Below are 137,447 nucleotides of genomic sequence, written 5' to 3' on the forward strand. Positions count from 1 at the left end.
CGAGCACAGCAAGGGATGTGCTGCACAGCTTCCCTCGCAGGCAGATTCCCTCCTGGGGTGCTAACTTCTCCTGCCTAAGCGCCCTGCTTTGTTTGGAGGCTGTTTGCGGACGGCAGCACACACAGCGGGAAGCTTCTTGCTTGTCTGCCTCTAAGTCTCGGCAGATGGAAGCGCAAGCGAGGCACCTGCTCGTAGTTTGTTCCGGGCATGGGAAGCAGCATGCTGCATGCCCAGAAGACTTCCCGCTCTGTCCTGCCTGCCTCGGGGCTGCTTCTGAGCACAGAGGCACGCCTACAAGCAAGCTGAGATGGGCTTTGCCTAAGAGTGAGGGAAGTGGCGAGCACAGCAAGGGATGTGCTGCACAGCTTCCCTCGCAGGCAGATTCCCTCCTGGGGCGCTTAGTTCTCTTGCCTTAGCGCCCTGCTTTGTTTGGAGGCTGTTTGCGGACAGCAGCACACACAGCGGGAATCTTCTTTCTTGTCCGCCTCTAAGTCTCGGCAGATGGAAGCGCAAGCGAGGCACCTGCTCGCAGTTTGTCCCGGGCATGGGAAGCAGCATGCTGCATGCCCAGAAGACTTCCCGCTCTGTCCTGCCTGCCTCGGGGCTGCTTCTGAGCACGGAGGCACGCCTACAAGCCAGCTGAGATGGGCTTTCCCTAAGAGTGAGGGAAGTGGCGAGCACAGCAAGGGATGTGCTGCACAGCTTCCCTCGCAGGCAGATTCCCTCCTGGGGCGCTTACTTCTCTTGCCTTAGCGCCCTGCTTTGTTTGGAGGCTGTTTGCGGACAGCAGCACACACTGCGGGAAGCTGCGCGCTGGCCAGCTCCAAGTCTCGGCAGATAGAAGCGCAAGCGAGGCACCTGCTCGCAGTTTGTCCCGGGCATGGGAAGCAGCATGCTGCGTGCCCAGAAGACATCCCGCACTGTCCTGCCTGCCTCGGGGCTGCTTCTGAGCACGGAGGCACACCCACCAGCAAGCTGAGAGGCGCTTTGCCTAAGAGTGAGGGAAGTGGCGAGCACAGCAAGGGATGTGCTGCACAGCTTCCCTCGCAGGCAGATTCCCTCCTGGGGCGCTTACTTCTCCTGTAAAAGCGCCCTGCTTTGTTTGGAGGCTGTTTGCGGACAGCAGCACACACTGCGGGAAGCTTCTTGCTTGTCCGCCTCTAAGACTCGGCAGATGGAAGCGCAAGCGAGGCACCTGCTCGCAGTTTGTCCCGGGCATGGGAAGCAGCATGCTGCATGCCCAGAAGACTTCCCGCTCTGTCCTGCCTGCCTCGGGGCTGCTTCTGAGCACGGAGGCACACCTACAAGCAAGCTGAGATGGGCTTTGCCTAAGAGTCAGGGAAGTGGCGAGCGGAACAAGGGATGTGCTGCACAGCTTCCCTCGCAGGCAGATTCCCTCCTGGGGCGCTTACTTCTCTTGCCTTAGCGCCCTGCTTTGTTTGGAGGCTGTCTGCGGACAGCAGCACACACTGCGGGAAGCTGCGCGCTGGCCAGCTCCAAGTCTCGGCAGATAGAAGCGCAAGCGAGGCACCTGCTCGCAGTTTGTCCCGGGCATGGGAAGCAGCATGCTGCGTGCCCAGAAGACATCCCGCACTGTCCTGCCTGCCTCGGGGCTGCTTCTGAGCACGGAGGCACACCCACCAGCAAGCTGAGAGGCGCTTTGCCTAAGAGTGAGGGAAGTGGCGAGCACAGCAAGGGATGTGCTGCACAGCTTCCCTCGCAGGCAGATTCCCTCCTGGGGCGCTTACTTCTCCTGCCTAAGCGCCCTGCTTTGTTTGGAGGCTGTTTGCGGACAGCAGCACACACAGCGGGAATCTTCTTTCTTGTCCGCCTCTAAGTCTCGGCAGATGGAAGCGCAAGCGAGGCACCTGCTCGCAGTTTGTCCCGGGCATGGGAAGCAGCATGCTGCATGCCCAGAAGACTTCCCGCTCTGTCCTGCCTGCCTCGGGGCTGCTTCTGAGCACGGAGGCACGCCTACAAGCCAGCTGAGATGGGCTTTCCCTAAGAGTGAGGGAAGTGGCGAGCACAGCAAGGGATGTGCTGCACAGCTTCCCTCGCAGGCAGATTCCCTCCTGGGGCGCTTACTTCTCTTGCCTTAGTGCCCTGCTTTGTTTGGAGGCTGTTTGCGGACAGCAGCACACACTGCGGGAAGCTGCGCGCTGGCCAGCTCCAAGTCTCGGCAGATAGAAGCGCAAGCGAGGCACCTGCTCGCAGTTTGTCCCGGGCATGGGAAGCAGCATGCTGCATGCCCAGAAGACTTCCCGCACTGTCCTGCCTGCCTCGGGGCTGCTTCTGAGCACGGAGGCACACCCACCAGCAAGCTGAGAGGCGCTTTGCCTAAGAGTCAGGGAAGTGGCGAGCGGAACAAGGGATGTGCTGCACAGCTTCCCTCGCAGGCAGATTCCCTCCTGGGGCGCTTACTTCTCTTGCCTTAGCGCCCTGCTTTGTTTGGAGGCTGTCTGCGGACAGCAGCACACACTGCGGGAAGCTGCGCGCTGGCCAGCTCCAAGTCTCGGCAGATAGAAGCGCAAGCGAGGCACCTGCTCGCAGTTTGTCCCGGGCATGGGAAGCAGCATGCTGCGTGCCCAGAAGACATCCCGCACTGTCCTGCCTGCCTCGGGGCTGCTTCTGAGCACGGAGGCACACCCACCAGCAAGCTGAGAGGCGCTTTGCCTAAGAGTGAGGGAAGTGGCGAGCACAGCAAGGGATGTGCTGCACAGCTTCCCTCGCAGGCAGATTCCCTCCTGGGGCGCTTACTTCTCCTGCCTAAGCGCCCTGCTTTGTTTGGAGGCTGTTTGCGGACAGCAGCACACACAGCGGGAAGCTTCTTGCTTGTCTGCCTCTTAATCTCGGCAGATGGAAGCGCAAGCGAGGCACCTGCTCGCAGTTTGTCCCGGGCATGGGAAGCAGCATGCTGCGTGCCCAGAAGACTTCCCGCTCTGTCCTGCCTGCCTCGGGGCTGCTTCTGAGCACGGAGGCACACCTACAAGCAAGCTGAGATGGGCTTTGCCTAAGAGTGAGGGAAGTGGCGAGCACAGCAAGGGATGTGCTGCACAGCTTCCCTCGCAGGCAGATTCCCTCCTGGGGTGCTTACTTCTCCTGCCTAAGCGCCCTGCTTTGTTTGGAGGCTGTTTGCGGACAGCAGCACACACTGCGGGAAGCTTCTTGCTTGTCTGCCTCTTAATCTCAGCAGATGGAAGCGCAAGCGAGGCACCTGCTCGCAGTTTGTCCCGGGCATGGGAAGCAGCATGCTGCATGCCCAGAAGACATCCCGCACTGTCCTGCCTGCCTCAGGGCTGCTTCTGAGCACGGAGGCACTCCTACAAGCCAGCTGAGATGGGCTTTGCCTAAGAGTGAGGGAAGTGGCGAGCACAGCAAGGGATGTGCTGCACAGCTTCCCTCGCAGGCAGATTCCCTCCTGGGGCGCTTACTTCTCTTGCCTTAGCGCCCTGCTTTGTTTGGAGGCTGTCTGCGGACAGCAGCACACACTGCGGGAAGCTGCACGCTGGCCAGCTCCAAGTCTCGGCAGATAGAAGCGCAAGCGAGGCACCTGCTCGCGGTTTGTCCCGGGCATGGGAAGCAGCATGCTGCGTGCCCAGAAGACATCCCGCACTGTCCTGCCTGCCTCGGGGCTGCTTCTGAGCACGGAGGCACGCCTACAAGCCAGCTGAGATGGGCTTTGCCTAAGAGTGAGGGAAGTGGCGAGCACAGCAAGGGATGTGCTGCACAGCTTCCCTCGCAGGCAGATTCCCTCCTGGGGCGCTTAGTTCTCTTGCCTTAGCGCCCTGCTTTGTTTGGAGGCTGTTTGCGGACAGCAGCACACACAGCGGGAATCTTCTTTCTTGTCCGCCTCTAAGTCTCGGCAGATGGAAGCGCAAGCGAGGCACCTGCTCGCAGTTTGTCCCGGGCATGGGAAGCAGCATGCTGCATGCCCAGAAGACTTCCCGCTCTGTCCTGCCTGCCTCGGGGCTGCTTCTGAGCACGGAGGCACGCCTACAAGCCAGCTGAGATGGGCTTTCCCTAAGAGTGAGGGAAGTGGCGAGCACAGCAAGGGATGTGCTGCACAGCTTCCCTCGCAGGCAGATTCCCTCCTGGGGCGCTTACTTCTCTTGCCTTAGCGCCCTGCTTTGTTTGGAGGCTGTCTGCGGACAGCAGCACACACTGCGGGAAGCTGCGCGCTGGCCAGCTCCAAGTCTCAGCAGATAGAAGCGCAAGCGAGGCACCTGCTCGCAGTTTGTCCCGGGCATGGGAAGCAGCATGCTGCGTGCCCAGAAGACATCCCGCACTGTCCTGCCTGCCTCGGGGCTGCTTCTGAGCACGGAGGCACACCCACCAGCAAGCTGAGAGGCGCTTTGCCTAAGAGTGAGGGAAGTGGCGAGCACAGCAAGGGATGTGCTGCACAGCTTCCCTCGCAGGCAGATTCCCTCCTGGGGCGCTTACTTCTCCTGCCTAAGCGCCCTGCTTTGTTTGGAGGCTGTTTGCGGACAGCAGCACACACAGCGGGAAGCTTCTTGCTTGTCTGCCTCTTAATCTCGGCAGATGGAAGCGCAAGCGAGGCACCTGCTCGCAGTTTGTCCCGGGCATGGGAAGCAGCATGCTGCGTGCCCAGAAGACTTCCCGCTCTGTCCTGCCTGCCTCGGGGCTGCTTCTGAGCACGGAGGCACACCTACAAGCAAGCTGAGATGGGCTTTGCCTAAGAGTGAGGGAAGTGGCGAGCACAGCAAGGGATGTGCTGCACAGCTTCCCTCGCAGGCAGATTCCCTCCTGGGGTGCTTACTTCTCCTGCCTAAGCGCCCTGCTTTGTTTGGAGGCTGTTTGCGGACAGCAGCACACACTGCGGGAAGCTTCTTGCTTGTCTGCCTCTTAATCTCAGCAGATGGAAGCGCAAGCGAGGCACCTGCTCGCAGTTTGTCCCGGGCATGGGAAGCAGCATGCTGCATGCCCAGAAGACATCCCGCACTGTCCTGCCTGCCTCAGGGCTGCTTCTGAGCACGGAGGCACTCCTACAAGCCAGCTGAGATTTGCTTTGCCTAAGAGTGAGGGAAGTGGCGAGCACAGCAAGGGATGTGCTGCACAGCTTCCCTCGCAGGCAGATTCCCTCCTGGGGCGCTTACTTCTCTTGCCTTAGCGCCCTGCTTTGTTTGGAGGCTGTCTGCGGACAGCAGCACACACTGCGGGAAGCTGCACGCTGGCCAGCTCCAAGTCTCGGCAGATAGAAGCGCAAGCGAGGCACCTGCTCGCGGTTTGTCCCGGGCATGGGAAGCAGCATGCTGCGTGCCCAGAAGACATCCCGCACTGTCCTGCTTGCCTCAGGGCTGCTTCTGAGCACGGAGGCACGCCTACAAGCCAGCTGAGATGGGCTTTGCCTAAGAGTGAGGGAAGTGGCGAGCGGAACAAGGGATGTGCTGCACAGCTTCCCTCGCAGGCAGATTCCCTCCTGGGGTGCTAACTTCTCCTGCCTAAGCGCCCTGCTTTGTTTGGAGGCTGTTTGCGGACAGCAGCACACACAGCGGGAAGCTTCTTGCTTGTCTGCCTCTAAGTCTCGGCAGATGGAAGCGCAAGCGAGGCACCTGCTCGCAGTTTGTTCCGGGCATGGGAAGCAGCATGCTGCATGCCCAGAAGACTTCCCGCTCTGTCCTGCCTGCCTCGGGGCTGCTTCTGAGCACAGAGGCACGCCTACAAGCAAGCTGAGATGGGCTTTGCCTAAGAGTGAGGGAAGTGGCGAGCACAGCAAGGGATGTGCTGCACAGCTTCCCTCGCAGGCAGATTCCCTCCTGGGGCGCTTACTTCTCTTGCCTTAGCACCCTGCTTTGTTTGGAGGCTGTTTGCGGACAGCAGCACACACAGCGGGAATCTTCTTTCTTGTCCGCCTCTAAGTCTCGGCAGATGGAAGCGCAAGCGAGGCACCTGCTCGCAGTTTGTCCCGGGCATGGGAAGCAGCATGCTGCATGCCCAGAAGACTTCCCGCTCTGTCCTGCCTGCCTCGGGGCTGCTTCTGAGCACGGAGGCACGCCTACAAGCCAGCTGAGATGGGCTTTCCCTAAGAGTGAGGGAAGTGGCGAGCACAGCAAGGGATGTGCTGCACAGCTTCCCTCGCAGGCACATTCCCTCCTGGGGCGCTTACTTCTCCTGTAAAAGCGCCCTGCTTTGTTTGGAGGCTGTTTGCGGACAGCAACACACACTGCGGGAAGCTTCTTGCTTGTCCGCCTCTAAGACTCGGCAGATGGAAGCGCAAGCGAGGCACCTGCTCGCAGTTTGTCCCGGGCATGGGAAGCAGCATGCTGCGTGCCCAGAAGACATCCCGCACTGTCCTGCCTGCCTCGGGGCTGCTTCTGAGCACGGAGGCACACCCACCAGCAAGCTGAGAGGCGCTTTGCCTAAGAGTGAGGGAAGTGGCGAGCACAGCAAGGGATGTGCTGCACAGCTTCCCTCGCAGGCAGATTCCCTCCTGGGGCGCTTAGTTCTCTTGCCTTAGCGCCCTGCTTTGTTTGGAGGCTGTCTGCGGACAGCAGCACACACTGCGGGAAGATGCGCGCTGGTCAGCTCCAAGTCTCGGCAGATAGAAGCGCAAGCGAGGCACCTGCTCGCAGTTTGTCCCGGGCATGGGAAGCAGCATGCTGCGTGCCCAGAAGACATCCCGCACTGTCCTGCCTGCCTCGGGGCTGCTTCTGAGCACGGAGGCACACCCACCAGCAAGCTGAGAGGCGCTTTGCCTAAGAGTGAGGGAAGTGGCGAGCACAGCAAGGGATGTGCTGCACAGCTTCCCTCGCAGGCAGATTCCCTCCTGGGGCGCTTACTTCTCTTGCCTAAGCGCCCTGCTTTGTTTGGAGGCTGTTTGCGGACAGCAGCACACACTGCGGGAAGCTTCTTGCTTGTCTGCCTCTTAATCTCGGCAGATGGAAGCGCAAGCGAGGCACCTGCTCGCAGTTTGTCCCGGGCATGGGAAGCAGCATGCTGCGTGCCCAGAAGACTTCCCGCTCTGTCCTGCCTGCCTCGGGGCTGCTTCTGAGCACGGAGGCACACCTACAAGCAAGCTGAGATGGGCTTTGCCTAAGAGTGAGGGAAGTGGCGAGCACAGCAAGGGATGTGCTGCACAGCTTCCCTCGCAGGCAGATTCCCTCCTGGGGTGCTTACTTCTCCTGCCTAAGCGCCCTGCTTTGTTTGGAGGCTGTTTGCGGACAGCAGCACACACTGCGGGAAGCTTCTTGCTTGTCTGCCTCTTAATCTCAGCAGATGGAAGCGCAAGCGAGGCACCTGCTCGCAGTTTGTCCCGGGCATGGGAAGCAGCATGCTGCGTGCCCAGAAGACATCCCGCACTGTCCTGCCTGCCTCAGGGCTGCTTCTGAGCACGGAGGCACTCCTACAAGCCAGCTGAGATCTGCTTTGCCTAAGAGTGAGGGAAGTGGCGAGCACAGCAAGGGATGTGCTGCACAGCTTCCCTCGCAGGCAGATTCCCTCCTGGGGCGCTTACTTCTCTTGCCTTAGCGCCCTGCTTTGTTTGGAGGCTGTTTGCGGACAGCAGCACACACTGCGGGAAGCTGCACGCTGGCCAGCTCCAAGTCTCGGCAGATAGAAGCGCAAGCGAGGCACCTGCTCGCAGTTTGTCCCGGGCATGGGAAGCAGCATGCTGCGTGCCCAGAAGACATCCCGCACTGTCCTGCCTGCCTCGGGGCTGCTTCTGAGCACGGAGGCACGCCTACAAGCCAGCTGAGATGGGCTTTGCCTAAGAGTGAGGGAAGTGGCGAGCGGAACAAGGGATGTGCTGCACAGCTTCCCTCGCAGGCAGATTCCCTCCTGGGGTGCTAACTTCTCCTGCCTAAGCGCCCTGCTTTGTTTGGAGGCTGTTTGCGGACAGCAGCACACACAGCGGGAAGCTTCTTGCTTGTCTGCCTCTAAGTCTCGGCAGATGGAAGCGCAAGCGAGGCACCTGCTCGCAGTTTGTCCCGGGCATGGGAAGCAGCATGCTGCATGCCCAGAAGACTTCCCGCTCTGTCCTGCCTGCCTCGGGGCTGCTTCTGAGCACAGAGGCACGCCTACAAGCAAGCTGAGATGGGCTTTGCCTAAGAGTGAGGGAAGTGGCGAGCACAGCAAGGGATGTGCTGCACAGCTTCCCTCGCAGGCAGATTCCCTCCTGGGGCGCTTACTTCTCTTGCCTTAGCGCCCTGCTTTGTTTGGAGGCTGTTTGCGGACAGCAGCACACACAGCGGGAATCTTCTTTCTTGTCCGCCTCTAAGTCTCGGCAGATGGAAGCGCAAGCGAGGCACCTGCTCGCAGTTTGTTCCGGGCATGGGAAGCAGCATGCTGCATGCCCAGAAGACTTCCCGCTCTGTCCTGCCTGCCTCGGGGCTGCTTCTGAGCACGGAGGCACGCCTACAAGCCAGCTGAGATGGGCTTTCCCTAAGAGTGAGGGAAGTGGCGAGCACAGCAAGGGATGTGCTGCACAGCTTCCCTCGCAGGCACATTCCCTCCTGGGGCGCTTACTTCTCCTGTAAAAGCGCCCTGCTTTGTTTGGAGGCTGTTTGCGGACAGCAGCACACACTGCGGGAAGCTTTTTGCTTGTCCGCCTCTAAGACTCGGCAGATGGAAGCGCAAGCGAGGCACCTGCTCGCAGTTAGTCCCGGGCATGGGAAGCAGCATGCTGCGTGCCCAGAAGACATCCCGCACTGTCCTGCCTGCCTCGGGGCTGCTTCTGAGCACGGAGGCACACCCACCAGCAAGCTGAGAGGCGCTTTGCCTAAGAGTGAGGGAAGTGGCGAGCACAGCAAGGGATGTGCTGCACAGCTTCCCTCGCAGGCAGATTCCCTCCTGGGGCGCTTAGTTCTCTTGCCTTAGCGCCCTGCTTTGTTTGGAGGCTGTCTGCGGACAGCAGCACACACTGCGGGAAGATGCGCGCTGGTCAGCTCCAAGTCTCGGCAGATAGAAGCGCAAGCGAGGCACCTGCTCGCAGTTTGTCCCGGGCATGGGAAGCAGCATGCTGCGTGCCCAGAAGACATCACGCACTGTCCTGCCTGCCTCGGGGCTGCTTCTGAGCACGGAGGCACACCCACAAGCAAGCTGAGATGGGCTTTGCCTAAGAGTGAGGGAAGTGGCGAGCACAGCAAGGGATGTGCTGCACAGCTTCCCTCGCAGGCAGATTCCCTCCTGGGGTGCTAACTTCTCCTGCCTAAGCGCCCTGCTTTGTTTGGAGGCTGTTTGCGGACGGCAGCACACACTGCGGGAAGCTTCTTGCTTGTCTGCCTCTAAGTCTCGGCAGATGGAAGCGCAAGCGAGGCACCTGCTCGTAGTTTGTTCCGGGCATGGGAAGCAGCATGCTGCATGCCCAGAAGACTTCCCGCTCTGTCCTGCCTGCCTCGGGGCTGCTTCTGAGCACAGAGGCACGCCTACAAGCAAGCTGAGATGGGCTTTGCCTAAGAGTGAGGGAAGTGGCGAGCACAGCAAGGGATGTGCTGCACAGCTTCCCTCGCAGGCAGATTCCCTCCTGGGGCGCTTTGTTCTCTTGCCTTAGCGCCCTGCTTTGTTTGGAGGCTGTTTGCGGACAGCAGCACACACAGCGGGAAGCTTCTTTCTTGTCCGCCTCTAAGTCTCGGCAGATGGAAGCGCAAGCGAGGCACCTGCTCGCAGTTTGTTCCGGGCATGGGAAGCAGCATGCTGCATGCCCAGAAGACTTCCCGCTCTGTCCTGCCTGCCTCGGGGCTGCTTCTGAGCACGGAGGCACGCCTACAAGCCAGCTGAGATGGGCTTTGCCTAAGAGTGAGGGAAGTGGCGAGCACAGCAAGGGATGTGCTGCACAGCTTCCCTCGCAGGCAGATTCCCTCCTGGGGCGCTTACTTCTCTTGCCTTAGCGCCCTGCTTTGTTTGGAGGCTGTCTGCGGACAGCAGCACACACTGCGGGAAGCTGCGCGCTGGCCAGCTCCAAGTCTCGGCAGATAGAAGCGCAAGCGAGGCACCTGCTCGCAGTTTGTCCCGGGCATGGGAAGCAGCATGCTGCGTGCCCAGAAGACATCCCGCACTGTCCTGCCTGCCTCGGGGCTGCTTCTGAGCACGGAGGCACACCCACCAGCAAGCTGAGAGGCGCTTTGCCTAAGAGTGAGGGAAGTGGCGAGCACAGCAAGGGATGTGCTGCACAGCTTCCCTCGCAGGCACATTCCCTCCTGGGGCGCTTACTTCTCCTGTAAAAGCGCCCTGCTTTGTTTGGAGGCTGTTTGCGGACAGCAGCACACACTGCGGGAAGCTTCTTGCTTGTCCGCCTCTAAGTCTCGGCAGATGGAAGCGCAAGCGAGGCACCTGCTCGCAGTTTGTTCCGGGCATGGGAAGCAGCATGCTGCATGCCCAGAAGACTTCCCGCTCTGTCCTGCCTGCCTCGGGGCTGCTTCTGAGCACGGAGGCACACCTACAAGCAAGCTGAGATGGGCTTTGCCTAAGAGTCAGGGAAGTGGCGAGCGGAACAAGGGATGTGCTGCACAGCTTCCCTCGCAGGCAGATTCCCTCCTGGGGCGCTTACTTCTCTTGCCTTAGCGCCCTGCTTTGTTTGGAGGCTGTCTGCGGACAGCAGCAGACATTGCGGGAAGCTGCGCGCTGGCCAGCTCCAAGTCTCGGCAGATAGAAGCGCAAGCGAGGCACCTGCTCGCAGTTTGTCCCGGGCATGGGAAGCAGCATGCTGCGTGCCCAGAAGACATCCCGCACTGTCCTGCCTGCCTCGGGGCTGCTTCTGAGCACGGAGGCACACCTACAAGCCAGCTGAGATGGGCTTTCCCTAAGAGTGAGGGAAGTGGCGAGCGGAACAAGGGATGTGCTGCACAGCTTCCCTCGCAGGCAGATTCCCTCCTGGGGCGCTTACTTCTCTTGCCTTAGCGCCCTGCTTTGTTTGGAGGCTCTCTGCGGACAGCAGCACACACTGCGGGAAGCTGCGCGCTGGCCAGCTCCAAGTCTCGGCAGATAGAAGCGCAAGCGAGGCACCTGCTCACAGTTTGTCCCGGGCATGGGAAGCAGCATGCTGCGTGCCCAGAAGACATCCCGCTCTGTCCTGCCTGCCTCGGGGCTGCTTCTGAGCACGGAGGCACACCCACCAGCAAGCTGAGAGGCGCTTTGCCTAAGAGTGAGGGAAGTGGCGAGCACAGCAAGGGATGTGCTGCACAGCTTCCCTCGCAGGCAGATTCCCTCCTGGGGTGCTTACTTCTCCTGCCTAAGCGCCCTGCTTTGTTTGGAGGCTGTTTGCGGACAGCAGCACACACTGCGGGAAGCTTCTTGCTTGTCTGCCTCTTAATCTCAGCAGATGGAAGCGCAAGCGAGGCACCTGCTCGCAGTTTGTCCCGGGCATGGGAAGCAGCATGCTGCGTGCCCAGAAGACATCCCGCACTGTCCTGCCTGCCTCAGGGCTGCTTCTGAGCACGGAGGCACTCCTACAAGCCAGCTGAGATTTGCTTTGCCTAAGAGTGAGGGAAGTGGCGAGCACAGCAAGGGATGTGCTGCACAGCTTCCCTCGCAGGCAGATTCCCTCCTGGGGCGCTTACTTCTCTTGCCTTAGCGCCCTGCTTTGTTTGGAGGCTGTTTGCGGACAGCAGCACACACAGCGGGAATCTTCTTTCTTGTCCGCCTCTAAGTCTCGGCAGATGGAAGCGCAAGCGAGGCACCTGCTCGCAGTTTGTTCCGGGCATGGGAAGCAGCATGCTGCATGCCCAGAAGACTTCCCGCTCTGTCCTGCCTGCCTCGGGGCTGCTTCTGAGCACGGAGGCACGCCTACAAGCCAGCTGAGATGGGCTTTCCCTAAGAGTGAGGGAACTGGCGAGCACAGCAAGGGATGTGCTGCACAGCTTCCCTCGCAGGCACATTCCCTCCTGGGGCGCTTACTTCTCTTGCCTTAGCGCCCTGCTTTGTTTGGAGGCTGTTTGCGGACAGCAGCACACACTGCGGGAAGCTGCACGCTGGCCAGCTCCAAGTCTCGGCAGATAGAAGCGCAAGCGAGGCACCTGCTCGCAGTTTGTCCCGGGCATGGGAAGCAGCATGCTGCGTGCCCAGAAGACATCCCGCACTGTCCTGCCTGCCTCGGGGCTGCTTCTGAGCACGGAGGCACGCCTACAAGCCAGCTGAGATGGGCTTTGCCTAAGAGTGAGGGAAGTGGCGAGCGGAACAAGGGATGTGCTGCACAGCTTCCCTCGCAGGCAGATTCCCTCCTGGGGTGCTAACTTCTCCTGCCTAAGCGCCCTGCTTTGTTTGGAGGCTGTTTGCGGACAGCAGCACACACAGCGGGAAGCTTCTTGCTTGTCTGCCTCTAAGTCTCGGCAGATGGAAGCGCAAGCGAGGCACCTGCTCGCAGTTTGTTCCGGGCATGGGAAGCAGCATGCTGCATGCCCAGAAGACTTCCCGCTCTGTCCTGCCTGCCTCGGGGCTGCTTCTGAGCACAGAGGCACGCCTACAAGCAAGCTGAGATGGGCTTTGCCTAAGAGTGAGGGAAGTGGCGAGCACAGCAAGGGATGTGCTGCACAGCTTCCCTCGCAGGCAGATTCCCTCCTGGGGCGCTTACTTCTCTTGCCTTAGCGCCCTGCTTTGTTTGGAGGCTGTTTGCGGACAGCAGCACACACAGCGGGAATCTTCTTTCTTGTCCGCCTCTAAGTCTCGGCAGATGGAAGCGCAAGCGAGGCACCTGCTCGCAGTTTGTTCCGGGCATGGGAAGCAGCATGCTGCATGCCCAGAAGACTTCCCGCTCTGTCCTGCCTGCCTCGGGGCTGCTTCTGAGCACGGAGGCACGCCTACAAGCCAGCTGAGATGGGCTTTCCCTAAGAGTGAGGGAAGTGGCGAGCACAGCAAGGGATGTGCTGCACAGCTTCCCTCGCAGGCACATTCCCTCCTGGGGCGCTTACTTCTCCTGTAAAAGCGCCCTGCTTTGTTTGGAGGCTGTTTGCGGACAGCAGCACACACTGCGGGAAGCTTTTTGCTTGTCCGCCTCTAAGACTCGGCAGATGGAAGCGCAAGCGAGGCACCTGCTCGCAGTTAGTCCCGGGCATGGGAAGCAGCATGCTGCGTGCCCAGAAGACATCCCGCACTGTCCTGCCTGCCTCGGGGCTGCTTCTGAGCACGGAGGCACACCCACCAGCAAGCTGAGAGGCGCTTTGCCTAAGAGTGAGGGAAGTGGCGAGCACAGCAAGGGATGTGCTGCACAGCTTCCCTCGCAGGCAGATTCCCTCCTGGGGCGCTTAGTTCTCTTGCCTTAGCGCCCTGCTTTGTTTGGAGGCTGTCTGCGGACAGCAGCACACACTGCGGGAAGATGCGCGCTGGTCAGCTCCAAGTCTCGGCAGATAGAAGCGCAAGCGAGGCACCTGCTCGCAGTTTGTCCCGGGCATGGGAAGCAGCATGCTGCGTGCCCAGAAGACATCACGCACTGTCCTGCCTGCCTCGGGGCTGCTTCTGAGCACGGAGGCACACCCACAAGCAACCTAAGATGGGCTTTGCCTAAGAGTGAGGAAAGTGGCGAGCACAGCAAGGGATGTGCTGCACAGCTTCCCTCGCAGGCAGATTCCCTCCTGGGGTGCTAACTTCTCCTGCCTAAGCGCCCTGCTTTGTTTGGAGGCTGTTTGCGGACGGCAGCACACACTGCGGGAAGCTTCTTGCTTGTCTGCCTCTAAGTCTCGGCAGATGGAAGCGCAAGCGAGGCACCTGCTCGTAGTTTGTTCCGGGCATGGGAAGCAGCATGCTGCATGCCCAGAAGACTTCCCGCTCTGTCCTGCCTGCCTCGGGGCTGCTTCTGAGCACAGAGGCACGCCTACAAGCAAGCTGAGATGGGCTTTGCCTAAGAGTGAGGGAAGTGGCGAGCACAGCAAGGGATGTGCTGCACAGCTTCCCTCGCAGGCAGATTCCCTCCTGGGGCGCTTTGTTCTCTTGCCTTAGCGCCCTGCTTTGTTTGGAGGCTGTTTGCGGACAGCAGCACACACAGCGGGAAGCTTCTTTCTTGTCCGCCTCTAAGTCTCGGCAGATGGAAGCGCAAGCGAGGCACCTGCTCGCAGTTTGTTCCGGGCATGGGAAGCAGCATGCTGCATGCCCAGAAGACTTCCCGCTCTGTCCTGCCTGCCTCGGGGCTGCTTCTGAGCACGGAGGCACGCCTACAAGCCAGCTGAGATGGGCTTTGCCTAAGAGTGAGGGAAGTGGCGAGCACAGCAAGGGATGTGCTGCACAGCTTCCCTCGCAGGCAGATTCCCTCCTGGGGCGCTTACTTCTCTTGCCTTAGCGCCCTGCTTTGTTTGGAGGCTCTCTGCGGACAGCAGCACACACTGCGGGAAGCTGCGCGCTGGCCAGCTCCAAGTCTCGGCAGATGGAAGCGCAAGCGAGGCACCTGCTCGCAGTTTGTCCCGGGCATGGGAAGCAGCATGCTGCGTGCCCAGAAGACATCCCGCACTGTCCTGCCTGCCTCGGGGCTGCTTCTGAGCACGGAGGCACACCCACCAGCAAGCTGAGAGGCGCTTTGCCTAAGAGTGAGGGAAGTGGCGAGCACAGCAAGGGATGTGCTGCACAGCTTCCCTCGCAGGCAGATTCCCTCCTGGGGCGCTTACTTCTCCTGTAAAAGCGCCCTGCTTTGTTTGGAGGCTGTTTGCGGACAGCAGCACACACTGCGGGAAGCTTCTTGCTTGTCCGCCTCTAAGACTCGGCAGATGGAAGCGCAAGCGAGGCACCTGCTCGCAGTTTGTTCCGGGCATGGGAAGCAGCATGCTGCATGCCCAGAAGACTTCCCGCTCTGTCCTGCCTGCCTCGGGGCTGCTTCTGAGCACGGAGGCACACCTACAAGCAAGCTGAGATGGGCTTTGCCTAAGAGTCAGGGAAGTGGCGAGCGGAACAAGGGATGTGCTGCACAGCTTCCCTCGCAGGCAGATTCCCTCCTGGGGCGCTTACTTCTCTTGCCTTAGCGCCCTGCTTTGTTTGGAGGCTGTCTGCGGACAGCAGCAGACATTGCGGGAAGCTGCGCGCTGGCCAGCTCCAAGTCTCGGCAGATAGAAGCGCAAGCGAGGCACCTGCTCGCAGTTTGTCCCGGGCATGGGAAGCAGCATGCTGCGTGCCCAGAAGACATCCCGCACTGTCCTGCCTGCCTCGGGGCTGCTTCTGAGCACGGAGGCACACCTACAAGCCAGCTGAGATGGGCTTTCCCTAAGAGTGAGGGAAGTGGCGAGCGGAACAAGGGATGTGCTGCACAGCTTCCCTCGCAGGCAGATTCCCTCCTGGGGCGCTTACTTCTCTTGCCTTAGCGCCCTGCTTTGTTTGGAGGCTCTCTGCGGACAGCAGCACACACTGCGGGAAGCTGCGCGCTGGCCAGCTCCAAGTCTCGGCAGATAGAAGCGCAAGCGAGGCACCTGCTCACAGTTTGTCCCGGGCATGGGAAGCAGCATGCTGCGTGCCCAGAAGACATCCCGCACTGTCCTGCCTGCCTCGGGGCTGCTTCTGAGCACGGAGGCACACCCACCAGCAAGCTGAGAGGCGCTTTGCCTAAGAGTGAGGGAAGTGGCGAGCACAGCAAGGGATGTGCTGCACAGCTTCCCTCGCAGGCAGATTCCCTCCTGGGGCGCTTACTTCTCCTGCCTAAGCGCCCTGCTTTGTTTGGAGGCTGTTTGCGGACAGCAGCACACACAGCGGGAAGCTTCTTGCTTGTCCGCCTCTAAGACTCGGCAGATGGAAGCGCAAGCGAGGCACCTGCTCGCAGTTTGTCCCGGGCATGGGAAGCAGCATGCTGCGTGCCCAGAAGACTTCCCGCTCTGTCCTGCCTGCCTCGGGGCTGCTTCTGAGCACGGAGGCACACCTACAAGCAAGCTGAGATGGGCTTTGCCTAAGAGTGAGGGAAGTGGCGAGCACAGCAAGGGATGTGCTGCACAGCTTCCCTCGCAGGCAGATTCCCTCCTGGGGTGCTTACTTCTCCTGCCTAAGCGCCCTGCTTTGTTTGGAGGCTGTTTGCGGACAGCAGCACACACTGCGGGAAGCTTCTTGCTTGTCTGCCTCTTAATCTCAGCAGATGGAAGCGCAAGCGAGGCACCTGCTCGCAGTTTGTCCCGGGCATGGGAAGCAGCATGCTGCGTGCCCAGAAGACATCCCGCACTGTCCTGCCTGCCTCAGGGCTGCTTCTGAGCACGGAGGCACTCCTACAAGCCAGCTGAGATTTGCTTTGCCTAAGAGTGAGGGAAGTGGCGAGCACAGCAAGGGATGTGCTGCACAGCTTCCCTCGCAGGCAGATTCCCTCCTGGGGCGCTTACTTCTCTTGCCTTAGCGCCCTGCTTTGTTTGGAGGCTGTTTGCGGACAGCAGCACACACAGCGGGAATCTTCTTTCTTGTCCGCCTCTAAGTCTCGGCAGATGGAAGCGCAAGCGAGGCACCTGCTCGCAGTTTGTTCCGGGCATGGGAAGCAGCATGCTGCATGCCCAGAAGACTTCCCGCTCTGTCCTGCCTGCCTCGGGGCTGCTTCTGAGCACGGAGGCACGCCTACAAGCCAGCTGAGATGGGCTTTCCCTAAGAGTGAGGGAACTGGCGAGCACAGCAAGGGATGTGCTGCACAGCTTCCCTCGCAGGCACATTCCCTCCTGGGGCGCTTACTTCTCTTGCCTTAGCGCCCTGCTTTGTTTGGAGGCTGTTTGCGGACAGCAGCACACACTGCGGGAAGCTGCACGCTGGCCAGCTCCAAGTCTCGGCAGATAGAAGCGCAAGCGAGGCACCTGCTCGCGGTTTGTCCCGGGCATGGGAAGCAGCATGCTGCGTGCCCAGAAGACATCCCGCACTGTCCTGCCTGCCTCGGGGCTGCTTCTGAGCACGGAGGCACGCCTACAAGCCAGCTGAGATGGGCTTTGCCTAAGAGTGAGGGAAGTGGCGAGCGGAACAAGGGATGTGCTGCACAGCTTCCCTCGCAGGCAGATTCCCTCCTGGGGTGCTAACTTCTCCTGCCTAAGCGCCCTGCTTTGTTTGGAGGCTGTTTGCGGACAGCAGCACACACAGCGGGAAGCTTCTTGCTTGTCTGCCTCTAAGTCTCGGCAGATGGAAGCGCAAGCGAGGCACCTGCTCGCAGTTTGTCCCGGGCATGGGAAGCAGCATGCTGCATGCCCAGAAGACTTCCCGCTCTGTCCTGCCTGCCTCGGGGCTGCTTCTGAGCACAGAGGCACGCCTACAAGCAAGCTGAGATGGGCTTTGCCTAAGAGTGAGGGAAGTGGCGAGCACAGCAAGGGATGTGCTGCACAGCTTCCCTCGCAGGCAGATTCCCTCCTGGGGCGCTTACTTCTCTTGCCTTAGCGCCCTGCTTTGTTTGGAGGCTGTTTGCGGACAGCAGCACACACAGCGGGAATCTTCTTTCTTGTCCGCCTCTAAGTCTCGGCAGATGGAAGCGCAAGCGAGGCACCTGCTCGCAGTTTGTTCCGGGCATGGGAAGCAGCATGCTGCATGCCCAGAAGACTTCCCGCTCTGTCCTGCCTGCCTCGGGGCTGCTTCTGAGCACGGAGGCACGCCTACAAGCCAGCTGAGATGGGCTTTCCCTAAGAGTGAGGGAAGTGGCGAGCACAGCAAGGGATGTGCTGCACAGCTTCCCTCGCAGGCACATTCCCTCCTGGGGCGCTTACTTCTCCTGTAAAAGCGCCCTGCTTTGTTTGGAGGCTGTTTGCGGACAGCAGCACACACTGCGGGAAGCTTTTTGCTTGTCCGCCTCTAAGACTCGGCAGATGGAAGCGCAAGCGAGGCACCTGCTCGCAGTTAGTCCCGGGCATGGGAAGCAGCATGCTGCGTGCCCAGAAGACATCCCGCACTGTCCTGCCTGCCTCGGGGCTGCTTCTGAGCACGGAGGCACACCCACCAGCAAGCTGAGAGGCGCTTTGCCTAAGAGTGAGGGAAGTGGCGAGCACAGCAAGGGATGTGCTGCACAGCTTCCCTCGCAGGCAGATTCCCTCCTGGGGCGCTTAGTTCTCTTGCCTTAGCGCCCTGCTTTGTTTGGAGGCTGTCTGCGGACAGCAGCACACACTGCGGGAAGATGCGCGCTGGTCAGCTCCAAGTCTCGGCAGATAGAAGCGCAAGCGAGGCACCTGCTCGCAGTTTGTCCCGGGCATGGGAAGCAGCATGCTGCGTGCCCAGAAGACATCACGCACTGTCCTGCCTGCCTCGGGGCTGCTTCTGAGCACGGAGGCACACCCACAAGCAACCTGAGATGGGCTTTGCCTAAGAGTGAGGAAAGTGGCGAGCACAGCAAGGGATGTGCTGCACAGCTTCCCTCGCAGGCAGATTCCCTCCTGGGGTGCTAACTTCTCCTGCCTAAGCGCCCTGCTTTGTTTGGAGGCTGTTTGCGGACGGCAGCACACACTGCGGGAAGCTTCTTGCTTGTCTGCCTCTAAGTCTCGGCAGATGGAAGCGCAAGCGAGGCACCTGCTCGTAGTTTGTTCCGGGCATGGGAAGCAGCATGCTGCATGCCCAGAAGACTTCCCGCTCTGTCCTGCCTGCCTCGGGGCTGCTTCTGAGCACAGAGGCACGCCTACAAGCAAGCTGAGATGGGCTTTGCCTAAGAGTGAGGGAAGTGGCGAGCACAGCAAGGGATGTGCTGCACAGCTTCCCTCGCAGGCAGATTCCCTCCTGGGGCGCTTTGTTCTCTTGCCTTAGCGCCCTGCTTTGTTTGGAGGCTGTTTGCGGACAGCAGCACACACAGCGGGAAGCTTCTTTCTTGTCCGCCTCTAAGTCTCGGCAGATGGAAGCGCAAGCGAGGCACCTGCTCGCAGTTTGTTCCGGGCATGGGAAGCAGCATGCTGCATGCCCAGAAGACTTCCCGCTCTGTCCTGCCTGCCTCGGGGCTGCTTCTGAGCACGGAGGCACGCCTACAAGCCAGCTGAGATGGGCTTTGCCTAAGAGTGAGGGAAGTGGCGAGCACAGCAAGGGATGTGCTGCACAGCTTCCCTCGCAGGCAGATTCCCTCCTGGGGCGCTTACTTCTCTTGCCTTAGCGCCCTGCTTTGTTTGGAGGCTGTCTGCGGACAGCAGCACACACTGCGGGAAGCTGCGCGCTGGCCAGCTCCAAGTCTCGGCAGATAGAAGCGCAAGCGAGGCACCTGCTCGCAGTTTGTCCCGGGCATGGGAAGCAGCATGCTGCGTGCCCAGAAGACATCCCGCACTGTCCTGCCTGCCTCGGGGCTGCTTCTGAGCACGGAGGCACACCCACCAGCAAGCTGAGAGGCGCTTTGCCTAAGAGTGAGGGAAGTGGCGAGCACAGCAAGGGATGTGCTGCACAGCTTCCCTCGCAGGCAGATTCCCTCCTGGGGCGCTTACTTCTCCTGTAAAAGCGCCCTGCTTTGTTTGGAGGCTGTTTGCGGACAGCAGCACACACTGCGGGAAGCTTCTTGCTTGTCCGCCTCTAAGACTCGGCAGATGGAAGCGCAAGCGAGGCACCTGCTCGCAGTTTGTTCCGGGCATGGGAAGCAGCATGCTGCATGCCCAGAAGACTTCCCGCTCTGTCCTGCCTGCCTCGGGGCTGCTTCTGAGCACGGAGGCACACCTACAAGCAAGCTGAGATGGGCTTTGCCTAAGAGTCAGGGAAGTGGCGAGCGGAACAAGGGATGTGCTGCACAGCTTCCCTCGCAGGCAGATTCCCTCCTGGGGCGCTTACTTCTCTTGCCTTAGCGCCCTGCTTTGTTTGGAGGCTGTCTGCGGACAGCAGCAGACATTGCGGGAAGCTGCGCGCTGGCCAGCTCCAAGTCTCGGCAGATAGAAGCGCAAGCGAGGCACCTGCTCGCAGTTTGTCCCGGGCATGGGAAGCAGCATGCTGCGTGCCCAGAAGACATCCCGCACTGTCCTGCCTGCCTCGGGGCTGCTTCTGAGCACGGAGGCACACCTACAAGCCAGCTGAGATGGGCTTTCCCTAAGAGTGAGGGAAGTGGCGAGCGGAACAAGGGATGTGCTGCACAGCTTCCCTCGCAGGCAGATTCCCTCCTGGGGCGCTTACTTCTCTTGCCTTAGCGCCCTGCTTTGTTTGGAGGCTGTCTGCGGACAGCAGCACACACTGCGGGAAGCTGCGCGCTGGCCAGCTCCAAGTCTCGGCAGATAGAAGCGCAAGCGAGGCACCTGCTCACAGTTTGTCCCGGGCATGGGAAGCAGCATGCTGCGTGCCCAGAAGACATCCCGCACTGTCCTGCCTGCCTCGGGGCTGCTTCTGAGCACGGAGGCACACCCACCAGCAAGCTGAGAGGCGCTTTGCCTAAGAGTGAGGGAAGTGGCGAGCACAGCAAGGGATGTGCTGCACAGCTTCCCTCGCAGGCAGATTCCCTCCTGGGGCGCTTACTTCTCCTGCCTAAGCGCCCTGCTTTGTTTGGAGGCTGTTTGCGGACAGCAGCACACACAGCGGGAATCTTCTTTCTTGTCCGCCTCTAAGTCTCGGCAGATGGAAGCGCAAGCGAGGCACCTGCTCGCAGTTTGTTCCGGGCATGGGAAGCAGCATGCTGCATGCCCAGAAGACTTCCCGCTCTGTCCTGCCTGCCTCGGGGCTGCTTCTGAGCACGGAGGCACGCCTACAAGCCAGCTGAGATGGGCTTTCCCTAAGAGTGAGGGAACTGGCGAGCACAGCAAGGGATGTGCTGCACAGCTTCCCTCGCAGGCACATTCCCTCCTGGGGCGCTTACTTCTCTTGCCTTAGCGCCCTGCTTTGTTTGGAGGCTGTTTGCGGACAGCAGCACACACTGCGGGAAGCTGCACGCTGGCCAGCTCCAAGTCTCGGCAGATAGAAGCGCAAGCGAGGCACCTGCTCGCGGTTTGTCCCGGGCATGGGAAGCAGCATGCTGCGTGCCCAGAAGACATCCCGCACTGTCCTGCCTGCCTCGGGGCTGCTTCTGAGCACGGAGGCACGCCTACAAGCCAGCTGAGATGGGCTTTGCCTAAGAGTGAGGGAAGTGGCGAGCGGAACAAGGGATGTGCTGCACAGCTTCCCTCGCAGGCAGATTCCCTCCTGGGGTGCTAACTTCTCCTGCCTAAGCGCCCTGCTTTGTTTGGAGGCTGTTTGCGGACAGCAGCACACACAGCGGGAAGCTTCTTGCTTGTCTGCCTCTAAGTCTCGGCAGATGGAAGCGCAAGCGAGGCACCTGCTCGCAGTTTGTCCCGGGCATGGGAAGCAGCATGCTGCATGCCCAGAAGACTTCCCGCTCTGTCCTGCCTGCCTCGGGGCTGCTTCTGAGCACAGAGGCACGCCTACAAGCAAGCTGAGATGGGCTTTGCCTAAGAGTGAGGGAAGTGGCGAGCACAGCAAGGGATGTGCTGCACAGCTTCCCTCGCAGGCAGATTCCCTCCTGGGGCGCTTACTTCTCTTGCCTTAGCGCCCTGCTTTGTTTGGAGGCTGTTTGCGGACAGCAGCACACACAGCGGGAATCTTCTTTCTTGTCCGCCTCTAAGTCTCGGCAGATGGAAGCGCAAGCGAGGCACCTGCTCGCAGTTTGTTCCGGGCATGGGAAGCAGCATGCTGCATGCCCAGAAGACTTCCCGCTCTGTCCTGCCTGCCTCGGGGCTGCTTCTGAGCACGGAGGCACGCCTACAAGCCAGCTGAGATGGGCTTTCCCTAAGAGTGAGGGAAGTGGCGAGCACAGCAAGGGATGTGCTGCACAGCTTCCCTCGCAGGCACATTCCCTCCTGGGGCGCTTACTTCTCCTGTAAAAGCGCCCTGCTTTGTTTGGAGGCTGTTTGCGGACAGCAGCACACACTGCGGGAAGCTTTTTGCTTGTCCGCCTCTAAGACTCGGCAGATGGAAGCGCAAGCGAGGCACCTGCTCGCAGTTAGTCCCGGGCATGGGAAGCAGCATGCTGCGTGCCCAGAAGACATCCCGCACTGTCCTGCCTGCCTCGGGGCTGCTTCTGAGCACGGAGGCACACCCACCAGCAAGCTGAGAGGCGCTTTGCCTAAGAGTGAGGGAAGTGGCGAGCACAGCAAGGGATGTGCTGCACAGCTTCCCTCGCAGGCAGATTCCCTCCTGGGGCGCTTAGTTCTCTTGCCTTAGCGCCCTGCTTTGTTTGGAGGCTGTCTGCGGACAGCAGCACACACTGCGGGAAGATGCGCGCTGGTCAGCTCCAAGTCTCGGCAGATAGAAGCGCAAGCGAGGCACCTGCTCGCAGTTTGTCCCGGGCATGGGAAGCAGCATGCTGCGTGCCCAGAAGACATCCCGCACTGTCCTGCCTGCCTCGGGGCTGCTTCTGAGCACGGAGGCACACCCACAAGCAACCTGAGATGGGCTTTGCCTAAGAGTGAGGAAAGTGGCGAGCACAGCAAGGGATGTGCTGCACAGCTTCCCTCGCAGGCAGATTCCCTCCTGGGGTGCTAACTTCTCCTGCCTAAGCGCCCTGCTTTGTTTGGAGGCTGTTTGCGGACGGCAGCACACACTGCGGGAAGCTTCTTGCTTGTCTGCCTCTAAGTCTCGGCAGATGGAAGCGCAAGCGAGGCACCTGCTCGTAGTTTGTTCCGGGCATGGGAAGCAGCATGCTGCATGCCCAGAAGACTTCCCGCTCTGTCCTGCCTGCCTCGGGGCTGCTTCTGAGCACAGAGGCACGCCTACAAGCAAGCTGAGATGGGCTTTGCCTAAGAGTGAGGGAAGTGGCGAGCACAGCAAGGGATGTGCTGCACAGCTTCCCTCGCAGGCAGATTCCCTCCTGGGGCGCTTTGTTCTCTTGCCTTAGCGCCCTGCTTTGTTTGGAGGCTGTTTGCGGACAGCAGCACACACAGCGGGAAGCTTCTTTCTTGTCCGCCTCTAAGTCTCGGCAGATGGAAGCGCAAGCGAGGCACCTGCTCGCAGTTTGTTCCGGGCATGGGAAGCAGCATGCTGCATGCCCAGAAGACTTCCCGCTCTGTCCTGCCTGCCTCGGGGCTGCTTCTGAGCACGGAGGCACGCCTACAAGCCAGCTGAGATGGGCTTTGCCTAAGAGTGAGGGAAGTGGCGAGCACAGCAAGGGATGTGCTGCACAGCTTCCCTCGCAGGCAGATTCCCTCCTGGGGCGCTTAGTTCTCTTGCCTTAGCGCCCTGCTTTGTTTGGAGGCTGTCTGCGGACAGCAGCACACACTGCGGGAAGCTGCGCGCTGGCCAGCTCCAAGTCTCGGCAGATAGAAGCGCAAGCGAGGCACCTGCTCGCAGTTTGTCCCGGGCATGGGAAGCAGCATGCTGCGTGCCCAGAAGACATCCCGCACTGTCCTGCCTGCCTCGGGGCTGCTTCTGAGCACGGAGGCACACCCACCAGCAAGCTGAGAGGCGCTTTGCCTAAGAGTGAGGGAAGTGGCGAGCACAGCAAGGGATGTGCTGCACAGCTTCCCTCGCAGGCAGATTCCCTCCTGGGGCGCTTACTTCTCCTGTAAAAGCGCCCTGCTTTGTTTGGAGGCTGTTTGCGGACAGCAGCACACACTGCGGGAAGCTTCTTGCTTGTCCGCCTCTAAGACTCGGCAGATGGAAGCGCAAGCGAGGCACCTGCTCGCAGTTTGTTCCGGGCATGGGAAGCAGCATGCTGCATGCCCAGAAGACTTCCCGCTCTGTCCTGCCTGCCTCGGGGCTGCTTCTGAGCACGGAGGCACACCTACAAGCAAGCTGAGATGGGCTTTGCCTAAGAGTCAGGGAAGTGGCGAGCGGAACAAGGGATGTGCTGCACAGCTTCCCTCGCAGGCAGATTCCCTCCTGGGGCGCTTACTTCTCTTGCCTTAGCGCCCTGCTTTGTTTGGAGGCTGTCTGCGGACAGCAGCAGACATTGCGGGAAGCTGCGCGCTGGCCAGCTCCAAGTCTCGGCAGATAGAAGCGCAAGCGAGGCACCTGCTCGCAGTTTGTCCCGGGCATGGGAAGCAGCATGCTGCGTGCCCAGAAGACATCCCGCACTGTCCTGCCTGCCTCGGGGCTGCTTCTGAGCACGGAGGCACACCTACAAGCCAGCTGAGATGGGCTTTCCCTAAGAGTGAGGGAAGTGGCGAGCGGAACAAGGGATGTGCTGCACAGCTTCCCTCGCAGGCAGATTCCCTCCTGGGGCGCTTACTTCTCTTGCCTTAGCGCCCTGCTTTGTTTGGAGGCTGTCTGCGGACAGCAGCACACACTGCGGGAAGCTGCGCGCTGGCCAGCTCCAAGTCTCGGCAGATAGAAGCGCAAGCGAGGCACCTGCTCACAGTTTGTCCCGGGCATGGGAAGCAGCATGCTGCGTGCCCAGAAGACATCCCGCACTGTCCTGCCTGCCTCGGGGCTGCTTCTGAGCACGGAGGCACACCCACCAGCAAGCTGAGAGGCGCTTTGCCTAAGAGTGAGGGAAGTGGCGAGCACAGCAAGGGATGTGCTGCACAGCTTCCCTCGCAGGCAGATTCCCTCCTGGGGCGCTTACTTCTCCTGCCTAAGCGCCCTGCTTTGTTTGGAGGCTGTTTGCGGACAGCAGCACACACAGCGGGAAGCTTCTTGCTTGTCCGCCTCTAAGACTCGGCAGATGGAAGCGCAAGCGAGGCACCTGCTCGCAGTTTGTCCCGGGCATGGGAAGCAGCATGCTGCGTGCCCAGAAGACTTCCCGCTCTGTCCTGCCTGCCTCGGGGCTGCTTCTGAGCACGGAGGCACACCTACAAGCAAGCTGAGATGGGCTTTGCCTAAGAGTGAGGGAAGTGGCGAGCACAGCAAGGGATGTGCTGCACAGCTTCCCTCGCAGGCAGATTCCCTCCTGGGGTGCTTACTTCTCCTGCCTAAGCGCCCTGCTTTGTTTGGAGGCTGTTTGCGGACAGCAGCACACACTGCGGGAAGCTTCTTGCTTGTCTGCCTCTTAATCTCAGCAGATGGAAGCGCAAGCGAGGCACCTGCTCGCAGTTTGTCCCGGGCATGGGAAGCAGCATGCTGCGTGCCCAGAAGACATCCCGCACTGTCCTGCCTGCCTCAGGGCTGCTTCTGAGCACGGAGGCACTCCTACAAGCCAGCTGAGATTTGCTTTGCCTAAGAGTGAGGGAAGTGGCGAGCACAGCAAGGGATGTGCTGCACAGCTTCCCTCGCAGGCAGATTCCCTCCTGGGGCGCTTACTTCTCTTGCCTTAGCGCCCTGCTTTGTTTGGAGGCTGTTTGCGGACAGCAGCACACACAGCGGGAATCTTCTTTCTTGTCCGCCTCTAAGTCTCGGCAGATGGAAGCGCAAGCGAGGCACCTGCTCGCAGTTTGTTCCGGGCATGGGAAGCAGCATGCTGCATGCCCAGAAGACTTCCCGCTCTGTCCTGCCTGCCTCGGGGCTGCTTCTGAGCAGGGAGGCACGCCTACAAGCCAGCTGAGATGGGCTTTGCCTAAGAGTGAGGGAAGTGGCGAGCACAGCAAGGGATGTGCTGCACAGCTTCCCTCGCAGGCACATTCCCTCCTGGGGCGCTTACTTCTCCTGTAAAAGCGCCCTGCTTTGTTTGGAGGCTGTTTGCGGACAGCAGCACACACTGCGGGAAGCTTCTTGCTTGTCCGCCTCTAAGACTCGGCAGATGGAAGCGCAAGCGAGGCACCTGCTCGCAGTTTGTCCCGGGCATGGGAAGCAGCATGCTGCGTGCCCAGAAGACATCCCGCACTGTCCTGCCTGCCTCGGGGCTGCTTCTGAGCACGGAGGCACACCCACCAGCAAGCTGAGAGGCGCTTTGCCTAAGAGTGAGGGAAGTGGCGAGCACAGCAAGGGATGTGCTGCACAGCTTCCCTCGCAGGCAGATTCCCTCCTGGGGCGCTTAGTTCTCTTGCCTTAGCGCCCTGCTTTGTTTGGAGGCTGTCTGTGGACAGCAGCACACACTGCGGGAAGATGCGCGCTGGTCAGCTCCAAGTCTCGGCAGATAGAAGCGCAAGCGAGGCACCTGCTCGCAGTTTGTCCCGGGCATGGGAAGCAGCATGCTGCGTGCCCAGAAGACATCCCGCACTGTCCTGCCTGCCTCGGGGCTGCTTCTGAGCACGGAGGCACACCCACAAGCAACCTGAGATGGGCTTTGCCTAAGAGTGAGGAAAGTGGCGAGCACAGCAAGGGATGTGCTGCACAGCTTCCCTCGCAGGCAGATTCCCTCCTGGGGTGCTAACTTCTCCTGCCTAAGCGCCCTGCTTTGTTTGGAGGCTGTTTGCGGACGGCAGCACACACAGCGGGAAGCTTCTTGCTTGTCTGCCTCTAAGTCTCGGCAGATGGAAGCGCAAGCGAGGCACCTGCTCGTAGTTTGTTCCGGGCATGGGAAGCAGCATGCTGCATGCCCAGAAGACTTCCCGCTCTGTCCTGCCTGCCTCGGGGCTGCTTCTGAGCACAGAGGCACGCCTACAAGCAAGCTGAGATGGGCTTTGCCTAAGAGTGAGGGAAGTGGCGAGCACAGCAAGGGATGTGCTGCACAGCTTCCCTCGCAGGCAGATTCCCTCCTGGGGCGCTTAGTTCTCTTGCCTTAGCGCCCTGCTTTGTTTGGAGGCTGTTTGCGGACAGCAGCACACACAGCGGGAAGCTTCTTTCTTGTCCGCCTCTAAGTCTCGGCAGATGGAAGCGCAAGCGAGGCACCTGCTCGCAGTTTGTTCCGGGCATGGGAAGCAGCATGCTGCATGCCCAGAAGACTTCCCGCTCTGTCCTGCCTGCCTCGGGGCTGCTTCTGAGCACGGAGGCACGCCTACAAGCCAGCTGAGATGGGCTTTGCCTAAGAGTGAGGGAAGTGGCGAGCACAGCAAGGGATGTGCTGCACAGCTTCCCTCGCAGGCAGATTCCCTCCTGGGGCGCTTACTTCTCTTGCCTTAGCGCCCTGCTTTGTTTGGAGGCTGTCTGCGGACAGCAGCACACACTGCGGGAAGCTGCGCGCTGGCCAGCTCCAAGTCTCGGCAGATAGAAGTGCAAGCGAGGCACCTGCTCGCAGTTTGTCCCGGGCATGGGAAGCAGCATGCTGCGTGCCCAGAAGACATCCCGCACTGTCCTGCCTGCCTCGGGGCTGCTTCTGAGCACGGAGGCACACCCACCAGCAAGCTGAGAGGCGCTTTGCCTAAGAGTGAGGGAAGTGGCGAGCACAGCAAGGGATGTGCTGCACAGCTTCCCTCGCAGGCAGATTCCCTCCTGGGGCGCTTACTTCTCCTGCCTAAGCGCCCTGCTTTGTTTGGAGGCTGTTTGCGGACAGCAGCACACACAGCGGGAAGCTTCTTGCTTGTCCGCCTCTAAGACTCGGCAGATGGAAGCGCAAGCGAGGCACCTGCTCGCAGTTTGTTCCGGGCATGGGAAGCAGCATGCTGCATGCCCAGAAGACTTCCCGCTCTGTCCTGCCTGCCTCGGGGCTGCTTCTGAGCACGGAGACACACCTACAAGCAAGCTGAGATGGGCTTTGCCTAAGAGTGAGGGAAGTGGCGAGCGGAACAAGGGATGTGCTGCACAGCTTCCCTCGCAGGCAGATTCCCTCCTGGGGCGCTTAGTTCTCTTGCCTTAGCGTCCTGCTTTGCTTGGAGGCTGTCTGCGGACAGCAGCACACACTGCGGGAAGCTGCGCGCTGGCCAGCTCCAAGTCTCGGCAGATGGAAGCGCAAGCGAGGCACCTGCTCGCAGTTTGTTCCGGGCATGGGAAGCAGCATGCTGCGTGCCCAGAAGACATCCCGCACTGTCCTGCCTGCCTCGGGGCTGCTTCTGAGCACGGAGGCACACCCACCAGCAAGCTGAGAGGCGCTTTGCCTAAGAGTGAGGGAAGTGGCGAGCACAGTAAGGGATGTGCTGCACAGCTTCCCTCGCAGGCAGATTCCCTCCTGGGGCGCTTACTTCTCCTGCCTAAGCGCCCTGCTTTGTTTGGAGGCTGTTTGCGGACAGCAGCACACACAGCGGGAAGCTTCTTGCTGGTCTGCCTCTTAATCTCGGCAGATGGAAGCGCAAGCGAGGCACCTGCTCGCAGTTTGTCCCGGGCATGGGAAGCAGCATGCTGCGTGCCCAGAAGACATCCCGCTCTGTCCTGCCTGCCTCGGGGCTGCTTCTGAGCACGGAGGCACACCTACAAGCAAGCTGAGATGGGCTTTGCCTAAGAGTGAGGGAAGTGGCGAGCACAGCAAGGGATGTGCTGCACAGCTTCCCTCGCAGGCAGATTCCCTCCTGGGGTGCTTACTTCTCCTGCCTAAGCGCCCTGCTTTGTTTGGAGGCTGTTTGCGGACAGCAGCACACACTGCGGGAAGCTTCTTGCTTGTCTGCCTCTTAATCTCAGCAGATGGAAGCGCAAGCGAGGCACCTGCTCGCAGTTTGTCCCGGGCATGGGAAGCAGCATGCTGCATGCCCAGAAGACATCCCGCACTGTCCTGCCTGCCTCAGGGCTGCTTCTGAGCACGGAGGCACTCCTACAAGCCAGCTGAGATTTGCTTTGCCTAAGAGTGAGGGAAGTGGCGAGCACAGCAAGGGATGTGCTGCACATCTTCCCTCGCAGGCAGATTCCCTCCTGGGGCGCTTACTTCTCTTGCCTTAGCGCCCTGCTTTGTTTGGAGGCTGTCTGCGGACAGCAGCACACACTGCGGGAAGCTGCACGCTGGCCAGCTCCAAGTCTCGGCAGATAGAAGCGCAAGCGAGGCACCTGCTCGCGGTTTGTCCCGGGCATGGGAAGCAGCATGCTGCGTGCCCAGAAGACATCCCGCACTGTCCTGCCTGCCTCGGGGCTGCTTCTGAGCACGGAGGCACGCCTACAAGCCAGCTGAGATGGGCTTTGCCTAAGAGTGAGGGAAGTGGCGAGCACAGCAAGGGATGTGCTGCACATCTTCCCTCCTAGGCAGATTCCCTCCTGGGGCGCTTACTTCTCCTGTAAAAGCGCCCTGCTTTGTTTGGAGGCTGTTTGCGGACAGCAGCACACACTGCGGGAATCTTCTTTCTTGTCCGCCTCTAAGTCTTGGCAGATGGAAGTGCAAGCGAGGCACCTGCTCGCAGTTTGTCCCGGGCATGGGAAGCAGCATGCTGCATGCCCAGAAGACTTCCCGCTCTGTCCTGCCTGCCTCGGGGCTGCTTCTGAGCACGGAGGCACACCTACAAGCAAGCTGAGATGGGTTTTGCCTAAGAGTCAGGGAAGTGGCGAGCAGAACAAGGGATGTGCTGCACAGCTTCCCTCGCAGGCAGATTCCCTCCTGGGACACTTAGTTCTCTTGCCTTAGCGCCCTGCTTAGTTTGGAGGCTGCGGACAGCAGCACACACTGCGGGAAGCTGCGCGCTGGCCAGCTCCAAGTCTCAGCAGATAGAAGCGCAAGCGAGGCACCTGCTCGCAGTTTGTCCCGGGCATGGGAAGCAGCATGCTGCGTGTCCAAAAGACATACCGCACTGTCCTGCCTGCCTCGGGGCTGCTTCTGAGCACGGAGGCACACCCACAAGCAAGCTGACATGGGCTTTGCCTAAGAGTCAGGGAAATGGCGAGCGGAACAAGGGATGTGCTGCACAGCTTCCCTCGCAGGCAGATTCCCTCCTGGGGTACTTATTTCTCTTGAACTAGTGCCCTGCTTTGTTTGGAGGCTGTTTGCGGACAGCAGCACACACTGCGGGAATCTGCGCGCTGGCCAGCTCCAAGTCTCGGCAGATAGTAGCGCAAGCGAAGCACCTGCTCACGGTTTGTCCCGGGCATGGGAAGCAGCATGCTGCGTGCCCAGAGTACTTCTCGCACTGTCCTGCCTGCCTCGGGGCTGCTTCTGAGCACGGAGGCACACCCACCAGCAAGCTGAGAGGCGCTTTGCCTAAGAGTGAGGGAAGTGGCGAGCACAGCAAGGGATGTGCTGCACAGCTTCCCTCGCAGGCAGATTCCCTCCTGGGGCGCTTACTTCTCCTGCCTAAGCGCCCTGCTTTGTTTGGAGGCTGTTTGCGGACAGCAGCACACACTGCGGGAAGCTTCTTGCTTGTCTGCCTCTTAATCTCGGCAGATGGAAGCGCAAGCGAGGCACCTGCTCGCAGTTTGTCCCGGGCATGGGAAGCAGCATGCTGCGTGCCCAGAAGACATCTCGCTCTGTCCTGCCTGCCTCGGGGCTGCTTCTGAGCACGGAGGCACTCCTACAAGCCAGCTGAGATTTGCTTTGCCTAAGAGTGAGGGAAGTGGCGAGCACAGCAAGGGATGTGCTGCACAGCTTCCCTCGCAGGCAGATTCCCTCCTGGGGCGCTTACTTCTCTTGCCTTAGCGCCCTGCTTTGTTTGGAGGCTGTCTGCGGACAGCAGCACACACTGCGGGAAGCTGCACGCTGGCCAGCTCCAAGTCTCGGCAGCTAGAAGCGCAAGCGAGGCACCTGCTCGCGGTTTGTCCCGGGCATGGGAAGCAGCATGCTGCGTGCCCAGAAGACATCCCGCACTGTCCTGCCTGCCTCGGGGCTGCTTCTGAGCACGGAGGCACGCCTACAAGCCAGCTGAGATGGGCTTTGCCTAAGAGTGAGGGAAGTGGCGAGCGGAACAAGGGATGTGCTGCACAGCTTCCCTCGCAGGCAGATTCCCTCCTGGGGTGCTAACTTCTCCTGCCTAAGCGCCCTGCTTTGTTTGGAGGCTGTTTGCGGACGGCAGCACACACAGCGGGAAGCTTCTTGCTTGTCTGCCTCTAAGTCTCGGCAGATGGAAGCGCAAGCGAGGCACCTGCTCGCAGTTTGTCCCGGGCATGGGAAGCAGCATGCTGCGTGCCCAGAAGACATCCCGCACTGTCCTGCCTGCCTCGGGGCTGCTTCTGAGCACGGAGGCACACCCACCAGCAAGCTGAGAGGCGCTTTGCCTAAGAGTGAGGGAAGTGGCGAGCACAGTAAGGGATGTGCTGCACAGCTTCCCTCGCAGGCAGATTCCCTCCTGGGGCGCTTACTTCTCCTGCCTAAGCGCCCTGCTTTGTTTGGAGGCTGTTTGCGGACAGCAGCACACACAGCGGGAAGCTTCTTGCTGGTCTGCCTCTTAATCTCGGCAGATGGAAGCGCAAGCGAGGCACCTGCTCGCAGTTTGTCCCGGGCATGGGAAGCAGCATGCTGCGTGCCCAGAAGACATCCCGCTCTGTCCTGCCTGCCTCGGGGCTGCTTCTGAGCACGGAGGCACACCTACAAGCAAGCTGAGATGGGCTTTGCCTAAGAGTGAGGGAAGTGGCGAGCACAGCAAGGGATGTGCTGCACAGCTTCCCTCGCAGGCAGATTCCCTCCTGGGGTGCTTACTTCTCCTGCCTAAGCGCCCTGCTTTGTTTGGAGGCTGTTTGCGGACAGCAGCACACACTGCGGGAAGCTTCTTGCTTGTCTGCCTCTTAATCTCAGCAGATGGAAGCGCAAGCGAGGCACCTGCTCGCAGTTTGTCCCGGGCATGGGAAGCAGCATGCTGCATGCCCAGAAGACATCCCGCACTGTCCTGCCTGCCTCAGGGCTGCTTCTGAGCACGGAGGCACTCCTACAAGCCAGCTGAGATTTGCTTTGCCTAAGAGTGAGGGAAGTGGCGAGCACAGCAAGGGATGTGCTGCACATCTTCCCTCGCAGGCAGATTCCCTCCTGGGGCGCTTACTTCTCTTGCCTTAGCGCCCTGCTTTGTTTGGAGGCTGTCTGCGGACAGCAGCACACACTGCGGGAAGCTGCACGCTGGCCAGCTCCAAGTCTCGGCAGATAGAAGCGCAAGCGAGGCACCTGCTCGCGGTTTGTCCCGGGCATGGGAAGCAGCATGCTGCGTGCCCAGAAGACATCCCGCACTGTCCTGCCTGCCTCGGGGCTGCTTCTGAGCACGGAGGCACGCCTACAAGCCAGCTGAGATGGGCTTTGCCTAAGAGTGAGGGAAGTGGCGAGCACAGCAAGGGATGTGCTGCACATCTTCCCTCCTAGGCAGATTCCCTCCTGGGGCGCTTACTTCTCCTGTAAAAGCGCCCTGCTTTGTTTGGAGGCTGTTTGCGGACAGCAGCACACACTGCGGGAATCTTCTTTCTTGTCCGCCTCTAAGTCTTGGCAGATGGAAGTGCAAGCGAGGCACCTGCTCGCAGTTTGTCCCGGGCATGGGAAGCAGCATGCTGCATGCCCAGAAGACTTCCCGCTCTGTCCTGCCTGCCTCGGGGCTGCTTCTGAGCACGGAGGCACACCTACAAGCAAGCTGAGATGGGTTTTGCCTAAGAGTCAGGGAAGTGGCGAGCAGAACAAGGGATGTGCTGCACAGCTTCCCTCGCAGGCAGATTCCCTCCTGGGACACTTAGTTCTCTTGCCTTAGCGCCCTGCTTAGTTTGGAGGCTGCGGACAGCAGCACACACTGCGGGAAGCTGCGCGCTGGCCAGCTCCAAGTCTCAGCAGATAGAAGCGCAAGCGAGGCACCTGCTCGCAGTTTGTCCCGGGCATGGGAAGCAGCATGCTGCGTGTCCAAAAGACATACCGCACTGTCCTGCCTGCCTCGGGGCTGCTTCTGAGCACGGAGGCACACCCACAAGCAAGCTGACATGGGCTTTGCCTAAGAGTCAGGGAAATGGCGAGCGGAACAAGGGATGTGCTGCACAGCTTCCCTCGCAGGCAGATTCCCTCCTGGGGTACTTATTTCTCTTGAACTAGTGCCCTGCTTTGTTTGGAGGCTGTTTGCGGACAGCAGCACACACTGCGGGAATCTGCGCGCTGGCCAGCTCCAAGTCTCGGCAGATAGTAGCGCAAGCGAAGCACCTGCTCACGGTTTGTCCCGGGCATGGGAAGCAGCATGCTGCGTGCCCAGAGTACTTCTCGCACTGTCCTGCCTGCCTCGGGGCTGCTTCTGAGCACGGAGGCACACCCACCAGCAAGCTGAGAGGCGCTTTGCCTAAGAGTGAGGGAAGTGGCGAGCACAGCAAGGGATGTGCTGCACAGCTTCCCTCGCAGGCAGATTCCCTCCTGGGGCGCTTACTTCTCCTGCCTAAGCGCCCTGCTTTGTTTGGAGGCTGTTTGCGGACAGCAGCACACACTGCGGGAAGCTTCTTGCTTGTCTGCCTCTTAATCTCGGCAGATGGAAGCGCAAGCGAGGCACCTGCTCGCAGTTTGTCCCGGGCATGGGAAGCAGCATGCTGCGTGCCCAGAAGACATCTCGCTCTGTCCTGCCTGCCTCGGGGCTGCTTCTGAGCACGGAGGCACTCCTACAAGCCAGCTGAGATTTGCTTTGCCTAAGAGTGAGGGAAGTGGCGAGCACAGCAAGGGATGTGCTGCACAGCTTCCCTCGCAGGCAGATTCCCTCCTGGGGCACTTACTTCTCTTGCCTTAGCGCCCTGCTTTGTTTGGAGGCTGTCTGCGGACAGCAGCACACACTGCGGGAAGCTGCACGCTGGCCAGCTCCAAGTCTCGGCAGCTAGAAGCGCAAGCGAGGCACCTGCTCGCGGTTTGTCCCGGGCATGGGAAGCAGCATGCTGCGTGCCCAGAAGACATCCCGCACTGTCCTGCCTGCCTCGGGGCTGCTTCTGAGCACGGAGGCACGCCTACAAGCCAGCTGAGATGGGCTTTGCCTAAGAGTGAGGGAAGTGGCGAGCGGAACAAGGGATGTGCTGCACAGCTTCCCTCGCAGGCAGATTCCCTCCTGGGGTGCTAACTTCTCCTGCCTAAGCGCCCTGCTTTGTTTGGAGGCTGTTTGCGGACGGCAGCACACACAGCGGGAAGCTTCTTGCTTGTCTGCCTCTAAGTCTCGGCAGATGGAAGCGCAAGCGAGGCACCTGCTCGTAGTTTGTTCCGGGCATGGGAAGCAGCATGCTGCATGCCCAGCAGACTTCCCGCTCTGTCCTGCCTGCCTCGGGGCTGCTTCTGAGCACAGAGGCACGCCTACAAGCAAGCTGAGATGGGCTTTGCCTAAGAGTGAGGGAAGTGGCGAGCACAGCAAGGGATGTGCTGCACAGCTTCCCTCGCAGGCAGATTCCCTCCTGGGGCGCTTAGTTCTCTTGCCTTAGCGCCCTGCTTTGTTTGGAGGCTGTTTGCGGACAGCAGCACACACAGCGGGAAGCTTCTTTCTTGTCCGCCTCTAAGTCTCGGCAGATGGAAGCGCAAGCGAGGCACCTGCTCGCAGTTTGTCCCGGGCATGGGAAGCAGCATGCTGCATGCCCAGAAGACTTCCCGCTCTGTCCTGCCTGCCTCGGGGCTGCTTCTGAGCACGGAGGCACGCCTACAAGCCAGCTGAGATGGGCTTTGCCTAAGAGTGAGGGAAGTGGCGAGCACAGCAAGGGATGTGCTGCACAGCTTCCCTCGCAGGCAGATTCCCTCCTGGGGCGCTTACTTCTCTTGCCTTAGCGCCCTGCTTTGTTTGGAGGCTGTCTGCGGACAGCAGCACACACTGCGGGAAGCTGCGCGCTGGCCAGCTCCAAGTCTCGGCAGATGGAAGCGCAAGCGAGGCACCTGCTCGCAGTTTGTCCCGGGCATGGGAAGCAGCATGCTGCGTGCCCAGAAGACATCCCGCACTGTCCTGCCTGCCTCGGGGCTGCTTCTGAGCACGGAGGCACACCCACCAGCAAGCTGAGAGGCGCTTTGCCTAAGAGTGAGGGAAGTGGCGAGCACAGCAAGGGATGTGCTGCACAGCTTCCCTCGCAGGCAGATTCCCTCCTGGGGCGCTTACTTCTCCTGTAAAAGCGCCCTGCTTTGTTTGGAGGCTGTTTGCGGACAGCAGCACACACTGCGGGAAGCTTCTTGCTTGTCCGCCTCTAAGACTCGGCAGATGGAAGCGCAAGCGAGGCACCTGCTCGCAGTTTGTTCCGGGCATGGGAAGCAGCATGCTGCATGCCCAGAAGACTTCCCGCTCTGTCCTGCCTGCCTCGGGGCTGCTTCTGAGCACGGAGGCACACCTACAAGCAAGCTGAGATGGGCTTTGCCTAAGAGTCAGGGAAGTGGCGAGCGGAACAAGGGATGTGCTGCACAGCTTCCCTCGCAGGCAGATTCCCTCCTGGGGCGCTTACTTCTCTTGCCTTAGCGCCCTGCTTTGTTTGGAGGCTGTCTGCGGACAGCAGCAGACATTGCGGGAAGCTGCGCGCTGGCCAGCTCCAAGTCTCGGCAGATAGAAGCGCAAGCGAGGCACCTGCTCGCAGTTTGTCCTGGGCATGGGAAGCAGCATGCTGCGTGCCCAGAAGACATCCCGCACTGTCCTGCCTGCCTCGGGGCTGCTTCTGAGCACGGAGGCACACCTACAAGCCAGCTGAGATGGGCTTTCCCTAAGAGTGAGGGAAGTGGCGAGCGGAACAAGGGATGTGCTGCACAGCTTCCCTCGCAGGCAGATTCCCTCCTGGGGCGCTTACTTCTCTTGCCTTAGCGCCCTGCTTTGTTTGGAGGCTGTCTGCGGACAGCAGCACACACTGCGGGAAGATGCGCGCTGGCCAGCTCCAAGTCTCGGCAGATAGAAGCGCAAGCGAGGCACCTGCTCACAGTTTGTCCCGGGCATGGGAAGCAGCATGCTGCGTGCCCAGAAGACATCCCGCACTGTCCTGCCTGCCTCGGGGCTGCTTCTGAGCACGGAGGCACACCCACCAGCAAGCTGAGAGGCGCTTTGCCTAAGAGTGAGGGAAGTGGCGAGCACAGCAAGGGATGTGCTGCACAGCTTCCCTCGCAGGCAGATTCCCTCCTGGGGCGCTTACTTCTCCTGCCTAAGCGCCCTGCTTTGTTTGGAGGCTGTTTGCGGACAGCAGCACACACAGCGGGAAGCTTCTTGCTTGTCTGCCTCTTAATCTCGGCAGATGGAAGCGCAAGTGAGGCACCTGCTCGCAGTTTGTCCCGGGCATGGGAAGCAGCATGCTGCGTGCCCAGAAGACATCCCGCTCTGTCCTGCCTGCCTCTGGGCTGCTTCTGAGCACGGAGGCACACCTACAAGCAAGCTGAGATGGGCTTTGCCTAAGAGTGAGGGAAGTGGCGAGCACAGCAAGGGATGTGCTGCACAGCTTCCCTCGCAGGCAGATTCCCTCCTGGGGCGCTTACTTCTCTTGCCTTAGCGCCCTGCTTTGTTTGGAGGCTGTCTGCGGACAGCAGCACACACTGCGGGAAGCTGCACGCTGGCCAGCTCCAAGTCTCGGCAGATAGAAGCGCAAGCGAGGCACCTGCTCGCGGTTTGTCCCGGGCATGGGAAGCAGCATGCTGCGTGCCCAGAAGACATCCCGCACTGTCCTGCCTGCCTCGGGGCTGCTTCTGAGCATGGAGGCACGCCTACAAGCCAGCTGAGATGGGCTTTGCCTAAGAGTGAGGGAAGTGGCGAGCACAGCAAGGGATGTGCTGCACAGCTTCCCTCGCAGGCAGATTCCCTCCTGGGGTGCTAACTTCTCCTGCCTAAGCGCCCTGCTTTGTTTGGAGGCTGTTTGCGGACGGCAGCACACACAGCGGGAAGCTTCTTGCTTGTCTGCCTCTAAGTCTCGGCAGATGGAAGCGCAAGCGAGGCACCTGCTCGTAGTTTGTTCTGGGCATGGGAAGCAGCATGCTGCATGCCCAGAAGACTTCCCGCTCTGTCCTGCCTGCCTCGGGGCTGCTTCTGAGCACGGAGGCACGCCTACAAGCCAGCTGAGATGGGCTTTGCCTAAGAGTGAGGGAAGTGGCGAGCACAGCAAGGGATGTGCTGCACAGCTTCCCTCGCAGGCAGATTCCCTCCTGGGGCGCTTACTTCTCTTGCCTTAGCGCCCTGCTTTGTTTGGAGGCTGTCTGCGGACAGCAGCACACACTGCGGGAAGCTGCGCGCTGGCCAGCTCCAAGTCTCGGCAGATGGAAGCGCAAGCGAGGCACCTGCTCGCAGTTTGTCCCGGGCATGGGAAGCAGCATGCTGCGTGCCCAGAAGACATCCCGCACTGTCCTGCCTGCCTCGGGGCTGCTTCTGAGCACGGAGGCACACCCACCAGCAAGCTGAGAGGCGCTTTGCCTAAGAGTGAGGGAAGTGGCGAGCACAGCAAGGGATGTGCTGCACAGCTTCCCTCGCAGGCAGATTCCCTCCTGGGGCGCTTACTTCTCCTGTAAAAGCGCCCTGCTTTGTTTGGAGGCTGTTTGCGGACAGCAGCACACACTGCGGGAAGCTTCTTGCTTGTCCGCCTCTAAGACTCGGCAGATGGAAGCGCAAGCGAGGCACCTGCTCGCAGTTTGTTCCGGGCATGGGAAGCAGCATGCTGCATGCCCAGAAGACTTCCCGCTCTGTCCTGCCTGCCTCGGGGCTGCTTCTGAGCACGGAGGCACACCTACAAGCAAGCTGAGATGGGCTTTGCCTAAGAGTCAGGGAAGTGGCGAGCGGAACAAGGGATGTGCTGCACAGCTTCCCTCGCAGGCAGATTCCCTCCTGGGGCGCTTACTTCTCTTGCCTTAGCGCCCTGCTTTGTTTGGAGGCTGTCTGCGGACAGCAGCAGACATTGCGGGAAGCTGCGCGCTGGCCAGCTCCAAGTCTCGGCAGATAGAAGCGCAAGCGAGGCACCTGCTCGCAGTTTGTCCTGGGCATGGGAAGCAGCATGCTGCGTGCCCAGAAGACATCCCGCACTGTCCTGCCTGCCTCGGGGCTGCTTCTGAGCACGGAGGCACACCTACAAGCCAGCTGAGATGGGCTTTCCCTAAGAGTGAGGGAAGTGGCGAGCGGAACAAGGGATGTGCTGCACAGCTTCCCTCGCAGGCAGATTCCCTCCTGGGGCGCTTACTTCTCTTGCCTTAGCGCCCTGCTTTGTTTGGAGGCTGTCTGCGGACAGCAGCACACACTGCGGGAAGATGCGCGCTGGCCAGCTCCAAGTCTCGGCAGATAGAAGCGCAAGCGAGGCACCTGCTCACAGTTTGTCCCGGGCATGGGAAGCAGCATGCTGCGTGCCCAGAAGACATCCCGCACTGTCCTGCCTGCCTCGGGGCTGCTTCTGAGCACGGAGGCACACCCACCAGCAAGCTGAGAGGCGCTTTGCCTAAGAGTGAGGGAAGTGGCGAGCACAGCAAGGGATGTGCTGCACAGCTTCCCTCGCAGGCAGATTCCCTCCTGGGGCGCTTACTTCTCCTGCCTAAGCGCCCTGCTTTGTTTGGAGGCTGTTTGCGGACAGCAGCACACACAGCGGGAAGCTTCTTGCTTGTCTGCCTCTTAATCTCGGCAGATGGAAGCGCAAGTGAGGCACCTGCTCGCAGTTTGTCCCGGGCATGGGAAGCAGCATGCTGCGTGCCCAGAAGACATCCCGCTCTGTCCTGCCTGCCTCTGGGCTGCTTCTGAGCACGGAGGCACACCTACAAGCAAGCTGAGATGGGCTTTGCCTAAGAGTGAGGGAAGTGGCGAGCACAGCAAGGGATGTGCTGCACAGCTTCCCTCGCAGGCAGATTCCCTCCTGGGGCGCTTACTTCTCTTGCCTTAGCGCCCTGCTTTGTTTGGAGGCTGTCTGCGGACAGCAGCACACACTGCGGGAAGCTGCACGCTGGCCAGCTCCAAGTCTCGGCAGATAGAAGCGCAAGCGAGGCACCTGCTCGCGGTTTGTCCCGGGCATGGGAAGCAGCATGCTGCGTGCCCAGAAGACATCCCGCACTGTCCTGCCTGCCTCGGGGCTGCTTCTGAGCACGGAGGCACGCCTACAAGCCAGCTGAGATGGGCTTTGCCTAAGAGTGAGGGAAGTGGCGAGCACAGCAAGGGATGTGCTGCACAGCTTCCCTCGCAGGCAGATTCCCTCCTGGGGTGCTAACTTCTCCTGCCTAAGCGCCCTGCTTTGTTTGGAGGCTGTTTGCGGACGGCAGCACACACAGCGGGAAGCTTCTTGCTTGTCTGCCTCTAAGTCTCGGCAGATGGAAGCGCAAGCGAGGCACCTGCTCGTAGTTTGTTCTGGGCATGGGAAGCAGCATGCTGCATGCCCAGAAGACTTCCCGCTCTGTCCTGCCTGCCTCGGGGCTGCTTCTGAGCACAGAGGCACGCCTACAAGCAAGCTGAGATGGGCTTTGCCTAAGAGTGAGGGAAGTGGCGAGCACAGCAAGGGATGTGCTGCACAGCTTCCCTCGCAGGCAGATTCCCTCCTGGGGCGCTTAGTTCTCTTGCCTTAGCGCCCTGCTTTGTTTGGAGGCTGTTTGCGGACAGCAGCACACACAGCGGGAAGCTTCTTTCTTGTCCGCCTCTAAGTCTCGGCAGATGGAAGCGCAAGCGAGGCACCTGCTCGCAGTTTGTCCCGGGCATGGGAAGCAGCATGCTGCATGCCCAGAAGACTTCCCGCTCTGTCCTGCCTGCCCCGGGGCTGCTTCTGAGCACGGAGGCACGCCTACAAGCCAGCTGAGATGGGCTTTCCCTAAGAGTGAGGGAAGTGGCGAGCACAGCAAGGGATGTGCTGCACAGCTTCCCTCGCAGGCAGATTCCCTCCTGGGGCGCTTACTTCTCTTGCCTTAGCGCCCTGCTTTGTTTGGAGGCTGTTTGCGGACAGCAGCACACACTGCGGGAAGCTGCGCGCTGGCCAGCTCCAAGTCTCGGCAGATAGAAGCGCAAGCGAGGCACCTGCTCGCAGTTTGTCCCGGGCATGGGAAGCAGCATGCTGCGTGCCCAGAAGACATCCCGCACTGTCCTGCCTGCCTCGGGGCTGCTTCTGAGCACGGAGGCACACCCACCAGCAAGCTGAGATGGGCTTTGCCTAAGAGTGAGGGAAGTGGCGAGCACAGCAAGGGATGTGCTGCACAGCTTCCCTCGCAGGCAGATTCCCTCCTGGGGCGCTTACTTCTCCTGTAAAAGCGCCCTGCTTTGTTTGGAGGCTGTTTGCGGACAGCAGCACACACTGCGGGAAGCTTCTTGCTTGTCCGCCTCTAAGACTCGGCAGATGGAAGCGCAAGCGAGGCACCTGCTCGCAGTTTGTCCCGGGCATGGGAAGCAGCATGCTGCGTGCCCAGAAGACATCCCGCACTGTCCTGCCTGCCTCGGGGCTGCTTCTGAGCACGGAGGCACACCTACAAGCAAGCTGAGATGGGCTTTGCCTAAGAGTGAGGGAAGTGGCGAGCACAGCAAGGGATGTGCTGCACAGCTTCCCTCGCAGGCAGATTCCCTCCTGGGGTGCTTACTTCTCCTGCCTAAGCGCCCTGCTTTGTTTGGAGGCTGTTTGCGGACAGCAGCACACACTGCGGGAAGCTTCTTGCTTGTCTGCCTCTTAATCTCAGCAGATGGAAGCGCAAGCGAGGCACCTGCTCGCAGTTTGTCCCGGGCATGGGAAGCAGCATGCTGCATGCCCAGAAGACATCCCGCACTGTCCTGCCTGCCTCAGGGCTGCTTCTGAGCACGGAGGCACTCCTACAAGCCAGCTGAGATTTGCTTTGCCTAAGAGTGAGGGAAGTGGCGAGCACAGCAAGGGATGTGCTGCACAGCTTCCCTCGCAGGCAGATTCCCTCCTGGGGCGCTTACTTCTCTTGCCTTAGCGCCCTGCTTTGTTTGGAGGCTGTCTGCGGACAGCAGCACACACTGCGGGAAGATGCGCGCTGGCCAGCTCCAAGTCTCGGCAGATAGAAGCGCAAGCGAGGCACCTGCTCACAGTTTGTCCCGGGCATGGGAAGCAGCATGCTGCGTGCCCAGAAGACATCCCGCACTGTCCTGCCTGCCTCGGGGCTGCTTCTGAGCACGGAGGCACACCCACCAGCAAGCTGAGAGGCGCTTTGCCTAAGAGTGAGGGAAGTGGCGAGCACAGCAAGGGATGTGCTGCACAGCTTCCCTCGCAGGCAGATTCCCTCCTGGGGCGCTTACTTCTCCTGCCTAAGCGCCCTGCTTTGTTTGGAGGCTGTTTGCGGACAGCAGCACACACAGCGGGAAGCTTCTTGCTTGTCTGCCTCTTAATCTCGGCAGATGGAAGCGCAAGTGAGGCACCTGCTCGCAGTTTGTCCCGGGCATGGGAAGCAGCATGCTGCGTGCCCAGAAGACATCCCGCTCTGTCCTGCCTGCCTCTGGGCTGCTTCTGAGCACGGAGGCACACCTACAAGCAAGCTGAGATGGGCTTTGCCTAAGAGTGAGGGAAGTGGCGAGCACAGCAAGGGATGTGCTGCACAGCTTCCCTCGCAGGCAGATTCCCTCCTGGGGCGCTTACTTCTCTTGCCTTAGCGCCCTGCTTTGTTTGGAGGCTGTCTGCGGACAGCAGCACACACTGCGGGAAGCTGCACGCTGGCCAGCTCCAAGTCTCGGCAGATAGAAGCGCAAGCGAGGCACCTGCTCGCGGTTTGTCCCGGGCATGGGAAGCAGCATGCTGCGTGCCCAGAAGACATCCCGCACTGTCCTGCCTGCCTCGGGGCTGCTTCTGAGCATGGAGGCACGCCTACAAGCCAGCTGAGATGGGCTTTGCCTAAGAGTGAGGGAAGTGGCGAGCACAGCAAGGGATGTGCTGCACAGCTTCCCTCGCAGGCAGATTCCCTCCTGGGGTGCTAACTTCTCCTGCCTAAGCGCCCTGCTTTGTTTGGAGGCTGTTTGCGGACGGCAGCACACACAGCGGGAAGCTTCTTGCTTGTCTGCCTCTAAGTCTCGGCAGATGGAAGCGCAAGCGAGGCACCTGCTCGTAGTTTGTTCTGGGCATGGGAAGCAGCATGCTGCATGCCCAGAAGACTTCCCGCTCTGTCCTGCCTGCCTCGGGGCTGCTTCTGAGCACGGAGGCACGCCTACAAGCCAGCTGAGATGGGCTTTGCCTAAGAGTGAGGGAAGTGGCGAGCACAGCAAGGGATGTGCTGCACAGCTTCCCTCGCAGGCAGATTCCCTCCTGGGGCGCTTACTTCTCTTGCCTTAGCGCCCTGCTTTGTTTGGAGGCTGTCTGCGGACAGCAGCACACACTGCGGGAAGCTGCGCGCTGGCCAGCTCCAAGTCTCGGCAGATGGAAGCGCAAGCGAGGCACCTGCTCGCAGTTTGTCCCGGGCATGGGAAGCAGCATGCTGCGTGCCCAGAAGACATCCCGCACTGTCCTGCCTGCCTCGGGGCTGCTTCTGAGCACGGAGGCACACCCACCAGCAAGCTGAGAGGCGCTTTGCCTAAGAGTGAGGGAAGTGGCGAGCACAGCAAGGGATGTGCTGCACAGCTTCCCTCGCAGGCAGATTCCCTCCTGGGGCGCTTACTTCTCCTGTAAAAGCGCCCTGCTTTGTTTGGAGGCTGTTTGCGGACAGCAGCACACACTGCGGGAAGCTTCTTGCTTGTCCGCCTCTAAGACTCGGCAGATGGAAGCGCAAGCGAGGCACCTGCTCGCAGTTTGTTCCGGGCATGGGAAGCAGCATGCTGCATGCCCAGAAGACTTCCCGCTCTGTCCTGCCTGCCTCGGGGCTGCTTCTGAGCACGGAGGCACACCTACAAGCAAGCTGAGATGGGCTTTGCCTAAGAGTCAGGGAAGTGGCGAGCGGAACAAGGGATGTGCTGCACAGCTTCCCTCGCAGGCAGATTCCCTCCTGGGGCGCTTACTTCTCTTGCCTTAGCGCCCTGCTTTGTTTGGAGGCTGTCTGCGGACAGCAGCAGACATTGCGGGAAGCTGCGCGCTGGCCAGCTCCAAGTCTCGGCAGATAGAAGCGCAAGCGAGGCACCTGCTCGCAGTTTGTCCTGGGCATGGGAAGCAGCATGCTGCGTGCCCAGAAGACATCCCGCACTGTCCTGCCTGCCTCGGGGCTGCTTCTGAGCACGGAGGCACACCTACAAGCCAGCTGAGATGGGCTTTCCCTAAGAGTGAGGGAAGTGGCGAGCGGAACAAGGGATGTGCTGCACAGCTTCCCTCGCAGGCAGATTCCCTCCTGGGGCGCTTACTTCTCTTGCCTTAGCGCCCTGCTTTGTTTGGAGGCTGTCTGCGGACAGCAGCACACACTGCGGGAAGATGCGCGCTGGCCAGCTCCAAGTCTCGGCAGATAGAAGCGCAAGCGAGGCACCTGCTCACAGTTTGTCCCGGGCATGGGAAGCAGCATGCTGCGTGCCCAGAAGACATCCCGCACTGTCCTGCCTGCCTCGGGGCTGCTTCTGAGCACGGAGGCACACCCACCAGCAAGCTGAGAGGCGCTTTGCCTAAGAGTGAGGGAAGTGGCGAGCACAGCAAGGGATGTGCTGCACAGCTTCCCTCGCAGGCAGATTCCCTCCTGGGGCGCTTACTTCTCCTGCCTAAGCGCCCTGCTTTGTTTGGAGGCTGTTTGCGGACAGCAGCACACACAGCGGGAAGCTTCTTGCTTGTCTGCCTCTTAATCTCGGCAGATGGAAGCGCAAGTGAGGCACCTGCTCGCAGTTTGTCCCGGGCATGGGAAGCAGCATGCTGCGTGCCCAGAAGACATCCCGCTCTGTCCTGCCTGCCTCTGGGCTGCTTCTGAGCACGGAGGCACACCTACAAGCAAGCTGAGATGGGCTTTGCCTAAGAGTGAGGGAAGTGGCGAGCACAGCAAGGGATGTGCTGCACAGCTTCCCTCGCAGGCAGATTCCCTCCTGGGGCGCTTACTTCTCTTGCCTTAGCGCCCTGCTTTGTTTGGAGGCTGTCTGCGGACAGCAGCACACACTGCGGGAAGCTGCACGCTGGCCAGCTCCAAGTCTCGGCAGATAGAAGCGCAAGCGAGGCACCTGCTCGCGGTTTGTCCCGGGCATGGGAAGCAGCATGCTGCGTGCCCAGAAGACATCCCGCACTGTCCTGCCTGCCTCGGGGCTGCTTCTGAGCACGGAGGCACGCCTACAAGCCAGCTGAGATGGGCTTTGCCTAAGAGTGAGGGAAGTGGCGAGCACAGCAAGGGATGTGCTGCACAGCTTCCCTCGCAGGCAGATTCCCTCCTGGGGTGCTAACTTCTCCTGCCTAAGCGCCCTGCTTTGTTTGGAGGCTGTTTGCGGACGGCAGCACACACAGCGGGAAGCTTCTTGCTTGTCTGCCTCTAAGTCTCGGCAGATGGAAGCGCAAGCGAGGCACCTGCTCGTAGTTTGTTCTGGGCATGGGAAGCAGCATGCTGCATGCCCAGAAGACTTCCCGCTCTGTCCTGCCTGCCTCGGGGCTGCTTCTGAGCACAGAGGCACGCCTACAAGCAAGCTGAGATGGGCTTTGCCTAAGAGTGAGGGAAGTGGCGAGCACAGCAAGGGATGTGCTGCACAGCTTCCCTCGCAGGCAGATTCCCTCCTGGGGCGCTTAGTTCTCTTGCCTTAGCGCCCTGCTTTGTTTGGAGGCTGTTTGCGGACAGCAGCACACACAGCGGGAAGCTTCTTTCTTGTCCGCCTCTAAGTCTCGGCAGATGGAAGCGCAAGCGAGGCACCTGCTCGCAGTTTGTCCCGGGCATGGGAAGCAGCATGCTGCATGCCCAGAAGACTTCCCGCTCTGTCCTGCCTGCCCCGGGGCTGCTTCTGAGCACGGAGGCACGCCTACAAGCCAGCTGAGATGGGCTTTCCCTAAGAGTGAGGGAAGTGCCGAGCACAGCAAGGGATGTGCTGCACAGCTTCCCTCGCAGGCAGATTCCCTCCTGGGGCGCTTACTTCTCTTGCCTTAGCGCCCTGCTTTGTTTGGAGGCTGTTTGCGGACAGCAGCACACACTGCGGGAAGCTGCGCGCTGGCCAGCTCCAAGTCTCGGCAGATAGAAGCGCAAGCGAGGCACCTGCTCGCAGTTTGTCCCGGGCATGGGAAGCAGCATGCTGCGTGCCCAGAAGACATCCCGCACTGTCCTGCCTGCCTCGGGGCTGCTTCTGAGCACGGAGGCACACCCACCAGCAAGCTGAGATGGGCTTTGCCTAAGAGTGAGGGAAGTGGCGAGCACAGCAAGGGATGTGCTGCACAGCTTCCCTCGCAGGCAGATTCCCTCCTGGGGCGCTTACTTCTCCTGTAAAAGCGCCCTGCTTTGTTTGGAGGCTGTTTGCGGACAGCAGCACACACTGCGGGAAGCTTCTTGCTTGTCCGCCTCTAAGACTCGGCAGATGGAAGCGCAAGCGAGGCACCTGCTCGCAGTTTGTCCCGGGCATGGGAAGCAGCATGCTGCGTGCCCAGAAGACATCCCGCACTGTCCTGCCTGCCTCGGGGCTGCTTCTGAGCACGGAGGCACACCTACAAGCAAGCTGAGATGGGCTTTGCCTAAGAGTGAGGGAAGTGGCGAGCACAGCAAGGGATGTGCTGCACAGCTTCCCTCGCAGGCAGATTCCCTCCTGGGGCGCTTACTTCTCTTGCCTTAGCGCCCTGCTTTGTTTGGAGGCTGTCTGCGGACAGCAGCACACACTGCGGGAAGCTGCACGCTGGCCAGCTCCAAGTCTCGGCAGATAGAAGCGCAAGCGAGGCACCTGCTCGCAGTTTGTCCCGGGCATGGGAAGCAGCATGCTGCGTGCCCAGAAGACATCCCGCACTGTCCTGCCTGCCTCGGGGCTGCTTCTGAGCATGGAGGCACGCCTACAAGCCAGCTGAGATGGGCTTTGCCTAAGAGTGAGGGAAGTGGCGAGCACAGCAAGGGATGTGCTGCACAGCTTCCCTCGCAGGCAGATTCCCTCCTGGGGTGCTAACTTCTCCTGCCTAAGCGCCCTGCTTTGTTTGGAGGCTGTTTGCGGACGGCAGCACACACAGCGGGAAGCTTCTTGCTTGTCTGCCTCTAAGTCTCGGCAGATGGAAGCGCAAGCGAGGCACCTGCTCGTAGTTTGTTCTGGGCATGGGAAGCAGCATGCTGCATGCCCAGAAGACTTCCCGCTCTGTCCTGCCTGCCTCGGGGCTGCTTCTGAGCACGGAGGCACGCCTACAAGCCAGCTGAGATGGGCTTTGCCTAAGAGTGAGGGAAGTGGCGAGCACAGCAAGGGATGTGCTGCACAGCTTCCCTCGCAGGCAGATTCCCTCCTGGGGCGCTTACTTCTCTTGCCTTAGCGCCCTGCTTTGTTTGGAGGCTGTCTGCGGACAGCAGCACACACTGCGGGAAGCTGCGCGCTGGCCAGCTCCAAGTCTCGGCAGATGGAAGCGCAAGCGAGGCACCTGCTCGCAGTTTGTCCCGGGCATGGGAAGCAGCATGCTGCGTGCCCAGAAGACATCCCGCACTGTCCTGCCTGCCTCGGGGCTGCTTCTGAGCACGGAGGCACACCCACCAGCAAGCTGAGAGGCGCTTTGCCTAAGAGTGAGGGAAGTGGCGAGCACAGCAAGGGATGTGCTGCACAGCTTCCCTCGCAGGCAGATTCCCTCCTGGGGCGCTTACTTCTCCTGTAAAAGCGCCCTGCTTTGTTTGGAGGCTGTTTGCGGACAGCAGCACACACTGCGGGAAGCTTCTTGCTTGTCCGCCTCTAAGACTCGGCAGATGGAAGCGCAAGCGAGGCACCTGCTCGCAGTTTGTTCCGGGCATGGGAAGCAGCATGCTGCATGCCCAGAAGACTTCCCGCTCTGTCCTGCCTGCCTCGGGGCTGCTTCTGAGCACGGAGGCACACCTACAAGCAAGCTGAGATGGGCTTTGCCTAAGAGTCAGGGAAGTGGCGAGCGGAACAAGGGATGTGCTGCACAGCTTCCCTCGCAGGCAGATTCCCTCCTGGGGCGCTTACTTCTCTTGCCTTAGCGCCCTGCTTTGTTTGGAGGCTGTCTGCGGACAGCAGCAGACATTGCGGGAAGCTGCGCGCTGGCCAGCTCCAAGTCTCGGCAGATAGAAGCGCAAGCGAGGCACCTGCTCGCAGTTTGTCCTGGGCATGGGAAGCAGCATGCTGCGTGCCCAGAAGACATCCCGCACTGTCCTGCCTGCCTCGGGGCTGCTTCTGAGCACGGAGGCACACCTACAAGCCAGCTGAGATGGGCTTTCCCTAAGAGTGAGGGAAGTGGCGAGCGGAACAAGGGATGTGCTGCACAGCTTCCCTCGCAGGCAGATTCCCTCCTGGGGCGCTTACTTCTCTTGCCTTAGCGCCCTGCTTTGTTTGGAGGCTGTCTGCGGACAGCAGCACACACTGCGGGAAGATGCGCGCTGGCCAGCTCCAAGTCTCGGCAGATAGAAGCGCAAGCGAGGCACCTGCTCACAGTTTGTCCCGGGCATGGGAAGCAGCATGCTGCATGCCCAGAAGACATCCCGCACTGTCCTGCCTGCCTCGGGGCTGCTTCTGAGCACGGAGGCACACCCACCAGCAAGCTGAGAGGCGCTTTGCCTAAGAGTGAGGGAAGTGGCGAGCACAGCAAGGGATGTGCTGCACAGCTTCCCTCGCAGGCAGATTCCCTCCTGGGGCGCTTACTTCTCCTGCCTAAGCGCCCTGCTTTGTTTGGAGGCTGTTTGCGGACAGCAGCACACACAGCGGGAAGCTTCTTGCTTGTCTGCCTCTTAATCTCGGCAGATGGAAGCGCAAGTGAGGCACCTGCTCGCAGTTTGTCCCGGGCATGGGAAGCAGCATGCTGCGTGCCCAGAAGACATCCCGCTCTGTCCTGCCTGCCTCTGGGCTGCTTCTGAGCACGGAGGCACACCTACAAGCAAGCTGAGATGGGCTTTGCCTAAGAGTGAGGGAAGTGGCGAGCACAGCAAGGGATGTGCTGCACAGCTTCCCTCGCAGGCAGATTCCCTCCTGGGGCGCTTACTTCTCTTGCCTTAGCGCCCTGCTTTGTTTGGAGGCTGTCTGCGGACAGCAGCACACACTGCGGGAAGCTGCACGCTGGCCAGCTCCAAGTCTCGGCAGATAGAAGCGCAAGCGAGGCACCTGCTCGCGGTTTGTCCCGGGCATGGGAAGCAGCATGCTGCGTGCCCAGAAGACATCCCGCACTGTCCTGCCTGCCTCGGGGCTGCTTCTGAGCACGGAGGCACGCCTACAAGCCAGCTGAGATGGGCTTTGCCTAAGAGTGAGGGAAGTGGCGAGCACAGCAAGGGATGTGCTGCACAGCTTCCCTCGCAGGCAGATTCCCTCCTGGGGTGCTAACTTCTCCTGCCTAAGCGCCCTGCTTTGTTTGGAGGCTGTTTGCGGACGGCAGCACACACAGCGGGAAGCTTCTTGCTTGTCTGCCTCTAAGTCTCGGCAGATGGAAGCGCAAGCGAGGCACCTGCTCGTAGTTTGTTCTGGGCATGGGAAGCAGCATGCTGCATGCCCAGAAGACTTCCCGCTCTGTCCTGCCTGCCTCGGGGCTGCTTCTGAGCACAGAGGCACGCCTACAAGCAAGCTGAGATGGGCTTTGCCTAAGAGTGAGGGAAGTGGCGAGCACAGCAAGGGATGTGCTGCACAGCTTCCCTCGCAGGCAGATTCCCTCCTGGGGCGCTTAGTTCTCTTGCCTTAGCGCCCTGCTTTGTTTGGAGGCTGTTTGCGGACAGCAGCACACACAGCGGGAAGCTTCTTTCTTGTCCGCCTCTAAGTCTCGGCAGATGGAAGCGCAAGCGAGGCACCTGCTCGCAGTTTGTCCCGGGCATGGGAAGCAGCATGCTGCATGCCCAGAAGACTTCCCGCTCTGTCCTGCCTGCCCCGGGGCTGCTTCTGAGCACGGAGGCACGCCTACAAGCCAGCTGAGATGGGCTTTCCCTAAGAGTGAGGGAAGTGGCGAGCACAGCAAGGGATGTGCTGCACAGCTTCCCTCGCAGGCAGATTCCCTCCTGGGGCGCTTACTTCTCTTGCCTTAGCGCCCTGCTTTGTTTGGAGGCTGTTTGCGGACAGCAGCACACACTGCGGGAAGCTGCGCGCTGGCCAGCTCCAAGTCTCGGCAGATAGAAGCGCAAGCGAGGCACCTGCTCGCAGTTTGTCCCGGGCATGGGAAGCAGCATGCTGCGTGCCCAGAAGACATCCCGCACTGTCCTGCCTGCCTCGGGGCTGCTTCTGAGCACGGAGGCACACCCACCAGCAAGCTGAGATGGGCTTTGCCTAAGAGTGAGGGAAGTGGCGAGCACAGCAAGGGATGTGCTGCACAGCTTCCCTCGCAGGCAGATTCCCTCCTGGGGCGCTTACTTCTCCTGTAAAAGCGCCCTGCTTTGTTTGGAGGCTGTTTGCGGACAGCAGCACACACTGCGGGAAGCTTCTTGCTTGTCCGCCTCTAAGACTCGGCAGATGGAAGCGCAAGCGAGGCACCTGCTCGCAGTTTGTCCCGGGCATGGGAAGCAGCATGCTGCGTGCCCAGAAGACATCCCGCACTGTCCTGCCTGCCTCGGGGCTGCTTCTGAGCACGGAGGCACACCTACAAGCAAGCTGAGATGGGCTTTGCCTAAGAGTGAGGGAAGTGGCGAGCACAGCAAGGGATGTGCTGCACAGCTTCCCTCGCAGGCAGATTCCCTCCTGGGGTGCTTACTTCTCCTGCCTAAGCGCCCTGCTTTGTTTGGAGGCTGTTTGCGGACAGCAGCACACACTGCGGGAAGCTTCTTGCTTGTCTGCCTCTTAATCTCAGCAGATGGAAGCGCAAGCGAGGCACCTGCTCGCAGTTTGTCCCGGGCATGGGAAGCAGCATGCTGCATGCCCAGAAGACATCCCGCACTGTCCTGCCTGCCTCAGGGCTGCTTCTGAGCACGGAGGCACTCCTACAAGCCAGCTGAGATTTGCTTTGCCTAAGAGTGAGGGAAGTGGCGAGCACAGCAAGGGATGTGCTGCACAGCTTCCCTCGCAGGCAGATTCCCTCCTGGGGCGCTTAGTTCTCTTGCCTTAGCGCCCTGCTTTGTTTGGAGGCTGTCTGCGGACAGCAGCACACACTGCGGGAAGCTGCACGCTGGCCAGCTCCAAGTCTCGGCAGATAGAAGCGCAAGCGAGGCACCTGCTCGCGGTTTGTCCCGGGCATGGGAAGCAGCATGCTGCGTGCCCAGAAGACATCCCGCACTGTCCTGCCTGCCTCGGGGCTGCTTCTGAGCACGGAGGCACGCCTACAAGCCAGCTGAGATGGGCTTTGCCAAAGAGTGAGGGAAGTGGCGAGCGGAACAAGGGATGTGCTGCACAGCTTCCCTCGCAGGCAGATTCCCTCCTGGGGCGCTTAGTTCTCTTGCCTTAGCGCCCTGCTTTGTTTGGAGGCTGTTTGCGGACAGCAACACACACTGCGGGAAGCTTCTTGCTTGTCTGCCTCTAAGACTCGGCAGATGGAAGCGCAAGCGAGGCACCTGCTCGCAGTTTGTCCCGGGCATGGGAAGCAGCATGCTGCGTGCCCAGAAGACATCCCGCACTGTCCTGCCTGCCTCGGGGCTGCTTCTGAGCACGGAGGCACACCCACCAGCAAGCTGAGAGGCGCTTTGCCTAAGAGTGAGGGAAGTGGCGAGCACAGCAAGGGATGTGCTGCACAGCTTCCCTCGCAGGCAGATTCCCTCCTGGGGCGCTTAGTTCTCTTGCCTTAGCGCCCTGCTTTGTTTGGAGGCTGTCTGCGGACAGCAGCACACACTGCGGGAAGATGCGCGCTGGTCAGCTCCAAGTCTCGGCAGATAGAAGCGCAAGCGAGGCACCTGCTCGCAGTTTGTCCCGGGCATGGGAAGCAGCATGCTGCGTGCCCAGAAGACATCCCGCACTGTCCTGCCTGCCTCGGGGCTGCTTCTGAGCACGGAGGCACACCCACCAGCAAGCTGAGAGGCGTTTTGCCTAAGAGTGAGGGAAGTGGCGAGCACAGCAAGGGATGTGCTGCACAGCTTCCCTCGCAGGCAGATTCCCTCCTGGGGCGCTTACTTCTCCTGCCTAAGCGCCCTGCTTTGTTTGGAGGCTGTTTGCGGACAGCAGCACACACAGCGGGAAGCTTCTGACTTGTCTGCCTCTTAATCTCGGCAGATGGAAGCGCAAGCGAGGCACCTGCTCGCAGTTTGTCCCGGGCATGGAAAGCAGCATGCTGCGTGCCCAGAAGACTTCCCGCTCTGTCCTGCCTGCCTCGGGGCTGCTTCTGAGCACGGAGGCACACCTACAAGCAAGCTGAGATGGGCTTTGCCTAAGAGTGAGGGAAGTGGCGAGCGGAACAAGGGATGTGCTGCACAGCTTCCCTCGCAGGCAGATTCCCTCCTGGGGTGCTTACTTCTCCTGCCTAAGCGCCCTGCTTTGTTTGGAGGCTCTTTGCGGACAGCAGCACACACTGCGGGAAGCTTCTTGCTTGTCTGCCTCTTAATCTCAGCAGATGGAAGCGCAAGCGAGGCACCTGCTCGCAGTTTGTCCCGGGCATGGGAAGCAGCATGCTGCGTGCCCAGAAGACATCCCGCACTGTCCTGCCTGCCTCAGGGCTGCTTCTGAGCACGGAGGCACTCCTACAAGCCAGCTGAGATTTGCTTTGCCTAAGAGTGAGGGAAGTGGCGAGCACAGCAAGGGATGTGCTGCACAGCTTCCCTCGCAGGCAGATTCCCTCCTGGGGCGCTTACTTCTCTTGCCTTAGCGCCCTGCTTTGTTTGGAGGCTGTTTGCGGACAGCAGCACACACTGCGGGAAGCTGCACGCTGGCCAGCTCCAAGTCTCGGCAGATAGAAGCGCAAGCGAGGCACCTGCTCGCGGTTTGTCCCGGGCATGGGAAGCAGCATGCTGCGTGCCCAGAAGACATCCCGCTCTGTCCTGCCTGCCTCGGGGCTGCTTCTGAGCACGGAGGCACACCTACAAGCCAGCTGAGATGGGCTTTGCCTAAGAGTGAGGGAAGTGGCGAGCGGAACAAGGGATGTGCTGCACAGCTTCCCTCGCAGGCAGATTCCCTCCTGGGGTGCTAACTTCTCCTGCCTAAGCGCCCTGCTTTGTTTGGAGGCTGTTTGCGGACAGCAGCACACACAGCGGGAAGCTTCTTGCTTGTCTGCCTCTAAGTCTCGGCAGATGGAAGCGCAAGCGAGGCACCTGCTCGCAGTTTGTTCCGGGCATGGGAAGCAGCATGCTGCATGCCCAGAAGACTTCCCGCTCTGTCCTGCCTGCCTCGGGGCTGCTTCTGAGCACGGAGGCACGCCTACAAGCCAGCTGAGATGGGCTTTCCCTAAGAGTGAGGGAAGTGGCGAGCACAGCAAGGGATGTGCTGCACAGCTTCCCTCGCAGGCACATTCCCTCCTGGGGCGCTTACTTCTCCTGTAAAAGCGCCCTGCTTTGTTTGGAGGCTGTTTGCGGACAGCAGCACACACTGCGGGAAGCTTCTTGCTTGTCCGCCTCTAAGACTCGGCAGATGGAAGCGCAAGCGAGGCACCTGCTCGCAGTTTGTCCCGGGCATGGGAAGCAGCATGCTGCGTGCCCAGAAGACATCCCGCTCTGTCCTGCCTGCCTCGGGGCTGCTTCTGAGCACGGAGGCACACCCACCAGCAAGCTGAGAGGCGCTTTGCCTAAGAGTGAGGGAAGTGGCGAGCACAGCAAGGGATGTGCTGCACAGCTTCCCTCGCAGGCAGATTCCCTCCTGGGGCGCTTAGTTCTCTTGCCTTAGCGCCCTGCTTTGTTTGGAGGCTGTCTGCGGACAGCAGCACACACTGCGGGAAGATGCGCGCTGGTCAGCTCCAAGTCTCGGCAGATAGAAGCGCAAGCGAGGCACCTGCTCGCAGTTTGTCCCGGGCATGGGAAGCAGCATGCTGCGTGCCCAGAAGACATCCCGCACTGTCCTGCCTGCCTCGGGGCTGCTTCTGAGCACGGAGGCACACCCACCAGCAAGCTGAGAGGCGCTTTGCCTAAGAGTGAGGGAAGTGGCGAGCACAGCAAGGGATGTGCTGCACAGCTTCCCTCGCAGGCAGATTCCCTCCTGGGGCGCTTACTTCTCCTGTAAAAGCGCCCTGCTTTGTTTGGAGGCTGTTTGCGGACAGCAGCACACACTGCGGGAAGCTTCTTGCTTGTCCGCCTCTAAGACTCGGCAGATGGAAGCGCAAGCGAGGCACCTGCTCGCAGTTTGTTCCGGGCATGGGAAGCAGCATGCTGCATGCCCAGAAGACTTCCCGCTCTGTCCTGCCTGCCTCGGGGCTGCTTCTGAGCACGGAGGCACACCTACAAGCAAGCTGAGATGGGCTTTGCCTAAGAGTCAGGGAAGTGGCGAGCGGAACAAGGGATGTGCTGCACAGCTTCCCTCGCAGGCAGATTCCCTCCTGGGGCGCTTACTTCTCTTGCCTTAGCGCCCTGCTTTGTTTGGAGGCTGTCTGCGGACAGCAGCAGACATTGCGGGAAGCTGCGCGCTGGCCAGCTCCAAGTCTCGGCAGATAGAAGCGCAAGCGAGGCACCTGCTCGCAGTTTGTCCTGGGCATGGGAAGCAGCATGCTGCGTGCCCAGAAGACATCCCGCACTGTCCTGCCTGCCTCGGGGCTGCTTCTGAGCACGGAGGCACACCTACAAGCCAGCTGAGATGGGCTTTCCCTAAGAGTGAGGGAAGTGGCGAGCGGAACAAGGGATGTGCTGCACAGCTTCCCTCGCAGGCAGATTCCCTCCTGGGGCGCTTACTTCTCTTGCCTTAGCGCCCTGCTTTGTTTGGAGGCTGTCTGCGGACAGCAGCACACACTGCGGGAAGATGCGCGCTGGCCAGCTCCAAGTCTCGGCAGATAGAAGCGCAAGCGAGGCACCTGCTCACAGTTTGTCCCGGGCATGGGAAGCAGCATGCTGCGTGCCCAGAAGACATCCCGCACTGTCCTGCCTGCCTCGGGGCTGCTTCTGAGCACGGAGGCACACCCACCAGCAAGCTGAGAGGCGCTTTGCCTAAGAGTGAGGGAAGTGGCGAGCACAGCAAGGGATGTGCTGCACAGCTTCCCTCGCAGGCAGATTCCCTCCTGGGGCGCTTACTTCTCCTGCCTAAGCGCCCTGCTTTGTTTGGAGGCTGTTTGCGGACAGCAGCACACACAGCGGGAAGCTTCTTGCTTGTCTGCCTCTTAATCTCGGCAGATGGAAGCGCAAGTGAGGCACCTGCTCGCAGTTTGTCCCGGGCATGGGAAGCAGCATGCTGCGTGCCCAGAAGACATCCCGCTCTGTCCTGCCTGCCTCTGGGCTGCTTCTGAGCACGGAGGCACACCTACAAGCAAGCTGAGATGGGCTTTGCCTAAGAGTGAGGGAAGTGGCGAGCACAGCAAGGGATGTGCTGCACAGCTTCCCTCGCAGGCAGATTCCCTCCTGGGGCGCTTACTTCTCTTGCCTTAGCGCCCTGCTTTGTTTGGAGGCTGTCTGCGGACAGCAGCACACACTGCGGGAAGCTGCACGCTGGCCAGCTCCAAGTCTCGGCAGATAGAAGCGCAAGCGAGGCACCTGCTCGCGGTTTGTCCCGGGCATGGGAAGCAGCATGCTGCGTGCCCAGAAGACATCCCGCACTGTCCTGCCTGCCTCGGGGCTGCTTCTGAGCACGGAGGCACGCCTACAAGCCAGCTGAGATGGGCTTTGCCTAAGAGTGAGGGAAGTGGCGAGCACAGCAAGGGATGTGCTGCACAGCTTCCCTCGCAGGCAGATTCCCTCCTGGGGTGCTAACTTCTCCTGCCTAAGCGCCCTGCTTTGTTTGGAGGCTGTTTGCGGACGGCAGCACACACAGCGGGAAGCTTCTTGCTTGTCTGCCTCTAAGTCTCGGCAGATGGAAGCGCAAGCGAGGCACCTGCTCGTAGTTTGTTCTGGGCATGGGAAGCAGCATGCTGCATGCCCAGAAGACTTCCCGCTCTGTCCTGCCTGCCTCGGGGCTGCTTCTGAGCACAGAGGCACGCCTACAAGCAAGCTGAGATGGGCTTTGCCTAAGAGTGAGGGAAGTGGCGAGCACAGCAAGGGATGTGCTGCACAGCTTCCCTCGCAGGCAGATTCCCTCCTGGGGCGCTTAGTTCTCTTGCCTTAGCGCCCTGCTTTGTTTGGAGGCTGTTTGCGGACAGCAGCACACACAGCGGGAAGCTTCTTTCTTGTCCGCCTCTAAGTCTCGGCAGATGGAAGCGCAAGCGAGGCACCTGCTCGCAGTTTGTCCCGGGCATGGGAAGCAGCATGCTGCATGCCCAGAAGACTTCCCGCTCTGTCCTGCCTGCCCCGGGGCTGCTTCTGAGCACGGAGGCACGCCTACAAGCCAGCTGAGATGGGCTTTCCCTAAGAGTGAGGGAAGTGGCGAGCACAGCAAGGGATGTGCTGCACAGCTTCCCTCGCAGGCAGATTCCCTCCTGGGGCGCTTACTTCTCTTGCCTTAGCGCCCTGCTTTGTTTGGAGGCTGTTTGCGGACAGCAGCACACACTGCGGGAAGCTGCGCGCTGGCCAGCTCCAAGTCTAGGCAGATAGAAGCGCAAGCGAGGCACCTGCTCGCAGTTTGTCCCGGGCATGGGAAGCAGCATGCTGCGTGCCCAGAAGACATCCCGCACTGTCCTGCCTGCCTCGGGGCTGCTTCTGAGCACGGAGGCACACCCACCAGCAAGCTGAGATGGGCTTTGCCTAAGAGTGAGGGAAGTGGCGAGCACAGCAAGGGATGTGCTGCACAGCTTCCCTCGCAGGCAGATTCCCTCCTGGGGCGCTTACTTCTCCTGTAAAAGCGCCCTGCTTTGTTTGGAGGCTGTTTGCGGACAGCAGCACACACTGCGGGAAGCTTCTTGCTTGTCCGCCTCTAAGACTCGGCAGATGGAAGCGCAAGCGAGGCACCTGCTCGCAGTTTGTCCCGGGCATGGGAAGCAGCATGCTGCGTGCCCAGAAGACATCCCGCACTGTCCTGCCTGCCTCGGGGCTGCTTCTGAGCACGGAGGCACACCTACAAGCAAGCTGAGATGGGCTTTGCCTAAGAGTGAGGGAAGTGGCGAGCACAGCAAGGGATGTGCTGCACAGCTTCCCTCGCAGGCAGATTCCCTCCTGGGGTGCTTACTTCTCCTGCCTAAGCGCCCTGCTTTGTTTGGAGGCTGTTTGCGGACAGCAGCACACACTGCGGGAAGCTTCTTGCTTGTCTGCCTCTTAATCTCAGCAGATGGAAGCGCAAGCGAGGCACCTGCTCGCAGTTTGTCCCGGGCATGGGAAGCAGCATGCTGCATGCCCAGAAGACATCCCGCACTGTCCTGCCTGCCTCAGGGCTGCTTCTGAGCACGGAGGCACTCCTACAAGCCAGCTGAGATTTGCTTTGCCTAAGAGTGAGGGAAGTGGCGAGCACAGCAAGGGATGTGCTGCACAGCTTCCCTCGCAGGCAGATTCCCTCCTGGGGCGCTTAGTTCTCTTGCCTTAGCGCCCTGCTTTGTTTGGAGGCTGTCTGCGGACAGCAGCACACACTGCGGGAAGCTGCACGCTGGCCAGCTCCAAGTCTCGGCAGATAGAAGCGCAAGCGAGGCACCTGCTCGCGGTTTGTCCCGGGCATGGGAAGCAGCATGCTGCGTGCCCAGAAGACATCCCGCACTGTCCTGCCTGCCTCGGGGCTGCTTCTGAGCACGGAGGCACGCCTACAAGCCAGCTGAGATGGGCTTTGCCTAAGAGTGAGGGAAGTGGCGAGCGGAACAAGGGATGTGCTGCACAGCTTCCCTCGCAGGCAGATTCCCTCCTGGGGCGCTTAGTTCTCTTGCCTTAGCGCCCTGCTTTGTTTGGAGGCTGTTTGCGGACAGCAACACACACTGCGGGAAGCTTCTTGCTTGTCTGCCTCTAAGACTCGGCAGATGGAAGCGCAAGCGAGGCACCTGCTCGCAGTTTGTCCCGGGCATGGGAAGCAGCATGCTGCGTGCCCAGAAGACATCCCGCACTGTCCTGCCTGCCTCGGGGCTGCTTCTGAGCACGGAGGCACACCCACCAGCAAGCTGAGAGGCGCTTTGCCTAAGAGTGAGGGAAGTGGCGAGCACAGCAAGGGATGTGCTGCACAGCTTCCCTCGCAGGCAGATTCCCTCCTGGGGCGCTTAGTTCTCTTGCCTTAGCGCCCTGCTTTGTTTGGAGGCTGTCTGCGGACAGCAGCACACACTGCGGGAAGATGCGCGCTGGTCAGCTCCAAGTCTCGGCAGATAGAAGCGCAAGCGAGGCACCTGCTCGCAGTTTGTCCCGGGCATGGGAAGCAGCATGCTGCGTGCCCAGAAGACATCCCGCACTGTCCTGCCTGCCTCGGGGCTGCTTCTGAGCACGGAGGCACACCCACCAGCAAGCTGAGAGGCGCTTTGCCTAAGAGTGAGGGAAGTGGCGAGCACAGCAAGGGATGTGCTGCACAGCTTCCCTCGCAGGCAGATTCCCTCCTGGGGCGCTTACTTCTCCTGCCTAAGCGCCCTGCTTTGTTTGGAGGCTGTTTGCGGACAGCAGCACACACAGCGGGAAGCTTCTGACTTGTCTGCCTCTTAATCTCGGCAGATGGAAGCGCAAGCGAGGCACCTGCTCGCAGTTTGTCCCGGGCATGGAAAGCAGCATGCTGCGTGCCCAGAAGACTTCCCGCTCTGTCCTGCCTGCCTCGGGGCTGCTTCTGAGCACGGAGGCACACCTACAAGCAAGCTGAGATGGGCTTTGCCTAAGAGTGAGGGAAGTGGCGAGCGGAACAAGGGATGTGCTGCACAGCTTCCCTCGCAGGCAGATTCCCTCCTGGGGTGCTTACTTCTCCTGCCTAAGCGCCCTGCTTTGTTTGGAGGCTGTTTGCGGACAGCAGCACACACTGCGGGAAGCTTCTTGCTTGTCTGCCTCTTAATCTCAGCAGATGGAAGCGCAAGCGAGGCACCTGCTCGCAGTTTGTCCCGGGCATGGGAAGCAGCATGCTGCGTGCCCAGAAGACATCCCGCACTGTCCTGCCTGCCTCAGGGCTGCTTCTGAGCACGGAGGCACTCCTACAAGCCAGCTGAGATTTGCTTTGCCTAAGAGTGAGGGAAGTGGCGAGCACAGCAAGGGATGTGCTGCACAGCTTCCCTCGCAGGCAGATTCCCTCCTGGGGCGCTTACTTCTCTTGCCTTAGCGCCCTGCTTTGTTTGGAGGCTGTTTGCGGACAGCAGCACACACTGCGGGAAGCTGCACGCTGGCCAGCTCCAAGTCTCGGCAGATAGAAGCGCAAGCGAGGCACCTGCTCGCGGTTTGTCCCGGGCATGGGAAGCAGCATGCTGCGTGCCCAGAAGACATCCCGCTCTGTCCTGCCTGCCTCGGGGCTGCTTCTGAGCACGGAGGCACACCTACAAGCCAGCTGAGATGGGCTTTGCCTAAGAGTGAGGGAAGTGGCGAGCGGAACAAGGGATGTGCTGCACAGCTTCCCTCGCAGGCAGATTCCCTCCTGGGGTGCTAACTTCTCCTGCCTAAGCGCCCTGCTTTGTTTGGAGGCTGTTTGCGGACAGCAGCACACACAGCGGGAAGCTTCTTGCTTGTCTGCCTCTAAGTCTCGGCAGATGGAAGCGCAAGCGAGGCACCTGCTCGCAGTTTGTTCCGGGCATGGGAAGCAGCATGCTGCATGCCCAGAAGACTTCCCGCTCTGTCCTGCCTGCCTCGGGGCTGCTTCTGAGCACGGAGGCACGCCTACAAGCCAGCTGAGATGGGCTTTCCCTAAGAGTGAGGGAAGTGGCGAGCACAGCAAGGGATGTGCTGCACAGCTTCCCTCGCAGGCACATTCCCTCCTGGGGCGCTTACTTCTCCTGTAAAAGCGCCCTGCTTTGTTTGGAGGCTGTTTGCGGACAGCAGCACACACTGCGGGAAGCTTCTTGCTTGTCCGCCTCTAAGACTCGGCAGATGGAAGCGCAAGCGAGGCACCTGCTCGCAGTTTGTCCCGGGCATGGGAAGCAGCATGCTGCGTGCCCAGAAGACATCCCGCTCTGTCCTGCCTGCCTCGGGGCTGCTTCTGAGCACGGAGGCACACCCACCAGCAAGCTGAGAGGCGCTTTGCCTAAGAGTGAGGGAAGTGGCGAGCACAGCAAGGGATGTGCTGCACAGCTTCCCTCGCAGGCAGATTCCCTCCTGGGGCGCTTAGTTCTCTTGCCTTAGCGCCCTGCTTTGTTTGGAGGCTGTCTGCGGACAGCAGCACACACTGCGGGAAGATGCGCGCTGGTCAGCTCCAAGTCTCGGCAGATAGAAGCGCAAGCGAGGCACCTGCTCGCAGTTTGTCCCGGGCATGGGAAGCAGCATGCTGCGTGCCCAGAAGACATCCCGCACTGTCCTGCCTGCCTCGGGGCTGCTTCTGAGCACGGAGGCACACCCACAAGCAACCTGAGATGGGCTTTGCCTAAGAGTGAGGAAAGTGGCGAGCACAGCAAGGGATGTGCTGCACAGCTTCCCTCGCAGGCAGATTCCCTCCTGGGGTGCTAACTTCTCCTGCCTAAGCGCCCTGCTTTGTTTGGAGGCTGTTTGCGGACGGCAGCACACACAGCGGGAAGCTTCTTGCTTGTCTGCCTCTAAGTCTCGGCAGATGGAAGCGCAAGCGAGGCACCTGCTCGTAGTTTGTTCCGGGCATGGGAAGCAGCATGCTGCATGCCCAGAAGACTTCCCGCTCTGTCCTGCCTGCCTCGGGGCTTCTTCTGAGCACAGAGGCACGCCTACAAGCAAGCTGAGATGGGCTTTGCCTAAGAGTGAGGGAAGTGGCGAGCACAGCAAGGGATGTGCTGCACAGCTTCCCTCGCAGGCAGATTCCCTCCTGGGGCGCTTAGTTCTCTTGCCTTAGCGCCCTGCTTTGTTTGGAGGCTGTTTGCGGACAGCAGCACACACAGCGGGAAGCTTCTTTCTTGTCCGCCTCTAAGTCTCGGCAGATGGAAGCGCAAGCGAGGCACCTGCTCGCAGTTTGTTCCGGGCATGGGAAGCAGCATGCTGCATGCCCAGAAGACTTCCCGCTCTGTCCTGCCTGCCTCGGGGCTGCTTCTGAGCACGGAGGCACGCCTACAAGCCAGCTGAGATGGGCTTTCCCTAAGAGTGAGGGAAGTGGCGAGCACAGCAAGGGATGTGCTGCACAGCTTCCCTCGCAGGCAGATTCCCTCCTGGGGCGCTTACTTCTCTTGCCTTAGCGCCCTGCTTTGTTTGGAGGCTGTTTGCGGACAGCAGCACACACTGCGGGAAGCTGCGCGCTGGCCAGCTCCAAGTCTCGGCAGATAGAAGCGCAAGCGAGGCACCTGCTCGCAGTTTGTCCCGGGCATGGGAAGCAGCATGCTGCGTGCCCAGAAGACATCCCGCACTGTCCTGCCTGCCTCGGGGCTGCTTCTGAGCACGGAGGCACACCCACCAGCAAGCTGAGAGGCGCTTTGCCTAAGAGTGAGGGAAGTGGCGAGCACAGCAAGGGATGTGCTGCACAGCTTCCCTCGCAGGCAGATTCCCTCCTGGGGCGCTTACTTCTCCTGTAAAAGCGCCCTGCTTTGTTTGGAGGCTGTTTGCGGACAGCAGCACACACTGCGGGAAGCTTCTTGCTTGTCCGCCTCTAAGACTCGGCAGATGGAAGCGCAAGCGAGGCACCTGCTCGCAGTTTGTTCCGGGCATGGGAAGCAGCATGCTGCATGCCCAGAAGACTTCCCGCTCTGTCCTGCCTGCCTCGGGGCTGCTTCTGAGCACGGAGGCACACCTACAAGCAAGCTGAGATGGGCTTTGCCTAAGAGTCAGGGAAGTGGCGAGCGGAACAAGGGATGTGCTGCACAGCTTCCCTCGCAGGCAGATTCCCTCCTGGGGCGCTTACTTCTCTTGCCTTAGCGCCCTGCTTTGTTTGGAGGCTGTCTGCGGACAGCAGCACACACTGCGGGAAGATGCGCGCTGGTCAGCTCCAAGTCTCGGCAGATAGAAGCGCAAGCGAGGCACCTGCTCGCAGTTTGTCCCGGGCATGGGAAGCAGCATGCTGCGTGCCCAGAAGACATCCCGCACTGTCCTGCCTGCCTCGGGGCTGCTTCTGAGCACGGAGGCACACCCACAAGCAACCTGAGATGGGCTTTGCCTAAGAGTGAGGAAAGTGGCGAGCACAGCAAGGGATGTGCTGCACAGCTTCCCTCGCAGGCAGATTCCCTCCTGGGGTGCTAACTTCTCCTGCCTAAGCGCCCTGCTTTGTTTGGAGGCTGTTTGCGGACGGCAGCACACACAGCGGGAAGCTTCTTGCTTGTCTGCCTCTAAGTCTCGGCAGATGGAAGCGCAAGCGAGGCACCTGCTCGTAGTTTGTTCCGGGCATGGGAAGCAGCATGCTGCATGCCCAGAAGACTTCCCGCTCTGTCCTGCCTGCCTCGGGGCTGCTTCTGAGCACAGAGGCACGCCTACAAGCAAGCTGAGATGGGCTTTGCCTAAGAGTGAGGGAAGTGGCGAGCACAGCAAGGGATGTGCTGCACAGCTTCCCTCGCAGGCAGATTCCCTCCTGGGGCGCTTAGTTCTCTTGCCTTAGCGCCCTGCTTTGTTTGGAGGCTGTTTGCGGACAGCAGCACACACAGCGGGAAGCTTCTTTCTTGTCCGCCTCTAAGTCTCGGCAGATGGAAGCGCAAGCGAGGCACCTGCTCGCAGTTTGTTCCGGGCATGGGAAGCAGCATGCTGCATGCCCAGAAGACTTCCCGCTCTGTCCTGCCTGCCTCGGGGCTGCTTCTGAGCACGGAGGCACGCCTACAAGCCAGCTGAGATGGGCTTTCCCTAAGAGTGAGGGAAGTGGCGAGCACAGCAAGGGATGTGCTGCACAGCTTCCCTCGCAGGCAGATTCCCTGCTGGGGCGCTTACTTCTCTTGCCTTAGCGCCCTGCTTTGTTTGGAGGCTGTCTGCGGACAGCAGCACACACTGCGGGAATCTGCGCGCTGGCCAGCTCCAAGTCTCGGCAGATAGAAGCGCAAGCGAGGCACCTGCTCGCAGTTTGTCCCGGGCATGGGAAGCAGCATGCTGCGTGCCCAGAAGACATCCCGCACTGTCCTGCCTGCCTCGGGGCTGCTTCTGAGCACGGAGGCACACCCACCAGCAAGCTGAGAGGCGCTTTGCCTAAGAGTGAGGGAAGTGGCGAGCACAGCAAGGGATGTGCTGCACAGCTTCCCTCGCAGGCAGATTCCCTCCTGGGGCGCTTACTTCTCCTGTAAAAGCGCCCTGCTTTGTTTGGAGGCTGTTTGCGGACAGCAGCACACACTGCGGGAAGCTTCTTGCTTGTCCGCCTCTAAGACTCGGCAGATGGAAGCGCAAGCGAGGCACCTGCTCGCAGTTTGTTCCGGGCATGGGAAGCAGCATGCTGCATGCCCAGAAGACTTCCCGCTCTGTCCTGCCTGCCTCGGGGCTGCTTCTGAGCACGGAGGCACACCTACAAGCAAGCTGAGATGGGCTTTGCCTAAGAGTCAGGGAAGTGGCGAGCGGAACAAGGGATGTGCTGCACAGCTTCCCTCGCAGGCAGATTCCCTCCTGGGGCGCTTACTTCTCTTGCCTTAGCGCCCTGCTTTGTTTGGAGGCTGTCTGCGGACAGCAGCAGACATTGCGGGAAGCTGCGCGCTGGCCAGCTCCAAGTCTTGGCAGATAGAAGCGCAAGCGAGGCACCTGCTCGCAGTTTGTCCCGGGCATGGGAAGCAGCATGCTGCGTGCCCAGAAGACATCCCGCACTGTCCTGCCTGCCTCGGGGCTGCTTCTGAGCACGGAGGCACACCTACAAGCCAGCTGAGATGGGCTTTCCCTAAGAGTGAGGGAAGTGGCGAGCGGAACAAGGGATGTGCTGCACAGCTTCCCTCGCAGGCAGATTCCCTCCTGGGGCGCTTACTTCTCTTGCCTTAGCGCCCTGCTTTGTTTGGAGGCTGTCTGCGGACAGCAGCACACACTGCGGGAAGCTGCGCGCTGGCCAGCTCCAAGTCTCGGCAGATAGAAGCGCAAGCGAGGCACCTGCTCACAGTTTGTCCCGGGCATGGGAAGCAGCATGCTGCGTGCCCAGAAGACATCCCGCACTGTCCTGCCTGCCTCGGGGCTGCTTCTGAGCACGGAGGCACACCCACCAGCAAGCTGAGAGGCGCTTTGCCTAAGAGTGAGGGAAGTGGCGAGCACAGCAAGGGATGTGCTGCACAGCTTCCCTCGCAGGCAGATTCCCTCCTGGGGCGCTTACTTCTCCTGCCTAAGCGCCCTGCTTTGTTTGGAGGCTGTTTGCGGACAGCAGCACACACAGCGGGAAGCTTCTTACTTGTCCGCCTCTAAGACTCGGCAGATGGAAGCGCAAGCGAGGCACCTGCTCGCAGTTTGTTCCGGGCATGGGAAGCAGCATGCTGCATGCCCAGAAGACTTCCCGCTCTGTCCTGCCTGCCTCGGGGCTGCTTCTGAGCACGGAGGCACACCTACAAGCAAGCTGAGATGGGCTTTGCCTAAGAGTCAGGGAAGTGGCGAGCGGAACAAGGGATGTGCTGCACAGCTTCCCTCGCAGGCAGATTCCCTCCTGGGGCGCTTAGTTCTCTTGCCTTAGCGTCCTGCTTTGCTTGGAGGCTGTCTGCGGACAGCAGCACACACTGCGGGAAGCTGCGCGCTGGCCAGCTCCAAGTCTCGGCAGATGGAAGCGCAAGCGAGGCACCTGCTCGCAGTTTGTCCCGGGCATGGGAAGCAGCATGCTGCGTGCCCAGAAGACATCCCGCACTGTCCTGCCTGCCTCGGGGCTGCTTCTGAGCACGGAGGCACACCCACCAGCAAGCTGAGATGGGCTTTGCCTAAGAGTGAGGGAAGTGGCGAGCACAGTAAGGGATGTGCTGCACAGCTTCCCTCGCAGGCAGATTCCCTCCTGGGGCGCTTACTTCTCCTGCCTAAGCGCCCTGCTTTGTTTGGAGGCTGTTTGCGGACAGCAGCACACACAGCGGGAAGCTTCTTGCTGGTCTGCCTCTTAATCTCGGCAGATGGAAGCGCAAGCGAGGCACCTGCTCGCAGTTTGTCCCGGGCATGGGAAGCAGCATGCTGCGTGCCCAGAAGACATCCCGCTCTGTCCTGCCTGCCTCGGGGCTGCTTCTGAGCACGGAGGCACACCTACAAGCAAGCTGAGATGGGCTTTGCCTAAGAGTGAGGGAAGTGGCGAGCACAGCAAGGGATGTGCTGCACAGCTTCCCTCGCAGGCAGATTCCCTCCTGGGGTGCTTACTTCTCCTGCCTAAGCGCCCTGCTTTGTTTGGAGGCTGTTTGCGGACGGCAGCACACACAGCGGGAAGCTTCTTGCTTGTCTGCCTCTAAGTCTCGGCAGATGGAAGCGCAAGCGAGGCACCTGCTCGTAGTTTGTTCCGGGCATGGGAAGCAGCATGCTGCATGCCCAGAAGACTTCCCGCTCTGTCCTGCCTGCCTCGGGGCTTCTTCTGAGCACAGAGGCACGCCTACAAGCAAGCTGAGATGGGCTTTGCCTAAGAGTGAGGGAAGTGGCGAGCACAGCAAGGGATGTGCTGCACAGCTTCCCTCGCAGGCAGATTCCCTCCTGGGGCGCTTAGTTCTCTTGCCTTAGCGCCCTGCTTTGTTTGGAGGCTGTTTGCGGACAGCAGCACACACAGCGGGAAGCTTCTTTCTTGTCCGCCTCTAAGTCTCGGCAGATGGAAGCGCAAGCGAGGCACCTGCTCGCAGTTTGTTCCGGGCATGGGAAGCAGCATGCTGCATGCCCAGAAGACTTCCCGCTCTGTCCTGCCTGCCTCGGGGCTGCTTCTGAGCACGGAGGCACGCCTACAAGCCAGCTGAGATGGGCTTTCCCTAAGAGTGAGGGAAGTGGCGAGCACAGCAAGGGATGTGCTGCACAGCTTCCCTCGCAGGCAGATTCCCTCCTGGGGCGCTTACTTCTCTTGCCTTAGCGCCCTGCTTTGTTTGGAGGCTGTTTGCGGACAGCAGCACACACTGCGGGAAGCTGCGCGCTGGCCAGCTCCAAGTCTCGGCAGATAGAAGCGCAAGCGAGGCACCTGCTCGCAGTTTGTCCCGGGCATGGGAAGCAGCATGCTGCGTGCCCAGAAGACATCCCGCACTGTCCTGCCTGCCTCGGGGCTGCTTCTGAGCACGGAGGCACACCCACCAGCAAGCTGAGAGGCGCTTTGCCTAAGAGTGAGGGAAGTGGCGAGCACAGCAAGGGATGTGCTGCACAGCTTCCCTCGCAGGCAGATTCCCTCCTGGGGCGCTTACTTCTCCTGTAAAAGCGCCCTGCTTTGTTTGGAGGCTGTTTGCGGACAGCAGCACACACTGCGGGAAGCTTCTTGCTTGTCCGCCTCTAAGACTCGGCAGATGGAAGCGCAAGCGAGGCACCTGCTCGCAGTTTGTTCCGGGCATGGGAAGCAGCATGCTGCATGCCCAGAAGACTTCCCGCTCTGTCCTGCCTGCCTCGGGGCTGCTTCTGAGCACGGAGGCACACCTACAAGCAAGCTGAGATGGGCTTTGCCTAAGAGTCAGGGAAGTGGCGAGCGGAACAAGGGATGTGCTGCACAGCTTCCCTCGCAGGCAGATTCCCTCCTGGGGCGCTTACTTCTCTTGCCTTAGCGCCCTGCTTTGTTTGGAGGCTGTCTGCGGACAGCAGCACACACTGCGGGAAGATGCGCGCTGGTCAGCTCCAAGTCTCGGCAGATAGAAGCGCAAGCGAGGCACCTGCTCGCAGTTTGTCCCGGGCATGGGAAGCAGCATGCTGCGTGCCCAGAAGACATCCCGCACTGTCCTGCCTGCCTCGGGGCTGCTTCTGAGCACGGAGGCACACCCACAAGCAACCTGAGATGGGCTTTGCCTAAGAGTGAGGAAAGTGGCGAGCACAGCAAGGGATGTGCTGCACAGCTTCCCTCGCAGGCAGATTCCCTCCTGGGGTGCTAACTTCTCCTGCCTAAGCGCCCTGCTTTGTTTGGAGGCTGTTTGCGGACGGCAGCACACACAGCGGGAAGCTTCTTGCTTGTCTGCCTCTAAGTCTCGGCAGATGGAAGCGCAAGCGAGGCACCTGCTCGTAGTTTGTTCCGGGCATGGGAAGCAGCATGCTGCATGCCCAGAAGACTTCCCGCTCTGTCCTGCCTGCCTCGGGGCTGCTTCTGAGCACAGAGGCACGCCTACAAGCAAGCTGAGATGGGCTTTGCCTAAGAGTGAGGGAAGTGGCGAGCACAGCAAGGGATGTGCTGCACAGCTTCCCTCGCAGGCAGATTCCCTCCTGGGGCGCTTAGTTCTCTTGCCTTAGCGCCCTGCTTTGTTTGGAGGCTGTTTGCGGACAGCAGCACACACAGCGGGAAGCTTCTTTCTTGTCCGCCTCTAAGTCTCGGCAGATGGAAGCGCAAGCGAGGCACCTGCTCGCAGTTTGTTCCGGGCATGGGAAGCAGCATGCTGCATGCCCAGAAGACTTCCCGCTCTGTCCTGCCTGCCTCGGGGCTGCTTCTGAGCACGGAGGCACGCCTACAAGCCAGCTGAGATGGGCTTTCCCTAAGAGTGAGGGAAGTGGCGAGCACAGCAAGGGATGTGCTGCACAGCTTCCCTCGCAGGCAGATTCCCTGCTGGGGCGCTTACTTCTCTTGCCTTAGCGCCCTGCTTTGTTTGGAGGCTGTCTGCGGACAGCAGCACACACTGCGGGAATCTGCGCGCTGGCCAGCTCCAAGTCTCGGCAGATAGAAGCGCAAGCGAGGCACCTGCTCGCAGTTTGTCCCGGGCATGGGAAGCAGCATGCTGCGTGCCCAGAAGACATCCCGCACTGTCCTGCCTGCCTCGGGGCTGCTTCTGAGCACGGAGGCACACCCACCAGCAAGCTGAGAGGCGCTTTGCCTAAGAGTGAGGGAAGTGGCGAGCACAGCAAGGGATGTGCTGCACAGCTTCCCTCGCAGGCAGATTCCCTCCTGGGGCGCTTACTTCTCCTGTAAAAGCGCCCTGCTTTGTTTGGAGGCTGTTTGCGGACAGCAGCACACACTGCGGGAAGCTTCTTGCTTGTCCGCCTCTAAGACTCGGCAGATGGAAGCGCAAGCGAGGCACCTGCTCGCAGTTTGTTCCGGGCATGGGAAGCAGCATGCTGCATGCCCAGAAGACTTCCCGCTCTGTCCTGCCTGCCTCGGGGCTGCTTCTGAGCACGGAGGCACACCTACAAGCAAGCTGAGATGGGCTTTGCCTAAGAGTCAGGGAAGTGGCGAGCGGAACAAGGGATGTGCTGCACAGCTTCCCTCGCAGGCAGATTCCCTCCTGGGGCGCTTACTTCTCTTGCCTTAGCGCCCTGCTTTGTTTGGAGGCTGTCTGCGGACAGCAGCAGACATTGCGGGAAGCTGCGCGCTGGCCAGCTCCAAGTCTTGGCAGATAGAAGCGCAAGCGAGGCACCTGCTCGCAGTTTGTCCCGGGCATGGGAAGCAGCATGCTGCGTGCCCAGAAGACATCCCGCACTGTCCTGCCTGCCTCGGGGCTGCTTCTGAGCACGGAGGCACACCTACAAGCCAGCTGAGATGGGCTTTCCCTAAGAGTGAGGGAAGTGGCGAGCGGAACAAGGGATGTGCTGCACAGCTTCCCTCGCAGGCAGATTCCCTCCTGGGGCGCTTACTTCTCTTGCCTTAGCGCCCTGCTTTGTTTGGAGGCTGTCTGCGGACAGCAGCACACACTGCGGGAAGCTGCGCGCTGGCCAGCTCCAAGTCTCGGCAGATAGAAGCGCAAGCGAGGCACCTGCTCACAGTTTGTCCCGGGCATGGGAAGCAGCATGCTGCGTGCCCAGAAGACATCCCGCACTGTCCTGCCTGCCTCGGGGCTGCTTCTGAGCACGGAGGCACACCCACCAGCAAGCTGAGAGGCGCTTTGCCTAAGAGTGAGGGAAGTGGCGAGCACAGCAAGGGATGTGCTGCACAGCTTCCCTCGCAGGCAGATTCCCTCCTGGGGCGCTTACTTCTCCTGCCTAAGCGCCCTGCTTTGTTTGGAGGCTGTTTGCGGACAGCAGCACACACAGCGGGAAGCTTCTTACTTGTCCGCCTCTAAGACTCGGCAGATGGAAGCGCAAGCGAGGCACCTGCTCGCAGTTTGTTCCGGGCATGGGAAGCAGCATGCTGCATGCCCAGAAGACTTCCCGCTCTGTCCTGCCTGCCTCGGGGCTGCTTCTGAGCACGGAGGCACACCTACAAGCAAGCTGAGATGGGCTTTGCCTAAGAGTCAGGGAAGTGGCGAGCGGAACAAGGGATGTGCTGCACAGCTTCCCTCGCAGGCAGATTCCCTCCTGGGGCGCTTAGTTCTCTTGCCTTAGCGTCCTGCTTTGCTTGGAGGCTGTCTGCGGACAGCAGCACACACTGCGGGAAGCTGCGCGCTGGCCAGCTCCAAGTCTCGGCAGATGGAAGCGCAAGCGAGGCACCTGCTCGCAGTTTGTCCCGGGCATGGGAAGCAGCATGCTGCGTGCCCAGAAGACATCCCGCACTGTCCTGCCTGCCTCGGGGCTGCTTCTGAGCACGGAGGCACACCCACCAGCAAGCTGAGATGGGCTTTGCCTAAGAGTGAGGGAAGTGGCGAGCACAGTAAGGGATGTGCTGCACAGCTTCCCTCGCAGGCAGATTCCCTCCTGGGGCGCTTACTTCTCCTGCCTAAGCGCCCTGCTTTGTTTGGAGGCTGTTTGCGGACAGCAGCACACACAGCGGGAAGCTTCTTGCTGGTCTGCCTCTTAATCTCGGCAGATGGAAGCGCAAGCGAGGCACCTGCTCGCAGTTTGTCCCGGGCATGGGAAGCAGCATGCTGCGTGCCCAGAAGACATCCCGCTCTGTCCTGCCTGCCTCGGGGCTGCTTCTGAGCACGGAGGCACACCTACAAGCAAGCTGAGATGGGCTTTGCCTAAGAGTGAGGGAAGTGGCGAGCACAGCAAGGGATGTGCTGCACAGCTTCCCTCGCAGGCAGATTCCCTCCTGGGGTGCTTACTTCTCCTGCCTAAGCGCCCTGCTTTGTTTGGAGGCTGTTTGCGGACAGCAGCACACACTGCGGGAAGCTTCTTGCTTGTCTGCCTCTTAATCTCAGCAGATGGAAGCGCAAGCGAGGCACCTGCTCGCAGTTTGTCCCGGGCATGGGAAGCAGCATGCTGCATGCCCAGAAGACATCCCGCACTGTCCTGCCTGCCTCAGGGCTGCTTCTGAGCACGGAGGCACTCCTACAAGCCAGCTGAGATTTGCTTTGCCTAAGAGTGAGGGAAGTGGCGAGCACAGCAAGGGATGTGCTGCACAGCTTCCCTCGCAGGCAGATTCCCTCCTGGGGCGCTTACTTCTCTTGCCTTAGCGCCCTGCTTTGTTTGGAGGCTGTCTGCGGACAGCAGCACACACTGCGGGAAGCTGCACGCTGGCCAGCTCCAAGTCTCGGCAGCTAGAAGCGCAAGCGAGGCACCTGCTCGCAGTTTGTCCCGGGCATGGGAAGCAGCATGCTGCGTGCCCAGAAGACATCCCGCACTGTCCTGCCTGCCTCGGGGCTGCTTCTGAGCACGGAGGCACGCCTACAAGCCAGCTGAGATGGGCTTTGCCTAAGAGTGAGGGAAGTGGCGAGCACAGCAAGGGATGTGCTGCACATCTTCCCTCGCAGGCAGATTCCCTCCTGGGGCGCTTACTTCTCCTGTAAAAGTGCCCTGCTTTGTTTGGAGGCTGTTTGCGGACAGCAGCACACACTGCGGGAATCTTCTTTCTTGTCCGCCTCTAAGTCTCGGCAGATGGAAGTGCAAGCGAGGCACCTGCTCGCAATTTGTCCCGGGCATGGGAAGCAGCATGCTGCATGCCCAGAAGACTTCCCGCTCTGTCCTGCCTGCCTCGGGGCTGCTTCTGAGCACGGAGGCACACCTACAAGCAAGCTGAGATGGGTTTTGCCTAAGAGTCAGGGAAGTGGCGAGCAGAACAAGGGATGTGCTGCACAGCTTCCCTCGCAGGCAGATTCCCTCCTGGGACACTTAGTTCTCTTGCCTTAGCGCCCTGCTTAGTTTGGAGGCTGCGGACAGCAGCACACACTGCGGGAAGCTGCGCGCTGGCCAGCTCCAAGTCTCAGCAGATAGAAGCGCAAGCGAGGCACCTGCTCGCAGTTTGTCCCGGGCATGGGAAGCAGCATGCTGCGTGTCCAAAAGACATACCGCACTGTCCTGCCTGCCTCGGGGCTGCTTCTGAGCACGGAGGCACACCCACAAGCAAGCTGACATGGGCTTTGCCTAAGAGTCAGAGAAATGGCGAGCGGAACAAGGGATGTGCTGCACAGCTTCCCTCGCAGGCAGATTCCCTCCTGGGGTACTTATTTCTCTTGAACTAGTGCCCTGCTTTGTTTGGAGGCTGTTTGCGGACAGCAGCACACACTGCGGGAATCTGCGCGCTGGCCAGCTCCAAGTCTCGGCAGATAGTAGCGCAAGCGAAGCACCTGCTCACGGTTTGTCCCGGGCATGGGAAGCAGCATGCTGCGTGCCCAGAGTACTTCTCGCACTGTCCTTCCTGCCTCGGGGCTGCTTCTGAGCACGGAGGCACACCCACCAGCAAGCTGAGAGGCGCTTTGCCTAAGAGTGAGGGAAGTGGCGAGCACAGCAAGGGATGTGCTGCACAGCTTCCCTCGCAGGCAGATTCCCTCCTGGGGCGCTTACTTCTCCTGCCTAAGCGCCCTGCTTTGTTTGGAGGCTGTTTGCGGACAGCAGCACACACTGCGGGAAGCTTCTTGCTTGTCTGCCTCTTAATCTCGGCAGATGGAAGCGCAAGCGAGGCACCTGCTCGCAGTTTGTCCCGGGCATGGGAAGCAGCATGCTGCGTGCCCAGAAGACATCTCGCTCTGTCCTGCCTGCCTCTGGGCTGCTTCTGAGCACGGAGGCACTCCTACAAGCCAGCTGAGATTTGCTTTGCCTAAGAGTGAGGGAAGTGGCGAGCACAGCAAGGGATGTGCTGCACAGCTTCCCTCGCAGGCAGATTCCCTCCTGGGGCGCTTACTTCTCTTGCCTTAGCGCCCTGCTTTGTTTGGAGGCTGTCTGCGGACAGCAGCACACACTGCGGGAAGCTGCACGCTGGCCAGCTCCAAGTCTCGGCAGCTAGAAGCGCAAGCGAGGCACCTGCTCGCGGTTTGTCCCGGGCATGGGAAGCAGCATGCTGCGTGCCCAGAAGACATCCCGCACTGTCCTGCCTGCCTCGGGGCTGCTTCTGAGCACGGAGGCACGCCTACAAGCCAGCTGAGATGGGCTTTGCCAAAGAGTGAGGGAAGTGGCGAGCGGAACAAGGGATGTGCTGCACAGCTTCCCTCGCAGGCAGATTCCCTCCTGGGGCGCTTACTTCTCCTGCCTAAGCGCCCTGCTTTGTTTGGAGGCTGTTTGCGGACGGCAGCACACACAGCGGGAAGCTTCTTGCTTGTCTGCCTCTAAGTCTCGGCAGATGGAAGCGCAAGCGAGGCACCTGCTCGTAGTTTGTTCCGGGCATGGGAAGCAGCATGCTGCATGCCCAGAAGACTTCCCGCTCTGTCCTGCCTGCCTCGGGGCTGCTTCTGAGCACAGAGGCACGCCTACAAGCAAGCTGAGATGGGCTTTGCCTAAGAGTGAGGGAAGTGGCGAGCACAGCAAGGGATGTGCTGCACAGCTTCCCTCGCAGGCAGATTCCCTCCTGGGGCGCTTAGTTCTCTTGCCTTAGCGCCCTGCTTTGTTTGGAGGCTGTTTGCGGACAGCAGCACACACTGCGGGAAGCTTCTTTCTTGTCCGCCTCTAAGTCTCGGCAGATGGAAGCGCAAGCGAGGCACCTGCTCGCAGTTTGTCCCGGGCATGGGAAGCAGCATGCTGCGTGCCCAGAAGACATCCCGCACTGTCCTGCCTGCCTCGGGGCTGCTTCTGAGCACGGAGGCACACCCACCAGCAAGCTGAGAGGCGCTTTGCCTAAGAGTGAGGGAAGTGGCGAGCACAGCAAGGGATGTGCTGCACAGCTTCCCTCGCAGGCAGATTCCCTCCTGGGGCGCTTACTTCTCCTGCCTAAGCGCCCTGCTTTGTTTGGAGGCTGTTTGCGGACAGCAGCACACACTGCGGGAAGCTTCTTGCTTGTCCGCCTCTAAGACTCGGCAGATGGAAGCGCAAGCGAGGCACCTGCTCGCAGTTTGTTCCGGGCATGGGAAGCAGCATGCTGCATGCCCAGAAGACTTCCCGCTCTGTCCTGCCTGCCTCGGGGCTGCTTCTGAGCACGGAGGCACACCTACAAGCAAGCTGAGATGGGCTTTGCCTAAGAGTGAGGGAAGTGGCGAGCGGAACAAGGGATGTGCTGCACAGCTTCCCTCGCAGGCAGATTCCCTCCTGGGGCGCTTACTTCTCTTGCCTTAGCGCCCTGCTTTGTTTGGAGGCTGTCTGCGGACAGCAGCAGACATTGCGGGAAGCTGCGCGCTGGCCAGCTCCAAGTCTCGGCAGAGAGAAGCGCAAGCGAGGCACCTGCTCGCAGTTTGTCCCGGGCATGGGAAGCAGCATGCTGCGTGCCCAGAAGACATCCCGCACTGTCCTGCCTGCCTCGGGGCTGCTTCTGAGCACGGAGGCACACCTACAAGCCAGCTGAGATGGGCTTTCCCTAAGAGTGAGGGAAGTGGCGAGCGGAACAAGGGATGTGCTGCACAGCTTCCCTCGCAGGCAGATTCCCTCCTGGGGCGCTTACTTCTCTTGCCTTAGCGCCCTGCTTTGTTTGGAGGCTGTCTGCGGACAGCAGCACACACTGCGGGAAGCTGCGCGCTGGCCAGCTCCAAGTCTCGGCAGATAGAAGCGCAAGCGAGGCACCTGCTCACAGTTTGTCCCGGGCATGGGAAGCAGCATGCTGCGTGCCCAGAAGACATCCCGCACTGTCCTGCCTGCCTCGGGGCTGCTTCTGAGCACGGAGGCACACCCACCAGCAAGCTGAGAGGCGCTTTGCCTAAGAGTGAGGGAAGTGGCGAGCACAGCAAGGGATGTGCTGCACAGCTTCCCTCGCAGGCAGATTCCCTCCTGGGGCGCTTACTTCTCCTGCCTAAGCGCCCTGCTTTGTTTGGAGGCTGTTTGCGGACAGCAGCACACACAGCGGGAAGCTTCTTACTTGTCCGCCTCTAAGACTCGGCAGATGGAAGCGCAAGCGAGGCACCTGCTCGCAGTTTGTTCCGGGCATGGGAAGCAGCATGCTGCATGCCCAGAAGACTTCCCGCTCTGTCCTGCCTGCCTCGGGGCTGCTTCTGAGCACGGAGGCACACCTACAAGCAAGCTGAGATGGGCTTTGCCTAAGAGTCAGGGAAGTGGCGAGCGGAACAAGGGATGTGCTGCACAGCTTCCCTCGCAGGCAGATTCCCTCCTGGGGCGCTTAGTTCTCTTGCCTTAGCGTCCTGCTTTGCTTGGAGGCTGTCTGCGGACAGCAGCACACACTGCGGGAAGCTGCGCGCTGGCCAGCTCCAAGTCTCGGCAGATGGAAGCGCAAGCGAGGCACCTGCTCGCAGTTTGTCCCGGGCATGGGAAGCAGCATGCTGCGTGCCCAGAAGACATCCCGCACTGTCCTGCCTGCCTCGGGGCTGCTTCTGAGCACGGAGGCACACCCACCAGCAAGCTGAGATGGGCTTTGCCTAAGAGTGAGGGAAGTGGCGAGCACAGTAAGGGATGTGCTGCACAGCTTCCCTCGCAGGCAGATTCCCTCCTGGGGCGCTTACTTCTCCTGCCTAAGCGCCCTGCTTTGTTTGGAGGCTGTTTGCGGACAGCAGCACACACAGCGGGAAGCTTCTTGCTGGTCTGCCTCTTAATCTCGGCAGATGGAAGCGCAAGCGAGGCACCTGCTCGCAGTTTGTCCCGGGCATGGGAAGCAGCATGCTGCGTGCCCAGAAGACATCCCGCTCTGTCCTGCCTGCCTCGGGGCTGCTTCTGAGCACGGAGGCACACCTACAAGCAAGCTGAGATGGGCTTTGCCTAAGAGTGAGGGAAGTGGCGAGCACAGCAAGGGATGTGCTGCACAGCTTCCCTCGCAGGCAGATTCCCTCCTGGGGTGCTTACTTCTCCTGCCTAAGCGCCCTGCTTTGTTTGGAGGCTGTTTGCGGACAGCAGCACACACTGCGGGAAGCTTCTTGCTTGTCTGCCTCTTAATCTCAGCAGATGGAAGCGCAAGCGAGGCACCTGCTCGCAGTTTGTCCCGGGCATGGGAAGCAGCATGCTGCATGCCCAGAAGACATCCCGCACTGTCCTGCCTGCCTCAGGGCTGCTTCTGAGCACGGAGGCACTCCTACAAGCCAGCTGAGATTTGCTTTGCCTAAGAGTGAGGGAAGTGGCGAGCACAGCAAGGGATGTGCTGCACAGCTTCCCTCGCAGGCAGATTCCCTCCTGGGGCGCTTACTTCTCTTGCCTTAGCGCCCTGCTTTGTTTGGAGGCTGTCTGCGGACAGCAGCACACACTGCGGGAAGCTGCACGCTGGCCAGCTCCAAGTCTCGGCAGATAGAAGCGCAAGCGAGGCACCTGCTCGCGGTTTGTCCCGGGCATGGGAAGCAGCATGCTGCGTGCCCAGAAGACATCCCGCACTGTCCTGCCTGCCTCGGGGCTGCTTCTGAGCACGGAGGCACGCCTACAAGCCAGCTGAGATGGGCTTTGCCTAAGAGTGAGGGAAGTGGCGAGCACAGCAAGGGATGTGCTGCACATCTTCCCTCGCAGGCAGATTCCCTCCTGGGGCGCTTACTTCTCCTGTAAAAGCGCCCTGCTTTGTTTGGAGGCTGTTTGCGGACAGCAGCACACACTGCGGGAATCTTCTTTCTTGTCCGCCTCTAAGTCTCGGCAGATGGAAGTGCAAGCGAGGCACCTGCTCGCAATTTGTCCCGGGCATGGGAAGCAGCATGCTGCATGCCCAGAAGACTTCCCGCTCTGTCCTGCCTGCCTCGGGGCTGCTTCTGAGCACGGAGGCACACCTACAAGCAAGCTGAGATGGGTTTTGCCTAAGAGTCAGGGAAGTGGCGAGCAGAACAAGGGATGTGCTGCACAGCTTCCCTCGCAGGCAGATTCCCTCCTGGGACACTTAGTTCTCTTGCCTTAGCGCCCTGCTTAGTTTGGAGGCTGCGGACAGCAGCACACACTGCGGGAAGCTGCGCGCTGGCCAGCTCCAAGTCTCAGCAGATAGAAGCGCAAGCGAGGCACCTGCTCGCAGTTTGTCCCGGGCATGGGAAGCAGCATGCTGCGTGTCCAAAAGACATACCGCACTGTCCTGCCTGCCTCGGGGCTGCTTCTGAGCACGGAGGCACACCCACAAGCAAGCTGACATGGGCTTTGCCTAAGAGTCAGAGAAATGGCGAGCGGAACAAGGGATGTGCTGCACAGCTTCCCTCGCAGGCAGATTCCCTCCTGGGGTACTTATTTCTCTTGAACTAGTGCCCTGCTTTGTTTGGAGGCTGTTTGCGGACAGCAGCACACACTGCGGGAATCTGCGCGCTGGCCAGCTCCAAGTCTCGGCAGATAGTAGCGCAAGCGAAGCACCTGCTCACGGTTTGTCCCGGGCATGGGAAGCAGCATGCTGCGTGCCCAGAGTACTTCTCGCACTGTCCTGCCTGCCTCGGGGCTGCTTCTGAGCACGGAGGCACACCCACCAGCAAGCTGAGAGGCACTTTGCCTAAGAGTGAGGGAAGTGGCGAGCACAGCAAGGGATGTGCTGCACAGCTTCCCTCGCAGGCAGATTCCCTGCTGGGGCGCTTACTTCTCCTGCCTAAGCGCCCTGCTTTGTTTGGAGGCTGTTTGCGGACAGCAGCACACACTGCGGGAAGCTTCTTGCTTGTCTGCCTCTTAATCTCGGCAGATGGAAGCGCAAGCGAGGCACCTGCTCGCAGTTTGTCCCGGGCATGGGAAGCAGCATGCTGCGTGCCCAGAAGACATCTCGCTCTGTCCTGCCTGCCTCGGGGCTGCTTCTGAGCACGGAGGCACTCCTACAAGCCAGCTGAGATTTGCTTTGCCTAAGAGTGAGGGAAGTGGCGAGCACAGCAAGGGATGTGCTGCACAGCTTCCCTCGCAGGCAGATTCCCTCCTGGGGCGCTTACTTCTCTTGCCTTAGCGCCCTGCTTTGTTTGGAGGCTGTCTGCGGACAGCAGCACACACTGCGGGAAGCTGCACGCTGGCCAGCTCCAAGTCTCGGCAGCTAGAAGCGCAAGCGAGGCACCTGCTCGCGGTTTGTCCCGGGCATGGGAAGCAGCATGCTGCGTGCCCAGAAGACATCCCGCACTGTCCTGCCTGCCTCGGGGCTGCTTCTGAGCACGGAGGCACGCCTACAAGCCAGCTGAGATGGGCTTTGCCTAAGAGTGAGGGAAGTGGCGAGCACAGCAAGGGATGTGCTGCACAGCTTCCCTCGCAGGCAGATTCCCTCCTGGGGTGCTAACTTCTCCTGCCTAAGCGCCCTGCTTTGTTTGGAGGCTGTTTGCGGACGGCAGCACACACAGCGGGAAGCTTCTTGCTTGTCTGCCTCTAAGTCTCGGCAGATGGAAGCGCAAGCGAGGCACCTGCTCGTAGTTTGTTCTGGGCATGGGAAGCAGCATGCTGCATGCCCAGAAGACTTCCCGCTCTGTCCTGCCTGCCTCGGGGCTGCTTCTGAGCACAGAGGCACGCCTACAAGCCAGCTGAGATGGGCTTTGCCTAAGAGTGAGGGAAGTGGCGAGCACAGCAAGGGATGTGCTGCACAGCTTCCCTCGCAGGCAGATTCCCTCCTGGGGCGCTTAGTTCTCTTGCCTTAGCGCCCTGCTTTGTTTGGAGGCTGTTTGCGGACAGCAGCACACACAGCGGGAATCTTCTTTCTTGTCCGCCTCTAAGTCTCGGCAGATGGAAGCGCAAGCGAGGCACCTGCTCGCAGTTTGTCCCGGGCATGGGAAGCAGCATGCTGCATGCCCAGAAGACTTCCCGCTCTGTCCTGCCTGCCTCGGGGCTGCTTCTGAGCACGGAGGCACGCCTACAAGCCAGCTGAGATGGGCTTTCCCTAAGAGTGAGGGAAGTGGCGAGCACAGCAAGGGATGTGCTGCACAGCTTCCCTCGCAGGCAGATTCCCTCCTGGGGCGCTTACTTCTCTTGCCTTAGCGCCCTGCTTTGTTTGGAGGCTGTTTGCGGACAGCAGCACACACTGCGGGAAGCTGCGCGCTGGCCAGCTCCAAGTCTCGGCAGATAGAAGCGCAAGCGAGGCACCTGCTCGCAGTTTGTCCCGGGCATGGGAAGCAGCATGCTGCGTGCCCAGAAGACATCCCGCACTGTCCTGCCTGCCTCGGGGCTGCTTCTGAGCACGGAGGCACACCTACAAGCAAGCTGAGATGGGCTTTGCCTAAGAGTGAGGGAAGTGGCGAGCACAGCAAGGGATGTGCTGCACAGCTTCCCTCGCAGGCAGATTCCCTCCTGGGGTGCTTACTTCTCCTGCCTAAGCGCCCTGCTTTGTTTGGAGGCTGTTTGCGGACAGCAGCACACACTGCGGGAAGCTTCTTGCTTGTCTGCCTCTTAATCTCAGCAGATGGAAGCGCAAGCGAGGCACCTGCTCGCAGTTTGTCCCGGGCATGGGAAGCAGCATGCTGCATGCCCAGAAGACATCCCGCACTGTCCTGCCTGCCTCAGGGCTGCTTCTGAGCACGGAGGCACTCCTACAAGCCAGCTGAGAGGCGCTTTGCCTAAGAGTGAGGGAAGTGGCGAGCACAGCAAGGGATGTGCTGCACAGCTTCCCTCGCAGGCAGATTCCCTCCTGGGGCGCTTAGTTCTCTTGCCTTAGCGCCCTGCTTTGTTTGGAGGCTGTCTGCGGACAGCAGCACACACTGCGGGAAGCTGCACGCTGGCCAGCTCCAAGTCTCGGCAGATAGAAGCGCAAGCGAGGCACCTGCTCGCGGTTTGTCCCGGGCATGGGAAGCAGCATGCTGCGTGCCCAGAAGACATCCCGCACTGTCCTGCCTGCCTCGGGGCTGCTTCTGAGCACGGAGGCACGCCTACAAGCCAGCTGAGATGGGCTTTGCCTAAGAGTGAGGGAAGTGGCGAGCACAGCAAGGGATGTGCTGCACAGCTTCCCTCGCAGGCAGATTCCCTCCTGGGGCGCTTACTTCTCTTGCCTTAGCGCCCTGCTTTGTTTGGAGGCTGTCTGCGGACAGCAGCACACACAGCGGGAATCTTCTTTCTTGTCCGCCTCTAAGTCTCGGCAGATGGAAGCGCAAGCGAGGCACCTGCTCGCAGTTTGTCCCGGGCATGGGAAGCAGCATGCTGCGTGCCCAGAAGACATCCCGCACTGTCCTGCCTGCCTCGGGGCTGCTTCTGAGCACGGAGGCACACCCACCAGCAAGCTGAGAGGCGCTTTGCCTAAGAGTGAGGGAAGTGGCGAGCACAGCAAGGGATGTGCTGCACAGCTTCCCTCGCAGGCAGATTCCCTCCTGGGGCGCTTACTTCTCCTGTAAAAGCGCCCTGCTTTGTTTGGAGGCTGTTTGCAGACAGCAGCACACACTGCGGGAAGCTTCTTGCTTGTCCGCCTCTAAGACTCGGCAGATGGAAGCGCAAGCGAGGCACCTGCTCGCAGTTTGTTCCGGGCATGGGAAGCAGCATGCTGCATGCCCAGAAGACTTCCCGCTCTGTCCTGCCTGCCTCGGGGCTGCTTCTGAGCACGGAGGCACACCTACAAGCAAGCTGAGATGGGCTTTGCCTAAGAGTCAGGGAAGTGGCGAGCGGAACAAGGGATGTGCTGCACAGCTTCCCTCGCAGGCAGATTCCCTCCTGGGGCGCTTACTTCTCTTGCCTTAGCGCCCTGCTTTGTTTGGAGGCTGTCTGCGGACAGCAGCAGACATTGCGGGAAGCTGCGCGCTGGCCAGCTCCAAGTCTCGGCAGAGAGAAGCGCAAGCGAGGCACCTGCTCGCAGTTTGTCCCGGGCATGGGAAGCAGCATGCTGCGTGCCCAGAAGACATCCCGCACTGTCCTGCCTGCCTCGGGGCTGCTTCTGAGCACGGAGGCACACCTACAAGCCAGCTGAGATGGGCTTTCCCTAAGAGTGAGGGAAGTGGCGAGCGGAACAAGGGATGTGCTGCACAGCTTCCCTCGCAGGCAGATTCCCTCCTGGGGCGCTTACTTCTCTTGCCTTAGCGCCCTGCTTTGTTTGGAGGCTGTCTGCGGACAGCAGCACACACTGCGGGAAGCTGCGCGCTGGCCAGCTCCAAGTCTCGGCAGATAGAAGCGCAAGCGAGGCACCTGCTCACAGTTTGTCCCGGGCATGGGAAGCAGCATGCTGCGTGCCCAGAAGACATCCCGCACTGTCCTGCCTGCCTCGGGGCTGCTTCTGAGCACGGAGGCACACCCACCAGCAAGCTGAGAGGCGCTTTGCCTAAGAGTGAGGGAAGTGGCGAGCACAGCAAGGGATGTGCTGCACAGCTTCCCTCGCAGGCAGATTCCCTCCTGGGGCGCTTACTTCTCCTGCCTAAGCGCCCTGCTTTGTTTGGAGGCTGTTTGCGGACAGCAGCACACACAGCGGGAAGCTTCTTGCTTGTCTGCCTCTTAATCTCGGCAGATGGAAGCGCAAGCGAGGCACCTGCTCGCAGTTTGTCCCGGGCATGGGAAGCAGCATTCTGCGTGCCCAGAAGACATCCCGCTCTGTCCTGCCTGCCTCTGGGCTGCTTCTGAGCACGGAGGCACACCTACAAGCAAGCTGAGATGGGCTTTGCCTAAGAGTGAGGGAAGTGGCGAGCACAGCAAGGGATGTGCTGCACAGCTTCCCTCGCAGGCAGATTCCCTCCTGGGGTGCTTACTTCTCCTGCCTAAGCGCCCTGCTTTGTTTGGAGGCTGTTTGCGGACAGCAGCACACACTGCGGGAAGCTTCTTGCTTGTCTGCCTCTTAATCTCAGCAGATGGAAGCGCAAGCGAGGCACCTGCTCGCAGTTTGTCCCGGGCATGGGAAGCAGCATGCTGCATGCCCAGAAGACATCCCGCACTGTCCTGCCTGCCTCTGGGCTGCTTCTGAGCACGGAGGCACTCCTACAAGCCAGCTGAGATTTGCTTTGCCTAAGAGTGAGGGAAGTGGCGAGCACAGCAAGGGATGTGCTGCACAGCTTCCCTCGCAGGCAGATTCCCTCCTGGGGCGCTTACTTCTCTTGCCTTAGCGCCCTGCTTTGTTTGGAGGCTGTCTGCGGACAGCAGCACACACTGCGGGAAGCTGCACGCTGGCCAGCTCCAAGTCTCGGCAGATAGAAGCGCAAGCGAGGCACCTGCTCGCGGTTTGTCCCGGGCATGGGAAGCAGCATGCTGCGTGCCCAGAAGACATCCCGCACTGTCCTGCCTGCCTCGGGGCTGCTTCTGAGCACGGAGGCACGCCTACAAGCCAGCTGAGATGGGCTTTGCCTAAGAGTGAGGGAAGTGGCGAGCACAGCAAGGGATGTGCTGCACAGCTTCCCTCGCAGGCAGATTCCCTCCTGGGGTGCTAACTTCTCCTGCCTAAGCGCCCTGCTTTGTTTGGAGGCTGTTTGCGGACGGCAGCACACACAGCGGGAAGCTTCTTGCTTGTCTGCCTCTAAGTCTCGGCAGATGGAAGCGCAAGCGAGGCACCTGCTCGTAGTTTGTTCTGGGCATGGGAAGCAGCATGCTGCATGCCCAGAAGACTTCCCGCTCTGTCCTGCCTGCCTCGGGGCTGCTTCTGAGCACAGAGGCACGCCTACAAGCCAGCTGAGATGGGCTTTGCCTAAGAGTGAGGGAAGTGGCGAGCACAGCAAGGGATGTGCTGCACAGCTTCCCTCGCAGGCAGATTCCCTCCTGGGGCGCTTAGTTCTCTTGCCTTAGCGCCCTGCTTTGTTTGGAGGCTGTTTGCGGACAGCAGCACACACAGCGGGAATCTTCTTTCTTGTCCGCCTCTAAGTCTCGGCAGATGGAAGCGCAAGCGAGGCACCTGCTCGCAGTTTGTCCCGGGCATGGGAAGCAGCATGCTGCATGCCCAGAAGACTTCCCGCTCTGTCCTGCCTGCCTCGGGGCTGCTTCTGAGCACGGAGGCACGCCTACAAGCCAGCTGAGATGGGCTTTCCCTAAGAGTGAGGGAAGTGGCGAGCACAGCAAGGGATGTGCTGCACAGCTTCCCTCGCAGGCAGATTCCCTCCTGGGGCGCTTACTTCTCTTGCCTTAGCGCCCTGCTTTGTTTGGAGGCTGTTTGCGGACAGCAGCACACACTGCGGGAAGCTGCGCGCTGGCCAGCTCCAAGTCTCGGCAGATGGAAGCGCAAGCGAGGCACCTGCTCGCAGTTTGTCCCGGGCATGGGAAGCAGCATGCTGCGTGCCCAGAAGACATCCCGCACTGTCCTGCCTGCCTCAGGGCTGCTTCTGAGCACGGAGGCACTCCTACAAGCCAGCTGAGATTTGCTTTGCCTAAGAGTGAGGGAAGTGGCGAGCACAGCAAGGGATGTGCTGCACAGCTTCCCTCGCAGGCAGATTCCCTCCTGGGGCGCTTACTTCTCTTGCCTTAGCGCCCTGCTTTGTTTGGAGGCTGTCTGCGGACAGCAGCACACACTGCGGGAAGCTGCACGCTGGCCAGCTCCAAGTCTCGGCAGATAGAAGCGCAAGCGAGGCACCTGCTCGCGGTTTGTCCCGGGCATGGGAAGCAGCATGCTGCGTGCCCAGAAGACATCCCGCACTGTCCTGCCTGCCTCGGGGCTGCTTCTGAGCACGGAGGCACGCCTACAAGCCAGCTGAGATGGGCTTTGCCTAAGAGTGAGGGAAGTGGCGAGCGGAACAAGGGATGTGCTGCACAGCTTCCCTCGCAGGCAGATTCCCTCCTGGGGTGCTAACTTCTCCTGCCTAAGCGCCCTGCTTTGTTTGGAGGCTGTTTGCGGACAGCAGCACACACAGCGGGAAGCTTCTTGCTTGTCTGCCTCTAAGTCTCGGCAGATGGAAGCGCAAGCGAGGCACCTGCTCGCAGTTTGTTCCGGGCATGGGAAGCAGCATGCTGCATGCCCAGAAGACTTCCCGCTCTGTCCTGCCTGCCTCGGGGCTGCTTCTGAGCACAGAGGCACGCCTACAAGCAAGCTGAGATGGGCTTTGCCTAAGAGTGAGGGAAGTGGCGAGCACAGCAAGGGATGTGCTGCACAGCTTCCCTCGCAGGCAGATTCCCTCCTGGGGCGCTTACTTCTCTTGCCTTAGCGCCCTGCTTTGTTTGGAGGCTGTTTGCGGACAGCAGCACACACAGCGGGAATCTTCTTTCTTGTCCGCCTCTAAGTCTCGGCAGATGGAAGCGCAAGCGAGGCACCTGCTCGCAGTTTGTTCCGGGCATGGGAAGCAGCATGCTGCATGCCCAGAAGACTTCCCGCTCTGTCCTGCCTGCCTCGGGGCTGCTTCTGAGCACGGAGGCACGCCTACAAGCCAGCTGAGATGGGCTTTCCCTAAGAGTGAGGGAAGTGGCGAGCACAGCAAGGGATGTGCTGCACAGCTTCCCTCGCAGGCACATTCCCTCCTGGGGCGCTTACTTCTCCTGTAAAAGCGCCCTGCTTTGTTTGGAGGCTGTTTGCGGACAGCAGCACACACTGCGGGAAGCTTCTTGCTTCTCCGCCTCTAAGACTCGGCAGATGGAAGCGCAAGCGAGGCACCTGCTCGCAGTTTGTCCCGGGCATGGGAAGCAGCATGCTGCGTGCCCAGAAGACATCCCGCACTGTCCTGCCTGCCTCGGGGCTGCTTCTGAGCACGGAGGCACACCCACCAGCAAGCTGAGAGGCGCTTTGCCTAAGAGTGAGGGAAGTGGCGAGCACAGCAAGGGATGTGCTGCACAGCTTCCCTCGCAGGCAGATTCCCTCCTGGGGCGCTTAGTTCTCTTGCCTTAGCGCCCTGCTTTGTTTGGAGGCTGTCTGCGGACAGCAGCACACACTGCGGGAAGATGCGCGCTGGTCAGCTCCAAGTCTCGGCAGATAGAAGCGCAAGCGAGGCACCTGCTCGCAGTTTGTCCCGGGCATGGGAAGCAGCATGCTGCGTGCCCAGAAGACATCCCGCACTGTCCTGCCTGCCTCGGGGCTGCTTCTGAGCACGGAGGCACACCCACAAGCAACCTGAGATGGGCTTTGCCTAAGAGTGAGGAAAGTGGCGAGCACAGCAAGGGATGTGCTGCACAGCTTCCCTCGCAGGCAGATTCCCTCCTGGGGTGCTAACTTCTCCTGCCTAAGCGCCCTGCTTTGTTTGGAGGCTGTTTGCGGACGGCAGCACACACAGCGGGAAGCTTCTTGCTTGTCTGCCTCTAAGTCTCGGCAGATGGAAGCGCAAGCGAGGCACCTGCTCGTAGTTTGTTCCGGGCATGGGAAGCAGCATGCTGCATGCCCAGAAGACTTCCCGCTCTGTCCTGCCTGCCTCGGGGCTGCTTCTGAGCACAGAGGCACGCCTACAAGCAAGCTGAGATGGGCTTTGCCTAAGAGTGAGGGAAGTGGCGAGCACAGCAAGGGATGTGCTGCACAGCTTCCCTCGCAGGCAGATTCCCTCCTGGGGCGCTTAGTTCTCTTGCCTTAGCGCCCTGCTTTGTTTGGAGGCTGTTTGCGGACAGCAGCACACACAGCGGGAAGCTTCTTTCTTGTCCGCCTCTAAGTCTCGGCAGATGGAAGCGCAAGCGAGGCACCTGCTCGCAGTTTGTCCCGGGCATGGGAAGCAGCATGCTGCATGCCCAGAAGACTTCCCGCTCTGTCCTGCCTGCCTCGGGGCTGCTTCTGAGCACGGAGGCACGCCTACAAGCCAGCTGAGATGGGCTTTGCCTAAGAGTGAGGGAAGTGGCGAGCACAGCAAGGGATGTGCTGCACAGCTTCCCTCGCAGGCAGATTCCCTCCTGGGGCGCTTACTTCTCTTGCCTTAGCGCCCTGCTTTGTTTGGAGGCTGTCTGCGGACAGCAGCAGACATTGCGGGAAGCTGCGCGCTGGCCAGCTCCAAGTCTCGGCAGATAGAAGCGCAAGCGAGGCACCTGCTCGCAGTTTGTCCCGGGCATGGGAAGCAGCATGCTGCGTGCCCAGAAGACATCCCGCACTGTCCTGCCTGCCTCGGGGCTGCTTCTGAGCACGGAGGCACACCTACAAGCCAGCTGAGATGGGCTTTCCCTAAGAGTGAGGGAAGTGGCGAGCGGAACAAGGGATGTGCTGCACAGCTTCCCTCGCAGGCAGATTCCCTCCTGGGGCGCTTACTTCTCTTGCCTTAGCGCCCTGCTTTGTTTGGAGGCTGTCTGCGGACAGCAGCACACACTGCGGGAAGCTGCGCGCTGGCCAGCTCCAAGTCTCGGCAGATAGAAGCGCAAGCGAGGCACCTGCTCGCGGTTTGTCCCGGGCATGGGAAGCAGCATGCTGCGTGCCCAGAAGACATCCCGCACTGTCCTGCCTGCCTCGGGGCTGCTTCTGAGCACGGAGGCACACCCACCAGCAAGCTGAGAGGCGCTTTGCCTAAGAGTGAGGGAAGTGGCGAGCACAGCAAGGGATGTGCTGCACAGCTTCCCTCGCAGGCAGATTCCCTCCTGGGGCGCTTACTTCTCCTGCCTAAGCGCCCTGCTTTGTTTGGAGGCTGTTTGCGGACAGCAGCACACACAGCGGGAAGCTTCTTGCTTGTCTGCCTCTTAATCTCGGCAGATGGAAGCGCAAGTGAGGCACCTGCTCGCAGTTTGTCCCGGGCATGGGAAGCAGCATGCTGCGTGCCCAGAAGACATCCCGCTCTGTCCTGCCTGCCTCTGGGCTGCTTCTGAGCACGGAGGCACACCTACAAGCAAGCTGAGATGGGCTTTGCCTAAGAGTGAGGGAAGTGGCGAGCACAGCAAGGGATGTGCTGCACAGCTTCCCTCGCAGGCAGATTCCCTCCTGGGGTGCTTACTTCTCCTGCCTAAGCGCCCTGCTTTGTTTGGAGGCTGTTTGCGGACAGCAGCACACACTGCGGGAAGCTTCTTGCTTGTCTGCCTCTTAATCTCAGCAGATGGAAGCGCAAGCGAGGCACCTGCTCGCAGTTTGTCCCGGGCATGGGAAGCAGCATGCTGCATGCCCAGAAGACATCCCGCACTGTCCTGCCTGCCTCAGGGCTGCTTCTGAGCACGGAGGCACTCCTACAAGCCAGCTGAGATTTGCTTTGCCTAAGAGTGAGGGAAGTGGCGAGCACAGCAAGGGATGTGCTGCACAGCTTCCCTCGCAGGCAGATTCCCTCCTGGGGCGCTTAGTTCTCTTGCCTTAGCGCCCTGCTTTGTTTGGAGGCTGTCTGCGGACAGCAGCACACACTGCGGGAAGCTGCACGCTGGCCAGCTCCAAGTCTCGGCAGATAGAAGCGCAAGCGAGGCACCTGCTCGCGGTTTGTCCCGGGCATGGGAAGCAGCATGCTGCGTGCCCAGAAGACATCCCGCACTGTCCTGCCTGCCTCGGGGCTGCTTCTGAGCACGGAGGCACACCCACCAGCAAGCTGAGAGGCGCTTTGCCTAAGAGTGAGGGAAGTGGCGAGCACAGCAAGGGATGTGCTGCACAGCTTCCCTCGCAGGCAGATTCCCTCCTGGGGCGCTTAGTTCTCTTGCCTTAGCGCCCTGCTTTGTTTGGAGGCTGTCTGCGGACAGCAGCACACACTGCGGGAAGATGCGCGCTGGTCAGCTCCAAGTCTCGGCAGATAGAAGCGCAAGCGAGGCACCTGCTCGCAGTTTGTCCCGGGCATGGGAAGCAGCATGCTGCGTGCCCAGAAGACATCCCGCACTGTCCTGCCTGCCTCGGGGCTGCTTCTGAGCACGGAGGCACACCCACAAGCAACCTGAGATGGGCTTTGCCTAAGAGTGAGGAAAGTGGCGAGCACAGCAAGGGATGTGCTGCACAGCTTCCCTCGCAGGCAGATTCCCTCCTGGGGTGCTAACTTCTCCTGCCTAAGCGCCCTGCTTTGTTTAGAGGCTGTTTGCGGACGGCAGCACACACAGCGGGAAGCTTCTTGCTTGTCTGCCTCTAAGTCTCGGCAGATGGAAGCGCAAGCGAGGCACCTGCTCGTAGTTTGTTCCGGGCATGGGAAGCAGCATGCTGCATGCCCAGAAGACTTCCCGCTCTGTCCTGCCTGCCTCGGGGCTGCTTCTGAGCACAGAGGCACGCCTACAAGCAAGCTGAGATGGGCTTTGCCTAAGAGTGAGGGAAGTGGCGAGCACAGCAAGGGATGTGCTGCACAGCTTCCCTCGCAGGCAGATTCCCTCCTGGGGCGCTTAGTTCTCTTGCCTTAGCGCCCTGCTTTGTTTGGAGGCTGTTTGCGGACAGCAGCACACACAGCGGGAAGCTTCTTTCTTGTCCGCCTCTAAGTCTCGGCAGATGGAAGCGCAAGCGAGGCACCTGCTCGCAGTTTGTTCCGGGCATGGGAAGCAGCATGCTGCATGCCCAGAAGACTTCCCGCTCTGTCCTGCCTGCCTCGGGGCTGCTTCTGAGCACGGAGGCACGCCTACAAGCCAGCTGAGATGGGCTTTGCCTAAGAGTGAGGGAAGTGGCGAGCACAGCAAGGGATGTGCTGCACAGCTTCCCTCGCAGGCAGATTCCCTCCTGGGGCGCTTACTTCTCTTGCCTTAGCGCCCTGCTTTGTTTGGAGGCTGTCTGCGGACAGCAGCAGACATTGCGGGAAGCTGCGCGCTGGCCAGCTCCAAGTCTCGGCAGATAGAAGCGCAAGCGAGGCACCTGCTCGCAGTTTGTCCCGGGCATGGGAAGCAGCATGCTGCGTGCCCAGAAGACATCCCGCACTGTCCTGCCTGCCTCGGGGCTGCTTCTGAGCACGGAGGCACACCTACAAGCCAGCTGAGATGGGCTTTCCCTAAGAGTGAGGGAAGTGGCGAGCGGAACAAGGGATGTGCTGCACAGCTTCCCTCGCAGGCAGATTCCCTCCTGGGGCGCTTACTTCTCTTGCCTTAGCGCCCTGCTTTGTTTGGAGGCTGTCTGCGGACAGCAGCACACACTGCGGGAAGCTGCGCGCTGGCCAGCTCCAAGTCTCGGCAGATAGAAGCGCAAGCGAGGCACCTGCTCGCGGTTTGTCCCGGGCATGGGAAGCAGCATGCTGCGTGCCCAGAAGACATCCCGCACTGTCCTGCCTGCCTCGGGGCTGCTTCTGAGCACGGAGGCACACCCACCAGCAAGCTGAGAGGCGCTTTGCCTAAGAGTGAGGGAAGTGGCGAGCACAGCAAGGGATGTGCTGCACAGCTTCCCTCGCAGGCAGATTCCCTCCTGGGGCGCTTACTTCTCCTGCCTAAGCGCCCTGCTTTGTTTGGAGGCTGTTTGCGGACAGCAGCACACACAGCGGGAAGCTTCTTGCTTGTCTGCCTCTTAATCTCGGCAGATGGAAGCGCAAGTGAGGCACCTGCTCGCAGTTTGTCCCGGGCATGGGAAGCAGCATGCTGCGTGCCCAGAAGACATCCCGCTCTGTCCTGCCTGCCTCTGGGCTGCTTCTGAGCACGGAGGCACACCTACAAGCAAGCTGAGATGGGCTTTGCCTAAGAGTGAGGGAAGTGGCGAGCACAGCAAGGGATGTGCTGCACAGCTTCCCTCGCAGGCAGATTCCCTCCTGGGGTGCTTACTTCTCCTGCCTAAGCGCCCTGCTTTGTTTGGAGGCTGTTTGCGGACAGCAGCACACACTGCGGGAAGCTTCTTGCTTGTCTGCCTCTTAATCTCAGCAGATGGAAGCGCAAGTGAGGCACCTGCTCGCAGTTTGTCCCGGGCATGGGAAGCAGCATGCTGCATGCCCAGAAGACATCCCGCACTGTCCTGCCTGCCTCAGGGCTGCTTCTGAGCACGGAGGCACTCCTACAAGCCAGCTGAGATTTGCTTTGCCTAAGAGTGAGGGAAGTGGCGAGCACAGCAAGGGATGTGCTGCACAGCTTCCCTCGCAGGCAGATTCCCTCCTGGGGCGCTTAGTTCTCTTGCCTTAGCGCCCTGCTTTGTTTGGAGGCTGTCTGCGGACAGCAGCACACACTGCGGGAAGCTGCACGCTGGCCAGCTCCAAGTCTCGGCAGATAGAAGCGCAAGCGAGGCACCTGCTCGCGGTTTGTCCCGGGCATGGGAAGCAGCATGCTGCGTGCCCAGAAGACATCCCGCACTGTCCTGCCTGCCTCGGGGCTGCTTCTGAGCACGGAGGCACGCCTACAAGCCAGCTGAGATGGGCTTTGCCTAAGAGTGAGGGAAGTGGCGAGCACAGCAAGGGATGTGCTGCACAGCTTCCCTCGCAGGCAGATTCCCTCCTGGGGCGCTTACTTCTCCTGCCTAAGCGCCCTGCTTTGTTTGGAGGCTGTTTGCGGACAGCAGCACACACAGCGGGAAGCTTCTTGCTTGTCTGCCTCTAAGTCTCGGCAGATGGAAGCGCAAGCGAGGCACCTGCTCGTAGTTTGTTCCGGGCATGGGAAGCAGCATGCTGCATGCCCAGAAGACTTCCCGCTCTGTCCTGCCTGCCTCGGGGCTGCTTCTGAGCACAGAGGCACGCCTACAAGCAAGCTGAGATGGGCTTTGCCTAAGAGTGAGGGAAGTGGCGAGCACAGCAAGGGATGTGCTGCACAGCTTCCCTCGCAGGCAGATTCCCTCCTGGGGCGCTTACTTCTCTTGCCTTAGCGCCCTGCTTTGTTTGGAGGCTGTTTGCGGACAGCAGCACACACAGCGGGAATCTTCTTTCTTGTCCGCCTCTAAGTCTCGGCAGATGGAAGCGCAAGCGAGGCACCTGCTCGCAGTTTGTCCCGGGCATGGGAAGCAGCATGCTGCATGCCCAGAAGACTTCCCGCTCTGTCCTGCCTGCCTCGGGGCTGCTTCTGAGCACGGAGGCACGCCTACAAGCCAGCTGAGATGGGCTTTCCCTAAGAGTGAGGGAAGTGGCGAGCACAGCAAGGGATGTGCTGCACAGCTTCCCTCGCAGGCAGATTCCCTCCTGGGGCGCTTACTTCTCTTGCCTTAGCGCCCTGCTTTGTTTGGAGGCTGTTTGTGGACAGCAGCACACACTGCGGGAAGCTGCGCGCTGGCCAGCTCCAAGTCTCGGCAGATAGAAGCGCAAGCGAGGCACCTGCTCGCAGTTTGTCCCGGGCATGGGAAGCAGCATGCTGCGTGCCCAGAAGACATCCCGCACTGTCCTGCCTGCCTCGGGGCTGCTTCTGAGCACGGAGGCACACCCACCAGCAAGCTGAGAGGCGCTTTGCCTAAGAGTGAGGGAAGTGGCGAGCACAGCAAGGGATGTGCTGCACAGCTTCCCTCGCAGGCAGATTCCCTCCTGGGGCGCTTACTTCTCCTGTAAAAGCGCCCTGCTTTGTTTGGAGGCTGTTTGCGGACAGCAGCACACACAGCGGGAAGCTTCTTGCTTGTCCGCCTCTAAGACTCGGCAGATGGAAGCGCAAGCGAGGCACCTGCTCGCAGTTTGTCCCGGGCATGGGAAGCAGCATGCTGCATGCCCAGAAGACTTCCCGCTCTGTCCTGCCTGCCTCGGGGCTGCTTCTGAGCACGGAGGCACACCTACAAGCAAGCTGAGATGGGCTTTGCCTAAGAGTCAGGGAAGTGGCGAGCGGAACAAGGGATGTGCTGCACAGCTTCCCTCGCAGGCAGATTCCCTCCTGGGGCGCTTACTTCTCTTGCCTTAGCGCCCTGCTTTGTTTGGAGGCTGTCTGCGGACAGCAGCACACACTGCGGGAAGCTGCGCGCTGGCCAGCTCCAAGTCTCGGCAGATAGAAGCGCAAGCGAGGCACCTGCTCGCAGTTTGTCCCGGGCATGGGAAGCAGCATGCTGCGTGCCCAGAAGACATCCCGCACTGTCCTGCCTGCCTCGGGGCTGCTTCTGAGCACGGAGGCACACCCACCAGCAAGCTGAGAGGCGCTTTGCCTAAGAGTGAGGGAAGTGGCGAGCACAGCAAGGGATGTGCTGCACAGCTTCCCTCGCAGGCAGATTCCCTCCTGGGGCGCTTACTTCTCCTGCCTAAGCGCCCTGCTTTGTTTGGAGGCTGTTTGCGGACAGCAGCACACACAGCGGGAAGCTTCTTGCTTGTCTGCCTCTTAATCTCGGCAGATGGAAGCGCAAGCGAGGCACCTGCTCGCAGTTTGTCCCGGGCATGGGAAGCAGCATGCTGCATGCCCAGAAGACTTCCCGCTCTGTCCTGCCTGCCTCGGGGCTGCTTCTGAGCACGGAGGCACACCTACAAGCAAGCTGAGATGGGCTTTGCCTAAGAGTGAGGGAAGTGGCGAGCACAGCAAGGGATGTGCTGCACAGCTTCCCTCGCAGGCAGATTCCCTCCTGGGGTGCTTACTTCTCCTGCCTAAGCGCCCTGCTTTGTTTGGAGGCTGTTTGCGGACAGCAGCACACACTGCGGGAAGCTTCTTGCTTGTCTGCCTCTTAATCTCAGCAGATGGAAGCGCAAGCGAGGCACCTGCTCGCAGTTTGTCCCGGGCATGGGAAGCAGCATGCTGCATGCCCAGAAGACATCCCGCACTGTCCTGCCTGCCTCAGGGCTGCTTCTGAGCACGGAGGCACTCCTACAAGCCAGCTGAGATTTGCTTTGCCTAAGAGTGAGGGAAGTGGCGAGCACAGCAAGGGATGTGCTGCACAGCTTCCCTCGCAGGCAGATTCCCTCCTGGGGCGCTTACTTCTCTTGCCTTAGCGCCCTGCTTTGTTTGGAGGCTGTCTGCGGACAGCAGCACACACTGCGGGAAGCTGCACGCTGGCCAGCTCCAAGTCTCGGCAGATAGAAGCGCAAGCGAGGCACCTGCTCGCGGTTTGTCCCGGGCATGGGAAGCAGCATGCTGCGTGCCCAGAAGACATCCCGCACTGTCCTGCCTGCCTCGGGGCTGCTTCTGAGCACGGAGGCACGCCTACAAGCCAGCTGAGATGGGCTTTGCCTAAGAGTGAGGGAAGTGGCGAGCACAGCAAGGGATGTGCTGCACAGCTTCCCTCGCAGGCAGATTCCCTCCTGGGGCGCTTAGTTCTCTTGCCTTAGCGCCCTGCTTTGTTTGGAGGCTGTTTGCGGACAGCAGCACACACAGCGGGAATCTTCTTTCTTGTCCGCCTCTAAGTCTCGGCAGATGGAAGCGCAAGCGAGGCACCTGCTCGCAGTTTGTCCCGGGCATGGGAAGCAGCATGCTGCATGCCCAGAAGACTTCCCGCTCTGTCCTGCCTGCCTCGGGGCTGCTTCTGAGCACGGAGGCACGCCTACAAGCCAGCTGAGATGGGCTTTCCCTAAGAGTGAGGGAAGTGGCGAGCACAGCAAGGGATGTGCTGCACAGCTTCCCTCGCAGGCAGATTCCCTCCTGGGGCGCTTACTTCTCTTGCCTTAGCGCCCTGCTTTGTTTGGAGGCTGTTTGCGGACAGCAGCACACACTGCGGGAAGCTGCGCGCTGGCCAGCTCCAAGTCTCGGCAGATAGAAGCGCAAGCGAGGCACCTGCTCGCAGTTTGTCCCGGGCATGGGAAGCAGCATGCTGCGTGCCCAGAAGACATCCCGCACTGTCCTGCCTGCCTCGGGGCTGCTTCTGAGCACGGAGGCACACCCACCAGCAAGCTGAGAGGCGCTTTGCCTAAGAGTGAGGGAAGTGGCGAGCACAGCAAGGGATGTGCTGCACAGCTTCCCTCGCAGGCAGATTCCCTCCTGGGGCGCTTACTTCTCCTGTAAAAGCGCCCTGCTTTGTTTGGAGGCTGTTTGCGGACAGCAGCACACACTGCGGGAAGCTTCTTGCTTGTCCGCCTCTAAGACTCGGCAGATGGAAGCGCAAGCGAGGCACCTGCTCGCAGTTTGTCCCGGGCATGGGAAGCAGCATGCTGCATGCCCAGAAGACTTCCCGCTCTGTCCTGCCTGCCTCGGGGCTGCTTCTGAGCACGGAGGCACACCTACAAGCAAGCTGAGATGGGCTTTGCCTAAGAGTCAGGGAAGTGGCGAGCGGAACAAGGGATGTGCTGCACAGCTTCCCTCGCAGGCAGATTCCCTCCTGGGGCGCTTACTTCTCTTGCCTTAGCGCCCTGCTTTGTTTGGAGGCTGTCTGCGGACAGCAGCACACACTGCGGGAAGCTGCGCGCTGGCCAGCTCCAAGTCTCGGCAGATAGAAGCGCAAGCGAGGCACCTGCTCGCAGTTTGTCCCGGGCATGGGAAGCAGCATGCTGCGTGCCCAGAAGACATCCCGCACTGTCCTGCCTGCCTCGGGGCTGCTTCTGAGCACGGAGGCACACCCACCAGCAAGCTGAGAGGCGCTTTGCCTAAGAGTGAGGGAAGTGGCGAGCACAGCAAGGGATGTGCTGCACAGCTTCCCTCGCAGGCAGATTCCCTCCTGGGGCGCTTACTTCTCCTGCCTAAGCGCCCTGCTTTGTTTGGAGGCTGTTTGCGGACAGCAGCACACACAGCGGGAAGCTTCTTGCTTGTCTGCCTCTTAATCTCGGCAGATGGAAGCGCAAGCGAGGCACCTGCTCGCAGTTTGTCCCGGGCATGGGAAGCAGCATGCTGCGTGCCCAGAAGACTTCCCGCTCTGTCCTGCCTGCCTCGGGGCTGCTTCTGAGCACGGAGGCACACCTACAAGCAAGCTGAGATGGGCTTTGCCTAAGAGTGAGGGAAGTGGCGAGCACAGCAAGGGATGTGCTGCACAGCTTCCCTCGCAGGCAGATTCCCTCCTGGGGTGCTTACTTCTCCTGCCTAAGCGCCCTGCTTTGTTTGGAGGCTGTTTGCGGACAGCAGCACACACTGCGGGAAGCTTCTTGCTTGTCTGCCTCTTAATCTCAGCAGATGGAAGCGCAAGCGAGGCACCTGCTCGCAGTTTGTCCCGGGCATGGGAAGCAGCATGCTGCATGCCCAGAAGACATCCCGCACTGTCCTGCCTGCCTCAGGGCTGCTTCTGAGCACGGAGGCACTCCTACAAGCCAGCTGAGATTTGCTTTGCCTAAGAGTGAGGGAAGTGGCGAGCACAGCAAGGGATGTGCTGCACAGCTTCCCTCGCAGGCAGATTCCCTCCTGGGGTGCTAACTTCTCCTGCCTAAGCGCCCTGCTTTGTTTGGAGGCTGTTTGCGGACGGCAGCACACACAGCGGGAAGCTTCTTGCTTGTCTGCCTCTAAGTCTCGGCAGATGGAAGCGCAAGCGAGGCACCTGCTCGTAGTTTGTTCCGGGCATGGGAAGCAGCATGCTGCATGCCCAGAAGACTTCCCGCTCTGTCCTGCCTGCCTCGGGGCTGCTTCTGAGCACAGAGGCACGCCTACAAGCAAGCTGAGATGGGCTTTGCCTAAGAGTGAGGGAAGTGGCGAGCACAGCAAGGGATGTGCTGCACAGCTTCCCTCGCAGGCACATTCCCTCCTGGGGCGCTTAGTTCTCTTGCCTTAGCGCCCTGCTTTGTTTGGAGGCTGTTTGCGGACAGCAGCACACACAGCGGGAATCTTCTTTCTTGTCCGCCTCTAAGTCTCGGCAGATGGAAGCGCAAGCGAGGCACCTGCTCGCAGTTTGTCCCGGGCATGGGAAGCAGCATGCTGCATGCCCAGAAGACTTCCCGCTCTGTCCTGCCTGCCTCGGGGCTGCTTCTGAGCACGGAGGCACGCCTACAAGCCAGCTGAGATGGGCTTTGCCTAAGAGTGAGGGAAGTGGCGAGCACAGCAAGGGATGTGCTGCACAGCTTCCCTCGCAGGCAGATTCCCTCCTGGGGCGCTTACTTCTCTTGCCTTAGCGCCCTGCTTTGTTTGGAGGCTGTCTGCGGACAGCAGCACACACTGCGGGAAGCTGCGCGCTGGCCAGCTCCAAGTCTCGGCAGATAGAAGCGCAAGCGAGGCACCTGCTCGCAGTTTGTCCCGGGCATGGGAAGCAGCATGCTGCGTGCCCAGAAGACATCCCGCACTGTCCTGCCTGCCTCGGGGCTGCTTCTGAGCACGGAGGCACACCCACCAGCAAGCTGAGAGGCGCTTTGCCTAAGAGTGAGGGAAGTGGCGAGCACAGCAAGGGATGTGCTGCACAGCTTCCCTCGCAGGCAGATTCCCTCCTGGGGCGCTTAGTTCTCTTGCCTTAGCGCCCTGCTTTGTTTGGAGGCTGTTTGCGGACAGCAGCACACACAGCGGGAATCTTCTTTCTTGTCCGCCTCTAAGTCTCGGCAGATGGAAGCGCAAGCGAGGCACCTGCTCGCAGTTTGTCCCGGGCATGGGAAGCAGCATGCTGCATGCCCAGAAGACTTCCCGCTCTGTCCTGCCTGCCTCGGGGCTGCTTCTGAGCACGGAGGCACGCCTACAAGCCAGCTGAGATGGGCTTTCCCTAAGAGTGAGGGAAGTGGCGAGCACAGCAAGGGATGTGCTGCACAGCTTCCCTCGCAGGCAGATTCCCTCCTGGGGCGCTTACTTCTCTTGCCTTAGCGCCCTGCTTTGTTTGGAGGCTGTTTGCGGACAGCAGCACACACTGCGGGAAGCTGCGCGCTGGCCAGCTCCAAGTCTCGGCAGATAGAAGCGCAAGCGAGGCACCTGCTCGCAGTTTGTCCCGGGCATGGGAAGCAGCATGCTGCGTGCCCAGAAGACATCCCGCACTGTCCTGCCTGCCTCGGGGCTGCTTCTGAGCACGGAGGCACACCCACCAGCAAGCTGAGAGGCGCTTTGCCTAAGAGTGAGGGAAGTGGCGAGCACAGCAAGGGATGTGCTGCACAGCTTCCCTCGCAGGCAGATTCCCTCCTGGGGCGCTTACTTCTCCTGCCTAAGCGCCCTGCTTTGTTTGGAGGCTGTTTGCGGACAGCAGCACACACTGCGGGAAGCTTCTTGCTTGTCCGCCTCTAAGACTCGGCAGATGGAAGCGCAAGCGAGGCACCTGCTCGCAGTTTGTCCCGGGCATGGGAAGCAGCATGCTGCATGCCCAGAAGACTTCCCGCTCTGTCCTGCCTGCCTCGGGGCTGCTTCTGAGCACGGAGGCACACCTACAAGCAAGCTGAGATGGGCTTTGCCTAAGAGTCAGGGAAGTGGCGAGCGGAACAAGGGATGTGCTGCACAGCTTCCCTCGCAGGCAGATTCCCTCCTGGGGCGCTTACTTCTCTTGCCTTAGCGCCCTGCTTTGTTTGGAGGCTGTCTGCGGACAGCAGCACACACTGCGGGAAGCTGCGCGCTGGCCAGCTCCAAGTCTCGGCAGATAGAAGCGCAAGCGAGGCACCTGCTCGCAGTTTGTCCCGGGCATGGGAAGCAGCATGCTGCGTGCCCAGAAGACATCCCGCACTGTCCTGCCTGCCTCGGGGCTGCTTCTGAGCACGGAGGCACACCCACCAGCAAGCTGAGAGGCGCTTTGCCTAAGAGTGAGGGAAGTGGCGAGCACAGCAAGGGATGTGCTGCACAGCTTCCCTCGCAGGCAGATTCCCTCCTGGGGCGCTTACTTCTCCTGCCTAAGCGCCCTGCTTTGTTTGGAGGCTGTTTGCGGACAGCAGCACACACAGCGGGAAGCTTCTTGCTTGTCTGCCTCTTAATCTCGGCAGATGGAAGCGCAAGCGAGGCACCTGCTCGCAGTTTGTCCCGGGCATGGGAAGCAGCATGCTGCATGCCCAGAAGACATCCCGCACTGTCCTGCCTGCCTCAGGGCTGCTTCTGAGCACGGAGGCACTCCTACAAGCCAGCTGAGATTTGCTTTGCCTAAGAGTGAGGGAAGTGGCGAGCACAGCAAGGGATGTGCTGCACAGCTTCCCTCGCAGGCAGATTCCCTCCTGGGGCGCTTACTTCTCTTGCCTTAGCGCCCTGCTTTGTTTGGAGGCTGTCTGCGGACAGCAGCACACACTGCGGGAAGCTGCACGCTGGCCAGCTCCAAGTCTCGGCAGATGGAAGCGCAAGCGAGGCACCTGCTCGCGGTTTGTCCCGGGCATGGGAAGCAGCATGCTGCGTGCCCAGAAGACTTCCCGCTCTGTCCTGCCTGCCTCGGGGCTGCTTCTGAGCACAGAGGCACGCGTACAAGCAAGCTGAGATGGGCTTTGCCTAAGAGTGAGGGAAGTGGCGAGCACAGCAAGGGATGTGCTGCACAGCTTCCCTCGCAGGCAGATTCCCTCCTGGGGCGCTTACTTCTCCTGCCTAAGCGCCCTGCTTTGTTTGGAGGCTGTTTGCGGACAGCAGCACACACAGCGGGAAGCTTCTTGCTTGTCTGCCTCTTAATCTCGGCAGATGGAAGCGCAAGCGAGGCACCTGCTCGCAGTTTGTCCCGGGCATGGGAAGCAGCATGCTGCATGCCCAGAAGACTTCCCGCTCTGTCCTGCCTGCCTCGGGGCTGCTTCTGAGCACGGAGGCACACCTACAAGCAAGCTGAGATGGGCTTTGCCTAAGAGTGAGGGAAGTGGCGAGCACAGCAAGGGATGTGCTGCACAGCTTCCCTCGCAGGCAGATTCCCTCCTGGGGTGCTTACTTCTCCTGCCTTAGCGCCCTGCTTTGTTTGGAGGCTGTTTGCGGACGGCAGCACACACAGCGGGAAGCTTCTTGCTTGTCTGCCTCTAAGTCTCGGCAGATGGAAGCGCAAGCGAGGCACCTGCTCGTAGTTTGTTCCGGGCATGGGAAGCAGCATGCTGCATGCCCAGAAGACTTCCCGCTCTGTCCTGCCTGCCTCGGGGCTGCTTCTGAGCACAGAGGCACGCGTACAAGCAAGCTGAGATGGGCTTTGCCTAAGAGTGAGGGAAGTGGCGAGCACAGCAAGGGATGTGCTGCACAGCTTCCCTCGCAGGCAGATTCCCTCCTGGGGCGCTTACTTCTCCTGCCTAAGCGCCCTGCTTTGTTTGGAGGCTGTTTGCGGACAGCAGCACACACAGCGGGAAGCTTCTTGCTTGTCTGCCTCTTAATCTCGGCAGATGGAAGCGCAAGCGAGGCACCTGCTCGCAGTTTGTCCCGGGCATGGGAAGCAGCATGCTGCATGCCCAGAAGACTTCCCGCTCTGTCCTGCCTGCCTCGGGGCTGCTTCTGAGCACGGAGGCACACCTACAAGCAAGCTGAGATGGGCTTTGCCTAAGAGTGAGGGAAGTGGCGAGCACAGCAAGGGATGTGCTGCACAGCTTCCCTCGCAGGCAGATTCCCTCCTGGGGTGCTTACTTCTCCTGCCTAAGCGCCCTGCTTTGTTTGGAGGCTGTTTGCGGACAGCAGCACACACTGCGGGAAGCTTCTTGCTTGTCTGCCTCTTAATCTCAGCAGATGGAAGCGCAAGCGAGGCACCTGCTCGCAGTTTGTCCCGGGCATGGGAAGCAGCATGCTGCATGCCCAGAAGACATCCCGCACTGTCCTGCCTGCCTCAGGGCTGCTTCTGAGCACGGAGGCACTCCTACAAGCCAGCTGAGATTTGCTTTGCCTAAGAGTGAGGGAAGTGGCGAGCACAGCAAGGGATGTGCTGCACAGCTTCCCTCGCAGGCAGATTCCCTCCTGGGGCGCTTACTTCTCTTGCCTTAGCGCCCTGCTTTGTTTGGAGGCTGTCTGCGGACAGCAGCACACACTGCGGGAAGCTGCACGCTGGCCAGCTCCAAGTCTCGGCAGATAGAAGCGCAAGCGAGGCACCTGCTCGCGGTTTGTCCCGGGCATGGGAAGCAGCATGCTGCGTGCCCAGAAGACATCCCGCACTGTCCTGCCTGCCTCAGGGCTGCTTCTGAGCACGGAGGCACGCCTACAAGCCAGCTGAGATGGGCTTTGCCTAAGAGTGAGGGAAGTGGCGAGCACAGCAAGGGATGTGCTGCACAGCTTCCCTCGCAGGCAGATTCCCTCCTGGGGTGCTAACTTCTCCTGCCTAAGCGCCCTGCTTTGTTTGGAGGCTGTTTGCGGACGGCAGCACACACAGCGGGAAGCTTCTTGCTTGTCTGCCTCTAAGTCTCGGCAGATGGAAGCGCAAGCGAGGCACCTGCTCGTAGTTTGTTCCGGGCATGGGAAGCAGCATGCTGCATGCCCAGAAGACTTCCCGCTCTGTCCTGCCTGCCTCGGGGCTGCTTCTGAGCACAGAGGCACGCCTACAAGCAAGCTGAGATGGGCTTTGCCTAAGAGTGAGGGAAGTGGCGAGCACAGCAAGGGATGTGCTGCACAGCTTCCCTCGCAGGCACATTCCCTCCTGGGGCGCTTAGTTCTCTTGCCTTAGCGCCCTGCTTTGTTTGGAGGCTGTTTGCGGACAGCAGCACACACAGCGGGAATCTTCTTTCTTGTCCGCCTCTAAGTCTCGGCAGATGGAAGCGCAAGCGAGGCACCTGCTCGCAGTTTGTCCCGGGCATGGGAAGCAGCATGCTGCATGCCCAGAAGACTTCCCGCTCTGTCCTGCCTGCCTCGGGGCTGCTTCTGAGCACGGAGGCACGCCTACAAGCCAGCTGAGATGGGCTTTCCCTAAGAGTGAGGGAAGTGGCGAGCACAGCAAGGGATGTGCTGCACAGCTTCCCTCGCAGGCAGATTCCCTCCTGGGGCGCTTACTTCTCTTGCCTTAGCGCCCTGCTTTGTTTGGAGGCTGTTTGCGGACAGCAGCACACACTGCGGGAAGCTGCGCGCTGGCCAGCTCCAAGTCTCGGCAGATAGAAGCGCAAGCGAGGCACCTGCTCGCAGTTTGTCCCGGGCATGGGAAGCAGCATGCTGCGTGCCCAGAAGACATCCCGCACTGTCCTGCCTGCCTCGGGGCTGCTTCTGAGCACGGAGGCACACCCACCAGCAAGCTGAGAGGCGCTTTGCCTAAGAGTGAGGGAAGTGGCGAGCACAGCAAGGGATGTGCTGCACAGCTTCCCTCGCAGGCAGATTCCCTCCTGGGGCGCTTACTTCTCCTGCCTAAGCGCCCTGCTTTGTTTGGAGGCTGTTTGCGGACAGCAGCACACACTGCGGGAAGCTTCTTGCTTGTCCGCCTCTAAGACTCGGCAGATGGAAGCGCAAGCGAGGCACCTGCTCGCAGTTTGTCCCGGGCATGGGAAGCAGCATGCTGCATGCCCAGAAGACATCCCGCACTGTCCTGCCTGCCTCAGGGCTGCTTCTGAGCACGGAGGCACTCCTACAAGCCAGCTGAGATTTGCTTTGCCTAAGAGTGAGGGAAGTGGCGAGCACAGCAAGGGATGTGCTGCACAGCTTCCCTCGCAGGCAGATTCCCTCCTGGGGCGCTTACTTCTCTTGCCTTAGAGCCCTGCTTTGTTTGGAGGCTGTCTGCGGACAGCAGCACACACTGCGGGAAGCTGCACGCTGGCCAGCTCCAAGTCTCGGCAGATAGAAGCGCAAGCGAGGCACCTGCTCGCAGTTTGTCCCGGGCATGGGAAGCAGCATGCTGCGTGCCCAGAAGACATCCCGCACTGTCCTGCCTGCCTCGGGGCTGCTTCTGAGCACGGAGGCACGCCTACAAGCCAGCTGAGATGGGCTTTGCCTAAGAGTGAGGGAAGTGGCGAGCACAGCAAGGGATGTGCTGCACAGCTTCCCTCGCAGGCAGATTCCCTCCTGGGGCGCTTAGTTCTCTTGCCTTAGCGCCCTGCTTTGTTTGGAGGCTGTTTGCGGACAGCAGCACACACAGCGGGAATCTTCTTTCTTGTCCGCCTCTAAGTCTCGGCAGATGGAAGCGCAAGCGAGGCACCTGCTCGCAGTTTGTCCCGGGCATGGGAAGCAGCATGCTGCATGCCCAGAAGACTTCCCGCTCTGTCCTGCCTGCCTCGGGGCTGCTTCTGAGCACGGAGGCACGCCTACAAGCCAGCTGAGATGGGCTTTCCCTAAGAGTGAGGGAAGTGGCGAGCACAGCAAGGGATGTGCTGCACAGCTTCCCTCGCAGGCAGATTCCCTCCTGGGGCGCTTACTTCTCTTGCCTTAGCGCCCTGCTTTGTTTGGAGGCTGTTTGCGGACAGCAGCACACACTGCGGGAAGCTGCGCGCTGGCCAGCTCCAAGTCTCGGCAGATAGAAGCGCAAGCGAGGCACCTGCTCGCAGTTTGTCCCGGGCATGGGAAGCAGCATGCTGCGTGCCCAGAAGACATCCCGCACTGTCCTGCCTGCCTCGGGGCTGCTTCTGAGCACGGAGGCACACCCACCAGCAAGCTGAGAGGCGCTTTGCCTAAGAGTGAGGGAAGTGGCGAGCACAGCAAGGGATGTGCTGCACAGCTTCCCTCGCAGGCAGATTCCCTCCTGGGGCGCTTACTTCTCCTGCCTAAGCGCCCTGCTTTGTTTGGAGGCTGTTTGCGGACAGCAGCACACACTGCGGGAAGCTTCTTGCTTGTCCGCCTCTAAGACTCGGCAGATGGAAGCGCAAGCGAGGCACCTGCTCGCAGTTTGTCCCGGGCATGGGAAGCAGCATGCTGCATGCCCAGAAGACTTCCCGCTCTGTCCTGCCTGCCTCGGGGCTGCTTCTGAGCACGGAGGCACACCTACAAGCAAGCTGAGATGGGCTTTGCCTAAGAGTCAGGGAAGTGGCGAGCGGAACAAGGGATGTGCTGCACAGCTTCCCTCGCAGGCAGATTCCCTCCTGGGGCGCTTACTTCTCTTGCCTTAGCGCCCTGCTTTGTTTGGAGGCTGTCTGCGGACAGCAGCACACACTGCGGGAAGCTGCGCGCTGGCCAGCTCCAAGTCTCGGCAGATAGAAGCGCAAGCGAGGCACCTGCTCGCAGTTTGTCCCGGGCATGGGAAGCAGCATGCTGCGTGCCCAGAAGACATCCCGCACTGTCCTGCCTGCCTCGGGGCTGCTTCTGAGCACGGAGGCACACCCACCAGCAAGCTGAGAGGCGCTTTGCCTAAGAGTGAGGGAAGTGGCGAGCACAGCAAGGGATGTGCTGCACAGCTTCCCTCGCAGGCAGATTCCCTCCTGGGGCGCTTACTTCTCCTGCCTAAGCGCCCTGCTTTGTTTGGAGGCTGTTTGCGGACAGCAGCACACACAGCGGGAAGCTTCTTGCTTGTCTGCCTCTTAATCTCGGCAGATGGAAGCGCAAGCGAGGCACCTGCTCGCAGTTTGTCCCGGGCATGGGAAGCAGCATGCTGCATGCCCAGAAGACATCCCGCACTGTCCTGCCTGCCTCAGGGCTGCTTCTGAGCACGGAGGCACTCCTACAAGCCAGCTGAGATTTGCTTTGCCTAAGAGTGAGGGAAGTGGCGAGCACAGCAAGGGATGTGCTGCACAGCTTCCCTCGCAGGCAGATTCCCTCCTGGGGCGCTTACTTCTCTTGCCTTAGCGCCCTGCTTTGTTTGGAGGCTGTCTGCGGACAGCAGCACACACTGCGGGAAGCTGCACGCTGGCCAGCTCCAAGTCTCGGCAGATAGAAGCGCAAGCGAGGCACCTGCTCGCGGTTTGTCCCGGGCATGGGAAGCAGCATGCTGCGTGCCCAGAAGACATCCCGCACTGTCCTGCCTGCCTCGGGGCTGCTTCTGAGCACGGAGGCACGCCTACAAGCCAGCTGAGATGGGCTTTGCCTAAGAGTGAGGGAAGTGGCGAGCACAGCAAGGGATGTGCTGCACAGCTTCCCTCGCAGGCAGATTCCCTCCTGGGGCGCTTAGTTCTCTTGCCTTAGCGCCCTGCTTTGTTTGGAGGCTGTTTGCGGACAGCAGCACACACAGCGGGAATCTTCTTTCTTGTCCGCCTCTAAGTCTCGGCAGATGGAAGCGCAAGCGAGGCACCTGCTCGCAGTTTGTCCCGGGCATGGGAAGCAGCATGCTGCATGCCCAGAAGACTTCCCGCTCTGTCCTGCCTGCCTCGGGGCTGCTTCTGAGCACGGAGGCACGCCTACAAGCCAGCTGAGATGGGCTTTCCCTAAGAGTGAGGGAAGTGGCGAGCACAGCAAGGGATGTGCTGCACAGCTTCCCTCGCAGGCAGATTCCCTCCTGGGGCGCTTACTTCTCTTGCCTTAGCGCCCTGCTTTGTTTGGAGGCTGTTTGCGGACAGCAGCACACACTGCGGGAAGCTGCGCGCTGGCCAGCTCCAAGTCTCGGCAGATAGAAGCGCAAGCGAGGCACCTGCTCGCAGTTTGTCCCGGGCATGGGAAGCAGCATGCTGCGTGCCCAGAAGACATCCCGCACTGTCCTGCCTGCCTCGGGGCTGCTTCTGAGCACGGAGGCACACCCACCAGCAAGCTGAGAGGCGCTTTGCCTAAGAGTGAGGGAAGTGGCGAGCACAGCAAGGGATGTGCTGCACAGCTTCCCTCGCAGGCAGATTCCCTCCTGGGGCGCTTACTTCTCCTGCCTAAGCGCCCTGCTTTGTTTGGAGGCTGTTTGCGGACAGCAGCACACACTGCGGGAAGCTTCTTGCTTGTCCGCCTCTAAGACTCGGCAGATGGAAGCGCAAGCGAGGCACCTGCTCGCAGTTTGTCCCGGGCATGGGAAGCAGCATGCTGCATGCCCAGAAGACTTCCCGCTCTGTCCTGCCTGCCTCGGGGCTGCTTCTGAGCACGGAGGCACACCTACAAGCAAGCTGAGATGGGCTTTGCCTAAGAGTCAGGGAAGTGGCGAGCGGAACAAGGGATGTGCTGCACAGCTTCCCTCGCAGGCAGATTCCCTCCTGGGGCGCTTACTTCTCTTGCCTTAGCGCCCTGCTTTGTTTGGAGGCTGTCTGCGGACAGCAGCACACACTGCGGGAAGCTGCGCGCTGGCCAGCTCCAAGTCTCGGCAGATAGAAGCGCAAGCGAGGCACCTGCTCGCAGTTTGTCCCGGGCATGGGAAGCAGCATGCTGCGTGCCCAGAAGACATCCCGCACTGTCCTGCCTGCCTCGGGGCTGCTTCTGAGCACGGAGGCACACCCACCAGCAAGCTGAGAGGCGCTTTGCCTAAGAGTGAGGGAAGTGGCGAGCACAGCAAGGGATGTGCTGCACAGCTTCCCTCGCAGGCAGATTCCCTCCTGGGGCGCTTACTTCTCCTGCCTAAGCGCCCTGCTTTGTTTGGAGGCTGTTTGCGGACAGCAGCACACACAGCGGGAAGCTTCTTGCTTGTCTGCCTCTTAATCTCGGCAGATGGAAGCGCAAGCGAGGCACCTGCTCGCAGTTTGTCCCGGGCATGGGAAGCAGCATGCTGCATGCCCAGAAGACATCCCGCACTGTCCTGCCTGCCTCAGGGCTGCTTCTGAGCACGGAGGCACTCCTACAAGCCAGCTGAGATTTGCTTTGCCTAAGAGTGAGGGAAGTGGCGAGCACAGCAAGGGATGTGCTGCACAGCTTCCCTCGCAGGCAGATTCCCTCCTGGGGCGCTTACTTCTCTTGCCTTAGCGCCCTGCTTTGTTTGGAGGCTGTCTGCGGACAGCAGCACACACTGCGGGAAGCTGCACGCTGGCCAGCTCCAAGTCTCGGCAGATAGAAGCGCAAGCGAGGCACCTGCTCGCGGTTTGTCCCGGGCATGGGAAGCAGCATGCTGCGTGCCCAGAAGACTTCCCGCTCTGTCCTGCCTGCCTCGGGGCTGCTTCTGAGCACAGAGGCACGCGTACAAGCAAGCTGAGATGGGCTTTGCCTAAGAGTGAGGGAAGTGGCGAGCACAGCAAGGGATGTGCTGCACAGCTTCCCTCGCAGGCAGATTCCCTCCTGGGGCGCTTACTTCTCCTGCCTAAGCGCCCTGCTTTGTTTGGAGGCTGTTTGCGGACAGCAGCACACACAGCGGGAAGCTTCTTGCTTGTCTGCCTCTTAATCTCGGCAGATGGAAGCGCAAGCGAGGCACCTGCTCGCAGTTTGTCCCGGGCATGGGAAGCAGCATGCTGCATGCCCAGAAGACTTCCCGCTCTGTCCTGCCTGCCTCGGGGCTGCTTCTGAGCACGGAGGCACACCTACAAGCAAGCTGAGATGGGCTTTGCCTAAGAGTGAGGGAAGTGGCGAGCACAGCAAGGGATGTGCTGCACAGCTTCCCTCGCAGGCAGATTCCCTCCTGGGGTGCTTACTTCTCCTGCCTTAGCGCCCTGCTTTGTTTGGAGGCTGTTTGCGGACGGCAGCACACACAGCGGGAAGCTTCTTGCTTGTCTGCCTCTAAGTCTCGGCAGATGGAAGCGCAAGCGAGGCACCTGCTCGTAGTTTGTTCCGGGCATGGGAAGCAGCATGCTGCATGCCCAGAAGACTTCCCGCTCTGTCCTGCCTGCCTCGGGGCTGCTTCTGAGCACAGAGGCACGCGTACAAGCAAGCTGAGATGGGCTTTGCCTAAGAGTGAGGGAAGTGGCGAGCACAGCAAGGGATGTGCTGCACAGCTTCCCTCGCAGGCAGATTCCCTCCTGGGGCGCTTACTTCTCCTGCCTAAGCGCCCTGCTTTGTTTGGAGGCTGTTTGCGGACAGCAGCACACACTGCGGGAAGCTTCTTGCTTGTCTGCCTCTTAATCTCGGCAGATGGAAGCGCAAGCGAGGCACCTGCTCGCAGTTTGTCCCGGGCATGGGAAGCAGCATGCTGCATGCCCAGAAGACTTCCCGCTCTGTCCTGCCTGCCTCGGGGCTGCTTCTGAGCACGGAGGCACACCTACAAGCAAGCTGAGATGGGCTTTGCCTAAGAGTGAGGGAAGTGGCGAGCACAGCAAGGGATGTGCTGCACAGCTTCCCTCGCAGGCAGATTCCCTCCTGGGGTGCTTACTTCTCCTGCCTAAGCGCCCTGCTTTGTTTGGAGGCTGTTTGCGGACAGCAGCACACACTGCGGGAAGCTTCTTGCTTGTCTGCCTCTTAATCTCAGCAGATGGAAGCGCAAGCGAGGCACCTGCTCGCAGTTTGTCCCGGGCATGGGAAGCAGCATGCTGCATGCCCAGAAGACATCCCGCACTGTCCTGCCTGCCTCAGGGCTGCTTCTGAGCACGGAGGCACTCCTACAAGCCAGCTGAGATTTGCTTTGCCTAAGAGTGAGGGAAGTGGCGAGCACAGCAAGGGATGTGCTGCACAGCTTCCCTCGCAGGCAGATTCCCTCCTGGGGCGCTTACTTCTCTTGCCTTAGCGCCCTGCTTTGTTTGGAGGCTGTCTGCGGACAGCAGCACACACTGCGGGAAGCTGCACGCTGGCCAGCTCCAAGTCTCGGCAGATAGAAGTGCAAGCGAGGCACCTGCTCGCGGTTTGTCCCGGGCATGGGAAGCAGCATGCTGCGTGCCCAGAAGACATCCCGCACTGTCCTGCCTGCCTCGGGGCTGCTTCTGAGCACGGAGGCACGCCTACAAGCCAGCTGAGATGGGCTTTGCCTAAGAGTGAGGGAAGTGGCGAGCACAGCAAGGGATGTGCTGCACAGCTTCCCTCGCAGGCAGATTCCCTCCTGGGGCGCTTAGTTCTCTTGCCTTAGCGCCCTGCTTTGTTTGGAGGCTGTTTGCGGACAGCAGCACACACAGCGGGAATCTTCTTTCTTGTCCGCCTCTAAGTCTCGGCAGATGGAAGCGCAAGCGAGGCACCTGCTCGCAGTTTGTCCCGGGCATGGGAAGCAGCATGCTGCATGCCCAGAAGACTTCCCGCTCTGTCCTGCCTGCCTCGGGGCTGCTTCTGAGCACGGAGGCACGCCTACAAGCCAGCTGAGATGGGCTTTCCCTAAGAGTGAGGGAAGTGGCGAGCACAGCAAGGGATGTGCTGCACAGCTTCCCTCGCAGGCAGATTCCCTCCTGGGGCGCTTACTTCTCTTGCCTTAGCGCCCTGCTTTGTTTGGAGGCTGTTTGCGGACAGCAGCACACACTGCGGGAAGCTGCGCGCTGGCCAGCTCCAAGTCTCGGCAGATAGAAGCGCAAGCGAGGCACCTGCTCGCAGTTTGTCCCGGGCATGGGAAGCAGCATGCTGCGTGCCCAGAAGACTTCCCGCACTGTCCTGCCTGCCTCGGGGCTGCTTCTGAGCACGGAGGCACACCCACCAGCAAGCTGAGAGGCGCTTTGCCTAAGAGTGAGGGAAGTGGCGAGCACAGCAAGGGATGTGCTGCACAGCTTCCCTCGCAGGCAGATTCCCTCCTGGGGCGCTTACTTCTCCTGTAAAAGCGTCCTGCTTTGTTTGGAGGCTGTTTGCGGACAGCAGCACACACTGCGGGAAGCTTCTTGCTTGTCCGCCTCTAAGACTCGGCAGATGGAAGCGCAAGCGAGGCACCTGCTCGCAGTTTGTCCCGGGCATGGGAAGCAGCATGCTGCATGCCCAGAAGACTTCCCGCTCTGTCCTGCCTGCCTCGGGGCTGCTTCTGAGCACGGAGGCACACCTACAAGCAAGCTGAGATGGGCTTTGCCTAAGAGTCAGGGAAGTGGCGAGCGGAACAAGGGATGTGCTGCACAGCTTCCCTCGCAGGCAGATTCCCTCCTGGGGCGCTTACTTCTCTTGCCTTAGCGCCCTGCTTTGTTTGGAGGCTGTCTGCGGACAGCAGCACACACTGCGGGAAGCTGCGCGCTGGCCAGCTCCAAGTCTCGGCAGATAGAAGCGCAAGCGAGGCACCTGCTCGCAGTTTGTCCCGGGCATGGGAAGCAGCATGCTGCGTGCCCAGAAGACATCCCGCACTGTCCTGCCTGCCTCGGGGCTGCTTCTGAGCACGGAGGCACACCCACCAGCAAGCTGAGAGGCGCTTTGCCTAAGAGTGAGGGAAGTGGCGAGCACAGCAAGGGATGTGCTGCACAGCTTCCCTCGCAGGCAGATTCCCTCCTGGGGCGCTTACTTCTCCTGCCTAAGCGCCCTGCTTTGTTTGGAGGCTGTTTGCGGACAGCAGCACACACAGCGGGAAGCTTCTTGCTTGTCTGCCTCTTAATCTCGGCAGATGGAAGCGCAAGCGAGGCACCTGCTCGCAGTTTGTCCCGGGCATGGGAAGCAGCATGCTGCATGCCCTGAAGACATCCCGCACTGTCCTGCCTGCCTCAGGGCTGCTTCTGAGCACGGAGGCACTCCTACAAGCCAGCTGAGATTTGCTTTGCCTAAGAGTGAGGGAAGTGGCGAGCACAGCAAGGGATGTGCTGCACAGCTTCCCTCGCAGGCAGATTCCCTCCTGGGGCGCTTACTTCTCTTGCCTTAGCGCCCTGCTTTGTTTGGAGGCTGTCTGCGGACAGCAGCACACACTGCGGGAAGCTGCACGCTGGCCAGCTCCAAGTCTCGGCAGATAGAAGCGCAAGCGAGGCACCTGCTCGCGGTTTGTCCCGGGCATGGGAAGCAGCATGCTGCGTGCCCAGAAGACTTCCCGCTCTGTCCTGCCTGCCTCGGGGCTGCTTCTGAGCACAGAGGCACGCGTACAAGCAAGCTGAGATGGGCTTTGCCTAAGAGTGAGGGAAGTGGCGAGCACAGCAAGGGATGTGCTGCACAGCTTCCCTCGCAGGCAGATTCCCTCCTGGGGCGCTTACTTCTCCTGCCTAAGCGCCCTGCTTTGTTTGGAGGCTGTTTGCGGACAGCAGCACACACAGCGGGAAGCTTCTTGCTTGTCTGCCTCTTAATCTCGGCAGATGGAAGCGCAAGCGAGGCACCTGCTCGCAGTTTGTCCCGGGCATGGGAAGCAGCATGCTGCATGCCCAGAAGACTTCCCGCTCTGTCCTGCCTGCCTCGGGGCTGCTTCTGAGCACGGAGGCACACCTACAAGCAAGCTGAGATGGGCTTTGCCTAAGAGTGAGGGAAGTGGCGAGCACAGCAAGGGATGTGCTGCACAGCTTCCCTCGCAGGCAGATTCCCTCCTGGGGTGCTTACTTCTCCTGCCTAAGCGCCCTGCTTTGTTTGGAGGCTGTTTGCGGACGGCAGCACACACAGCGGGAAGCTTCTTGCTTGTCTGCCTCTTAATCTCGGCAGATGGAAGCGCAAGCGAGGCACCTGCTCGCAGTTTGTCCCGGGCATGGGAAGCAGCATGCTGCATGCCCAGAAGACTTCCCGCTCTGTCCTGCCTGCCTCGGGGCTGCTTCTGAGCACGGAGGCACACCTACAAGCAAGCTGAGATGGGCTTTGCCTAAGAGTGAGGGAAGTGGCGAGCACAGCAAGGGATGTGCTGCACAGCTTCCCTCGCAGGCAGATTCCCTCCTGGGGTGCTTACTTCTCCTGCCTAAGCGCCCTGCTTTGTTTGGAGGCTGTTTGCGGACGGCAGCACACACAGCGGGAAGCTTCTTGCTTGTCTGCCTCTAAGTCTCGCAGATGGAAGCGCAAGCGAGGCACCTGCTCGTAGTTTGTTCCGGGCATGGGAAGCAGCATGCTGCATGCCCAGAAGACTTCCCGCTCTGTCCTGCCTGCCTCGGGGCTGCTTCTGAGCACAGAGGCACGCGTACAAGCAAGCTGAGATGGGCTTTGCCTAAGAGTGAGGGAAGTGGCGAGCACAGCAAGGGATGTGCTGCACAGCTTCCCTCGCAGGCAGATTCCCTCCTGGGGCGCTTACTTCTCCTGCCTAAGCGCCCTGCTTTGTTTGGAGGCTGTTTGCGGACAGCAGCACACACAGCGGGAAGCTTCTTGCTTGTCTGCCTCTTAATCTCGGCAGATGGAAGCGCAAGCGAGGCACCTGCTCGCAGTTTGTCCCGGGCATGGGAAGCAGCATGCTGCATGCCCAGAAGACTTCCCGCTCTGTCCTGCCTGCCTCGGGGCTGCTTCTGAGCACGGAGGCACTCCTACAAGCCAGCTGAGATTTGCTTTGCCTAAGAGTGAGGGAAGTGGCGAGCACAGCAAGGGATGTGCTGCACAGCTTCCCTCGCAGGCAGATTCCCTCCTGGGGCGCTTACTTCTCTTGCCTTAGCGCCCTGCTTTGTTTGGAGGCTGTCTGCGGACAGCAGCACACACTGCGGGAAGCTGCACGCTGGCCAGCTCCAAGTCTCGGCAGATAGAAGCGCAAGCGAGGCACCTGCTCGCGGTTTGTCCCGGGCATGGGAAGCAGCATGCTGCGTGCCCAGAAGACATCCCGCACTGTCCTGCCTGCCTCGGGGCTGCTTCTGAGCACGGAGGCACGCCTACAAGCCAGCTGAGATGGGCTTTGCCTAAGAGTGAGGGAAGTGGCGAGCACAGCAAGGGATGTGCTGCACAGCTTCCCTCGCAGGCAGATTCCCTCCTGGGGCGCTTAGTTCTCTTGCCTTAGCGCCCTGCTTTGTTTGGAGGCTGTTTGCGGACAGCAGCACACACAGCGGGAATCTTCTTTCTTGTCCGCCTCTAAGTCTCGGCAGATGGAAGCGCAAGCGAGGCACCTGCTCGCAGTTTGTCCCGGGCATGGGAAGCAGCATGCTGCATGCCCAGAAGACTTCCCGCTCTGTCCTGCCTGCCTCGGGGCTGCTTCTGAGCACGGAGGCACGCCTACAAGCCAGCTGAGATGGGCTTTCCCTAAGAGTGAGGGAAGTGGCGAGCACAGCAAGGGATGTGCTGCACAGCTTCCCTCGCAGGCAGATTCCCTCCTGGGGCGCTTACTTCTCTTGCCTTAGCGCCCTGCTTTGTTTGGAGGCTGTTTGCGGACAGCAGCACACACTGCGGGAAGCTGCGCGCTGGCCAGCTCCAAGTCTCGGCAGATAGAAGCGCAAGCGAGGCACCTGCTCGCAGTTTGTCCCGGGCATGGGAAGCAGCATGCTGCGTGCCCAGAAGACATCCCGCACTGTCCTGCCTGCCTCGGGGCTGCTTCTGAGCACGGAGGCACACCCACCAGCAAGCTGAGAGGCGCTTTGCCTAAGAGTGAGGGAAGTGGCGAGCACAGCAAGGGATGTGCTGCACAGCTTCCCTCGCAGGCAGATTCCCTCCTGGGGCGCTTACTTCTCCTGTAAAAGCGCCCTGCTTTGTTTGGAGGCTGTTTGCGGACAGCAGCACACACTGCGGGAAGCTTCTTGCTTGTCCGCCTCTAAGACTCGGCAGATGGAAGCGCAAGCGAGGCACCTGCTCGCAGTTTGTCCCGGGCATGGGAAGCAGCATGCTGCATGCCCAGAAGACTTCCCGCTCTGTCCTGCCTGCCTCGGGGCTGCTTCTGAGCACGGAGGCACACCTACAAGCAAGCTGAGATGGGCTTTGCCTAAGAGTCAGGGAAGTGGCGAGCGGAACAAGGGATGTGCTGCACAGCTTCCCTCGCAGGCAGATTCCCTCCTGGGGCGCTTACTTCTCTTGCCTTAGCGCCCTGCTTTGTTTGGAGGCTGTCTGCGGACAGCAGCACACACTGCGGGAAGCTGCGCGCTGGCCAGCTCCAAGTCTCGGCAGATAGAAGCGCAAGCGAGGCACCTGCTCGCAGTTTGTCCCGGGCATGGGAAGCAGCATGCTGCGTGCCCAGAAGACATCCCGCACTGTCCTGCCTGCCTCGGGGCTGCTTCTGAGCACGGAGGCACACCCACCAGCAAGCTGAGAGGCGCTTTGCCTAAGAGTGAGGGAAGTGGCGAGCACAGCAAGGGATGTGCTGCACAGCTTCCCTCGCAGGCAGATTCCCTCCTGGGGCGCTTACTTCTCCTGCCTAAGCGCCCTGCTTTGTTTGGAGGCTGTTTGCGGACAGCAGCACACACAGCGGGAAGCTTCTTGCTTGTCTGCCTCTTAATCTCGGCAGATGGAAGCGCAAGCGAGGCACCTGCTCGCAGTTTGTCCCGGGCATGGGAAGCAGCATGCTGCGTGCCCAGAAGACTTCCCGCTCTGTCCTGCCTGCCTCGGGGCTGCTTCTGAGCACGGAGGCACACCTACAAGCAAGCTGAGATGGGCTTTGCCTAAGAGTGAGGGAAGTGGCGAGCACAGCAAGGGATGTGCTGCACAGCTTCCCTCGCAGGCAGATTCCCTCCTGGGGCGCTTACTTCTCCTGTAAAAGCGCCCTGCTTTGTTTGGAGGCTGTTTGCGGACAGCAGCACACACTGCGGGAAGCTTCTTGCTTGTCCGCCTCTAAGACTCGGCAGATGGAAGCGCAAGCGAGGCACCTGCTCGCAGTTTGTCCCGGGCATGGGAAGCAGCATGCTGCATGCCCAGAAGACTTCCCGCACTGTCCTGCCTGCCTCGGGGCTGCTTCTGAGCACGGAGGCACACCTACAAGCAAGCTGAGATGGGCTTTCCCTAAGAGTGAGGGAAGTGGCGAGCACAGCAAGGGATGTGCTGCACAGCTTCCCTCGCAGGCAGATTCCCTCCTGGGGTGCTTACTTCTCCTGCCTAAGCGCCCTGCTTTGTTTGGAGGCTGTTTGCGGACAGCAGCACACACTGCGGGAAGCTTCTTGCTTGTCTGCCTCTTAATCTCGGCAGATGGAAGCGCAAGCGAGGCACCTGCTCGCAGTTTGTCCCGGGCATGGGAAGCAGCATGCTGCATGCCCAGAAGACATCCCGCACTGTCCTGCCTGCCTCAGGGCTGCTTCTGAGCACGGAGGCACTCCTACAAGCCAGCTGAGATTTGCTTTGCCTAAGAGTGAGGGAAGTGGCGAGCACAGCAAGGGATGTGCTGCACAGCTTCCCTCGCAGGCAGATTCCCTCCTGGGGCGCTTACTTCTCTTGCCTTAGCGCCCTGCTTTGTTTGGAGGCTGTCTGCGGACAGCAGCACACACTGCGGGAAGCTGCACGCTGGCCAGCTCCAAGTCTCGGCAGATAGAAGCGCAAGCGAGGCACCTGCTTGCGGTTTGTCCCGGGCATGGGAAGCAGCATGCTGCGTGCCCAGAAGACATCCCGCACTGTCCTGCCTGCCTCGGGGCTGCTTCTGAGCACGGAGGCACGCCTACAAGCCAGCTGAGATGGGCTTTGCCTAAGAGTGAGGGAAGTGGCGAGCACAGCAAGGGATGTGCTGCACAGCTTCCCTCGCAGGCAGATTCCCTCCTGGGGCGCTTAGTTCTCTTGCCTTAGCGCCCTGCTTTGTTTGGAGGCTGTTTGCGGACAGCAGCACACACAGCGGGAATCTTCTTTCTTGTCCGCCTCTAAGTCTCGGCAGATGGAAGCGCAAGCGAGGCACCTGCTCGCAGTTTGTCCCGGGCATGGGAAGCAGCATGCTGCATGCCCAGAAGACTTCCCGCTCTGTCCTGCCTGCCTCGGGGCTGCTTCTGAGCACGGAGGCACGCCTACAAGCCAGCTGAGATGGGCTTTCCCTAAGAGTGAGGGAAGTGGCGAGCACAGCAAGGGATGTGCTGCACAGCTTCCCTCGCAGGCAGATTCCCTCCTGGGGCGCTTACTTCTCTTGCCTTAGCGCCCTGCTTTGTTTGGAGGCTGTTTGCGGACAGCAGCACACACTGCGGGAAGCTGCGCGCTGGCCAGCTCCAAGTCTCGGCAGATAGAAGCGCAAGCGAGGCACCTGCTCGCAGTTTGTCCCGGGCATGGGAAGCAGCATGCTGCGTGCCCAGAAGACATCCCGCACTGTCCTGCCTGCCTCGGGGCTGCTTCTGAGCACGGAGGCACACCCACCAGCAAGCTGAGAGGCGCTTTGCCTAAGAGTGAGGGAAGTGGCGAGCACAGCAAGGGATGTGCTGCACAGCTTCCCTCGCAGGCAGATTCCCTCCTGGGGCGCTTACTTCTCCTGTAAAAGCGTCCTGCTTTGTTTGGAGGCTGTTTGCGGACAGCAGCACACACTGCGGGAAGCTTCTTGCTTGTCCGCCTCTAAGACTCGGCAGATGGAAGCGCAAGCGAGGCACCTGCTCGCAGTTTGTCCCGGGCATGGGAAGCAGCATGCTGCATGCCCAGAAGACTTCCCGCTCTGTCCTGCCTGCCTCGGGGCTGCTTCTGAGCACGGAGGCACACCTACAAGCAAGCTGAGATGGGCTTTGCCTAAGAGTCAGGGAAGTGGCGAGCGGAACAAGGGATGTGCTGCACAGCTTCCCTCGCAGGCAGATTCCCTCCTGGGGCGCTTACTTCTCTTGCCTTAGCGCCCTGCTTTGTTTGGAGGCTGTCTGCGGACAGCAGCACACACTGCGGGAAGCTGCGCGCTGGCCAGCTCCAAGTCTCGGCAGATAGAAGCGCAAGCGAGGCACCTGCTCGCAGTTTGTCCCGGGCATGGGAAGCAGCATGCTGCGTGCCCAGAAGACATCCCGCACTGTCCTGCCTGCCTCGGGGCTGCTTCTGAGCACGGAGGCACACCCACCAGCAAGCTGAGAGGCGCTTTGCCTAAGAGTGAGGGAAGTGGCGAGCACAGCAAGGGATGTGCTGCACAGCTTCCCTCGCAGGCAGATTCCCTCCTGGGGCGCTTACTTCTCCTGCCTAAGCGCCCTGCTTTGTTTGGAGGCTGTTTGCGGACAGCAGCACACACAGCGGGAAGCTTCTTGCTTGTCTGCCTCTTAATCTCGGCAGATGGAAGCGCAAGCGAGGCACCTGCTCGCAGTTTGTCCCGGGCATGGGAAGCAGCATGCTGCATGCCCTGAAGACATCCCGCACTGTCCTGCCTGCCTCAGGGCTGCTTCTGAGCACGGAGGCACTCCTACAAGCCAGCTGAGATTTGCTTTGCCTAAGAGTGAGGGAAGTGGCGAGCACAGCAAGGGATGTGCTGCACAGCTTCCCTCGCAGGCAGATTCCCTCCTGGGGCGCTTACTTCTCTTGCCTTAGCGCCCTGCTTTGTTTGGAGGCTGTCTGCGGACAGCAGCACACACTGCGGGAAGCTGCACGCTGGCCAGCTCCAAGTCTCGGCAGATAGAAGCGCAAGCGAGGCACCTGCTCGCGGTTTGTCCCGGGCATGGGAAGCAGCATGCTGCGTGCCCAGAAGACTTCCCGCTCTGTCCTGCCTGCCTCGGGGCTGCTTCTGAGCACAGAGGCACGCGTACAAGCAAGCTGAGATGGGCTTTGCCTAAGAGTGAGGGAAGTGGCGAGCACAGCAAGGGATGTGCTGCACAGCTTCCCTCGCAGGCAGATTCCCTCCTGGGGCGCTTACTTCTCCTGCCTAAGCGCCCTGCTTTGTTTGGAGGCTGTTTGCGGACAGCAGCACACACAGCGGGAAGCTTCTTGCTTGTCTGCCTCTTAATCTCGGCAGATGGAAGCGCAAGCGAGGCACCTGCTCGCAGTTTGTCCCGGGCATGGGAAGCAGCATGCTGCATGCCCAGAAGACTTCCCGCTCTGTCCTGCCTGCCTCGGGGCTGCTTCTGAGCACGGAGGCACACCTACAAGCAAGCTGAGATGGGCTTTGCCTAAGAGTGAGGGAAGTGGCGAGCACAGCAAGGGATGTGCTGCACAGCTTCCCTCGCAGGCAGATTCCCTCCTGGGGTGCTTACTTCTCCTGCCTAAGCGCCCTGCTTTGTTTGGAGGCTGTTTGCGGACGGCAGCACACACAGCGGGAAGCTTCTTGCTTGTCTGCCTCTTAATCTCGGCAGATGGAAGCGCAAGCGAGGCACCTGCTCGCAGTTTGTCCCGGGCATGGGAAGCAGCATGCTGCATGCCCAGAAGACTTCCCGCTCTGTCCTGCCTGCCTCGGGGCTGCTTCTGAGCACGGAGGCACACCTACAAGCAAGCTGAGATGGGCTTTGCCTAAGAGTGAGGGAAGTGGCGAGCACAGCAAGGGATGTGCTGCACAGCTTCCCTCGCAGGCAGATTCCCTCCTGGGGTGCTTACTTCTCCTGCCTAAGCGCCCTGCTTTGTTTGGAGGCTGTTTGCGGACGGCAGCACACACAGCGGGAAGCTTCTTGCTTGTCTGCCTCTAAGTCTCGGCAGATGGAAGCGCAAGCGAGGCACCTGCTCGTAGTTTGTTCCGGGCATGGGAAGCAGCATGCTGCATGCCCAGAAGACTTCCCGCTCTGTCCTGCCTGCCTCGGGGCTGCTTCTGAGCACAGAGGCACGCGTACAAGCAAGCTGAGATGGGCTTTGCCTAAGAGTGAGGGAAGTGGCGAGCACAGCAAGGGATGTGCTGCACAGCTTCCCTCGCAGGCAGATTCCCTCCTGGGGCGCTTACTTCTCCTGCCTAAGCGCCCTGCTTTGTTTGGAGGCTGTTTGCGGACAGCAGCACACACAGCGGGAAGCTTCTTGCTTGTCTGCCTCTTAATCTCGGCAGATGGAAGCGCAAGCGAGGCACCTGCTCGCAGTTTGTCCCGGGCATGGGAAGCAGCATGCTGCATGCCCAGAAGACTTCCCGCTCTGTCCTGCCTGCCTCGGGGCTGCTTCTGAGCACGGAGGCACTCCTACAAGCCAGCTGAGATTTGCTTTGCCTAAGAGTGAGGGAAGTGGCGAGCACAGCAAGGGATGTGCTGCACAGCTTCCCTCGCAGGCAGATTCCCTCCTGGGGCGCTTACTTCTCTTGCCTTAGCGCCCTGCTTTGTTTGGAGGCTGTCTGCGGACAGCAGCACACACTGCGGGAAGCTGCACGCTGGCCAGCTCCAAGTCTCGGCAGATAGAAGCGCAAGCGAGGCACCTGCTCGCGGTTTGTCCCGGGCATGGGAAGCAGCATGCTGCGTGCCCAGAAGACATCCCGCACTGTCCTGCCTGCCTCGGGGCTGCTTCTGAGCACGGAGGCACGCCTACAAGCCAGCTGAGATGGGCTTTGCCTAAGAGTGAGGGAAGTGGCGAGCACAGCAAGGGATGTGCTGCACAGCTTCCCTCGCAGGCAGATTCCCTCCTGGGGCGCTTAGTTCTCTTGCCTTAGCGCCCTGCTTTGTTTGGAGGCTGTTTGCGGACAGCAGCACACACAGCGGGAATCTTCTTTCTTGTCCGCCTCTAAGTCTCGGCAGATGGAAGCGCAAGCGAGGCACCTGCTCGCAGTTTGTCCCGGGCATGGGAAGCAGCATGCTGCATGCCCAGAAGACTTCCCGCTCTGTCCTGCCTGCCTCGGGGCTGCTTCTGAGCACGGAGGCACGCCTACAAGCCAGCTGAGATGGGCTTTGCCTAAGAGTGAGGGAAGTGGCGAGCACAGCAAGGGATGTGCTGCACAGCTTCCCTCGCAGGCAGATTCCCTCCTGGGGCGCTTACTTCTCTTGCCTTAGCGCCCTGCTTTGTTTGGAGGCTGTTTGCGGACAGCAGCACACACTGCGGGAAGCTGCGCGCTGGCCAGCTCCAAGTCTCGGCAGATAGAAGCGCAAGCGAGGCACCTGCTCGCAGTTTGTCCCGGGCATGGGAAGCAGCATGCTGCGTGCCCAGAAGACATCCCGCACTGTTCTGCCTGCCTCGGGGCTGCTTCTGAGCACGGAGGCACACCCACCAGCAAGCTGAGAGGCGCTTTGCCTAAGAGTGAGGGAAGTGGCGAGCACAGCAAGGGATGTGCTGCACAGCTTCCCTCGCAGGCAGATTCCCTCCTGGGGCGCTTACTTCTCCTGCCTTAGCGCCCTGCTTTGTTTGGAGGCTGTTTGCGGACAGCAGCACACACAGCGGGAATCTTCTTGCTTGTCCGCCTCTAAGACTCGGCAGATGGAAGCGCAAGCGAGGCACCTGCTCGCAGTTTGTCCCGGGCATGGGAAGCAGCATGCTGCATGCCCAGAAGACTTCCCGCTCTGTCCTGCCTGCCTCGGGGCTGCTTCTGAGCACGGAGGCACACCTACAAGCAAGCTGAGATGGGCTTTGCCTAAGAGTCAGGGAAGTGGCGAGCGGAACAAGGGATGTGCTGCACAGCTTCCCTCGCAGGCAGATTCCCTCCTGGGGCGCTTACTTCTCTTGCCTTAGCGCCCTGCTTTGTTTGGAGGCTGTCTGCGGACAGCAGCACACACTGCGGGAAGCTGCGCGCTGGCCAGCTCCAAGTCTCGGCAGATAGAAGCGCAAGCGAGGCACCTGCTCGCAGTTTGTCCCGGGCATGGGAAGCAGCATGCTGCGTGCCCAGAAGACATCCCGCACTGTCCTGCCTGCCTCGGGGCTGCTTCTGAGCACGGAGGCACACCCACCAGCAAGCTGAGAGGCGCTTTGCCTAAGAGTGAGGGAAGTGGCGAGCACAGCAAGGGATGTGCTGCACAGCTTCCCTCGCAGGCAGATTCCCTCCTGGGGCGCTTACTTCTCCTGCCTAAGCGCCCTGCTTTGTTTGGAGGCTGTTTGCGGACAGCAGCACACACAGCGGGAAGCTTCTTGCTTGTCTGCCTCTTAATCTCGGCAGATGGAAGCGCAAGCGAGGCACCTGCTCGCAGTTTGTCCCGGGCATGGGAAGCAGCATGCTGCGTGCCCAGAAGACTTCCCGCTCTGTCCTGCCTGCCTCGGGGCTGCTTCTGAGCACGGAGGCACACCTACAAGCAAGCTGAGATGGGCTTTGCCTAAGAGTGAGGGAAGTGGCGAGCACAGCAAGGGATGTGCTGCACAGCTTCCCTCGCAGGCAGATTCCCTCCTGGGGTGCTTACTTCTCCTGCCTAAGCGCCCTGCTTTGTTTGGAGGCTGTTTGCGGACGGCAGCACACACAGCGGGAAGCTTCTTGCTTGTCTGCCTCTAAGTCTTGGCAGATGGAAGCGCAAGCGAGGCACCTGCTCGTAGTTTGTTCCGGGCATGGGAAGCAGCATGCTGCATGCCCAGAAGACTTCCCGCTCTGTCCTGCCTGCCTCGGGGCTGCTTCTGAGCACAGAGGCACGCGTACAAGCAAGCTGAGATGGGCTTTGCCTAAGAGTGAGGGAAGTGGCGAGCACAGCAAGGGATGTGCTGCACAGCTTCCCTCGCAGGCAGATTCCCTCCTGGGGCGCTTACTTCTCCTGCCTAAGCGCCCTGCTTTGTTTGGAGGCTGTTTGCGGACAGCAGCACACACAGCGGGAAGCTTCTTGCTTGTCTGCCTCTTAATCTCGGCAGATGGAAGCGCAAGCGAGGCACCTGCTCGCAGTTTGTCCCGGGCATGGGAAGCAGCATGCTGCATGCCCAGAAGACTTCCCGCTCTGTCCTGCCTGCCTCGGGGCTGCTTCTGAGCACGGAGGCACTCCTACAAGCCAGCTGAGATTTGCTTTGCCTAAGAGTGAGGGAAGTGGCGAGCACAGCAAGGGATGTGCTGCACAGCTTCCCTCGCAGGCAGATTCCCTCCTGGGGCGCTTACTTCTCTTGCCTTAGCGCCCTGCTTTGTTTGGAGGCTGTCTGCGGACAGCAGCACACACTGCGGGAAGCTGCACGCTGGCCAGCTCCAAGTCTCGGCAGATAGAAGCGCAAGCGAGGCACCTGCTCGCGGTTTGTCCCGGGCATGGGAAGCAGCATGCTGCGTGCCCAGAAGACATCCCGCACTGTCCTGCCTGCCTCGGGGCTGCTTCTGAGCACGGAGGCACGCCTACAAGCCAGCTGAGATGGGCTTTGCCTAAGAGTGAGGGAAGTGGCGAGCACAGCAAGGGATGTGCTGCACAGCTTCCCTCGCAGGCAGATTCCCTCCTGGGGCGCTTAGTTCTCTTGCCTTAGCGCCCTGCTTTGTTTGGAGGCTGTTTGCGGACAGCAGCACACACAGCGGGAATCTTCTTTCTTGTCCGCCTCTAAGTCTCGGCAGATGGAAGCGCAAGCGAGGCACCTGCTCGCAGTTTGTCCCGGGCATGGGAAGCAGCATGCTGCATGCCCAGAAGACTTCCCGCTCTGTCCTGCCTGCCTCGGGGCTGCTTCTGAGCACGGAGGCACGCCTACAAGCCAGCTGAGATGGGCTTTCCCTAAGAGTGAGGGAAGTGGCGAGCACAGCAAGGGATGTGCTGCACAGCTTCCCTCGCAGGCAGATTCCCTCCTGGGGCGCTTACTTCTCTTGCCTTAGCGCCCTGCTTTGTTTGGAGGCTGTTTGCGGACAGCAGCACACACTGCGGGAAGCTGCGCGCTGGCCAGCTCCAAGTCTCGGCAGATAGAAGCGCAAGCGAGGCACCTGCTCGCAGTTTGTCCCGGGCATGGGAAGCAGCATGCTGCGTGCCCAGAAGACATCCCGCACTGTCCTGCCTGCCTCGGGGCTGCTTCTGAGCACGGAGGCACACCCACCAGCAAGCTGAGAGGCGCTTTGCCTAAGAGTGAGGGAAGTGGCGAGCACAGCAAGGGATGTGCTGCACAGCTTCCCTCGCAGGCAGATTCCCTCCTGGGGCGCTTACTTCTCCTGCCTTAGCGCCCTGCTTTGTTTGGAGGCTGTTTGCGGACAGCAGCACACACAGCGGGAAGCTTCTTGCTTGTCCGCCTCTAAGACTCGGCAGATGGAAGCGCAAGCGAGGCACCTGCTCGCAGTTTGTCCCGGGCATGGGAAGCAGCATGCTGCATGCCCAGAAGACTTCCCGCTCTGTCCTGCCTGCCTCGGGGCTGCTTCTGAGCACGGAGGCACACCTACAAGCAAGCTGAGATGGGCTTTGCCTAAGAGTCAGGGAAGTGGCGAGCGGAACAAGGGATGTGCTGCACAGCTTCCCTCGCAGGCAGATTCCCTCCTGGGGCGCTTACTTCTCTTGCCTTAGCGCCCTGCTTTGTTTGGAGGCTGTCTGCGGACAGCAGCACACACTGCGGGAAGCTGCGCGCTGGCCAGCTCCAAGTCTCGGCAGATAGAAGCGCAAGCGAGGCACCTGCTCGCAGTTTGTCCCGGGCATGGGAAGCAGCATGCTGCGTGCCCAGAAGACATCCCGCACTGTCCTGCCTGCCTCGGGGCTGCTTCTGAGCACGGAGGCACACCCACCAGCAAGCTGAGAGGCGCTTTGCCTAAGAGTGAGGGAAGTGGCGAGCACAGCAAGGGATGTGCTGCACAGCTTCCCTCGCAGGCAGATTCCCTCCTGGGGCGCTTACTTCTCCTGCCTAAGCGCCCTGCTTTGTTTGGAGGCTGTTTGCGGACAGCAGCACACACAGCGGGAAGCTTCTTGCTTGTCTGCCTCTTAATCTCGGCAGATGGAAGCGCAAGCGAGGCACCTGCTCGCAGTTTGTCCCGGGCATGGGAAGCAGCATGCTGCGTGCCCAGAAGACTTCCCGCTCTGTCCTGCCTGCCTCGGGGCTGCTTCTGAGCACGGAGGCACACCTACAAGCAAGCTGAGATGGGCTTTGCCTAAGAGTGAGGGAAGTGGCGAGCACAGCAAGGGATGTGCTGCACAGCTTCCCTCGCAGGCAGATTCCCTCCTGGGGCGCTTACTTCTCCTGTAAAAGCGCCCTGCTTTGTTTGGAGGCTGTTTGCGGACAGCAGCACACACTGCGGGAAGCTTCTTGCTTGTCCGCCTCTAAGACTCAGCAGATGGAAGCGCAAGCGAGGCACCTGCTCGCAGTTTGTCCCGGGCATGGGAAGCAGCATGCTGCATGCCCAGAAGACATCCCGCACTGTCCTGCCTGCCTCAGGGCTGCTTCTGAGCACGGAGGCACTCCTACAAGCCAGCTGAGATTTGCTTTGCCTAAGAGTGAGGGAAGTGGCGAGCACAGCAAGGGATGTGCTGCACAGCTTCCCTCGCAGGCAGATTCCCTCCTGGGGCGCTTACTTCTCTTGCCTTAGCGCCCTGCTTTGTTTGGAGGCTGTCTGCGGACAGCAGCAGACACTGCGGGAAGCTGCACGCTGGCCAGCTCCAAGTCTCGGCAGATAGAAGCGCAAGCGAGGCACCTGCTCGCGGTTTGTCCCGGGCATGGGAAGCAGCATGCTGCGTGCCCAGAAGACATCCCGCACTGTCCTGCCTGCCTCGGGGCTGCTTCTGAGCACGGAGGCACGCCTACAAGCCAGCTGAGATGGGCTTTGCCTAAGAGTGAGGGAAGTGGCGAGCACAGCAAGGGATGTGCTGCACAGCTTCCCTCGCAGGCAGATTCCCTCCTGGGGTGCTAACTTCTCCTGCCTAAGCGCCCTGCTTTGTTTGGAGGCTGTTTGCGGACAGCAGCACACACAGCGGGAAGCTTCTTGCTTGTCTGCCTCTAAGTCTCGGCAGATGGAAGCGCAAGCGAGGCACCTGCTCGTAGTTTGTTCCGGGCATGGGAAGCAGCATGCTGCATGCCCAGAAGACTTCCCGCTCTGTCCTGCCTGCCTCGGGGCTGCTTCTGAGCACAGAGGCACGCGTACAAGCAAGCTGAGATGGGCTTTGCCTAAGAGTGAGGGAAGTGGCGAGCACAGCAAGGGATGTGCTGCACAGCTTCCCTCGCAGGCAGATTCCCTCCTGGGGCGCTTACTTCTCTTGCCTTAGCGCCCTGCTTTGTTTGGAGGCTGTCTGCGGACAGCAGCACACACTGCGGGAAGCTGCGCGCTGGCCAGCTCCAAGTCTCGGCAGATAGAAGCGCAAGCGAGGCACCTGCTCGCAGTTTGTCCCGGGCATGGGAAGCAGCATGCTGCGTGCCCAGAAGACATCCCGCACTGTCCTGCCTGCCTCGGGGCTGCTTCTGAGCACGGAGGCACACCCACCAGCAAGCTGAGAGGCGCTTTGCCTAAGAGTGAGGGAAGTGGCGAGCACAGCAAGGGATGTGCTGCACAGCTTCCCTCGCAGGCAGATTCCCTCCTGGGGCGCTTACTTCTCCTGCCTAAGCGCCCTGCTTTGTTTGGAGGCTGTTTGCGGACAGCAGCACACACAGCGGGAAGCTTCTTGCTTGTCTGCCTCTTAATCTCGGCAGATGGAAGCGCAAGCGAGGCACCTGCTCGCAGTTTGTCCCGGGCATGGGAAGCAGCATGCTGCATGCCCAGAAGACATCCCGCACTGTCCTGCCTGCCTCAGGGCTGCTTCTGAGCACGGAGGCACTCCTACAAGCCAGCTGAGATTTGCTTTGCCTAAGAGTGAGGGAAGTGGCGAGCACAGCAAGGGATGTGCTGCACAGCTTCCCTCGCAGGCAGATTCCCTCCTGGGGCGCTTACTTCTCTTGCCTTAGCGCCCTGCTTTGTTTGGAGGCTGTCTGCGGACAGCAGCACACACTGCGGGAAGCTGCACGCTGGCCAGCTCCAAGTCTCGGCAGATAGAAGCGCAAGCGAGGCACCTGCTCGCGGTTTGTCCCGGGCATGGGAAGCAGCATGCTGCGTGCCCAGAAGACATCCCGCACTGTCCTGCCTGCCTCGGGGCTGCTTCTGAGCACGGAGGCACGCCTACAAGCCAGCTGAGATGGGCTTTGCCTAAGAGTGAGGGAAGTGGCGAGCGGAACAAGGGATGTGCTGCACAGCTTCCCTCGCAGGCAGATTCCCTCCTGGGGTGCTAACTTCTCCTGCCTAAGCGCCCTGCTTTGTTTGGAGGCTGTTTGCGGACAGCAGCACACACAGCGGGAAGCTTCTTGCTTGTCCGCCTCTAAGTCTCGGCAGATGGAAGCGCAAGCGAGGCACCTGCTCGCAGTTTGTTCCGGGCATGGGAAGCAGCATGCTGCATGCCCAGAAGACTTCCCGCTCTGTCCTGCCTGCCTCGGGGCTGCTTCTGAGCACAGAGGCACGCCTACAAGCAAGCTGAGATGGGCTTTGCCTAAGAGTGAGGGAAGTGCCGAGCACAGCAAGGGATGTGCTGCACAGCTTCCCTCGCAGGCAGATTCCCTCCTGGGGCGCTTACTTCTCTTGCCTTAGCGCCCTGCTTTGTTTGGAGGCTGTTTGCGGACAGCAGCACACACAGCGGGAATCTTCTTTCTTGTCCGCCTCTAAGTCTCGGCAGATGGAAGCGCAAGCGAGGCACCTGCTCGCAGTTTGTTCCGGGCATGGGAAGCAGCATGCTGCATGCCCAGAAGACTTCCCGCTCTGTCCTGCCTGCCTCGGGGCTGCTTCTGAGCACGGAGGCACGCCTACAAGCCAGCTGAGATGGGCTTTCCCTAAGAGTGAGGGAAGTGGCGAGCACAGCAAGGGATGTGCTGCACAGCTTCCCTCGCAGGCACATTCCCTCCTGGGGCGCTTACTTCTCCTGTAAAAGCGCCCTGCTTTGTTTGGAGGCTGTTTGCGGACAGCAACACACACTGCGGGAAGCTTCTTGCTTGTCCGCCTCTAAGACTCGGCAGATGGAAGCGCAAGCGAGGCACCTGCTCGCAGTTTGTCCCGGGCATGGGAAGCAGCATGCTGCGTGCCCAGAAGACATCCCGCACTGTCCTGCCTGCCTCGGGGCTGCTTCTGAGCACGGAGGCACACCCACCAGCAAGCTGAGAGGCGCTTTGCCTAAGAGTGAGGGAAGTGGCGAGCACAGCAAGGGATGTGCTGCACAGCTTCCCTCGCAGGCAGATTCCCTCCTGGGGCGCTTAGTTCTCTTGCCTTAGCGCCCTGCTTTGTTTGGAGGCTGTCTGCGGACAGCAGCACACACTGCGGGAAGCTGCGCGCTGGTCAGCTCCAAGTCTCGGCAGATAGAAGCGCAAGCGAGGCACCTGCTCGCAGTTTGTCCCGGGCATGGGAAGCAGCATGCTGCATGCCCAGAAGACATCCCGCACTGTCCTGCCTGCCTCGGGGCTGCTTCTGAGCACGGAGGCACACCCACCAGCAAGCTGAGAGGCGCTTTGCCTAAGAGTGAGGGAAGTGGCGAGCACAGCAAGGGATGTGCTGCACAGCTTCCCTCGCAGGCAGATTCCCTCCTGGGGCGCTTACTTCTCCTGCCTAAGCGCCCTGCTTTGTTTGGAGGCTGTTTGCGGACAGCAGCACACACAGCGGGAAGCTTCTTGCTTGTCTGCCTCTTAATCTCGGCAGATGGAAGCGCAAGCGAGGCACCTGCTCGCAGTTTGTCCCGGGCATGGGAAGCAGCATGCTGCGTGCCCAGAAGACTTCCCGCTCTGTCCTGCCTGCCTCGGGGCTGCTTCTGAGCACGGAGGCACACCTACAAGCAAGCTGAGATGGGCTTTGCCTAAGAGTGAGGGAAGTGGCGAGCACAGCAAGGGATGTGCTGCTCAGCTTCCCCTCGCAGGCAGATTCCCTCCTGGGGTGCTTACTTCTCCTGCCTAAGCGCCCTGCTTTGTTTGGAGGCTGTTTGCGGACAGCAGCACACACTGCGGGAAGCTTCTTGCTTGTCTGCCTCTTAATCTCAGCAGATGGAAGCGCAAGCGAGGCACCTGCTCGCAGTTTGTCCCGGGCATGGGAAGCAGCATGCTGCATGCCCAGAAGACATCCCGCACTGTCCTGCCTGCCTCAGGGCTGCTTCTGAGCACGGAGGCACTCCTACAAGCCAGCTGAGATTTGCTTTGCCTAAGAGTGAGGGAAGTGGCGAGCACAGCAAGGGATGTGCTGCACAGCTTCCCTCGCAGGCAGATTCCCTCCTGGGGCGCTTACTTCTCTTGCCTTAGCGCCCTGCTTTGTTTGGAGGCTGTCTGCGGACAGCAGCACACACTGCGGGAAGCTGCACGCTGGCCAGCTCCAAGTCTCGGCAGATAGAAGCGCAAGCGAGGCACCTGCTCGCGGTTTGTCCCGGGCATGGGAAGCAGCATGCTGCGTGCCCAGAAGACATCCCGCACTGTCCTGCCTGCCTCGGGGCTGCTTCTGAGCACGGAGGCACGCCTACAAGCCAGCTGAGATGGGCTTTGCCTAAGAGTGAGGGAAGTGGCGAGCACAGCAAGGGATGTGCTGCACAGCTTCCCTCGCAGGCAGATTCCCTCCTGGGGCGCTTAGTTCTCTTGCCTTAGCGCCCTGCTTTGTTTGGAGGCTGTTTGCGGACAGCAGCACACACAGCGGGAATCTTCTTTCTTGTCCGCCTCTAAGTCTCGGCAGATGGAAGCGCAAGCGAGGCACCTGCTCGCAGTTTGTCCCGGGCATGGGAAGCAGCATGCTGCATGCCCAGAAGACTTCCCGCTCTGTCCTGCCTGCCTCGGGGCTGCTTCTGAGCACGGAGGCACGCCTACAAGCCAGCTGAGATGGGCTTTCCCTAAGAGTGAGGGAAGTGGCGAGCACAGCAAGGGATGTGCTGCACAGCTTCCCTCGCAGGCAGATTCCCTCCTGGGGCGCTTACTTCTCTTGCCTTAGCGCCCTGCTTTGTTTGGAGGCTGTTTGCGGACAGCAGCACACACTGCGGGAAGCTGCGCGCTGGCCAGCTCCAAGTCTCGGCAGATAGAAGCGCAAGCGAGGCACCTGCTCGCAGTTTGTCCCGGGCATGGGAAGCAGCATGCTGCGTGCCCAGAAGACATCCCGCACTGTCCTGCCTGCCTCGGGGCTGCTTCTGAGCACGGAGGCACACCCACCAGCAAGCTGAGAGGCGCTTTGCCTAAGAGTGAGGGAAGTGGCGAGCACAGCAAGGGATGTGCTGCACAGCTTCCCTCGCAGGCAGATTCCCTCCTGGGGCGCTTACTTCTCCTGTAAAAGCGCCCTGCTTTGTTTGGAGGCTGTTTGCGGACAGCAGCACACACTGCGGGAAGCTTCTTGCTTGTCCGCCTCTAAGACTCGGCAGATGGAAGCGCAAGCGAGGCACCTGCTCGCAGTTTGTCCCGGGCATGGGAAGCAGCATGCTGCATGCCCAGAAGACATCCCGCTCTGTCCTGCCTGCCTCGGGGCTGCTTCTGAGCACGGAGGCACACCTACAAGCAAGCTGAGATGGGCTTTGCCTAAGAGTGAGGGAAGTGGCGAGCACAGCAAGGGATGTGCTGCACAGCTTCCCTCGCAGGCAGATTCCCTCCTGGGGTGCTTACTTCTCCTGCCTTAGCGCCCTGCTTTGTTTGGAGGCTGTTTGCGGACGGCAGCACACACAGCGGGAAGCTTCTTGCTTGTCTGCCTCTAAGTCTCGGCAGATGGAAGCGCAAGCGAGGCACCTGCTCGTAGTTTGTTCCGGGCATGGGAAGCAGCATGCTGCATGCCCAGAAGACTTCCCGCTCTGTCCTGCCTGCCTCGGGGCTGCTTCTGAGCACAGAGGCACGCGTACAAGCAAGCTGAGATGGGCTTTGCCTAAGAGTGAGGGAAGTGGCGAGCACAGCAAGGGATGTGCTGCACAGCTTCCCTCGCAGGCAGATTCCCTCCTGGGGCGCTTACTTCTCCTGCCTAAGCGCCCTGCTTTGTTTGGAGGCTGTTTGCGGACAGCAGCACACACAGCGGGAAGCTTCTTGCTTGTCTGCCTCTTAATCTCGGCAGATGGAAGCGCAAGCGAGGCACCTGCTCGCAGTTTGTCCCGGGCATGGGAAGCAGCATGCTGCATGCCCAGAAGACTTCCCGCTCTGTCCTGCCTGCCTCGGGGCTGCTTCTGAGCACGGAGGCACACCTACAAGCAAGCTGAGATGGGCTTTGCCTAAGAGTGAGGGAAGTGGCGAGCACAGCAAGGGATGTGCTGCACAGCTTCCCTCGCAGGCAGATTCCCTCCTGGGGTGCTTACTTCTCCTGCCTAAGCGCCCTGCTTTGTTTGGAGGCTGTTTGCGGACAGCAGCACACACTGCGGGAAGCTTCTTGCTTGTCTGCCTCTTAATCTCAGCAGATGGAAGCGCAAGCGAGGCACCTGCTCGCAGTTTGTCCCGGGCATGGGAAGCAGCATGCTGCATGCCCAGAAGACATCCCGCACTGTCCTGCCTGCCTCAGGGCTGCTTCTGAGCACGGAGGCACTCCTACAAGCCAGCTGAGATTTGCTTTGCCTAAGAGTGAGGGAAGTGGCGAGCACAGCAAGGGATGTGCTGCACAGCTTCCCTCGCAGGCAGATTCCCTCCTGGGGCGCTTACTTCTCTTGCCTTAGCGCCCTGCTTTGTTTGGAGGCTGTCTGCGGACAGCAGCACACACTGCGGGAAGCTGCACGCTGGCCAGCTCCAAGTCTCGGCAGATAGAAGCGCAAGCGAGGCACCTGCTCGCGGTTTGTCCCGGGCATGGGAAGCAGCATGCTGCGTGCCCAGAAGACATCCCGCACTGTCCTGCCTGCCTCGGGGCTGCTTCTGAGCACGGAGGCACGCCTACAAGCCAGCTGAGATGGGCTTTGCCTAAGAGTGAGGGAAGTGGCGAGCACAGCAAGGGATGTGCTGCACAGCTTCCCTCGCAGGCAGATTCCCTCCTGGGGCGCTTAGTTCTCTTGCCTTAGCGCCCTGCTTTGTTTGGAGGCTGTTTGCGGACAGCAGCACACACAGCGGGAATCTTCTTTCTTGTCCGCCTCTAAGTCTCGGCAGATGGAAGCGCAAGCGAGGCACCTGCTCGCAGTTTGTCCCGGGCATGGGAAGCAGCATGCTGCATGCCCAGAAGACTTCCCGCTCTGTCCTGCCTGCCTCGGGGCTGCTTCTGAGCACGGAGGCACGCCTACAAGCCAGCTGAGATGGGCTTTCCCTAAGAGTGAGGGAAGTGGCGAGCACAGCAAGGGATGTGCTGCACAGCTTCCCTCGCAGGCAGATTCCCTCCTGGGGCGCTTACTTCTCTTGCCTTAGCGCCCTGCTTTGTTTGGAGGCTGTTTGCGGACAGCAGCACACACTGCGGGAAGCTGCGCGCTGGCCAGCTCCAAGTCTCGGCAGATAGAAGCGCAAGCGAGGCACCTGCTCGCAGTTTGTCCCGGGCATGGGAAGCAGCATGCTGCGTGCCCAGAAGACATCCCGCACTGTCCTGCCTGCCTCGGGGCTGCTTCTGAGCACGGAGGCACACCCACCAGCAAGCTGAGAGGCGCTTTGCCTAAGAGTGAGGGAAGTGGCGAGCACAGCAAGGGATGTGCTGCACAGCTTCCCTCGCAGGCAGATTCCCTCCTGGGGCGCTTACTTCTCCTGTAAAAGCGTCCTGCTTTGTTTGGAGGCTGTTTGCGGACAGCAGCACACACTGCGGGAAGCTTCTTGCTTGTCCGCCTCTAAGACTCGGCAGATGGAAGCGCAAGCGAGGCACCTGCTCGCAGTTTGTCCCGGGCATGGGAAGCAGCATGCTGCATGCCCAGAAGACTTCCCGCTCTGTCCTGCCTGCCTCGGGGCTGCTTCTGAGCACGGAGGCACACCTACAAGCAAGCTGAGATGGGCTTTGCCTAAGAGTCAGGGAAGTGGCGAGCGGAACAAGGGATGTGCTGCACAGCTTCCCTCGCAGGCAGATTCCCTCCTGGGGCGCTTACTTCTCTTGCCTTAGCGCCCTGCTTTGTTTGGAGGCTGTCTGCGGACAGCAGCACACACTGCGGGAAGCTGCGCGCTGGCCAGCTCCAAGTCTCGGCAGATAGAAGCGCAAGCGAGGCACCTGCTCGCAGTTTGTCCCGGGCATGGGAAGCAGCATGCTGCGTGCCCAGAAGACATCCCGCACTGTCCTGCCTGCCTCGGGGCTGCTTCTGAGCACGGAGGCACACCCACCAGCAAGCTGAGAGGCGCTTTGCCTAAGAGTGAGGGAAGTGGCGAGCACAGCAAGGGATGTGCTGCACAGCTTCCCTCGCAGGCAGATTCCCTCCTGGGGCGCTTACTTCTCCTGCCTAAGCGCCCTGCTTTGTTTGGAGGCTGTTTGCGGACAGCAGCACACACAGCGGGAAGCTTCTTGCTTGTCTGCCTCTTAATCTCGGCAGATGGAAGCGCAAGCGAGGCACCTGCTCGCAGTTTGTCCCGGGCATGGGAAGCAGCATGCTGCATGCCCTGAAGACATCCCGCACTGTCCTGCCTGCCTCAGGGCTGCTTCTGAGCACGGAGGCACTCCTACAAGCCAGCTGAGATTTGCTTTGCCTAAGAGTGAGGGAAGTGGCGAGCACAGCAAGGGATGTGCTGCACAGCTTCCCTCGCAGGCAGATTCCCTCCTGGGGCGCTTACTTCTCTTGCCTTAGCGCCCTGCTTTGTTTGGAGGCTGTCTGCGGACAGCAGCACACACTGCGGGAAGCTGCACGCTGGCCAGCTCCAAGTCTCGGCAGATAGAAGCGCAAGCGAGGCACCTGCTCGCGGTTTGTCCCGGGCATGGGAAGCAGCATGCTGCGTGCCCAGAAGACTTCCCGCTCTGTCCTGCCTGCCTCGGGGCTGCTTCTGAGCACAGAGGCACGCGTACAAGCAAGCTGAGATGGGCTTTGCCTAAGAGTGAGGGAAGTGGCGAGCACAGCAAGGGATGTGCTGCACAGCTTCCCTCGCAGGCAGATTCCCTCCTGGGGCGCTTACTTCTCCTGCCTAAGCGCCCTGCTTTGTTTGGAGGCTGTTTGCGGACAGCAGCACACACAGCGGGAAGCTTCTTGCTTGTCTGCCTCTTAATCTCGGCAGATGGAAGCGCAAGCGAGGCACCTGCTCGCAGTTTGTCCCGGGCATGGGAAGCAGCATGCTGCATGCCCAGAAGACTTCCCGCTCTGTCCTGCCTGCCTCGGGGCTGCTTCTGAGCACGGAGGCACACCTACAAGCAAGCTGAGATGGGCTTTGCCTAAGAGTGAGGGAAGTGGCGAGCACAGCAAGGGATGTGCTGCACAGCTTCCCTCGCAGGCAGATTCCCTCCTGGGGTGCTTACTTCTCCTGCCTAAGCGCCCTGCTTTGTTTGGAGGCTGTTTGCGGACGGCAGCACACACAGCGGGAAGCTTCTTGCTTGTCTGCCTCTTAATCTCGGCAGATGGAAGCGCAAGCGAGGCACCTGCTCGCAGTTTGTCCCGGGCATGGGAAGCAGCATGCTGCATGCCCAGAAGACTTCCCGCTCTGTCCTGCCTGCCTCGGGGCTGCTTCTGAGCACGGAGGCACACCTACAAGCAAGCTGAGATGGGCTTTGCCTAAGAGTGAGGGAAGTGGCGAGCACAGCAAGGGATGTGCTGCACAGCTTCCCTCGCAGGCAGATTCCCTCCTGGGGTGCTTACTTCTCCTGCCTAAGCGCCCTGCTTTGTTTGGAGGCTGTTTGCGGACGGCAGCACACACAGCGGGAAGCTTCTTGCTTGTCTGCCTCTAAGTCTCGCAGATGGAAGCGCAAGCGAGGCACCTGCTCGTAGTTTGTTCCGGGCATGGGAAGCAGCATGCTGCATGCCCAGAAGACTTCCCGCTCTGTCCTGCCTGCCTCGGGGCTGCTTCTGAGCACAGAGGCACGCGTACAAGCAAGCTGAGATGGGCTTTGCCTAAGAGTGAGGGAAGTGGCGAGCACAGCAAGGGATGTGCTGCACAGCTTCCCTCGCAGGCAGATTCCCTCCTGGGGCGCTTACTTCTCCTGCCTAAGCGCCCTGCTTTGTTTGGAGGCTGTTTGCGGACAGCAGCACACACAGCGGGAAGCTTCTTGCTTGTCTGCCTCTTAATCTCGGCAGATGGAAGCGCAAGCGAGGCACCTGCTCGCAGTTTGTCCCGGGCATGGGAAGCAGCATGCTGCATGCCCAGAAGACTTCCCGCTCTGTCCTGCCTGCCTCGGGGCTGCTTCTGAGCACGGAGGCACTCCTACAAGCCAGCTGAGATTTGCTTTGCCTAAGAGTGAGGGAAGTGGCGAGCACAGCAAGGGATGTGCTGCACAGCTTCCCTCGCAGGCAGATTCCCTCCTGGGGCGCTTACTTCTCTTGCCTTAGCGCCCTGCTTTGTTTGGAGGCTGTCTGCGGACAGCAGCACACACTGCGGGAAGCTGCACGCTGGCCAGCTCCAAGTCTCGGCAGATAGAAGCGCAAGCGAGGCACCTGCTCGCGGTTTGTCCCGGGCATGGGAAGCAGCATGCTGCGTGCCCAGAAGACATCCCGCACTGTCCTGCCTGCCTCGGGGCTGCTTCTGAGCACGGAGGCACGCCTACAAGCCAGCTGAGATGGGCTTTGCCTAAGAGTGAGGGAAGTGGCGAGCACAGCAAGGGATGTGCTGCACAGCTTCCCTCGCAGGCAGATTCCCTCCTGGGGCGCTTAGTTCTCTTGCCTTAGCGCCCTGCTTTGTTTGGAGGCTGTTTGCGGACAGCAGCACACACAGCGGGAATCTTCTTTCTTGTCCGCCTCTAAGTCTCGGCAGATGGAAGCGCAAGCGAGGCACCTGCTCGCAGTTTGTCCCGGGCATGGGAAGCAGCATGCTGCATGCCCAGAAGACTTCCCGCTCTGTCCTGCCTGCCTCGGGGCTGCTTCTGAGCACGGAGGCACGCCTACAAGCCAGCTGAGATGGGCTTTCCCTAAGAGTGAGGGAAGTGGCGAGCACAGCAAGGATGTGCTGCACAGCTTCCCTCGCAGGCAGATTCCCTCCTGGGGCGCTTACTTCTCTTGCCTTAGCGCCCTGCTTTGTTTGGAGGCTGTTTGCGGACAGCAGCACACACTGCGGGAAGCTGCGCGCTGGCCAGCTCCAAGTCTCGGCAGATAGAAGCGCAAGCGAGGCACCTGCTCGCAGTTTGTCCCGGGCATGGGAAGCAGCATGCTGCGTGCCCAGAAGACATCCCGCACTGTCCTGCCTGCCTCGGGGCTGCTTCTGAGCACGGAGGCACACCCACCAGCAAGCTGAGAGGCGCTTTGCCTAAGAGTGAGGGAAGTGGCGAGCACAGCAAGGGATGTGCTGCACAGCTTCCCTCGCAGGCAGATTCCCTCCTGGGGGCGCTTACTTCTCCTGTAAAAGCGCCCTGCTTTGTTTGGAGGCTGTTTGCGGACAGCAGCACACACTGCGGGAAGCTTCTTGCTTGTCCGCCTCTAAGACTCGGCAGATGGAAGCGCAAGCGAGGCACCTGCTCGCAGTTTGTCCCGGGCATGGGAAGCAGCATGCTGCATGCCCAGAAGACTTCCCGCTCTGTCCTGCCTGCCTCGGGGCTGCTTCTGAGCACGGAGGCACACCTACAAGCAAGCTGAGATGGGCTTTGCCTAAGAGTCAGGGAAGTGGCGAGCGGAACAAGGGATGTGCTGCACAGCTTCCCTCGCAGGCAGATTCCCTCCTGGGGCGCTTACTTCTCTTGCCTTAGCGCCCTGCTTTGTTTGGAGGCTGTCTGCGGACAGCAGCACACACTGCGGGAAGCTGCGCGCTGGCCAGCTCCAAGTCTCGGCAGATAGAAGCGCAAGCGAGGCACCTGCTCGCAGTTTGTCCCGGGCATGGGAAGCAGCATGCTGCGTGCCCAGAAGACATCCCGCACTGTCCTGCCTGCCTCGGGGCTGCTTCTGAGCACGGAGGCACACCCACCAGCAAGCTGAGAGGCGCTTTGCCTAAGAGTGAGGGAAGTGGCGAGCACAGCAAGGGATGTGCTGCACAGCTTCCCTCGCAGGCAGATTCCCTCCTGGGGCGCTTACTTCTCCTGCCTAAGCGCCCTGCTTTGTTTGGAGGCTGTTTGCGGACAGCAGCACACACAGCGGGAAGCTTCTTGCTTGTCTGCCTCTTAATCTCGGCAGATGGAAGCGCAAGCGAGGCACCTGCTCGCAGTTTGTCCCGGGCATGGGAAGCAGCATGCTGCGTGCCCAGAAGACTTCCCGCTCTGTCCTGCCTGCCTCGGGGCTGCTTCTGAGCACGGAGGCACACCTACAAGCAAGCTGAGATGGGCTTTGCCTAAGAGTGAGGGAAGTGGCGAGCACAGCAAGGGATGTGCTGCACAGCTTCCCTCGCAGGCAGATTCCCTCCTGGGGCGCTTACTTCTCCTGTAAAAGCGCCCTGCTTTGTTTGGAGGCTGTTTGCGGACAGCAGCACACACTGCGGGAAGCTTCTTGCTTGTCCGCCTCTAAGACTCGGCAGATGGAAGCGCAAGCGAGGCACCTGCTCGCAGTTTGTCCCGGGCATGGGAAGCAGCATGCTGCATGCCCAGAAGACTTCCCGCACTGTCCTGCCTGCCTCGGGGCTGCTTCTGAGCACGGAGGCACACCTACAAGCAAGCTGAGATGGGCTTTGCCTAAGAGTGAGGGAAGTGGCGAGCACAGCAAGGGATGTGCTGCACAGCTTCCCTCGCAGGCAGATTCCCTCCTGGGGTGCTTACTTCTCCTGCCTTAGCGCCCTGCTTTGTTTGGAGGCTGTTTGCGGACAGCAGCACACACTGCGGGAAGCTTCTTGCTTGTCTGCCTCTTAATCTCGGCAGATGGAAGCGCAAGCGAGGCACCTGCTCGCAGTTTGTCCCGGGCATGGGAAGCAGCATGCTGCATGCCCAGAAGACATCCCGCACTGTCCTGCCTGCCTCAGGGCTGCTTCTGAGCACGGAGGCACTCCTACAAGCCAGCTGAGATTTGCTTTGCCTAAGAGTGAGGGAAGTGGCGAGCACAGCAAGGGATGTGCTGCACAGCTTCCCTCGCAGGCAGATTCCCTCCTGGGGCGCTTACTTCTCTTGCCTTAGCGCCCTGCTTTGTTTGGAGGCTGTCTGCGGACAGCAGCACACACTGCGGGAAGCTGCACGCTGGCCAGCTCCAAGTCTCGGCAGATAGAAGCGCAAGCGAGGCACCTGCTTGCGGTTTGTCCCGGGCATGGGAAGCAGCATGCTGCGTGCCCAGAAGACATCCCGCACTGTCCTGCCTGCCTCGGGGCTGCTTCTGAGCACGGAGGCACGCCTACAAGCCAGCTGAGATGGGCTTTGCCTAAGAGTGAGGGAAGTGGCGAGCACAGCAAGGGATGTGCTGCACAGCTTCCCTCGCAGGCAGATTCCCTCCTGGGGCGCTTAGTTCTCTTGCCTTAGCGCCCTGCTTTGTTTGGAGGCTGTTTGCGGACAGCAGCACACACAGCGGGAATCTTCTTTCTTGTCCGCCTCTAAGTCTCGGCAGATGGAAGCGCAAGCGAGGCACCTGCTCGCAGTTTGTCCCGGGCATGGGAAGCAGCATGCTGCATGCCCAGAAGACTTCCCGCTCTGTCCTGCCTGCCTCGGGGCTGCTTCTGAGCACGGAGGCACGCCTACAAGCCAGCTGAGATGGGCTTTCCCTAAGAGTGAGGGAAGTGGCGAGCACAGCAAGGGATGTGCTGCACAGCTTCCCTCGCAGGCAGATTCCCTCCTGGGGCGCTTACTTCTCTTGCCTTAGCGCCCTGCTTTGTTTGGAGGCTGTTTGCGGACAGCAGCACACACTGCGGGAAGCTGCGCGCTGGCCAGCTCCAAGTCTCGGCAGATAGAAGCGCAAGCGAGGCACCTGCTCGCAGTTTGTCCCGGGCATGGGAAGCAGCATGCTGCGTGCCCAGAAGACATCCCGCACTGTCCTGCCTGCCTCGGGGCTGCTTCTGAGCACGGAGGCACACCCACCAGCAAGCTGAGAGGCGCTTTGCCTAAGAGTGAGGGAAGTGGCGAGCACAGCAAGGGATGTGCTGCACAGCTTCCCTCGCAGGCAGATTCCCTCCTGGGGCGCTTACTTCTCCTGTAAAAGCGTCCTGCTTTGTTTGGAGGCTGTTTGCGGACAGCAGCACACACTGCGGGAAGCTTCTTGCTTGTCCGCCTCTAAGACTCGGCAGATGGAAGCGCAAGCGAGGCACCTGCTCGCAGTTTGTCCCGGGCATGGGAAGCAGCATGCTGCATGCCCAGAAGACTTCCCGCTCTGTCCTGCCTGCCTCGGGGCTGCTTCTGAGCACGGAGGCACACCTACAAGCAAGCTGAGATGGGCTTTGCCTAAGAGTCAGGGAAGTGGCGAGCGGAACAAGGGATGTGCTGCACAGCTTCCCTCGCAGGCAGATTCCCTCCTGGGGCGCTTACTTCTCTTGCCTTAGCGCCCTGCTTTGTTTGGAGGCTGTCTGCGGACAGCAGCACACACTGCGGGAAGCTGCGCGCTGGCCAGCTCCAAGTCTCGGCAGATAGAAGCGCAAGCGAGGCACCTGCTCGCAGTTTGTCCCGGGCATGGGAAGCAGCATGCTGCGTGCCCAGAAGACATCCCGCACTGTCCTGCCTGCCTCGGGGCTGCTTCTGAGCACGGAGGCACACCCACCAGCAAGCTGAGAGGCGCTTTGCCTAAGAGTGAGGGAAGTGGCGAGCACAGCAAGGGATGTGCTGCACAGCTTCCCTCGCAGGCAGATTCCCTCCTGGGGCGCTTACTTCTCCTGCCTAAGCGCCCTGCTTTGTTTGGAGGCTGTTTGCGGACAGCAGCACACACAGCGGGAAGCTTCTTGCTTGTCTGCCTCTTAATCTCGGCAGATGGAAGCGCAAGCGAGGCACCTGCTCGCAGTTTGTCCCGGGCATGGGAAGCAGCATGCTGCATGCCCTGAAGACATCCCGCACTGTCCTGCCTGCCTCAGGGCTGCTTCTGAGCACGGAGGCACTCCTACAAGCCAGCTGAGATTTGCTTTGCCTAAGAGTGAGGGAAGTGGCGAGCACAGCAAGGGATGTGCTGCACAGCTTCCCTCGCAGGCAGATTCCCTCCTGGGGCGCTTACTTCTCTTGCCTTAGCGCCCTGCTTTGTTTGGAGGCTGTCTGCGGACAGCAGCACACACTGCGGGAAGCTGCACGCTGGCCAGCTCCAAGTCTCGGCAGATAGAAGCGCAAGCGAGGCACCTGCTCGCGGTTTGTCCCGGGCATGGGAAGCAGCATGCTGCGTGCCCAGAAGACTTCCCGCTCTGTCCTGCCTGCCTCGGGGCTGCTTCTGAGCACAGAGGCACGCGTACAAGCAAGCTGAGATGGGCTTTGCCTAAGAGTGAGGGAAGTGGCGAGCACAGCAAGGGATGTGCTGCACAGCTTCCCTCGCAGGCAGATTCCCTCCTGGGGCGCTTACTTCTCCTGCCTAAGCGCCCTGCTTTGTTTGGAGGCTGTTTGCGGACAGCAGCACACACAGCGGGAAGCTTCTTGCTTGTCTGCCTCTTAATCTCGGCAGATGGAAGCGCAAGCGAGGCACCTGCTCGCAGTTTGTCCCGGGCATGGGAAGCAGCATGCTGCATGCCCAGAAGACTTCCCGCTCTGTCCTGCCTGCCTCGGGGCTGCTTCTGAGCACGGAGGCACACCTACAAGCAAGCTGAGATGGGCTTTGCCTAAGAGTGAGGGAAGTGGCGAGCACAGCAAGGGATGTGCTGCACAGCTTCCCTCGCAGGCAGATTCCCTCCTGGGGTGCTTACTTCTCCTGCCTAAGCGCCCTGCTTTGTTTGGAGGCTGTTTGCGGACGGCAGCACACACAGCGGGAAGCTTCTTGCTTGTCTGCCTCTTAATCTCGGCAGATGGAAGCGCAAGCGAGGCACCTGCTCGCAGTTTGTCCCGGGCATGGGAAGCAGCATGCTGCATGCCCAGAAGACTTCCCGCTCTGTCCTGCCTGCCTCGGGGCTGCTTCTGAGCACGGAGGCACACCTACAAGCAAGCTGAGATGGGCTTTGCCTAAGAGTGAGGGAAGTGGCGAGCACAGCAAGGGATGTGCTGCACAGCTTCCCTCGCAGGCAGATTCCCTCCTGGGGTGCTTACTTCTCCTGCCTAAGCGCCCTGCTTTGTTTGGAGGCTGTTTGCGGACGGCAGCACACACAGCGGGAAGCTTCTTGCTTGTCTGCCTCTAAGTCTCGGCAGATGGAAGCGCAAGCGAGGCACCTGCTCGTAGTTTGTTCCGGGCATGGGAAGCAGCATGCTGCATGCCCAGAAGACTTCCCGCTCTGTCCTGCCTGCCTCGGGGCTGCTTCTGAGCACAGAGGCACGCGTACAAGCAAGCTGAGATGGGCTTTGCCTAAGAGTGAGGGAAGTGGCGAGCACAGCAAGGGATGTGCTGCACAGCTTCCCTCGCAGGCAGATTCCCTCCTGGGGCGCTTACTTCTCCTGCCTAAGCGCCCTGCTTTGTTTGGAGGCTGTTTGCGGACAGCAGCACACACAGCGGGAAGCTTCTTGCTTGTCTGCCTCTTAATCTCGGCAGATGGAAGCGCAAGCGAGGCACCTGCTCGCAGTTTGTCCCGGGCATGGGAAGCAGCATGCTGCATGCCCAGAAGACTTCCCGCTCTGTCCTGCCTGCCTCGGGGCTGCTTCTGAGCACGGAGGCACTCCTACAAGCCAGCTGAGATTTGCTTTGCCTAAGAGTGAGGGAAGTGGCGAGCACAGCAAGGGATGTGCTGCACAGCTTCCCTCGCAGGCAGATTCCCTCCTGGGGCGCTTACTTCTCTTGCCTTAGCGCCCTGCTTTGTTTGGAGGCTGTCTGCGGACAGCAGCACACACTGCGGGAAGCTGCACGCTGGCCAGCTCCAAGTCTCGGCAGATAGAAGCGCAAGCGAGGCACCTGCTCGCGGTTTGTCCCGGGCATGGGAAGCAGCATGCTGCGTGCCCAGAAGACATCCCGCACTGTCCTGCCTGCCTCGGGGCTGCTTCTGAGCACGGAGGCACGCCTACAAGCCAGCTGAGATGGGCTTTGCCTAAGAGTGAGGGAAGTGGCGAGCACAGCAAGGGATGTGCTGCACAGCTTCCCTCGCAGGCAGATTCCCTCCTGGGGCGCTTAGTTCTCTTGCCTTAGCGCCCTGCTTTGTTTGGAGGCTGTTTGCGGACAGCAGCACACACAGCGGGAATCTTCTTTCTTGTCCGCCTCTAAGTCTCGGCAGATGGAAGCGCAAGCGAGGCACCTGCTCGCAGTTTGTCCCGGGCATGGGAAGCAGCATGCTGCATGCCCAGAAGACTTCCCGCTCTGTCCTGCCTGCCTCGGGGCTGCTTCTGAGCACGGAGGCACGCCTACAAGCCAGCTGAGATGGGCTTTCCCTAAGAGTGAGGGAAGTGGCGAGCACAGCAAGGGATGTGCTGCACAGCTTCCCTCGCAGGCAGATTCCCTCCTGGGGCGCTTACTTCTCTTGCCTTAGCGCCCTGCTTTGTTTGGAGGCTGTTTGCGGACAGCAGCACACACTGCGGGAAGCTGCGCGCTGGCCAGCTCCAAGTCTCGGCAGATAGAAGCGCAAGCGAGGCACCTGCTCGCAGTTTGTCCCGGGCATGGGAAGCAGCATGCTGCGTGCCCAGAAGACATCCCGCACTGTCCTGCCTGCCTCGGGGCTGCTTCTGAGCACGGAGGCACACCCACCAGCAAGCTGAGAGGCGCTTTGCCTAAGAGTGAGGGAAGTGGCGAGCACAGCAAGGGATGTGCTGCACAGCTTCCCTCGCAGGCAGATTCCCTCCTGGGGCGCTTACTTCTCCTGTAAAAGCGCCCTGCTTTGTTTGGAGGCTGTTTGCGGACAGCAGCACACACAGCGGGAAGCTTCTTGCTTGTCCGCCTCTAAGACTCGGCAGATGGAAGCGCAAGCGAGGCACCTGCTCGCAGTTTGTCCCGGGCATGGGAAGCAGCATGCTGCATGCCCAGAAGACTTCCCGCTCTGTCCTGCCTGCCTCGGGGCTGCTTCTGAGCACGGAGGCACACCTACAAGCAAGCTGAGATGGGCTTTGCCTAAGAGTCAGGGAAGTGGCGAGCGGAACAAGGGATGTGCTGCACAGCTTCCCTCGCAGGCAGATTCCCTCCTGGGGCGCTTAGTTCTCTTGCCTTAGCGCCCTGCTTTGTTTGGAGGCTGTCTGCGGACAGCAGCACACACTGCGGGAAGCTGCGCGCTGGCCAGCTCCAAGTCTCGGCAGATAGAAGCGCAAGCGAGGCACCTGCTCGCAGTTTGTCCCGGGCATGGGAAGCAGCATGCTGCGTGCCCAGAAGACATCCCGCACTGTCCTGCCTGCCTCGGGGCTGCTTCTGAGCACGGAGGCACACCCACCAGCAAGCTGAGAGGCGCTTTGCCTAAGAGTGAGGGAAGTGGCGAGCACAGCAAGGGATGTGCTGCACAGCTTCCCTCGCAGGCAGATTCCCTCCTGGGGCGCTTACTTCTCCTGCCTAAGCGCCCTGCTTTGTTTGGAGGCTGTTTGCGGACAGCAGCACACACAGCGGGAAGCTTCTTGCTTGTCTGCCTCTTAATCTCGGCAGATGGAAGCGCAAGCGAGGCACCTGCTCGCAGTTTGTCCCGGGCATGGGAAGCAGCATGCTGCGTGCCCAGAAGACTTCCCGCTCTGTCCTGCCTGCCTCGGGGCTGCTTCTGAGCACGGAGGCACACCTACAAGCAAGCTGAGATGGGCTTTGCCTAAGAGTGAGGGAAGTGGCGAGCACAGCAAGGGATGTGCTGCACAGCTTCCCTCGCAGGCAGATTCCCTCCTGGGGCGCTTACTTCTCCTGTAAAAGCGCCCTGCTTTGTTTGGAGGCTGTTTGCGGACAGCAGCACACACTGCGGGAAGCTTCTTGCTTGTCCGCCTCTAAGACTCAGCAGATGGAAGCGCAAGCGAGGCACCTGCTCGCAGTTTGTCCCGGGCATGGGAAGCAGCATGCTGCATGCCCAGAAGACATCCCGCACTGTCCTGCCTGCCTCAGGGCTGCTTCTGAGCACGGAGGCACTCCTACAAGCCAGCTGAGATTTGCTTTGCCTAAGAGTGAGGGAAGTGGCGAGCACAGCAAGGGATGTGCTGCACAGCTTCCCTCGCAGGCAGATTCCCTCCTGGGGCGCTTACTTCTCTTGCCTTAGCGCCCTGCTTTGTTTGGAGGCTGTCTGCGGACAGCAGCAGACACTGCGGGAAGCT

This window comes from Rhea pennata, unplaced genomic scaffold (assembly GCF_028389875.1).
Source record: "Rhea pennata isolate bPtePen1 unplaced genomic scaffold, bPtePen1.pri scaffold_46, whole genome shotgun sequence".
NCBI classification, from domain to species: Eukaryota; Metazoa; Chordata; class Aves; order Rheiformes; family Rheidae; genus Rhea; species Rhea pennata.